General features: G+C 41.0%; 2 long non-coding RNA genes across 2 annotated transcripts; one reads left to right on the top strand and one right to left on the bottom strand.

The window, feature by feature from the left end:
* Positions 1-61,580: 61,580 nt before the first annotated feature.
* LOC145515853 (uncharacterized) lies at positions 61,581-131,323 on the bottom strand. Its single transcript, XR_014061068.1, has 5 exons — positions 131,249-131,323; positions 127,389-127,457; positions 90,776-90,955; positions 87,537-87,627; positions 61,581-65,862 (listed from the first exon to the last, which is right to left on the bottom strand). It is a non-coding gene; the product is annotated as an uncharacterized LOC145515853 (long non-coding RNA).
* LOC145515854 (uncharacterized) lies at positions 89,607-98,272 on the top strand. Its single transcript, XR_014061069.1, has 2 exons — positions 89,607-93,784; positions 98,105-98,272. It is a non-coding gene; the product is annotated as an uncharacterized LOC145515854 (long non-coding RNA).
* Positions 131,324-144,179: the final 12,856 nt, after the last annotated feature.

Genomic DNA, 144,179 nt, shown 5'->3' with positions numbered 1-144,179 from the left:
GTCCAATGGTTAAGAATCACCTTCAATGCAGGGGACACAGGTTCGATCCCTAGTTGAGGCACTAAGATCCCACATGCCACAGAACAACTAAGTCTGTACATCACAACTACTGGGCCCATGTGCCACAACTAAGACCCAAGGCAGCCTAACTGATTAACTTTAAACAATTAAAGAATGAAGGGGAGACACAAACCTACAGATGAGAGCTAAACGGACGTATAAATTTAAGTTTCTTACTTCTATGGCAGTGTTTTAGAATATCCCAAATCTCTATTTGTTACTGGATAAATATGATATGCTATCAATAGCTTAGAACTGACGTAGGGACCAAACTGGGTTTCCTGCATTGCAGGCAGATTCTTTACCATCTGAGCCAGTGGGGAAGCCCCAAATATTATATGCTATCAATATCTTAGGCTACAATTTGGGGAAACATTTACATTTGATGAAACAGTCAAAATAATTATTAATATAAACTGGTTAATTTTTTCCTGTAAACATATATGATAAAGAAAAGTACTTTTTTTAAAAAAGTACTTTGTGTATGGGCAAATATTTAAATGTCTCAATGTGAAACAGACAGGCTTGAGAATATTCTCCCTTTAGCAGAATTTGCCTTGATATTACCTGATGACTAGATATTTACAGTTTTCTCTCTGATTTAAAAATATTATGGCTTATGGAAAAGTCATTTGAATGTGCAAACACTTTCATATTTATTAAACATCAAATGCAGTTTTGAAGAATGTAGTCACTTTTTTAAAAACGTTAAAATACCTTTTAAAACCAAGAAATCAGATGCACATTATAAGATATAGACAGAGCTAAGAAACAGACTAAACTACATGACTATAAATCAAGAAACTTTATCCTACTTACTTCTCTTAATGTTCAAATAATCAATTTAAAGAGTTTTTATGTTTAATGTATATAAACATATTATTTTTTGAGTTACAGAAACTGTTTTAAGGAAATAGTTTTAGAATAAAAGTATACTACACGTTCACAAATAAAATGACCCACATTTATCAGTTTATGCATTAGATAAGTTTAAGTATTTATTTATTAAATTTAGATACAAAATCAACACGCAGAATCTGCTGCACTTCTATACACTAATAATGAACTATCAGCAGGAGAAACTAAGGAAATAATTTAGAATTTAGTACTTCAGTTTTTTATTTTACTCTCAAAAGTGTCATCCAAAAAGTTTAGATGATCGATTATAAGAAGACTAACAACCCTACAAGATTATTTTTGTGACTACACGCTTACTTACACTCACAAAATAAAGGGAAGACCCAAACTTACTGACAGATGAGAGCTAAAATGGCATATAAGATTTAGTTTTTCCTTCTATAATTGTATTTTATTAATAAAGCATCCCAAGACACATGGCTCAAAGTCACACAGCAGGACATGGAAGGTCAGGGCCTTGAGCCAAGTCTATGGAGAAGCATTTACTGAGAATTTATGATCTAAGGAGCAGCAACGTACCATGTGCAAGAAACACTGACACTGTGCTCAATATGCTTCACCATGTAGAATACAAAAAGGAAGGGAAAAGGCCATTAAACAACACAGAAGGCCTTAAAAGTTCCAAAATATCAAAATCTAAAGAACCCAGAACAACAACATACAGAATAGCATAGTGCTGGCTGGAAAAGACTTTGAGAAATGTTACTGTCTGGAAGAATTCTGAATCACATTTAGTAAAGAGGAAGATAGATGTTTATTCCAGGGAGTGGGGCTGGAGCCTGTGCTTTGGTGGGTAACTGGGCACTGACCCCAAAAGCAAAACTAGCACAACATCCGTGGGAACCTGAGGGTCCCTAATGGCCAGAAGATCAGGAGTTGTGATCACTAAGTGGAAGGCAAGATTTTAAAGCCTTATATTAGCAAGGTTGGGTGAAATGGAAGTATTACAGCTGCTTAAAAAGAAAAAATGATATAATAACGCTTGCCTATAATTTAGAGCATCCACTTGGCAGGCATTTAACAAACATTCTCTGAATGTGTACAGTGTACCAGGATCTGCTCTATGCAGCAAGGAGAAAACAGTAAACAAAACAAAATCCTTATCCTCATGGAGAACTAATAGAGAAGACAAACAACACTTTATATGAATCTTAGATCACAATATGATTAAGAAGTGCAATGAAGAGAAACAAAGCCAGGCATAGGGGCTGGAGCAATGTGGTACAGATTGAGATAAGGTGGCCTGGGAAGAAAGCTAATGTTTACATTTGTTATTGTTGCTGTTTAGTCGCTGTCTTTGCGACCCCATGGACAGAGGAGCCTGGAGGGCTAAGTCCACATCAGGTGGCTTAACAGCCTGTTCAAGGGCACAACTAGAAAGCAGCACAGTTATCTCACACTCAGACTGTGCGGCTTGAGTGTATGTTCCTAAGCATCATGATACTGCTCCATGACTTCCAGGAGGTGACTCTGAGCTGAGACCTCAATTAAGCAAGAAAGTGAGCCACATGATCATCCGAACACAGACTATGCCGGAGGGAACAGAAAGTATGAAAGCTCTGACGATGGGGATGCTTGGCACGTTCAAGAAACAGCAAAATCACAAGAAGGAAACTGAGAGAAGAATGGTGTCAGATCATTAAGATACTGTGCTCTGCTGGAAGGAGAATGGATGGTAGAGGTCCAAGCACAGAATCAGAAAGATCAATCAGAGAGATCATCTAGGTGACAGGCAATGCCCATTGGACCAAGGGGCTGATGGGTGTGACGATCTTTTTGATCTGTCAACTCGGCTAGGCTGTAGTCTCCAGGTATTCAATCAAAAATGAGTCCACGTGAAGGTATTTCTTTAGATGTGACTAAAGTCCATGATCTATTAATTTAAAGTAAAGGAGATCAGCTAGGATGATCTGAGGGACCCAAATTTAATCAGTTGAAGGGCCTTGAGAGTAGACCTGAGGCTTCCCTGAACAGAAAAAAATCCCCTCGTGGACAGCAGCTTCAATCCTTGCCAGGGCTCCCCTGCAGATCTCCAAGTTGCCTATTTAGTCTCCATAATCACATAAACCAATTTCTTGCAATAAATCCCCCAATACCTCTCTCCTATTATGTGGTAAAGCAGTAGATAATAGTCACAATCAGAATATATGCCGGTGGTGTCATTGAACACTGGATACCCGCATGAGAGAAAAAGAAAGAGATGAGAGATGAGAGAAAGAGAGAAACAGATGTACTCTCTTCATCAACAATTTTCCACTTTAATTCTTCTCCCATTGGGGTTGCCAGAAAACAACAGAATAATCACTTTTTTTTTTTAATCTTCTTTGGCATTGTCTCCACATACTCTCATGTCTTTGGGCAAAATATTCTGTTGCATATTTGGATGAGCTGTTCCAAATAACTAAATTTATGAACTCAAATGAAGGGGTCCATTTACAGAAACAGCATTCAGAGCCCTGCCATCTGGATAGAGACCCTTTGCTGAGAGACTCAACAGATATCACAGACAACGAACAAAAATATCCCAAATCATAGAATTTCCCAATAAGAAGTGGTCTATCTATGCAGTGGAAACTTATCAAGCCACTAGAAAATAATATTTGATAGAAAAAATTAAATTAGATAAATCAACTGCAATATTTTTAAGGTTGATTCAGAATATTTGAGACAGTAGTTCAGAGCTCAAACTTTTATGTAAATAGACCCTGGTTCAATCACATGTAACCAGTACATCCTTGGTCCATGTATGTAAACCCCCAGAGCCTCCCTTCTCACCAGTCCAGGTCAACATAGTGAATAAAAGGGTGGAAAGTGCTCAACAGTGAACAATCAGTATCAACTAAATCTAGCTATCCTTTGCGAACGTACATCTTTGGGCACTTTGTATTTATACACACATATATATGAAAATACTACACATAATATAGCTATATATAATGTACATACATACACAGAGAGTGAGGTATACATATACTAATTAAACACATAAAAATATTTTCTCGAGATTTCCTTGGACAGCAAGGAGATCAAACCAGTCAATCCTAGAGAATATCAACCCTGAAGACTCATTGGAATGACTGATGCTGAAGCTGAAGTTCCAAAACTTTGGCCACTTGATGTGAAGAGCCGATTCACTGGAAAAGATCCTGATGCTGGGAAAGATTGAGGGCAGCAAGAGAAGGGGGTGACACAGGATAAGATGGTTGGATGGAGTCACCAACTCAATGGACACGAGTTTGAGCAAACTTCGGGAGGTAGTGAAGGACCGGGAAGGCTGGTGAGCTGCAGTTCAAGGGGTCGCAGAGAGTTGGGCATGACTCGGCGACTGAACAACAGCAATAATTTTCATTTCATACCGAATACCATATGTGAATCTCTGGTTGGGTTTGTGAATTCATTTCACTCAGTCAAGTAAATATTTATTGAAATACCTTCAATGATCTAGGCACAAAATACTAAGTAAAGGGGAAAAGATGGTAAACATAATTGTTTTTTACTATTTTGGGTATTTTCCAAGTTTTCGGTCATGAGTTTAAATTACTTTTGAAATATAAAGACATTTTTTTAATTTTATTCAGTTTTTAAATTTACTTTTAAAATAATTTTATTTATTTATGGTCATGCTGGTTCTTTGTTGCTGTGTGCAGCCTCTCTCTAGTTTTTCGAGCAGGCACTACTCTCTAGTTGAGGTGCACGGGCTTCTCACTGAGGTGGCTTCTCTTGTTGAGGAGCTTCACATGGGCTTCAGGCGTTGCGACACGTGGGCTCGGCAGTTGTAGCTCCCGGGCTCTAGAGCACAGGCTCAATAGTTGTGGCCCACAGGCTTAGCTGCCCCTAGGCATGTGGGATCTTCTCAGACCAGGGATCAAGCCTGTGTCTCCTGCATTGACAGGCGGATTCTTTACCTATGAGCCACCAGGAAAACCCTAATTTATTTTTTTATTGGAGGATATTTTTAAGGAAATGCAACTTCCAAAAGAACATAAAAGTTGTTTTTTCTAAAGGCGTATATAGAGAAAAGAAACATCAAAAAAAAAAAAAAACTAAACTAAAAGGCACTGGCCCCATCCAGGATGAAAGCAGGTTGCCCTGAGCCTGTTTCCATTATGCTTGGAATGGCTTTTTCTCCTCTGAGAGCTTAAGCCCCAAACTGCCTTCCACAGGCCCTGGGCGAATCTTCCTATTACTTTAGCATGCTCTCATGATTGCAGCCCCTTTCATAACAGCCTTCAGAGTCTCATGGATAGATTTCCTCTGGTCATAATGCTTCCTGGAAATGTTTTCCAGCAGGATCTTTGCCTTAACAGGAGCTGCTTCATCCTTGTTGAAGACTCTGTGTGTGTGTGTGTGTGTGTGTAACTCATTACCAATTTCACCACCTTCTGCTTCCTGGCTGAAAGAGGAATTATAAGCTACATGGTCTGTCAGGCTCTCCTATCACAGGCACCCTCAGTGTCCTCAATTTCTGTCTTTGTGAAAGCGGCACAATAATGGCCACCCCACTCATATAAAATACATTAGCAGTTATTAAGGGGGGTTAGAAATGCAAACACACCATTCTGATATGAAAGTGTTTAAACTGTATGAAGTGACTGTGAGCACATCTCCTTTCAAGGCATTTTCCTTCGGGGCCATTGCTTCCATATTTTACAAAAAGAAAGATAATACCTGGACCAATTTCAAATAGTTATTACAAAGAGCATCTAGAATGTTATTTTAAGCTACTGGAAAATTATCCCCTTGAAAAAAAATGTCAGCTTAGCGCTTATCGATAGTAATTTGAAATACACAGGATGTCAGGGTGAACTATGTACTTCCGTCCCTACAGATAAAATATACTACATGAGTTCAAAGCATTTACTCAAATGCCTCTCCTGAGAGGCTAACAGGGCGGCTGCTGCTCGAACATTGACTGCGCTAGATGCAGAGAACCCGAGGAGACTGTGGCTCTGCTGGAAGATGAAGGACTCCCAGCTCCCCCGCCATGGCCAGCTCCCCGCGTCCTCATCCATCTCTCCGAGGGCTGTGGGGGCGCTGCTTACTCACTGCAGTTTTATAAACAGCAGGCAGTGAGCCACTGTTGCCACATATCCTCATGCCTACCAAAAGATAAATACTTTAACTCTTAAGCTTCAGAGAATAGAGAACCTGGCTAAACGCCAAGAAAGAAGGAAATTAGGTCACTGGGCACCCACAGAAATGAATTCACAGAAAAACAAGCTCCAGTTTATCCTCTAAGCTCCAGATGCTGACTCTCCACAGTGATATCACACAGACAACCAAGGGACACTGCAGAGACCAGCAGAGAGTATTCATCAATATGCATTATTTATCGCTTAAGGTTAGTTGTCGATTCCATTTATGCCTTATTTCTGTAGCTTTCCCTTGGTGAATACGGTTCATGCCAGAATTAATCACTCCATTTCCTGGTTTCACAGCGGGTCTTTTGCACCTCACTCTGTCTGTGTTGTCACCAGTGTGTATCAGCTATGCGCGATCTGTTGTCCTCCCTGACAGCACCCCCACACCAGTGGGCAACACGAGACCCACCCTGCAGGTAGACCCAGAGTACTGCACTGCGCTCACTTCAAAAGCACACTGTTATTGGGATAACCTTGAAACTACTCTTTTTTTTTTCTTTAAAAAAATGTTCAAAAAAGATCAGCAATGATTTAGAAGAACTGAACACTATCATCAGCCAACTGGATCTAGTTTACATTTTTAGAACACCCGTAATAACAGCAGAAGCAGCCTTCTTTTCAAGCATTCATAGGACATTCACCAAGACAGAACACGTCCTGGGTCATAAAACATACCTTTGCAAACACAAAGGAACTGGAATCATAAAAAGAATGTGCTCTGACCACAAAGTAATTAATCTAGGAATTAACAGAAATATATAAAGAATATACAAATATTGGAAATTAAAACACATATGAATAATCCATGTGTTAAAGGATGAATCTCCAGAGAGATTAGAAAATATTTCAAGCTGAAGGAAAATATAAATATAGTCCAGCTACATCTGTGGGATGCAGCTAAAGCAGTCCTTGTAAGAAAATGTTTAGCATTAAATGTTTATATTAGAAAAAAGGTACCAGATTAATAATCCAAGAAATTAGGGGGGAAAGGAACAAAATAAAGCCAAAGCTTTAAAAAAAGTCACAATTCTATAGCTATTACTATCTTAGTTAGGAGCTACAAAAATTCCCTTTAAAGAATATTTCTAATACCAGGATTCTTGTGAAGCATGAGGAGGTGTTTATAAAGTTTTCAGAGAAAGCTTTCCAGTTGAAGCATTCAATGTGCAGAACATGTACAGAGCCCCCTGTGTGGGAGGCATTTTCCCAGGCACAGGAAGGGTGAACAGACACAAAAAAAGTCATGTTTCCCGCTCTCGCAGGGTTTCACTATAATGTGAGACCAGAAACTAAAACCTGAAGCAGAAGTTTAAAACAGGATGGAAACAGTTAAACCAATGTTCAGGGCGTAGTACTGAAATCAGTAAAGTCTATGATGACTAGTTTTCTTGAAACTCATTGTTGTACTATATTTCAAGAATTTCAAATAAACCTATTTGTATGTAAAACTTAAAAGTCACCAAGCTAACTTCACCTCTAATACTATTTCTACCACAAGAGAACTGACAGACATGAGGTGAGTATCATTAGTCCCATTTAAATGAGTGGAATGGAGACCTAGAAACAGTATCCTATTACTAAGCTTTACCAAGTAAAGCTATCACCAAGCTTTACGAACAGTTTCAAAGACATAGACACTGAGGTTCCAACGAAGCAAGGAGCAGCCAGTCATCAAGGGAGGACAGCCTCCGGCCCTCCCAAGCCCCCGCTTCTCGTTTAAAACATTCCTTCTCTAGCCTAGAGAAGATGAAGTCTCTGAGAGAAGCAGGACATCACCTCCTACAGGGGGACGTTCAGTGATGGAGCAGTTCCACCTGATCCTCCAGCTTATCTGACCACGTGCAGGAAGCCAGGCCTCATTCTTTACTATATGCAACACGTAGCCAGGGACATCCTGTTAAAAACAGCTGAGAGATACAGATAGGGTAATGACTGATTATGTCACAGACAATCTATTTTATTTCACTCTTGCAGTAACCATTCAAGGTGGGCCTTGTTAGACCCATTTTAAAGACAAGAAAACTCTAGAGCCAGTAACTTAAGTGACGTGCCACATGGTTTAGCCCAGGACCAGGTGGGGGATGCCAAGGTTGGCAGACCTGTGTCTGTATCACACAGCAGGTCTGCTGTGACTGTGTGGTTTCTGTCATCTGGCAGTGACTCCACAGGTTCTGCAGCAGGAACCGAGGAGAGCTTCCTACAGGGTTGGCCCTTAACCGACCACTGTGAGGCCTCAGAACAGAAGGGGAACAGAGAAGTGTTGGAGGAATAGCTAATTACTCTTTTGGAACAATATGGTGTTTCCGCAAATGTGTCCTTGTGGGCTTAAAAGAGTTAACGCACACACACGGACACACGCACACAGAAGTCTGAACAGTGGTGAAATCTGCACCAATGTCTTCTGCCCTTGAAATCCATTACGTAACTTTTAAGGGGATTATTCATTGGAAGGACTGATGCTGAAGCTGAAACTCCAGTACTTTGACCACCTGATGTGTAGAGCCGACTCTCTGGAAAAGACCCTGATGCTGGGAAAAACTAAAGGCAAAAGGAGAAGGGGCATCAGAGGATGAGATGGCATCACCAACTCAAAGGACATGAATTTGAGCAAACTCTGGGAGATGGTGAAGGACAGGGAAGCCTGGCACGCTGCAGTCCATAGGGTTGCAAAGAGTCAGGCATGACTTAGCAACTGAATAAGACGATTTGTTAAGATACGTGACTAGGGCACCAAACTTTTAATTCTACTTGGCAGGTCTTGACATGAATTTTGGAATCACAAGATACAAGTAATAAAGAAAAACTCAGATGGTCTTCCAGGAAGAAAAAAAGCCAGGTTAGGGCTAATTGTGCGGGATCAGTCTTTTAACAGTCTTAGAGCTATTAATTCTGTGGAGAACTCTATGGGACTTTTTTTTTTCCCCTTTTGATGTGGACCATTTCATTCTGTGAGCCTTTTTCCAACTCAGTGTATTTTATAATGATATCCATCATGTCTGTTTGTCAGTTTATGGCAGCTTAAAAAATCGCCTCAAGGCCAGTAATGAGAAGAAATCTTTCCCACTTCCTCTAGATTGTTTTATGTGCTTCACAGTTTTCTGCACCAAATAATAAAAAATAACATTGCTTTCCAAACTGTCCTTTATCTCGCCTCTTTTTCTTCTTTTAATCCTTTACGGTCTATTTCCTTTCGCTTTACTATGTTTATTCTACCGTGGTCTTGTTCATAATTAACAAGATGTAACAGATAAGAATATATCCTCAAAACGGAATGTTTTCCAAAGGCCTCGTTTCAGCTAAGCTTTAATCCAACATAAAGCAAAGTATCCAAAGTTTTCAATATATATTCTCTCCCTCCCTCCACACTCCCTCCCTTCTTCTTTCCCTCTCTCTACATATCAATAAATACATATTCTATATATGTATGTCTGTGTGTGTGTATATACAAATAATTTTTGACAAGATAGTCCACAGTTTAAGAACTGTTCTTTGAAATGGAGAAATCAATACAGCATCTAGGGATGAGGGCAGACACTTAGCTGAGTTCTGAAGAAACTGCTAGCTAACTTTAATATGGAAAGAGACTTACAATTTCCTCAGTCCAATTATATTAGCACCTGGAAGTGCCAATGAATCTCAGAAAGGTCAATTGTTTCTGGTTTTGTTAGAAATATGTTGGTGATGGTCACCAGAACTTGAAAATTTTCCAGGATGGCATGTCTTATACTCTTTTTTTTTTCACCTCAAATTCCTGCCTATCTAAAACATCAAGTTGTTGCTTGTGTTGCTAATTCCATGTTTGTGTTATTTGCTCAGTCATGTCCGACTCTTTGTGATCCTATGGACTGTAGCCCATCAGGCTCCTCTGTCCATGGTATTTCCCAAGCATGAATACTGGAGTGGGTTGCCATTCCCTTCTCCAGGGATATTCCTGACCCAGGGATCAAACCCAGGTCTCCTGCCGCTACTGCTTTGCAGGCATATTCTTTACCGTCTGAGTCACCAGAGGGTAATTCTATCCTTGGATTACCGTTTAGCAGTGCCTGGCATTTCCAAAACATTATTTTCACTGCCATTCTATCATGAAAAAGCTTAAACCTACTGGAGTCAGGAAGCAGGTAATAAGTTATTTCAAGACAAACATTTTCTAAAGTATAGTCCTAGATCTTCTCTTTCGTGAGAATTAGCTAAATTAGCATGCTTCGTTAGCTGTTGCTTCCTGATTACTCACAACTTTACAGGGATGTCTGCACAATCAGCCTTTCGTAAGTAAGAATGGTGAATAAACAAAATTTACTTTCATTTGACCTCAATTCATGTTTGCTTGAAGGAGTGAATGAACAGTAGACAGATGAACAGATTTGAAAAACAGGGAGATGAACAGTTGGACAGATAGATAAAACAGGTTTGACTACTCTTCTGGGAAGCTGTATATATATATATATACATATACATACATAAATATGTATAATATTTCTTAGTCCAGTCTGATGGGACAAATGATCATAGACTGGGTGGCTTAAACAAAAACCACTTATTTCTTACAGTTCTGGAAGACAGAGGTCCAAGATCAAGATGGCGGCAGACCTAGTGTCTGCTAAGAGCTTGAGTTCTGGTTTGCAGATGGCCATCTTCTCATTATGCCCTCACATGGTGGGAAGAGAATTGGCCAGCTCTCTGGCCTCTTCTTATGAAGCATTAATGCCACTCATAAGGGCTCCACCTTCATCACCTAATCACCTCCCAAAGGTCCTATCTCCAAATACCATTACACTGGAATTAAAGTTTCAACGCAGGAATTTTAAGGGACACAGGACCATAGTTACATATAATTATAACATAATACAAATCTGAGTTGACCAAAAAGTTCATTTTTTTTCCATGAGATGTTATAGAAAAATCCAAACGAAACTTTTGGCCAATGCAATACAATATAATACAACATAATACAACATAATGCCATGTGATATGATGTGCTTTTACTCTCTGCTCTCAAACATTTTGTGAAAACTGAGGCTGCTTAGTGAGTCCTGTATCTGCTCATCATAAGTCAGTACTTCTTGGCTTTCTCTCTTTTTCCTCCACTTTCTTTCACTGATATTAGCCACACATACACAAAAATTACTTTTCATGTATTTTGTCCTGTTCAGTAAAAAGGAAATGTGCCTATCCAAGGGAAAACTCTGTGTATGTATATGTTTGTGTTTTTTAATGAGAAGCTGTGGCAGATGGGTGTCAGGTTCCCTCGAGAACATCAGTCACTGCTATGTGGAAACAGTGATTACAAGCCAGAAACGGGCCACGCACTGCCCATGGCAGTGGAACATGACAACCCCCTCTGTTACATGCGTCTTCTTAGAGCAAAAAACGGAGCTTCTAGGCAGTTTAGGACTTTAAAAGACCACACATCCAACAGTGATTTACCGTGCTTCAGGCTGCCGTCTCCTCCTGGATTCCGGCCTTTCTGGTAGTGGCGATGCAGTCATTACATGGAGGTAACCGGCCCCTCTGCCCCTCTGCGCCCTGCAATCACATGAAACCTGTCTCACTCTTCACAAAATCACCCTGGCTAAGGGGTTCCTAGTGCCTCCCAAAGGACTCATAGGTGTTAATAGAGAAAAAGTCTGCATAGTGGGCAAAGGTGAAGGAGATTATTGTTCTGAACTTTCAGTGTTATGCCCTGAGGGATGCTTCAAAAGTGGGTTTCATGGGCTCTCCTCACACTTTCTAAAACAAACAATACTTCATTTGTGTATTAATTCATAGGGTCAGAGTAACAGCAATATGTTCTTAAAGGTATTTCTATTTTAGGTTGCCTGTAGATAAAAGCAACGATACTCCTTTGGGATAAAAATAATACACTATTAAAGCCATCACGGAGAATCAATTATACACCAGACACTGTTTGCTATGGACTGAATGTTTGTGTTCCCCCAAATTCACATGTTGGAACTCTAACCCCAAATGTGATGGTACATAACGGTGAAGCCTTTGGAACGTAAACGGGGTTAGATGAGGTCATGAGGGTGGCAGGCTCTCATGATGGGATTCATGCCCTTATAAAAGGGGATCTCTCTCTTTCCCTCTTGGTTTAACCCACCCAATCTATAGTAATCTGTTATCACAGCCTGAAATCACTAAAACGCCATTCTAAAGCAGTTTAATTCTCACAATGAAAGAAGTAAAGAAACTGAGGCACAAGTAACATAATTTGCACATGCAAAGTCAAAGGGCTGTTAGGTACCAGAGCCAAGATTCAGAGAACATACGTAGCTTTAAAGCATGGTAAGTGCTGGGAAGGAGCAGTGAAAGGGACTCTAGGTTGGATGTCACAGGCACTGAGACGGAGCTGTGCGTGCAGGAGTTTTATGAAGAATGCTCTTGGAACAACAGGCTCCCCTGGTGGCTCAGTGGTAAAGAATCTTCCTGCCAATGCAGGAGACACGGGTTTGATCCTGGGTCAGGAAGATCCCTTGGAGAAGGAAATGGAACCCAATCCAGTGTTCTTGCCTGGGAAATCTCATGGACAGAGAAGCATGGTGGGCTACAATCCACGGGTCACAAAAATCCATGGGTCACATACAGCTTAGCAACTACACAACAAATTTGGAACAACAGGTGTAACTGAGTGTGGGAAGCAGAAGTAGGAAGGGAGAGAGACTGAACAGGACAGTCCCAGCAGAGGTCCCAGCCCATGTGATGAGCAGCACTGGCGCTAGGAAGATCTTCTGAAGATGGCCCAATCTGAGGGAAGGCAGCCAGGGTAACAGCCTCCTGCCCTCTGCTGATCACCCCTCACTGGATGTAGGCTGTTTCCAGGAATGGGGTATACTCTCTGGAGTGGGGCAGTGTCTTTTAGGTGAGGGCAGAGCTTGGAGGAGAACACAGCTGGGAGCCATCAGCTGCCCAAAATCCCAGAGTGTGGAAAGAAAGAACCTTCTGTTGGTGAAGGAGTAACACTGATGGAGCAGTACAGCGGCACCTGCAAGTGGGGCCATAAAATGGGAAATTTTACCAAATCAAAGAGACGAAGGGTAAGTGTTCCTTGAGAAATGCTGAAAGATCTTATATCTAAAGTAAGAGATGAGTTTAAAAAGGCAAGAAGAGTGATGAGGCTTGCAAGGGGAGGAAACATCTTGTGCAAATACCCCATGAAGTGGTAAGGAGAATTGGAACTGAGGAACTGAAAAAGCCTGTGCAATTTAAGTAAAAACCAGAGTGGGTACCTGGTGTGGAAGGCGACCAGACAATGCAGAGCTTTCAGGCCCAACAGGAAAGAAAGAGGATAGAAGCATCAAGTAAAGTAAATTTGAGCATTGTGTGTATGAGCTTCCACCTGATTTTCTTTGGAAAGGGAAGCGGAGGTAAGATGGATACCATGAAGACTTATTTAATGTGACTGGATTAGACTCCACTGGGAAACCGACCCAAATAAAATAAAAAGAATAAATGGGAACACTAACAACATGGAGAAACACCAGAAAAGAACTGAAATGAACTGAACCTGGAAAGATTCAGGAAAAGAATGATCAACTGTGAACTGTTTTTCCTATTCATCTTCAGAGCTTCTTGGCATCACATTTAACAAGCCAGAGGCCTGGAATCTAAGCTCACACCAATAGAGAGACAAAATCTTAGATCATCTTCTCTAACCATTGCCAACTCCTACTATAAAAAACTAAATCAGCATTTCTTAGAGTAGCTAGTTTTGAAAGACATAGGATGAATTGTTCTCCAGGGCCTGTTTAAGAATTTGGAAAAAATATAAGGCAATTTAAAAAGCAATAAGCTATTTTACTCAGCAGTCTGGCCATCTAAAAATGCATTCAGCTCCAGCTCTCAATTCTGTCTCCTGCATCTCTGATCTTCATCTCTAAGAAATAACATTGTGATGCTTCTCTCCAAATGAATATGTTACTGGAAGTGTCCATAGTGTGAAAGAACAAATTGGAAAATGCATATAAGCTTCTTTGTAGACTTCCTGGTGGCTGGTTAGTTTAACTTGCACACTTAAAAAACCATTTACCTGTACACAAGACCTTAATGCAAGAAAATATGCTATAAGTTTCTGCTCTTAGTAAGGCATAAAATTACAATATGTACCAATACTTGTAATCCAAGTATAACTGTTAGGATTAAAAATTTAATTTGATATTTAATTTGGTATTAATTTCATTTTATGACTACAAACACTGTTTCTCAGTCATAATACTCTCCACTTCCAATTAAACATTGATTCATAATTTTTAATTGTTTGCTATACAGTTGTAAATCCTACAAACTTAAAAATAATTAATATTTTCAGATTTCTATAGATATTTTGAAAAATTTTAAAGACCCTTGGACATAAATTTTTCATCTAGAGTAAGCCTAAATAAAATATCTAAGAGGCATACATTAAATAGCATGTTGTAAATATTCTGGTTTACAGAAAAAATTACAGATTACAATATTAAACAAAGACAAGCAGGATAATTTTAATGAATTGAATACAGAGAAAGATTTGAATCCTTTCCCACATTCTATTAAAATGAGAGCAAAGATACTGTTAGACACTGAAGCATAAGAACAAAGGAAAAAGGACAATTATTTTGGAAGCTGAGAAACAGAAGGACAAGCGTTTGTTAACCTGGCTCACCTGAGGAAGCTGAACCGTAAGTCATCATCAGGGAAAATGCAGACATACAGAATTTACACCCAGAATCCTCAAATTACCAGGACACAGCATGAAAGGATGAGGATGAAAGTAAGAAAACCCCTAATATGCCGCTGAAGAAACAGATGGGTGCCAGATCTGTACCACACCTTCACAGTAAGACCCACACTTCATATTCTCTGAGAAGGAAAGACTACATACTGGAAGAGTACATCTTAAATTCAAAACTATCATCCTCCTGTGACAGTCAAAAGGAAACAAGATAGCCAGGAAACAAGGACAGTGTGTAAAAGAACACATTCCCATAGGGAAGCCATCCCAAAGAACACTGGAGCAAATTAAAGATATGACAGTAGAACCATAAGACCCAGCAACCCCACTCCTGGGCATATATCCGGAGAAAATCATAATTTGAAAAGCTACATGCAGCCCAATGTTCACTGCAGCACTGTTCACAACAGCCAGGACACAGAAGCAACCTGAGTGTCCATGGACAGAGGAGTGGACAAAGAAAATGTGGTACATATATACAATGGACTATTACTCAGCCATAAAAGAATGAAACGATGCCATTTGCAGCAACATGGATGTATCATACGAAGTGAAGTAATTCAGACAGAGAAAGAAAATATCATATGATATCACTTACACGTGGAATCTAATTTTAAAACAACACAAATGAACTTATTTACAAAACAGAAACAGACTCACAGATCTTGAAACCAAATTTACAGTTAACAAAGGGGAAATGTGGTGGGGAGTGATAAATCAGGAGCTTGGTATGAACACACACACACTACTGTATAACTATGTAAGATAGATAACCAGCAATGACCTACTATTAAGTACAGGGAACTCTGCTCAATATTCTGTGATAACCTATATGGGGAAAGAATTTTAAAAAGAACGAATATATGTACACATATAATTGAATCACTGTCTATACACCTGAAACTAACACAATATTGTAAATCAATTATACTCCAATAAAACTAATTTTAAAATATATGATGTGGACTTTCCTGGTGGTCCAGCAGTGAAGACATCATTTTCTAAAGCACAGTCTGAGTCCTGGTTGGGGAATTAAGATCCCGCATGATTCATGGCCAAAAAACCAAAACATAAAACAGAAGCAGTATTGTAGCAAATTCAATAAAGACTTTAAAAAATGGTCCACATTAAAAATGTATTTTTTTAAAAAGAAAAAATATGTAATAGTAGAAATGAAAAACTCAACAGAAAATTTGGAAATTTGGTTGAAGCAACCTTTCAGCAATTAGAACTACTCAGTAGGGAAACAACAGGAAAAGTAATTAGAAAGAGAAGGTGTTCAGGAGGTCTAACATGCACAGGAGTGCCAGAAAGAGGAAAAAATTGAGGGAAACACCAGAGGTTCAGTACTTGTTTACATGCAAAAACAAGAACACTTCCTACATCTGGAGGACAGGTGTTGCCAGATTAAAAGTGTATACTCTGAGAGTAGAGACTCAGGTCAAGGCATATTACTACAAACCTTGGCAACACTGAGGGGAGAAAAATGGAAGAATCAACAGGCTTTCAAAACAAACAAAACCAAAGATGCACTGCCCACAAAGAAAAATTACTGGTTGGTCATATACAAAGTTTTTTAAGAATTTAAATGTAAACCCATGGCTGATTCATATCAATATATGGCAAAAACCACTACAATATTGTAAAGTAATTAGCCTCCAACTAAAATAAATAAATCTAAAAAATATATATTTTTTGGCAAAAAAAAAGAATTTAAATATGATTCTTACTTTTCAATGACAAGACTGGAGGTTAAAAGCAATAAAACAATGTCTTCAAAATTATCAAGGGAAATAAATTCCAGCATATTTTTATGCCCAGTTTATGGTCAATTTAGTTAATTTTAAAAGTAGAATAAAGATACTTTTAGTCTACATGATCTCAAAAATTTCCCTTTCCACACACCTCTTTTGGAAATCTGTTAAGCTACTCTAGAGTCCGAGGATAATCAACTTGCCCTGGTTTGCCCACAATTTCCTGGTTTTTCCACTGAAAGTCCTGCATCTCTGAAAACCCCTCAGTCCCAGACAATTCAGGACAGTTGGTCAACCTACTCTAAATTCACAATGAAAGACATTAAAGGCAATTCTCAAAAAGATCAAACTTATCCTTTAGTAACCTAACTGCCCAACCTCCAAAGTTTTTAAAAGAAAAAAAAAAGCAATAAAATGTAAAATCTCACAATGTCCTCCTATAGCCAATGAGAAATACTAGACATAAAAATAGCAGGAAAATCTAATCCATGCAGGTGGAAGGTGAAGAGGGGGGAATGAGTCAACAGAAAAAGATCAGAAATGACCAAAATGACAGAATTACCTGATGAGGACATTAGAACGCCTTTTATAAGTACATTCAATAGGACTGAGAATTTAAAGAAAAAGAAACAAAAAATAATTAAAAGAGAAATGTAAGATACAAATAAGAACCAAGCGGGAGTTTTAGAGACGAAAAATATAAGATCTGAAATGACTATTTCACTCAATGGACTTTATAGCAGATTGGATACTTCAGAAAGAAAAGGTCAATGAACTGGTCATAGCAACAGAAGCTACTCAGACCCTTAAAAAACTCTTGCAACTTCCTCTGGTGCTTTTGGGAAACCCAAGCCATCATATATGGGGGTTTCCCAGGTGGTGCTAGCAGTAAAGAACCCTCCTGCCAATGCAGGAGACATAAGAGATGTGGGTTTAATCCCTGGGTGGGGAAATGGCAACCCACTCCAGTATTTTTGCCTGGAGAATCCCATGGACAGGGAGCCTGGTGGGCTACGGTCCATGGGGTCACAAAGAGTCAGATACAACTAAGCAACTGAGCATGCACGCAAGCCATCGTGTAAGAAGTCAAGATGCTCTGCTGGAGAGAGAACATGGAAAGCCCATGCAGAGATGCTACAGAGAGGAAGGGCAGATAAACCATATGAAGTCTGTCAACAGGTCTTGTCCTAGGATATCGATCAATGCTCGAGGAATCCAGCCTCAGCTACCATGTGGCCACAACTATATGGAAAATCCAAACCAGAACTACCAAACAACTGCCCAGTTGAATCCAGTTAAGCCACACAAGTGTAGGAGATAGTAGAACGATTGCTTTTTTAAATCATTTAGAAAGATAAAAGAGATGTGTAAGTCTGGAGGAATTTTCCAACTTTTTGGAGGCATCTGGATGGTAAACCATAGGCAGCCATAGCTTTTATCTATCTGTCACTGAAACACGTGACCATGACATGTAGCTTTATTTTTCAGCTCACCCTCAATGCAAACAGTTACTATTGAAGCTAAGCCCATCCTCTCAACTCCAACCTTCCCTTTGAATTAACACTCTCCAGCTCTTTTCTAACCCACAAAACCTCTTTCACTGTTTCCACTGGCACCATTTTAAACCACTACCTCCAGAAACAGAGCATGTGTTTGATAGGTTGGGGCTGGGGAAGGGAGGGATTCCATTCATATCGCTCAGATATTGGAAAAGAGGAGGAGAAGGAAGACACCCTCTCGTGGTCTAAGAAGAAAACAATATACTGTTTCAGGGTTGTGAAGTGAAAAAGAGAAGTTGCCAAGGCTGGTACATAATGGAGCAGAGACGTCACCTAGAAAATAAGACTGCAGCCAGGTGACTTGGAGTGTGGAATGCTAAGTCCTCGTTTATAGAATGGAAATCCGTAATAACATCTCTTATTTCAGTGCTGAGTTAAATTGACTTCTGGAGGCCCAGCCACCATTTTTAGAATCTATTTCCATAGGAAAATGTGTTTCTCATGAAAGCAATCTATTAATGATCTGGTGCTTTGAAAACTCACATTTGTAATATCACAAAGTCCAGTCATTCATCACACAAATTGCAAAAGTTCTCTCCTACAGATAAGCAGTATTTCATAAATCAGGGTTAAATCAGACCGGTGGAGACGGCTTATGACTCTTCAGCATCTCTCTCCCTGTCTAGTGCCTTTTTCTGGCCGCCACCGTTCTAATGCGTTCCATTGCTTTTCTTGCTCATGGCTGATCTCACTGTATAGGTCATAAACAGAGTGATGGCCAAGGACTATCACTCACACTCCCCCCAGCACTTTTAAGCCAAGTCTGGCACCTCAGAAGCTGTCCCTACACTTACCAGTTTAATTTCTTAAGAGTTTGGATCATTTCACCCGTTCATATTATTGGCTGGTACAAAACCAGAGTTCCTTGTGGTTTTCCCTCTTAAGTATTCAGGCACATATACCGCATGCCTAAGACAGCTCACTTCTGAGTGGGCCAACATGCACTGCAGTCTCAGAAAGATAAAGAAACTTGGGCTGCCCCAAATGCCAGGACTTGACCCTGCCAAAATGCAAGACGCCTGGGGTCACACTGTAACCACACTGCACAGACTAGCTCAGGGACTCTTCATGACCCAGAAAAAAACAGTAAAGCCAAATGTACCATAGCAGACAGTAATAGTAACTTCAAAGACTCTGGCAATTAGCTGGTGCAATCTAGGAGATGTCTGAAGAGAGAGGCAGAGGAGAATTACTACCATCTTCATTTTGAAAATATCTTTTCTTTTATTTTATGTTAGTTAGTGATAGTCACTCAGTTGGGTCCGACTCTTTGCGACCCTATGGACTGTAGCTTGCAGGCTCCTCTGTCCATGGAATTCTCCAAGCAAGAATACTGGAGCAGGCTGCCATTTCCTTCTCCAGGGGTTCATCCTGATCCAGGGATTGAACCCAGGTCTCTTGCACGGCAGGCAGATTCTTTACCATCTGAGCCACCAGGGAATGTTATTTTTAATTTATTTGGCAGTACCGGGTCCTTTTGGCACACAAGCTCTTTTAGTTGCAGCATTTGGGACCTAGTTCCCTGACCAGGAATCAAACCCATGTCCCCCGCATTGAAAGCACTAAGTCTTAACCACTGGACCACAAGGGAAGTCCCACTAGCAGCTTCTAGGGCAGACTATGTGGGTATCCTGGGTTTCAACCTGGACAGGTTTCGGGGAGAGTACCAACTATGCAAAGAGGGTCTGAGAAGTTAGTTGCTGCAAGTGCAGCGGGAAGAGTCTTAGAGAATGTGGACATGTGGGGAAGCCCACTGGAGGCTTCAGGCATCATCAGAGAGACTTGCTTGGGGCAGAACTCGCTGTTGTAGAAGTTCTGCAGGGACTCTGGGGGAACAGGCAGCCCTGTAAATTCTTACTTCATCCTTGTATCTTTAATTGTCAGGGCTCAGCAAGTCGCCCTCATCTGTATTTTGCTCATTGCTTCACCTTCTTCTCAACCCTGTTTATGCTTTATTTTACCCACTAAAATTCAGCACTAGTTTTTATTTCACAATGATCATAGTCGCCAGCTTTAACTGAACATAACGTTGCAGATAAAGGAAAGGAGAATGATCTAGCAGGATGGTAGGGTGAAGATGCCAAGAACAGCAGAAGACAGGGAGCCTGGCAATCACACTTTCTGAGAAATTCATCAGATGGCATCTGCAGGGATCTATAAATTTACAGCCTCCTGGTTATTTTAAAAGAAAATATTTAAAAGATATTTTAAAAGAAATTTTAAATATTTAAATATATTCTCTGATTTTCTCTTACCCTAATAGATAGTTTGTGTTTCCTTCAACCATTCTTTCCTCTCTTTTTAAAAGACATGTTTGGGAGATTCCTTTTTATTTAATTATAAAATTTTATTTATTTATTTATTTATTTATTTTTGGCCATGCTGGGTCTTCATTGCTGTGCAGGCTTTTCTCTAGTTGTGGCGAGTAGGGGGTACTCGCTAGTTGCAGTGTTTAAAAGTCAAAATTTAAAAGTCATATTTGAAAGTCAAAATTCATGCTGTATAGCACAAATCTTTCACTACGTCAAAAGTTAAATGCAAGACTAGGATAGAGTTACATGTGAATAATAAGAGTAAGAGGAGCAAACTCTTTGTCAGTGGTCCCCTGGACTCAGAGTGGCAGTGGAATGACCCCATGGGGCAAAGGCAGGTTATAGCACAGGGTGCTCTATGAACTGAGTTTATAAAATTCATAAAGATATATTATGTAGTTATGATTATGAAGAATCAACACAATTATTTATGTCTGCATTAGGAGCATCTGTGGGGATTTAGGGACATCCCATGCACATCTAGAAGAGCTGCTAAGAATATAACTTAAATCCCAGTCTTAAGTATTGAGAAAAAAAATATTATTTGAATTGTGATAAGACATTATCATGTTTGCAGTATGTACTTTTTGCCCTCAGAGAACTTTGTATCAGGAAAGCTGACTCCAGGGAGCACTGCAAAAAATGATGATGGTCCTTCCCCAAAGTTTTTTCATTAACTACTCTTCACTCTTCCTTCACCACATCCCTTGTTCCTTCATCCTGTCCCTGTATGAATTTCCTGAGCTAGGGAGGTCCAATTGATTAGAAATGTCTCCAGGTCACTGAGCAACAAAGGGCTCGGAGCACTGCTGGAAGCGGAGCTAAGATAATTACAAATCACATGATCAATGCTACCACTGAGGTGCCTAATTTCACTGAAACACAGAAGGGAAGTGATAAACTCCTGCTGATGGAGTAGGGAGGGTTCCAGGCACTTCTTCTGAACCATGAATGTTTGGGGCTTCCCTGGTGGCTCAGTGGTAAAGAATCTGTTTGCCAATGCAGGAGACACAGGTTCAATCCCTTGTCCAGGAAGATCTCACATGCCAAGGAGCAAGCAAGCCCATGCCCCACAACTCCTAAGCCTGTGCTCTAGACCCCGGGAGCTGTCACTACTGAAGTCCATGCGCCGAGAGCTCGTGCTCCCCGATGAGAAGCCCACACACTGCAACTAGCGAGTACCCCCTACTCGCCACAACTAGAGAAAAGCCTGCACAGCAATGAAGACCCAGCATGGCCAAAAATAAATTAATAAATAAATAAATAAATAAAATTTTATAATTAAATAAAAAGGAATCTCCCAAACATGTCTTTTAAAAAGAGAGGAAAGAATGGTTGAAGGAAACACAAACTATCTATTAGGGTAAGAGAAAATCAGAGGAAAACATGAAAATTAACTTCAGTATTTGAAGGCCTGCCTGGTTGAGAAGGATGAATGCTTGCTTTGAAGTCCTCCAGAGAGAAAACTCAGGATGTACCAAGGGACGAATGCAGGAAGGCAAACCTGAGCTCCACAAATCAATTCATTTCTACCAATTTAGGACTGAAGACAATTTTGTAAAAGAAGACTATCTTTTTCTTCAAAAGTCTACATGGAGCAAAGAGACCAATAGCAAATCGTATTCTCCACATAAACAGTCACCTCACCTAGACAATTTCTAGAAAACAGACAGTGTTAAACACATTTTTGTAAACATGTTAATTACAAATGTTAAAAGACAAATATTCCATTAAAACACAGAAGTTCACTCCATAGTGGTTGTTTCCTCAGTAGGTAATGAAGTCTTGCAGATAAGGAAACCAAGCATAAGTTATTTGGATAAGCACTGATGAATTATGAAATTTCACAACAGAATAGCAAGAAGAAAACTGAATTCAGATGAGTTAACAAATATGTCATCAACCACTTTGATGACAAATTCAGTATAAATACTGGAAGAGCCCGAGGAGAGAATCTGACACTTTTCGATGTCCCCATGGCACACACATTCTTCCGAACTCCAGGAAGACCTATTTCTCCATAACCAGGTTAAGTATCATCGACAGGTGTTATTTCATAAGTATGGGAAAGGCAGTGAGATTTACAAAAAACACAGTGGATCTTACTCCTTATGTCACACTGGAGCTGTGATAAATTCCAAGGGCAGACACTCACTCTAATCATTTGAAACAAAGGGACAGACTCATTCATCCAACTAATCAATATGAATTCCCTGATTCAGAAAGGAAGTATAAATCAGTGGCTGCTCTGTGGTCAGTTTTCTCACCCACCTGTCCTCCTGGCCCAAGGAAGGGAGAACGAGGAACATGTGTCACTGGCAAAATGACTTGGGCTTTTATATCGACACACAGCCACGGGGCTGCAAATCCTCTGTGGCAGCTGGGATCGGATCAATGTTGCTGAAGGTGAAGAAGCAGAGGTTTGTGGGGCCTGGGCATGTATTACTTTTCACCTAAATCATGGTGTGCGTATTGCAAAAGATGCTATTGTTTGTTAGGGAACAACAAAAGAAAATCCTGCCAAATGTGCCCCTGCCCATCGAGCAAGAAGTTCAGTCACTTAAAGGGAGTATCTGGCATGTATCCTATTCTATTTAAAGTTGCCCAATCACTGTATTTTTAAAAATATTTATTTATTTGGTTGTGTGAGGTATTCACTGCAGCACTCCGGCTCTCCAATTGTGGCCCATGGGCTCAATAGTTGCCCTGCAGCATTTGGGATCTTAGTTCCTCCACCAAGGATCAAACCCACATCCCCTGCACTGGAAGGTTGACTGCTAACCTCTGGGGGGCACCAGAGAAGTCCCTCAATCACTCCATTTTTGATGAACACCAAAGAGGTATCAGAAAGTACTAAGTTTCTGCTCTCTGCCCCGTTATGACCGCTCCCCACCCCTCGTCAGCAGCTGACTGCTGGCTTCGTAAGGGTGTCGTGCCTGCTGAGGAGCACACGCAGCTGGACACAGCCTCCCCTGCTTCCTGCCTATGCTCACACATCACGCTCCCTTATCAGTCCACCTCCTCCGAGGTCACAGCACTGACCCATGGAGGATATCTGAAGATATAAAAATTTCCGCTCCAGCTACCCAGGCACAGATTTCTTTCTCTTTTGCTGGATCCGGAGATATGCTGCCCAGATCCCTGCAAGGGAGGGCTCGCTGCCCCGGGAAGAGAGTGCTATCACCTTTAGCGACTGACCAGTGGCAGAGCTGCCACATCCAAGGTCATGCTCCTTACTGGGGTGGCCTATATTCAACGGCTGACAGACGCAGAAGTGTAAAGGCCTGGCCCTCTATGCACAACTCCAGACCATTCTGAATGGCCACTCTAGCCCTAAAGCTCCCCAGGGGTTCAGTACTGCTGGGTCTGGAGGGCTGCTCAAATTCTCTACCTCCTTATTTTTCCCCTCCCTTCAGTAAGTATTGGTCCCAAGGTCGCTCCTTATTAAGCAACCTGTTTAATAAACTCAGTGAGCTTCCTAAAGAGTCCAACCTAAGTCAATCCCTCATTTTCTCCTTCCTTGCCTGCCACTGGATATATTTTTCTTAAATTAAAGGGAAAATCTTTATAGAAATACGTAATGGGAAAGTGACAGAACACAGACTCGTCTAGGGACTAACCCCAAACAGCACTTTTTCAGTGCAGACTGGAACACTTCGACAAGGGATCAGTTCACTGGGGAAGAATTAAACGATCCTTACCCTTCAATGTATTCTCTAGGGTCTCACGGGATAGAGAGTGTTATTACATGTGGGGGGAGCTCTAATTACAAGAAATAATTGCAGGTGAATACAAGGTAGCTCCCCCACCTCAGACGATGAACTATACAGAGACAAAGCCACCCTGTGCAAAACGCCAATGTTTTAATCTCCACAATGTTACAGGGAAGTGCCAAGTCCAAGAAAGTCAACCCAAGGAAAAGCACACTTGACAAAGACCTACTAATAGGAGCTAGTTATTCAATTTGCAATGGAGTTTTAATCATTAAAACAGTAAACATATTATAGATTTAAAACCAACAGACACACTTATCTGCTAATAGTCAGCAAAGGTCTCTAAGATCAGAATGAATAAATTGTAGTGGAAGAGCATAGGGAAAGCATCTTTCCTAAATCCTACGTAAATTTAGGGCTGATTTCAGACCTGAGCCTTACTGGTAAGGTCCACCTTCTATAACTCCTTGTGACTGATGGGCACTCATTATCAGCAATTTCTGATTCCACTAGAGTCACCTGTAGAGCTTTAAAAATACTGATGCCAAGTTCCACTATCAAAGGTTGACTTAATTTGTCTGGGTAGCAGCTGAAGAATCAGAATTTTTTAATATTTATTTTTATTTATTTATTTGGCTGCACTGGGCTCTTAGGTGCAGCACTTGGGATCTCATTCCCTGACAAGGATCAAACTTGCTGCCTGCATTGGGAGCATGATGTCTTGACTCCTGGACCACCAGGGAAGTCCTGGAATCAGGATTTTTAAAAGGAGGATCTAGGTCATTTTAATGTAGAACCAAGGTTTGAGGACTATCATTCATGGGCACTTAAGATGTAGCTGCTCATCTTTTCCCTTAAATCTCACCAGCTCAGTTAACCTGTGCTGATATATTTCCTTCTCTAAGTCACTCCTTTCCAAGTATTTCCACAAGGCTACAAGGGGTGCCTCCCAGTTGCTCCCAGCTGCAAAGCAGGCTCTGACATTTTGCCTTCTACAGTTCCAGCAATGTTACCCTTGAGCCAGTGTTCTATACTCCCAAGGAGGGCTCCTGTTGTAAGTCCTCCCTCCCAGGAAAGTCATACTCTGCCAAATGCCACTGTCCTCAAGACCCCCTTCACTGTGCAAAACCTTCTGTGAATTGTCAGCATCGTCTCCAGGCCCTGGTATACAATATCCCACAGAGAATTTGTTTCTGAAAACAGCCTTTGTGACCATGAAACAAGCTGCTATTCAAATATTCAGGACAAATCCCATGACAGTCCCAAATCCCCCTTCATTATTCTCCAAACCTACTTTAAATCACAGCCTATATTTCACTGTAAATTTCCTCTCTATTTTGATTAATCTCCAGTTAATTCTTGTCTTCTCAATTCCTCATTTCTCTTCATTCTTCCCATCTATTTTATGGGCACATATACCCCTTATTTTCCACTCTCAAGAGCAATTCTGCTTCTGTGAGTTTATCCTATAAAAATGCATATTGGATTTTTTGCATAATGTTGTATATTCAAGGATACTCACATGCAATGTTATTAGCACTAGCAAATAATTAGCAAACACCTTAATGCTAAAGAATGTTCAGACTACCACACAACTGTACTCATTTCACATGCTAGCAAAGTAACACTCAAAATTCTCCAAGCCAGGCTTCAACAGTACATGAACTGAGAACTTACAGATGTTCAAGCTGAATTTAGAAAAGGCAGAGGAACCAGAGATCAAATGGCCAACATCCACTGGATCACAGAAAAAGCAAGAGAATTCCAGAAAAACATCTACCTCTGCTTCATTGGCTATGCTTAATAAAGCTTTTGGCTGTGTGGATCACAACAAACTGCAGAAAATTCTTAAAGAGATGGGGAATACCAGACCACCTTACCTACCTCCTGAGAAACCTGTATGCACGTCAAGAAGAAACAGAACCGGACATGAACAACAGATTGGTTCCAAATAGGGAAAGGAGTACGTCAAAGCTGTATATTGTCATGCTGCTTATTTAACTTATATGCAGAGTTCATCATGGGAAAAGCCAGGCTGGATGAAGCACAAGCTGGAATCAAGATTGCCAGGAGAAATATCAATAACCACAGATATGCAGATAATACCATTCTTATAACAGAAAGGGAAGAAGAACTAAAGAGCCTCTTGATGAAAGTGAAAGAGAGTGAAAAAAAAAACTGGCTTAAAACTCAACATTCAAAAAACGAAGATCATAGCATCCAATCCCATCACTTCATGGCAAATAGATGAGGAAACAACTGAAACAGTGACAGACTTTATTTTGGGGGGCTTCAAAATCACTGCAGATGGTGATGGCAGCCATGAAATTAAAACTCACTTGTTTCTTGGAAGAAAAGCTATGACAAACCTAGACAGCTTGTTAAAATGCAGAGACATTACTTTGCCAACAAACATCCACCTAGTCAAAGCTATGGCTTTTCCAGGGGTCATGTATGGATGTGAGAGCTGGATTATAAATAAGGCTGAACACTGAAGAATTGATGCTTCTAAACTGTAGTATTGGAGAAGACTCTTGTGAGTCCCTTGGACTGCAAGAGATCAAACCAGTCAGTCCTAAAGGAAATCAATCCTGAATATTCACTAGAAGGACTGATGTTGAAGCTGTAGCTCCAATATTTTGGCCACCTTGAGAAGAGCTGACTCATTCGAAAAGACCCTGATGTTGAGAAAGATGGAAGGCGGGAGAAGAAGGGGACAACAGAGGATGAGATGGTTGGATGGCATCACTGACTCAATGGACATGAATTTGAGCAAGCTCCAGTAGATGGTGATGGACAAGGAAGCCTGGCATGCTGCAGTCCATGGTGTCATGAAGAGTCAGACATGACTGAGTGACTGAACAACAACAAAATGCCTCTCGGTAAGGCAATGGTTAATAAATCTATGGTATCCTCATCCTCAGTTCAGCTCAGTTCAGTTGCTCAGTCATGTCTGACTCTGCAAACCCATGGACTGCAGCATGCCCACCTCCCTGTCCATCACCAACTCCTGGAACTTGCTCAGACTCATCCATTGAGTCAGTGATGCCTTCCAATCATCTCATCCTTTGTCATCCCCTTCTCCTGCCTTCAGTCTTTCCCAGCATCAGAGTCCTAGATGTATCTAATAATTCTTGTATTATTATTATCATCATTATTATTATTATTATTCTAGCATCCCCATCCTAGAAGTAACTAATACTACTAGAAATATGGAGGTGTATCTATTTGTGCCTACATGGAAAATTTGATTTTTTTTTTAAAGAAAGCAAATATTTTGAAGAGATCAATCACTGTAAGTGAAATAGAATTTGTAATAATAAAAAAAAACTTCCTAGAAACAAAAGTCCAGGACCAGATGTATCACAAGCGAATTCTATCAAATGTACTAAATGGGGCTTCCCAGTTGGAATGATGGTAAAGAATCTGCCTGCCAATGCAGGAGATGCAGGAGACGAGGGTTCAATTCCTAGGTTGGAAAGGTCACTTGGAAGAGGGAAATGGCAACCCACTCCAGTATTCTTGTCTGGGAAATCAAATGGACAAAGGAGCCTGGCAGGCTACATACAGTCAATGGGGTCACAAAAAGTTGGACACGACTGAGCACACACCAAATGTACAAAGAAGAACTCATACCAACCCTTCCGATCCTTCTCAAACTCTCCCAAAAGACTGAATACAAAGGAGGGGATATTCCCAAAAACATTCTATGAAGTCACCATTATCCTGATACTGAAACCAGACAAAGATATCACCAAAAAAATTAGAAAATTCCAGGTAAATATCTTTGATGACTGTAGATGCAAACATTCTCAAGATATTATCAAGCTACAGACTGGGAGAAATTATCTGCAAATGATGCAAATAGCTCATACAACAACAATGGGCACAAGACCTAAAGAGGCATTTCTCCAAAGAAGACATACAGATGTCCAACAAACACATGAAACAAAGCTTAACATCACTGGATGCCAGAGAAATGCAAATCAAAACTACAGTGAAGTGGGGCTTCCCTGGTGGTCCAGGGCTTGACTTCACCTTCCAACACAGCAGGTGCAGGTCTGACCCCTGGTTGAGGAGCTAAGACCCCACAAGCCTCCTGGCCAAAAGACCAAAACATAAAAGAGAAGCAATATTGTAACAAATTCAATACTTTAAAAAAAAAATAATCTCAAGACTATAAAGTTCACAGTGGTGGAGAGCATCAGGAATATAGGTGAAAGAGTGAAGTGCAAAAATGATACAGGACAGTTTTGTCTAGTGTACCCTCCCAGGCTATCGGGGGTGAAAATAACCCACACATACAGGTTGTATTACAAATCTCTTCCAAGTTTAGCAGCTGGGATATTTCAAGATACCACAAGGCAATCATCTCCCCTCTATAAAGATTTCACAGCATCACTCACTGTACAAAAACCTATCATAGGTCTTAACTGTTCTAGAATTTAGTCCTGATTTTCAAAGCCTGACACTCAAAGCTTTCATAATTTGGTCCTGTTCCAAATTTCACATCTCCTATCTACCCCTAAGTTATCCCCACCCCACCCACACCCATCTACACGGGGACTGTCCAGACAAAATGCCTTTCCATATCCCACTGACTTCCAGAATATGTGCCCTTTCCTCTTCTTTCCATCAGTAGAAACCGTACTTATTACCCTACAAGACTCAACTTGAATACTGCCATCTAAGTTAAGCACAGCACATCCCACCTCATTGGAATTCATTGCTTCCTATTCAACCTCTCAAGGCCTTTTGCGCAGGATTCTATTATTGCACATAACATAACACACATCACAGTCAGGCCTGGAGTTGTACTTGTACCCATGTGGACTCTATGGCACCCAGGTGTATCTTATTGATCACTGCTCTGTGTGTATGGAGCAAGTGATCAATAAATCTTCGTAGACTGGAATTAGGCTGGATAATTGCAAAATTATGTCACTGAAAGTCAGTCTTGTTAGAAAGCCTATGATATGCCAAATGTGGCTTTTACTAAAGGTTGTATAAGAGAAATACTAAGCGGCTACTGTACCCTAGTGTTAGAAGATATTTCTTTGGAAAAAAAAAGTTAAAATCATGACCATCATACAAATGTAAAATGAACACTTGCAAAAGAATTTCCTTAATTCATTAATTAATGAGGGAATCAGTAAGAAGCTAAAATTTGTTAGAAGAATTATGTTCCCAGGTGGCACAGTGGTAAAGAATCCTCCTGCCAATGCAGTAACTATAGGAGACACAGGTTCGGTCCCTAGGTCAGGAAGATCCCCTGGAGAAGGAAATGGCAACCCACTCCAGTATTCTTGCCTTGGAAATCCCATGGACAGAGAAGCCTGGCAGGCTACAGTCCCTGGGCTCACAAAGTGTTGAACATGACTAAGTACGCATGCATGCATATAGAGGAAGTCAGGAATACTGAAGTGAGTTTACAAATAGTTATAAAACTAGCGAACAACCCCAAGACAAGTATGGCACCAGAAAAAAATTCGTTATATTTTATGGACAATAATCACTTGCATTACTATCAGTTTTCCACAACTTAGAGAGCTGTAAAATTAGCTCAAAGCCAATGAAAGACACATATAACTTGGAAAGGTATACTAGAAAGGACACCTATTTGTCACTTTTGCTCATTTCAAAGTCTTTCACACTTCCTAACAGCTTCCCTCCCATGATCATAATAATTTCAGAGATTATTCTTGATCACAAAAAAGGCAGGTCTCGTTAGGATTGACCTAACAACTCACTACATTTTCATTTTCTCTCTACTTGTCCATCACCTCCATTAAAATGTCAATGTCCTGAGGGGAAAAAAAAACCAAAGCTGTCTTTGTTTTCAATGTTATTGTTTTAATAAATTAATATTTTCTTTGGTTTTCCGGTAAGATTTTGATCTCAAGTAAAGCCATCATAATATGTTTGTTTCCTTGAATAGAATATTTGTGAGCTGCAGAAGCTAATGAAATTTCTTTTCCAAATACGCCTTTATCGAGGAAAAGGAGCTCTTCGGCATTAGGGAATAATGACCTAGTTTGCTGTACTGTTTAATACCAACGTGCTCAAGCACTAAAGAGCACAGAACAGTTCCGATATGCTTGTTTCAAGTTAGAAACATTATACTTACAACTAAATCCAGTTTTACCATCTGATCAAAAAGCATTTCAGCCACATTACTACCACTGTTTTTGAAATCTGTTAGTTTCATACACCTGTTCATAAAGAAGATAATATAAAGACACAGTTAAAAGAAGCACACTGTGCTTCTATAAAAGGTTAAACATAAACAGATGGACTCTACATTTGAACAAAACCATTGTTACGTGGAAATTATGATAGAAAACACTGGAAAACTTTTAAACATCCAACCAGAGGGATATAATTTTGGAAAAGGCAATTGATTAATAACATATATTGTAGTGCAGTTATTTTAAAATGATCATATCGAAAACTGTGCTTCCAAAAGGAAAAACATATGATCCATTAAAATGAAATATAACATAAAAGATTTATACCTACTTAAAAATATACAATCACTGGAACAAGGCTTGAATGGTAATAATGCATATTGAGAAGAATTGTATTGTAAGACACATTATCTATTTTTGACATTTCCTTTGTGTTGTTACATCAATGTGTTAGTTGCTTTTTTTAAAAGAAAGGAAGGAAAAAAAATGGTATTCTATAAAGTCGCTTCAGTAGCCTGTGATGTGGGTCCCTGTAAAAGCGTAAAGGAAAGGGTTTCATTACGCTTTGTTTTGCTAACAGACATCTGCTGTCCTTCTCCTGGTGTGATTTTCATTAGAGCTATTTTCAAAGTGCTTGAATCAGGATTAGCTGCTGAGTAAGAGGCTTCTTGTTCTTTTAGTCACTAACTGACACAATTTGGCTTGAAATGCAGGATTCATCACTCTGTTGGGTCCTTTAAGGGCTGGGCCACCCTGACCTTGAAAATTCCCAAAGAGGAAGACTTGGACTTTTAATGATACCATCATTCAAACAAAGGGTCTTGGATTTAACATCCACCCTCCAACCCTACACCTCCCACAGAACACAGGACCTGAATAGACTGATGTGACCCGATATGCATGTTTCAGGGGAGTGACCTTATTAGACTGAAGCCTTGCCCACTTGAGTCATTTGTGGAAGTCAGCAGAGCCAGGAAACAAGCTCGGGGGCAGCGCTGTGTTCTCACCAAACATAGCTTCATGGACGATATCCCACTGGTCATACGACATTTTGTGGCAAAAAGAATAACCTCAAACACATTTATTAGGTGCAAAAGTAATTGCAGTTGTTGCACTGTTGAAGTTTGCTGTTTGATATTGGAATACATTCTTAAATGTGGTTACGTTATACATAATTTTAATGTGCATTTCTCACTTTATGTTTTTTTACTAATGACTTATTACTTGCTGTTTATTTTATATTCATTTTAGACTATGGAAATGATGTCAGAAAAAAGCATATTCAAGCGATCTTCTTATCTGAGTTCAAAATGGGCTATAAAGCAGCAGAGACAACTCACAATATCAACAACACATTTGGCCCTGGAACTGCTAATGGATGTCCAGCACAGCGGTGGTTCAAGAAATTTTGCAAAGGAGACGAGAGCCTTGAAGATGAGGAGCACAGTGGCCAGTCATTGGAAGCTGGCAACGATCAACTGAGAGCACCATCGAAGCTGATCCTCTTACAACTACACAGTAAGTTGCCAAGAAACTCAGCATCAGCTATTTTATGGTCATTCGGCATTCGAAGCAAATTGGAAAGGCAAAAAAGCTCAATACGTGGGTGCCTCATGAACTGACTGAAAATTAAAAAAACCGTCATTTTGAAGTGTCGTCTTCTCTTACTCTATGCAGCAACAATGAACCATTTCTTGATCAGATCATGATGTGTGATGGAAAGTGGATTTTACACAACAACCAGCAATGATTAGCTTAGTGACTGGCACCAAAAACTGCAACGCCTGTAGCTAGCATTGGTCAACAGAAAGGGCTCAATTCTTCTCCATGACAATGCCTGATCACATGTTACACAACCAACGCTTTAAAGGTTGAACGAATTGGGCTACAAAGTTTTGCTTTATCTGCCATATTCACCTGAGAGAGTGAGTGCAAGTCATTCAGTCATGTCCAACTCTTTACAACTCCACAGACTATACAGTCCATGGAATTCTCCAGGCCAGAATACTGACATGGATAGCCTATCCCTTCTCCAGGGGATCTTCCCAACCCAGGGATCGAACCCAGGTCTCCCGCATTGCAGGCAGATTCTTTACCAGCTGAGCCACATGACCTCTTGCCAACCGACTACCACTTCTTCAAACATCTTGGACAACTTTTTGCAGAGAAAAAGCTTCCCCAACCGGAAAGAGGAAGAAAATGATTTCCAAGAGTTCATCAAGTCCTAAAACACGGATTTTTATGCTACAAGAATAAACAAAGTTATTTCTCATTGGCAAAAATGCGTTGATTGCAATGGTTCCTTTTTAGACTAATAAAGATGTGTTTGAGCCTAGTTATAATGATTTAAAATTCACTGTCTGAAACCACAGTTTTGTTTGGACCAACCTATTACACTCTGTAAAGTGTATAAACACCTGTTGCAGACATCCACAATACGCTCAGTGAGAAGCAAGCACATGGGATGCAGTAAGAATTCTCCAGGCAAGAATACTGGAGTGGGTAGCCGTTCCCTTCTCCAGGGAATCTTTCCTACCAGAAATCAAACCCAGATCTCCTGCACTGTAGTCAGATTCTTTACTGTCTGAGCCACCAGGGAGGCCCAAAGAATAGCTCATATTTATACATTTCCTTGAGAAACGCTGGGCTGGATGAAGCACAAGCTGGAATCAAGATTGTATGAAGAAATATCAATAACCTCAGATATGCAGATGACACCACCCTTATGGAAGAAAGCAAAGAAGAACTAAAGAGTCTCTTGATGAAAGTGAAAGAGGAGAGTGAAAAAGTTGGCTTAAAACTCAACATTCAGAAAACAAAAGTCATGGCATCTGGTCCTGCCACTTCATGACAAATAGATGGGGAAACAATGGAAACAGTGACAGACTTTATTTTGGGAGCCTCCAAAAATCACTGCAGATGGTGACTGCAGCCATGAAATTAAAAGACTTGATCTTTGGGGGAAAAGTTATGACCAACCTAGAGAGCATATCAAAAAGCAGAGACATTGCTTTGCCAACAAAGGTCCGTCTAGTCAAAGCTATGGTTTTTCCAGGACTCTTGTACGGATGTCGAGAGTTGGACTATAAAGAAAGCTGAGCCCTGAAGAATTGATGCTTTTGAACTGTGGTGTTGGAGAAGACTCTTGAGAGTCCCTTGGACTGCAAGGAGATCCAACCAGTCCATCCTAAAGGAAATCAGTCCTGGATATTCACTGGAAGGACTGATGCTGAAGCTGAAACTCCAATACTTTGGCCACCTGATGCAAAGAGCTGACTCATTTGAAAAGACCCCGATGCTGGGAAAGATTGAAGGTGGGAGGAGAAGGGGACAACAGAGGATGAGATGGTTGGATGGCATCACTGACTCAATAGACATGAGTTTGAGTAAACTCCGGGAGTTGGTGATGGGCAGGGAGGCCTGGTGTGCTGCAGTCCATGGGGTCGCTAAGAGTCGGACACGACTGAGTGACTGAACTGAACTGATACGTTTCCTTGGTGGTTTCTCAGTGCTCACTGTTGTTCCCTCGTCTCCTCTCATTGTCTTTTTTGTCTGAAAGCAGGAGCCTGCATGCTGGAGTGCTTTTTGGGATCTGTCCTTTTACCTCTATCCATGCAATAAATATTATGTAAGTATTGTGCATATAAAATATCAGATTCATTGGGTCTGGAGGCTCATGCTTGGAGCCAGGAAGAAGTACTAAGGCCCCCACCTCACGAGTAAATGGAGGCTCTCAACCAAAATTTGGTTCAGATGCCAAGGGTGATGACACCACAAATTCACCAACAAGGCATGGACAGATTTATTACTCACAGAATGAAGTTCTGTGTGGAGAGCTGCATGGGTTTGAAGCATGGCTAACGACGCCTTGAAAGAGGAGAATAAAGCCTGGCTTGGGTCATTGCTGATTATGAGGTATGGGAATGGCACAGGTGAGCCAGGGCTGGCACTGTTTGAACTTCATGCTTCTGCATGCAAGGGAGACTTGGCACTTTCTGAACACAATTCCCGAATGTGGGACAAAGGAGAGGTAAGAGTGATGGGGATGAAGAGCTATCAATAGTCAAACATCAAAAATGGAGCCAGATTCTTCATTATAGAGGGATAAAGAAATAGTAATTAAAAAGTAATGCCATTTGCAGTAACACAGATGGACCTAGACTGTTATACTGAGTGAAGTAAGTCAGACAGACAAAGATGAATATCATGTAATATCACTTATATGTGGCTTCCCTGGTGACTCAGACAGTAAAGAATCTGCCTGCAATGCAGGGGACCTGGGTTGGATCCCTGGGTTGGGAAGATCCCCTGGAGAAGGGAATGGCTACCCACTCCAGTATTCTGGCCTGGAGAATTCCATGGACTGTATAATCCATGGGGTCACAAAGAGTCGGAAACAACTGAGCGACTTTCACTTTCATTGCTTATATGTGGAATCTTTAAAAAAGAAGGGGGGGGGTTGGTACGAATGAACTTATTTACAAAACAGAAATACAGTCACAGATGTTAAAACAAACAAACAAAGTTAGGGTTACCAGAGGGGTAATGGAGGTAGGGATAGATTGAGAGATCAAGACTACATATACACACTACTATAAAGAGGTAACTAATGAGGACCTACTGTATAGCACTGGGAACTCTACTCAATATGCTATAATGATCTAATCAGGAAAATAATCTAAAATAGAGTGCATATATGTATATGTGTAACTGAATCACTTTACCGTACACCTGAAACTAACACAACATGACAAATCAACTATACTCCAATAAAATGTTTTTAATAAAATTATATTTAAAAAAGAAATAATTCAAAATAAGTACATATTCTCTTACTGTTCCTATTAAAAACTCCTGCCCCCTACCACCAAACTGTTCCCTTTAAAGATGCCTTCCCCCTCCAAGTTGTAAATTAGAATTTACGATCTAGTATAGAAAGCAGTAAGTAAACCAACAATTAGAATTACAGAGAAAGAGCAAGAATAAATCTATGCATAGTTAACTGGTGGGAGCAGATGAGAGCAACTTATGATGGCAGCCAGGAAGGCTCACCTGGCACTGCACTGTGAAGGAGCGGAGGAAAGCAGGAAGGCAGGAGGGCGTTTGGGGCCAAGGAAAGGACGTGGGAGAAAGAGAGCATGACCCACCGAGATTTTTAAGAGCTCAGATGGGGGCTACAGCGTAAAGGAGTGCTGAGAAATGAGGCTCGAAGTTTTCCATCCAGAGCAGGTCAGGAACACCCTTGAGAACAATATCCTAGAAAGAAAGGTGGGGCATTAGAGGATTTTAAATAAAAGAGCAGTAAGAAGATTACATCTGCATTTAAAAAAAAAAGAATCTCCTTGCAGCAGACTGAAGGATGGATGAGATGGAGAGCCAACTAGAACCAAGAATACTTATGAGAGAAGAGGGTACACTGACACAAGAATGAGATGAGAAAGGGCAGTCAGCAGTGGGCTGGGCGCCGAGGTGAGAGGCAGCCGCCTGGAAAGTGCGGTGGGACTGGAGTGCAGGCCACAGAGGGTGGGCGGTGGCGAGTGATTCCAGGGCAGAGGCCATTGCAAGCATCCCCCAGCCTTCCCACCTGGATGAGAAGGCAACAAAACTTCTTTTTTTTCTTTTTTTGACACAATGGCACATGGGATGCTCGTTCCCCGAAAAGGGATCAAACCCAAGTCCCCCTCTTTGGAAGGTGGATTCTTTACCACTGGACCACCAGGGAAGTACCAGAAAACCACGTTTTAAGAAAGCTGAGTGTGAGCTGTCTTTTTGACTTCCGAGCAACATTCAAAAAGCAAGAGGGATAATAAGATTGGAGATGGTGACCCCAAACCACTCTCAGAGAAGGCACAGCAAGGCTCTTCCCCTTTTAAAAGTACAAAAGGTCTATGTCTTGACACTTCACAAAGGAAAAACATCACTCCTCACAACAATGATACACTCAAGAGCCTTCCCATAAGGCAAAAAAAAAAAAAAACCATGATGAGAGCCAAGAATCTCCAATCATATTTGACTAAACGTTTATTGTAGGAACTAGCTCACACGCATCTTTCCCGAAAAAAATTTTTCACAAACTTTTATTGATGTCATCCTTGGTAGAGTACAGAAAATCATGTTAGGAAAAGTCAGAAAATAAAAGTTTGAGCCACTAGTTGTTGTTTAATTGAGATGCAGCACAAGTACCCAGACCTAAGTGACCACAGTATTAACCGGTAAACAACGAAGAGTAGGTCGTCCCCCCAGTCCAGAGCCCCAAGTCTCCTCTTGAGAGGCAATGCATACTGCCAGCCTCTTGTGCATTTCCCCATAAATCTGAATTGCTTTGCTGTGAACACAGCAACTGGCCTTACAACTAATCTTTCAAAAGGATTTACCTATCAAGAAGTCTGTTTTCCAGCTGCAAAACCCACAGAGCCAGAACCACCCCATAAGTAAATTAAGCAGCTAAGGAATACATCAAAGTAACCAATGGCTCTTTGACCGGGTGGAGTCAGTTTTTACAAGTTGAGTGGTTTATTACCTGCTTTTATCGCCTACAAAATTCCAGCTTTCTCCATCAGGCCAAGTAACCACCTGTCTTCCCCCAGAGCTCTTAGAAATGTCTTACCTTGGAACCAACCAGGAACCGCACTACGTAACTGGGAAAATCTAAGACTGTGAGAAAGATGTTTAGATAGAGTCTGTCTTCTCCTTAAGTTGAGAGAAGATTCCCTGCTGGGAAAGAAAATCTCTGTGAGAGACACTCTTGCTTAGTTTCCTCTATTTCCAAAACAAGAGTCAAGGAAATACACCAGAATCACAAAATACTACAATCCCAAAATTTCCTACGAAATTGTTATCCTATGATCCTTTTATATACGAGATGATTGGATAAAGCAAAAAAAAAAAAAAAGCTAACTTTTTCTGATTTAGAAAAGACACTGACATTTGTTGTATTATTGAAAATATGAAAAATCCAGAAAATAGAAATAATACATGTCACAGTCCCAAGATAACACTGTTAATATCTGCCCAGCTATGTCCCATCTATCCACATGGCAGTTGTGCTTAAAATCTTGTGGAGTTTTTTCCCCAATACACCAAATTTCTCTCAGACTCAAATGAACAGAGGTAGTTCGTCACAGCAGGCTGTGTCTCTGCCCTCACGCGGGGCGCCAGCTGTCCTGGCAGGTGTGGGCATGATGTGGATGCTCTGAAGCAGGTGTTCAATACACCGTGTACCTCCCATCTCCTCCGGCACCACTGTGAGCAACAGCAACTATTCTAAAAACCCACTCTGTGGAAGCTAGAGTTAAGCAAAAGTAATTCGCACCTGCAAGAATGACTTTTTTTTTTTTTTTAAGAGTCTCTAAATTGTGGTTAAGACAGATCTGCTTGGGAACACTGCTAGTTCAGCTTAAGCACTGGGGGACTAAGAAGATTATCATGCCTGTGCGTTTAATGCCAGGCTGGCGTGAGCTTCCCCAGCATCCAGTTTGTGTCTGGTTTTCTCCCTATAGGAAAAAAAAATGCAGCACACAGAGGCTGATATGGTTGCAATTCTCCCAGTCACAATTTCGTATTCTATATATTTATATATTCTACACATTCATATTCTATAGCTTAAAATAGTTTCTGCAGACTTGTGGTTGGCAAGAGGGAGGAGAGGTGAGGGAGGGGGTGGATTGAGACTTTGGGATTAGCAGAATGCAAACTATCGTATATAGGATGGGTAAACAACAAGGTCCTACTATCCAGTAAAGGGGTTTATAATTAATATCCTGTAATCAACCATAATGAAAAAGAATGTATATATATATATATATATACCTGAATCACTCTGCTGTACACCAGAAACTAAACATTGTAAGTCAACTATACCTCAATAAAAATAAATTTTTAAAATATGCATATAGTTTCTGATGAGACAAGGGTATCTACCACTGCCTTGAAGGAGGCCAAATACTATTCCAAAATGCTCTGGTGCAACTGATGATTCACGGAGTATGAATCAACACAGGAAATGGAAGCTACATGTCAGCCTACAACACAGCATCAAATATTCTAATCGTATTACATCCCTGGGTTTAAATAAAGTCAGTAGGTTTAAACTGTTTTGCATCAGCAGACACTGCTGCCCTGTTACGTTTTTTCAAAGTTATGCTGCTGTTACTGAATATCAGGCAAAAACAAATGTAGACACCAGTAAGAATGTCATATATAAAAGGGAATTTTGCTAAGAACAGTGTTGTGTACCAAAATGAGCAACAACATGTTTTTCATCAAAAAATAAGCACTGCAAATAGTCTCAAAATGGAAAGCATCTTTGGTCATCATATACTCTCATAATATTTTAAATATCCTAAGATAAATGTCAAGAAAGTTAATTTCACCACCACATGTCACAATTTAGGCTACTGTTGAGAAATCTTTATTGACAATGAACTTTTTCTTGGAATGTAAAACTAGCTCATCATTTTGGGTGTGTTTGGTTTTATTTTTGTCTTGGCCTAAGTCTAAGTATCTGGTATGATCATCTTTTGGTTTTGGAGGAAAACAAGAAGCCTATAGAGTGACTCTGGACAGCCCATCCAGTAAATGGAAAAGCCATCTAAGGACTTATTTAAAAAAAAAAATGACTAACTTAGACTAACACCTGGACATTACACCTACTCACTGAACCAGGAAAACAGAATAGGGTGCTAGGTCTTCCCAGCCAGATGCAGTTTTCCAAACATAAACCCCTTAAGCCATGTCACTTGATCCTCAGTCCTTCACATGTCTCTTAATCTTTGAGAAGGTATACTTTGCATTCCACCAGAGACCACCATGGCCTAATAAGGACGGTAAACAACTGAAACATAAGGGATTCACTTACTGCCAACTAACTGCATCTGAAAGGTGATTCATATTGGAATTTACAATGATCACAATCCCTCAGGTTTTTCCAATTTGGTTCCTTTCAATCCACAACCCCTTTACCCTGTGCATCTTCACTTGTTCCTTCTGATTAAGTACATTTTTAGAAAAAAAAAAATCACATGGACATTAAAGAAAATAAACATGGCTTAAAAGGAAATTCAAAGAATGGAAAAATGTATTTGTTACAAAGTAAACATCACTTGCTGTCCAAGATTTCCATTCCCTGAGGCCCTCTCTATAACAACCAGTTGCCACTGGCATCTCCTTCCAGAAACAGCCCCAGACACACATGCACACAGGTTGTTGTTGTAGTTCAGTTGCTAAGTTGTATCTGACTCTTTGCGACCCCATGGACTGCAACATGCCAGGCTCCCCAGTCCTCTGCTGCCTTCCGGAGTTTGCTCAGATTCATGTCCACTGAGTCGGTGATGCTATCTAACCATCTCATCCTCTGCCACCCGCTTCTCCTTTGCCTTGTCTTTCCCTGCATCGAGGTCTTCTCCAGTGAGTCGGCTTTTGGCATCAGGTGGCCAAAGTACTGGAGCTTCCGCATCAGTCCTTCCAATGATATTCAAGGTTGATTTCTTTTAGGATTGACTGGTTTGATCTCCGTAGTCTAAGGGACTCTCAAGAGTCTTCTGCAGCACCATAATCGAAAGCATCAATTCAGCCTTCGTTATGTCCAACTCTTACATCCATACATGACTACTGGGAAAACCATAGCTTTGACTATATGGACCTCTGTCAGCAAACTGATGTCTCTGTTGTGTTTATGTAAATGTGGAGCCCTTGGCGTTTTTTTTCTTGCAAAATGGGAACCTATATACTTTCAGTGATTTTCTTTGTGTACTCAGTAAGTGAGCACAAAGATCTATGTGAAGGATATTATTATTTGTCTCTATTATCATATTCTTGAATGCACCCTGGGGAATTATTCAAACTTTTCAAGGTCACCTTCACCTAAAAATATCATAAAAGTATCACCTATGTCTTCATCCAGATGTTGAAGAACAAACTGAAGGATAGAACAAGCTCTAGCGCTCCACTGCAGACTCTCCCCCCTCCTCCCGCAGCTATTAATTAGCTCTCAAGGGGCTGTGAACCCACTGAACGATATTGTTACACTGCCCACAATTTTTCACCCCAGCATCTTGGGATATAAGTCAGAAGCACCAGGAAACTCGAACATCTGCAGAGTCATTTCCTCAGTTACCTTGAGTTGTAATTTTTATTGATCTTTCCCCTATTCCTCCAGGCTTAAATAGAGAAAAAGAAAAGAGGTTTATAACTTACGGTTTCTTACATACAAAATACTCCAGCGATAAGTCTTTACTCAATGGGAATACTGAGAATAAAAAATATAGGTAGTGATAGAGGCTTTTAAAAAGTGCAAGGCAGGGTATCATGGACCACAGATTTTCATCTCTCATCAGTGGACTTTCAAACTGAAGTCCAAAGACACCATGGCAACGTGTGCCATGGTATAGGCTCCTCCTGCACACATATTTCATTTCCTATTACTACTGCATATTGTTAGCATATGTGTTTATGCTTTTCAGTAAATGAATAACCCAATTAAAAAAATGCATTGAAAGTGAAAGTCGCTCAGTTGAGTCTGACTCTTTTTGTTATTCCATGGACTGTGTAGTCCTGTGTAGTCCATGGAATTCTCTACGCCACAATACTGGGTAGCCTTTCCCTTCTCCAGGGGAATCTTCCCATCCCAGGGAACGAACCCAGGTCTTCCACATTGCAGGCGGGTTCTTTTCCAGCTGAGCCATAACGAAAGCCCCCCAAATTGCATTAACCATCACTTAACCAATGCTTTATGCTGAATTGTATATAACATGGCTATTGAGTGAGTGTATGTATGCTAAGTCACTTCAGTTGTGTCTGTCTCTTTGCAACCCTATAGACTGCAGCCCACCAGGCTCCTCTATCCATGGCATTTTCCAGGCAAGAATAGTGGAGTGGGATGCCATACCCTCCTCCAGGGGATCTTCCTGACCCAGGGATCTAATCCATGTCTCTTACATCTCCTACACTGGCAGGCAGATTCTTTACTACTAGCACCACCTATTTCAGTTCAGTTCAGCCGCTCAGTCATGTCCGACTCTTTGCGACCCCATGAATTGCAGCAGGCCAGGCCTCTCCGTCCATCACCAACTCCCAGAGTCTACCCAAACTCATATCCATTGAGTCAGTGATGCCATCCAACCATCTCATCCTCTGTCGTCCCCTTCTCCTCCTGCCCCCAATCCTACCCAGCATCAGGGTCTTTTCCAATGAGTCAACTGTTCACATGAGGTGGCCAAAGTATTGAAGTTGCAGCTTCAACATCAGTCCTTCCAATGAACACCCAGGATTGATCTCCTTTAGGATGGATTGATTGGATCTCCTTGCAGTCTAAGGGACTCGCAAGAGTCTTCTCCAACACCACAGTTCAAAAGCATCAATTCTGCGGCGCTCAGCCTTCTTCACCGTCCAACTCTCACATCCATACATGACCACTGGAAAAACCATAGCCTTGACTAGATGGACTTTTGTTGGCAAAGTAATGTCTCTGCTTTTTAATATGCTATCTAGGTTGGTCATAACCTTCCTTCCAAGGAGTAAGCGTCTTTTAATTTCAAGGCTGCAATCACCATCAGCAGTGATTTTAGAGCCCAAAAAAATAAAGTCTGACACTGTTTCCACTGTTTCCCATCTACTTCCCATGAAGTGATGGGACCAGATGCCATGATCTTAGTTTTCTGAATGTTGAGCTTTAAGCCAACTTTTTCACTCTCCTCTTTCACTTTCATCAACAGGCTCTTTAGTTCTTCTTCACTTTCTGCCATAAGGGTGGTGTCATCTGCATATCTGAGGTTATTGATATTTCTCCCGGCAATCTTGATTCCAGCTTGTGTTTCTTCCAGCCCAGCGTTTCTCATGAGGTACTCTGCATATAAGTTAAATAAGCAGGGTGACAATATACAGCCTTGACGTACTCCTTTTCCTGTTTGGAACCAGTCTGTTGCTCCGTGTCCAGTTCTAACTGTCCCATTTAGTCTAGGGACAATTTCACATGATTCTGTTTGATAAAAAGTATACACAGGCCATTTTGTGGAAGATAAGAATACAAAAATGAGCTACATAAGCTCAAAGCTGAAAACAGAGTTTATCACAGATTAGATATGTATTCAACCATTGGGAAAATTATAGGATCTTATTTATAAAATGTAGAAAATAAGAAAAACAAATTCAGTTCAGTTCAGTTGCTCAGTCGTGTCCAACTCTTTGTGACCCCATGGACTGTAGCATGCCAGGCTTCCCTGTCCATCACCATCTCCCAGAGTTTACTCAAACTCACATCCATTGAGTCTGTGATACCATCCAACCATCTCATCCTCTGTCGTCCCCTTCTCCTCCTGATCTCTTTTCCCAGCATCAGGGTCTTTTCAAATGAGTCAGTTCTTCACATCAGGTGGCCAAAGTATTGGAGTTTCAGCTTCAGCATCAGTCCTTCCAATGAATATCCAGGACTGATTTCCTTTAGGATGGACTGGTTGGATCTCCTTGCAGTCCAAGGGACTCTCAAGAGTCTCCTTCAACACCACAGTTCAAAAGCGTCAATTTGAGGGGCGGGGCTAAGATGGCGGAGGAATAGGACGGGGAGACCACTCTCTCCTCCACAAATTTATCGAAAGAACATCTGAACGCTGACCAAACTTCACAAAACTACTTCTGAAGGCTGGCAGAGGACGTCAGGCTTCCACAAAGACAGCGCATTATCTTCAAAAGAGGTAGGAGAAATTATAAAAGATAAAAAGAGAGACAAAAGAGTTAGGGACGGAGACCCGTCCCGGGGAGGGAGTCGTAAAAGAGGAGAAATTTCCAAGCACCAGGAAACCCTCTCACCGGCGGGTGTGGGGGAAGATTTCTTATCTCGGAGGGCAACGTAACTGGGAGGAAAAAATAAATAAAATCCACAGATTACGTGCCTAAAGCAACTCCCAGCAAAGAACCCCAGACGCTCGCATCATCCGCCACCAGCAAGTGGGGGCTGAAAGGAGAGGAGCGGGCGGCACTGCCTAGGGTAAGGACCGGGCCCGAGTGCCCCGAGGGCAATCTGAGGGAGCTAACGTGAGATAGTAACCTAAACTGTGGCACAGCCAGAGAGAGAGAACTATCCCGCAAAAAGCCCAACTCTAAGGCACTGCTGGCCCGCTCACAGAACAAAGGACTGAGAGATACCAGAGGAGAGCTAGCCAGCTGCGGACCGCCCCATACCACGCCGGACACAGCGAGCAGGCGGGGCCCGCCAGAGCCGGAAAGGGGCAAACTCGGCCCCAGAGAGGGCACCCCCTACCAAACTGCAAACAGGCTCCCAGTTTCTAAGCAAAGACTACCTGAGATCCCGGAGGGTCGACAGCCGCCGGGAGGGTCGCAGCCAGAGACCAGCTCCCCAGAACCGACACAAAGCACACCGGAGCCGGGCGCGCCCGTAAACCGAGGCGGGGACCAGGGAGGTGATAAGCCGCACCCCCCCAACAGGGGAGAGTGCGCTCGCCAAACTCCTGGCCGCCTGAGCAGCTCCGACCAGGAAGGGCACAAGCCTTGGGCGAAACTGAGTCTGCACCTTTGTGGAGTAACCGGGAGCCTGAACCTGAGCGGCTTAGACCTGGGAAGTGCACGCAGCTCAGGGCCCACTCCCCGGCCCCCTCCCCGGCGGAGTAACCTGAAGCCTGAGAAGGGTAGACGGGGAAAGCACACACGCCGTGAGCGGGGGCGAACCCAGTGCGGCCGAGACACTGCGAACTCACCACACACACGCCAGGTTTGCAGTGTTCCTTCCTCCCCACAGCACGATTGAACAAGCGAACCTAAAGAGATCACCTCCACCGCTTTGTTGCAGGGCGGAAATTAGATACTGAAGAGATCTCCAAACAGAAGCCAAATAAACAGAGGGAAGCGCTTTGCAAGAGACAGGCCAACAGATTAAAATCCCTGTAGTTAATACCGACTGCATTGAATAGGACTTATAGATCTTGAAAAGTATAAGCAGGAATAAGGATCTATCTGAAACTGAGCAGATCCCACACTGCTCACAACAGCTCCAGAGAAAGTCCGGGTTATATATTTTTTTACTATTATTATTTTTTTTTAATTTTTTTTTAAATTAAAAAAAATTTATTTCCTCTTCTTTCCTTTTTCTTCAAGTCCTCTATTACACCTTTAACTTTTATTTTCATAACCCACTATTAACTTGAAAAAAAAAACCCCTATTTTTGAAGCAAACTACATACATGTATCTTATACCTTTTGTGTTTTCTTTTTTTAATGTTTTTTTCCTGTTTTACTTTTTTTTACTGTTTCTTTTTTTACTGTTTTACTGTTTTTTTTTTCTTTTTACACTGTTTCCTTTTTTCTTTTTTTTTATATTGTAAGTTTTATAAGAGTCTAACCTCTACTCTAGATTTTTAATCTTTGTTTTACATATTTGATATCAATTTTGTACATTTAAGAACCCAATCTTTAGGACCCATTTTTACTCAGGAGTGTGATCACTGGCCTGATTACTCTCTCCCCCTATTGATGCTCTTTCTTCTCCCCGAGGAACCTCTATCTCCCACCCTCCTCCTTCTCTTCTCAACCCAATTCTGTGAATCTCTGAGGGTGATCTGGGTACCGGAGAACACTTCAGGAAAAGGATACTGCCCAGATCTCTCTCTCCCCTCTTGATTCCTCCCTTTCTACTCATGCTCACCTCTATTACCTTCCTCCCCCCTCTCTATGTATCTCTGTGAACCACTGTGAGGGTTCCAAACTGTGGAAAGCACAGAGGGAAGTGCTTACTGGCTCGATTGCTCTCTCCACATTTGAATTCCCCTCTTCCCCTCCTGGTCACCTCAACCCCCCCCCACCTCATCTCTCCATGTAACTCAGTGAACCTTTCTGGGTATCCCTCACTGTGGAGAAGCTTTTCACCATTAACCTAAAAGTTTTATTATTGATGCTGTATGGAAGGAGAAGTCTTGAGGCTACTGCAAGAATAAGACTGAAAGCCAGGGGAAACATTAATTAATAAGAGACCATCCAATAGCCTCCATATATACACTGAAACCAAGCTCCACCCAAGAGCCAATAAGTTCCAGAGCAAGATATACCATGCAAATTCTCCAGCAACGCAGGAACATAGACCTGAGCATCAATATACAGGCTGCCCAGAGGCACACCAAATCCATAGACATCTCAAAAATTAATACTGGTCACTCCATTGCACTCTAGAGAGCAGAAATCCAGCTCCACCCACCAGAACACCGACACAAGCTCCCCCAACCAGGAAGCCTTGACAAGCCACCTGTCCAACCCCAACCACAGTGAGGAACCTCCACAATAAAGAGGAACTTCATACTACCAGAATACAGAAGGGCCAGGCCTAACACAGCAATCTAAACAAGATGAAAAGGCAGAGAAATACTCAGCAAGTAAAGGAAAATGAGAAATGCCCACAAAACCAAACAAAAGAGGAGGAGATAGGGAATCTATCTGAAAAAGAATTTAGAATAATGATAATAAAAATGATCCAAAATCTTGAAAGCAAAATGGAGTTACAGATAAATAGCCTGGAGACAAAGATTGAGAAGATGCAAGAAATGTTTATCAAGGACTTAGAAGAAATAAAAAGGAGTCAATATAGAATGAATAATGAAATAAAGGAGATAAAAGACACTCTGGAGGGAACCAACAGTAGAATAACGGAGGCAGAAGATAGGATAAGTGAGGTAGAAGATAGAATGATGGAAATAAACGAAGCAGAGAGGAAAAAAGAAAAAAGAATCAAAAGAAATGAGGAAAACCTCAGGGACCTCTGGGACAATATGAAACGCCCCAACATTCAAATCATAGGAGTCCCAGAAGAAGAAGATAAAAGGAAAGGCCATGAAAAAATACTCGAGGAGATAATAGTTGAAAATTTCCCTAAAATGAGGAAAGAAATAGTCACAGAAGTCCAAGAAACCCAGAGAGTTCCAAACAGGATAAACCCAAGGTGAAACACCCCAAGACACATATTAATCAAATTAACAAAGATCAAACACAAAGAACAAATATTAAAAGCAGCAAGGGAAAAACAACAAATAACACACAAGGGGATCCCCATAAGGATAACAGCTGATCTTTCAATAGAAACCCTTCAGGCTAGAAGGGAATGGCAGGACATACTTAAAGTAATGAAAGAGAATAATCTACAACCCAGATTACTGTACCCAGCAAGGATCTCATTCAGATATGAAGGAGAATTCAAAAGCTTTACAGACAAGCAAAAGCTGAGGGAATTCAGCACCACCAAACCAGCTCTCCAACAAATGCTAAAGGATCTTCTCTAAACAGGAAACACAGAAAGGATGTTTCAACACGAACTCAAAACAACAAAGTAAATGGCAACGGGATCATACTTATCAATAATTACCTTAAATGTAAATGGGTTGAATGCTCCAACCAAAAGACAAAGGCTTGCTGAATGGATACAAAAACAAGACCCCTATATATGCTGTCTACAAGAGACCCACCTCAAAACTAGGGACACACACAGGCTGAAAGTGAAGGGATGGAAAAACATATTTCATGCAAACGGAGACCAAAAGAAAGCAGGAGTCGCAATACTCATTTCAGATAAAATAGACTTTAAAATAAAGGATGTGAAAAGGGACAAAGAAGGACACTACATAAAGATCAAAGGATCAATCCAAGAAGAAGACGTAACAATCATAAATATATATGCACCCAACATAGGAGCACCACAATATATAAGGCAAATACTAACAAGTATGAAAGGGGAAATTAACAATAACACAATAATAGTGGGAGACTTTAATACTCCACTCACACATATGGATAGATCAACTAAACAGAAAATTAACAAGGAAACACAAACTTTAAATGATACAATAGACAAATTAGATTTAATTGATATTTACAGGACTTTCCACCCCAAAACAATCAATTTTACCTTTTTCTCAAGTGCACATGGAACTTTCTCCAGGATAGATCACATCCTGGGCCATAAATCTAGCCTTGGTAAATTCAAAAAAGTTGAAATCATCCCAGCCATCTTCTCTGACCACAATGCAGTAAGATTAGACCTCAATTACAGGAAAAAAACTATTAAAAATTCCAACATATGGAGGCTAAACAACACGCTTCTGAATAACCAACAAATCACAGAAGAAATCAAAAAAGAAATAAAATTATGCATAGAAACGAATAAAAATGAAAACACAACAACCCAAAACCTATGGGACACTGTAAAAGCAATACTAAGGGGAAGGTTCATAGCAATACAGGCGTACCTCAAGAAACAAGAAAAAAATCAAATAAATCAACTAACTCTACACCTAAAGAAACTAGAGAAGGAAGAAATGAAAAACCCCAGGGTCAGTAGAAGGAAAGAAATCTTAAAAATTAGGGCAGAAATAAATGCAAAAGAAACAAAAGAGACCATAGCAAAAATCAACAAAACTAAAAGCTGGTTTTTCGAGAAGATAAACAAAATTGACAAGCCATTAGCCAGACTCATCAAGAAACAAAGGGAGAAGAATCAGATCAACAAAATTAGAAATGAAAATGGAGAGATCACAACAGACTCCACAGAAATACAAAGGATCATAAGAGACTACTACCAACAGCTATATGCCAATAAAATGGACAACTTGGAAGAAATGGACAAATTCTTAGAAAAGTAACTTTCCAAAAATGAACCAGGAAGAAATAGAAGATCTTAACAGACCCATCACAAGCACGGAAATCGAAACTGTAATCAGAAATCTTCCAGCAAACAAAAGCCCAGGACCAGACGGCTTCACAGCGGAATTCTACCAAAAATTTAGAGAAGAGCTAACACCTATCCTACTCAAACTCTTCCAGAAAATTGCAGAAGATCGTAAACTTCCAAACTCATTCTATGAGGCCACCGTCACCCTAATTCCAAAACTAGACAAAGATGTCACAAAAAAGGAAAACTACAGGCCAATATCACTGATGAACATAGATGCAAAAATCCTTAATAAAATTCTAGCAAACAGAATCCAACATCATATTAAAAAGATCATACATCATGACCAAGTGGGCTTTATCCCAGGAATGCAAGGTTTCTTTAACATCTGCAAATCAATCAATGTAATACACCACATTAACAAATTGAAAGAAAAAAACCATATGGTTATCTCAATAGATGCAGAAAAAGCCTTTGACAAAATTCAGCATCCATTTATGATAAAAACCCTCCAGAAAGCAGGAATAGAAGGAACATATCTCAACATAATAAAAGCTATATATGACAAACCCACAGCAAACATTATCCTCAATGGTGAAAAATTGAAAGCATTTCCCCTAAAGTCAGGAACAAGGCAAGGATGCCCACTTTCACCACTACTATTCAACATAGTTTTGGAAGTTTTGGCCACAGCAATCAGAGCTGAAAAAGAAATAAAAGGAATACAGATAGGAAAAGAAGAAGTAAAACTCTCACTGTTTGCAGATGACATGATCCTCTACATAGAAAACCCTAAAGACTCTACTAGAAAATTACTAGAGTTAATCAATGAATATAGTAAAGTTGCAGGATATAAAATTAACACACAGAAATCCCTTGCATTCCTATACTCCAATAATGAGAAAACAGAAAGAGAAATTAAGGAAACAATACCATTCACCATTGCAACAAAAAGAATAAAATACTTAGGAATATATCTACCTAAAGAAACAAAAGACTTATATATAGAAAACTATAAAACACCGATGAAAGAAATCAAAGAGGACACAAACAGATGGAGAAATATACCGTGTTCATGGATTGGAAGAATTAATATAGTGAAAATGTGTATACTACCCAAAGCAATCTATAGATTCAATGCAATCCCTATCAAGCTACCAATGGTATTTTTCACAGAACTAGAACAAATCATCTCACAATTTGTATGGAAATATAAGAAACCTCGAATAGCCAAAGCAATCTTGAGGAAGAAGAATGGAACTGGAGGAATCAACCTGCCTGACTTCAGGCTCTACTACAAAGCCACAGTCATCAAGACAGTATGGTACTGGCACAAAGATAGAAATATAGATCAATGGAACAAAATAGAAAGCCCAGAGATAAACCCACGCACCTATGGACACCTTATCTTCGACAAAGGAGGCAAGAATATACAATGGAGAAAAGACAGTCTCTTTAACAAGTGGTGCTGGGAAAACTGGTCAACCACTTGTAAAAGAATGAAACTAGAACACTTCCTAACACCGTACACAAAAATAAACTCAAAATGGATTAAAGATCTAAACGTAAGATCAGAAACTATAAAACTCCTAGAGGAAAACATAGGCAAAACACTCTCCGACATAAATCACAGCAGGATCCTGCATGACCCACCTCCCAGAATATTGGAAATAAAAGCAAAAATAAACAAATGGGACCTAATTAAAATTAAAAGCTTTTGCACAACAAAGGAAACTATAAGCAAGGTGAAAAGACAGCCTTCAGAATGGGAGAAAATAATAGCAAACGAAGCAACAGACAAACAATTAATCTCAAAAATATACAAGCAACTCCTGCAGCTGAATTCCAGAAAAATAAACGACCCAATCAAAAAATGGGCCAAAGAACTAAACAGACATTTCTCCAAAGAAGACATACAGATGGCTAACAAACACATGAAAAGATGCTCAACATCACTCATTATTAGAGAAATGCAAATCAAAACCACAATGAGGTATCATTTCACACCAGTCAGAATGGCTGCTATCCAAAAGTCTACAAGCAATAAATGCTGGAGAGGGTGTGGAGAAAAGGGAACCCTCTTACACTGTTGGTGGGAATGCAAACTAGTACAGCCACTATGGAGAACAGTGTGGAGATTCCTTAAAAAACTGGGAATAGAACTGCCATATGACCCAGCAATCCCACTGCTGGGCATATACACCGAGGAAACCAGAATTGACAGAGACGCGTGTACCCCAATGTTCATCGCAGCACTGTTTACAACAGCCAGGACATGGAAGCAACCTAGGTGTCCATCAGGAGACGAATGGATAAGGAAGCTGTGGTACATATACACAATGGAATATTACTCAGCCATTAAAAAAAATACATTTGAATCGGTTCTACTGAGATGGATGAAACTGGAGCCCATTATACAGAGTGAAGTAAGCCAGAAAGAAAAACAACAATACAGTATACTAATGCATATATATGGAATTTGAAAGATGGTAACGATAACCCTATATGCGAGACAGAATAAGAGACACAGATGCATAGAACAATTTTATGGACTCTGAGGGAGAAGGTGAGGGTGGGACGTTCTGGGAGAATAGCATTGAAACATGTATATTATCGTATGTGAAACAGAACACCATTCCATGTTCGATGCATGAGACAAGGGCTCAGGGCCGGGGCAATGGGATGACCCAGAGGGATGGGATGGGGAGGGAGGTGGGTGGGGGGTCCAGGAAGGGGAACACATGTAAACCCATGGCTGATTCATGTCAATGTATGGCAAAAACTATTACAATATTGTAAAGTAATTAGCCCCCAACTAAAATAAATAAATTTATAAAAAAAAAAAACACAAAAGCGTCAATTCTTCAGTGCTCAGCTTTCTTTATACAAGTTAATTATAATTTAATTGTGGATATATCTGAAGTTGTAGGTACATTCCCATTTTTGTGAAATGTCTGTATTTCAAACTTTTGTGATGATGCCATTTCTGAACCCAGCACTGCTCCCTTAATTTGCCACTACACATCATCCATCCCTGAAACAATGCACATCTTCTGGACACATCTGCTGATTTGCTGCCTGAAGGAAGTGAATAACACCAATGTTGTCACATGTGTGCATAAAACCCAATTCATCATATAAGGAAAAACAAACATAATTAAATATTACAGTTAAATCTGAAATGTGTAGTTATTCTAATAACTATGGGTATTTAGGGCATAAAATGAATCCCTAGATGCAATCCAACATGTATTTTGTGTGTGTTCACTTTTGCTAACTAGATAATTAACACTCCTCTGATCAACTTTGCATGCCCTCCAAAAGGTAAGATCTAGAAAACTTCAAATATTTGGAAACTTTTGTTTTATAAAACTTTAAGATTTTCATCCATTTTATGAGTCACTATGAGTCATATGTTATCAGATATTATATGGATAATGCTATGATAATCATATTTTCCATTTAGAAATTACCTACCATGTCCCATTTAGTCCTTAAAAGAACCCTGCAAGGTCAATATCATTTCTAAGGCAGGAAACTGACACCCAGGGAAGCTATACCCAAGTACTTGTATGGCAGATGGGATCCAAACCTACTGCAGACAAACTCTTTTTCTGTAGCAGGGAGTAAAGTCAAGCTCACAGGACTTTACTACTGTTATAGCAACACCAGAAGGAGTGGGGAGGAACACTCTTGTTTTTGGTTGTGTTGTCACAGTCTTGGTGAAGGAATACAATTGGCCTAATGAGAAATGTACTCACTCCAGGTCCCATCAGTCATTTCAGCCACATGTATATGGTATGACTGCTGGTCAGACTGAGGTCATATACCCACCCTGTGGTCAATGACTCAAACTGAAAGAAGTCCCTCCAGCAGTCTACAGAATGAGTGGTGGGGTGAAGAAGCTCCCCATAGAAAGGTGAGCGATCTTACCACTGGAAGGCTGAGAGAGACACATGACTGACACTCTCTCTCTCTCATACACACACACATGCCTTCAAATTCCACTAGCATGCTTCCTGTTAAGAAGTGGATCTAAGTCCCCTGGATAGGGATCTGGTTCTGTGCCTACCTGACCAGTGGAATATGCTAAGAGTGATATCCAGTTTCTGGCTCAAAAAAGTAGCTACTGGCAGCCACCCTATCACTTGGAATACCCACTCCTGGGAAGCAACCACAGTGTTACAAGTAAGTTTGTGGGGAAGCCCACGCTGAGCGGGAGCAAAATCTGAGGCTCTCAACACCAGGTGAGCTCCCAGCCGACAGCCAGGACCAAACTGCCAGTCCTGCAGGCGAGCTGTCCTGTGAGCCTGCCCTCCAGTCCCAGACAGCCTGCACCACTGATGCCGCAAGGAACAGATCATGTTTCCTGCTGTACCCTGTGGAAACTACAAGTTTGTAAGCTCATTATTTTTCTTCTTTCAGACCACTAAGTACTCGGGGCATGGGTTATATAAAAACAGTTATTAGAACAACTAGTCCCCAAACTTTCACCCTTTTCCTGCACAGAACACATGAACTTTGCTCAGCACCTTCTTCACAGCCCTCTAAGTACCAGCATAATGCCATGCATGCTATGTAGCCCACCAGGTTCCTCTGTCCATGAGATTTTCCAGGCAAGAATACTGGAGTGGGTAGGCATTCCCTTCTTCAGAAGGTCTTCCCGACTCAGAGATTGAACCTGAGTCTCCTGCATTACAGGCACTGTCTGGGACAACGAGGGGAGCCCCTATACGTTGAGGAGGTATGGCACCAAGAACATAAGCAAACTGCAGAAATAGGTCTTCAACTGAGCTGGAAATAAAAGAATTTCATATTCAAGCTGAACGTGGTCTCTATTAGGACAATCAGCACAGTCTCTTTGCATTAAATAAAACCCAACTCTTCCTTTTTCTGTGGAACTAGAAGGTGGATGGGGGTGAGTGCTTTCTGAACTTTAAATATAAGCATGTGAAAACATTTGGAAAAATAAGCTAAAAACCATCAACAGTAGTTAATTGTGGAGGGTAAGCCCTGGGGTTTGAGGAAACAACTGATTTCTACATTTTATATCATTTTTGTTTCTTACCAAGAATATAGATTAATTTTATAATATATTAAATTAGATCTAGTAAGGAAATTCACCAAAATGTTAACAGCAAGAGTCTTAATTATAGGACTATGAGAATTTTATATTAGCATTTAATATCTAAATAATATACTGATAGTGAAAATATATTCCTCTACAGTTCTTAAAGAATTTAATTTTGAATTCTCACTAAGATCCAAATGTTATATAAGAGGAAAAAATTAGTGTACATTATCTGGAGGTCATGCAAAAACAACTGTAATATACCAAGCTCAGATTTACACACTCAGAGGAAGTTTACACATCTGCTCACCTGCTCCCACATGCACCAGGAACCACTATGGAGAAGCTCTGCTCAAGGACATAGAACTGGTAAGAAAAACACAAATCACTCCCTGATTAAACCCTGTTACTCCTGAAGCTTTTGTCTTGCCAAAGGAGCATTTCCCGGATAGAAGTCTGAAACATGTCCTTCATTTTCCTGGTAAAGTGGAAGAACCATTCGTGTCTGCTTGAGGCTCAAGCACGGCTAAGCGTTACTAAAGCTTTGATACTTCCAAAGCTTTCATGCCTATGTGAAAGGTAGAAAATTAGTTAATAAGGTATTTTGGATTCTCTTCAGTTATAACTGAAAATTTTCTCTGGGCACAGAATTTCAGGATGCTCACACTCTGCTTCCTGATTTTCTATTTCTAGCAGGAGATCGAGTCATTTTTCAGTGCATTTTACAGTTATCAAAGATCAAGCATTTTCTTCATTCATTTGGGTATTCAACCTACAGCTAAAGGGCAGTTACCACCTGACAGTTATTCTACTGAAGAACTATGAAGTGTGAAGATATACAGAGAATGGATCTTACTCTTAACTAAACGTCCAAAAGGATGCTCTCCTGTCTGTCATGGCTATGTTCATTGCCTACTCAGCTATAACCTCTGCTCTCTATAAGTCAAACATACAGAAAAAGAAAGTGTGAAGGTGTTTGCAGTGGCTAAGGAGTGGGAAAAATAAAGAGATGTTGGTTGATGGATACAAACTTCCAGATATAAGATCATTTCTAGAGATGTGTAGCATGTTGACTATTATTAATAATAATGGTGTACTTGAAATTTGCTAAGACAGTAGACCTTACGTGTTCTACCACACACAAAACAGTAAACTATGTAAGGTGATGGATATGTTCAACTTCAGTGAGTGGTGATTTCACATATACAAATTTTCACACTGTATACCTTAAGTATACACAATTTGTATTTTCAGTCATACCTCAATGAAGCTGGAGGGAAAGAGGCCATAGACATCACAGAAACTTCATCAAAGAACATTTACAGAGGGACTTCCCTGTGGCCCAGTGGCTAAGACTCTGCACAGGGGGCCCAGGTTCGATCCATGGTCGGGAAACTAGATCATACATACTGCAACTAAGAGTTTGCATGCCTAACTAAAGATCCCACATACCACAACGAAGATCGAAGACCCTGCGTGCCACAACTAGACCCAGAGCAGCCAATAAATAAATAAATTTTTAAAAAAGAAGATAGACAGATGGCAAATAAGCATGTGATAAAGAGTCTCCATATCGTAAGTCATCTGGGAAACTGAAATTAAACAGACCTATTACAACAGCCAAAACCCGGAACACTCATAACACCAAATGCTGGTGAGGGTATGGAACAGAAATTCTCAGTCACTGCAGGTGGGGTGCAAAATGGTAGAGCCACTTTGGAAGACAGTTTGACAGTTTCTTATAAAACTAACATACTTCTATTATATGATCCAACAATCACACTCCTTGCTATTTACCACCCCCCCAAAAGAAAGTTGAAAACATTTGTGCACACAGAAATCTGCATGCCAACGTGTATGGCAGCTCTATTCACAACTGTCAGAACTTGGAAAGAACCAAGATGTCCTTCAGTAGGTGAAAGAGTAAATAAACTTTTGCATGTCCAGACAACGGAATATTATTCAGTACTAAAAAGAAATAGGCTACCAAGCCATGAAAAGACATGAAGGAAACTTACGTGCATATAACTGAGTGAAATAAGGCAATCTGAAAAGGTTACTTACTGTGCGATTCCAACCATGTGACTTTGTCTGGGATTTCAGGGGAGGGGGACCATAAAGAAAGCTGAGCACCAAAGAATTGATGCTTTTTGAACCGTAATGTTGGAGAAAACTCTTCAGAGTCCTTTCGGCTGCAAGGAGATCAAACCAGTCAAACCAGGACTATTCAGGAAATCAGTCCTGAATATTCATTAGAAGGACTGATGCTGAAGCTGAAACTCCAATACTTTGGCCACCTGATGCGAAGAATTGACTCATTGGAAAAGACCCTGATGCTGGGAAAGACTGAAGGCGGGAGGAGAAGGGGATGACAGAGGATGAGATGGTTAGATGGCATCACTAATTCAATGGACATGAGTTTGAGTAAACTCCAGGAGTTGGTGATGGACAGGGAAGCCTGGCATGCTGCAGTCCAGGGGATCCCAATGAATCAGACACAACTGAGCGACTGAACTGAACTCAGGGGAGGGGGAATGAGAATGGGAAGCACAAAGGATCATTATGGCAGTGAAACTATTCTGTATGATATGGCAATAGTAGGTACATGTTATTAGGCATTTGTCCAAACTCAGAAAATGTAGATCACCAAGAATGAACCCTAAGGTAAACTGCAGAATCTGGGCAATAATGATGTAGATTGATCAATGTAGATTAATCCACTGCAAAAAACTTACCGCTCCATGGAGGATGCTGATGCTGGAGAGGGTGGTGGTTGTATGTGTGTTAGAGCAGGGGTGATATGCAAACTCAGTACTTTCTGCTCAACTTTTTAGTGAACCTAATACTGCTCTTTAAAAACCTAGTACTTTTTTTTTTAAAAAAGTAGAGGCAAAATGTTGTTGACAATCATCATCTCTGAGCAGTGAAAATGTGGCTGGTTCTTCTTTTATTTTTTTTACTTTTCTGCATTTTCAAAATTAACCACTAATAGAATTTATTAAATGTAGTAATTCTTTATTTCAAAACATTGTGTATGTACTGATATCTGAGGACTTTTACCCCTTCTCTTAATTCCTACTGTGCCACTCTAAATTAATCTTCCATAAATTCATGACTTAACTACTTACTGCAAGAGCACCCAAAAAAGCTTCCCCACAGTCAATCTATGCTCCAGTTCATCCTACATATCTACCACATATACTGTTCTTCCTTACACACCATTTCATGATGCTACTGCATTATCTTCTTCAAAACCTCTGCTGTATCCACTGCCTTCTTCTTAAACCCCTCTCATCTATTCAGGGCTGCCACACTCTCCCTCCTCACATACACATCCCTGCACTCATCTTCAAATGCTCCAATCCACAGTGATTGTTTATACTGTCATTTTAGATTTTTAAAAAAGCGAAGACCAAGACTTTAGGAAATGACTGTAAACTTACATGCACCATATTCTGGTTTCATGGTCTGTGTGTGCTATCTTCTCAACAAGATTTTAAACCCTGTCATCTCAGGGACCATGTGTTACACTTGCCTTCTATTATCAGCTCCACTTTGATGGGTGAAATGAAATGATAAATGGAACTTTCTTTAAAATACTCTAGCAAAACCGCATATGGAGACAGATCAAAACAGGATGGGCACAATATTGATCTTTGCTGAATGTGAAAGTTGATTACATGTGGATTTTTAAAAATACAATTTCCCTAGTTGGTGTGATTTAAAATTTTTTTCATAATACTAAGTTCTGAAAAAGGAACTATGAAGTATTTAAAAGAAATATTATATGCCATTTCTGAAACTTTAAATTATTAGAAAGTTTTGGTTTCAACATCACTCTAAGTCATGTCCTTAAATTCCTTTCCAAACTTCAATCAAACCCATTCCTTTTGTACATATATGCTTTTATTTTTAATATAAACCATTTAGCTTATATAGAAGTTCTTACTGAAGTAATTCATAAAATGTTTTTCATTTATATGAAGTATGCAAAGGTTAAATAATCTAAAAATTAATTTGGAAAATAAACTGCCTGACAGTGGCATTATTTTTTCACTGTTCAAAGAAAAAATGAACTCCTTCTCTTTATTTCACATCATTTACATATACTGACCTTAATCTGGGTCACGTAATGGTAATATTATTACAGTTAGCATGATTAATTCACTTATTTGTTTATTTAGTTTGTAAATCATTTTAATTAAACAGAAATGTCAAGGGACTTGAGCCCTGGCATTTAGAGCTTTAAAAAAAATGAAATGAGGTGGAAAGATCATTTTAATCATGGCAAAAATATGGGAGCTTTGGAAAGCATTTTTTCACATTGAAATCACAAACAATTAAAAAAAACTCTGACCCTTTCCCCCAACAAGCTCTACTCTGACCCTTTCCCCCAACAAGCCCTCGTTAAGTGTGACAAGTGCAAGTTTATAAAAGTGCCAGAGACCCTACTGAGAAACTAGAAAAATTTGGGCTCACAGAGTCTCAGTAGAGGCCCCCTTCAACAGACATTTCTTCATCTACCGACAGCAGAAGCATGTCGGAAAAGAACATGCAGTCACTCACATGTTCCTTCAAACAGGTGAGATGCCTACCACCCAACTGATCCTCATAATGTCAGGCTTTTCAAACACCTGACAATGTGATCTCCAGCCCAAAAACTCTGTACAAGGGCTTATCTCCCCAAACCTCATTTCTTCACTTCCTAGACTGAGATAATGACAGTATGGACCTCATTATGTTGGGCTTATTAAGTAAGATAATGCATGTGGAATGGTCACAGTGCCTGGAATTAAAAAAAAAAACACTCAAAATTGAATATAAAAAAATAGAACTTCAGTAGCTATAAAATTAATTTTTTCTTCTATTTATTGTCATCACTTGAGGTTCTGGGGCTAGCTCAAGAAAGACAATATGATTCTGTAGGTGGAATTCTTGACCCCCAAACCCCTGAACTACCTCCTCCTGCCTGGGCCTCCCCACTTCAACCTGCCAAGAAGAAGGTGTGGTAAGAGACAATCTCAGGAGCCAGCTGTGGTGCCCGATTAAAGAAAAAAAAAAAAATGTGAAGTGACAAATACAGAATTCTATGCAAACGTGTGTGCTTATTTAGAATGACAAGAGAAATTATAAAAATTGTCTACAAAAATCTGGAAAATACCACCAAATGCCACAAAATCCAAACATATGACATTTTTATTAATTAGGTGCCTAACACACATACAGAAAATACCTTTCTGCCTTTTTTGTAACCTGCATACTCTTTGATTGCTTTCTCATATGGCAACAATTTTGTCATTTCATGTTCTCTAGAAATAATAGAAGGTTAATTTAGTCCTTCCTCTAGTATGTTTGATCGAATATTTGTTTTATTTTGATGGCTGGTGTTCATAAAATCTGCAACTTCACATACAGATGCACCTTCTGTTTGCAGCAGCACTACCAGAGGAGAGTTGCCTCACAAATGTAGAAATTCCGATAAATTCGATTTCACACTGTTAACCAAAAGAATGTGGAACACTTTTATAATTTTATATGCTGCATATATTCTCGCGAAAAAATGAGAGATTAGCTAAACATGCCTGAGGTTCTGCAGCTGGCAGACTGCTGAGCTGGGACTCCACTCATGGCAGCTAGCACTGGTTTCCGTTCACGTATCTACGCCACCACCTTCACCAATGCCACACTATGCCTTCCAACCTAATCCCTGAGCCTCTGACACCTCCATCATCTGTGAACAGGAGGAGGGAGAAGGAGGGAGGAAGGCAAACCAGCACCTGCAGAGTTTTTGCTGCATCTGGCACCTTCTTCATCTCCTTTACTCCTGAAAGGAAATTCTGAAAGGTCAGTGTCACTTTCCCCAGTTTACAAAGGAGGAAAACTGACAACTGAGAAGTTCAAAGTTACAGTGCTGAAAGAGAGGCAACTGTGTGGCTCCAAATTTCATGTTCTTTACACTGTACATGGGCTTCCCTTGTGGCTCAGCGGGTAAAGAATCCGCCTGCAGTGCAGCAGACCCGGATTCGACCCCTGGGTTGGGAAGATGCCCTGGAGAAGAGAACGGCTGCCCACTCCAGTATTCTGGCCTGGAGAATTCCAAGGACTGTACAGTCCATGGGGTCGCAAAGAGTCGGACACGACTGAGTGACTTTCACTCACACTGTACATATCCGATTCCTTAAAAATGGTAAGAGTGAAAAGGTAGAGTGTCTGGGGTAAATGTTTAAACTTGAACATCTAACTTTTTGATTTTTTTAAACCAACACTCCTTCAGTTCCTGCCCTTTCCAAGACTGTGAGTGGATCAAGGAAAGAACTTGGCAACTGCCGCACCACACACGCCTGGAAGGTGGTGAACCTCATGCAGACCTGCGGGGGCTCCTGGACAAACCCATGCCGGTGAGGAAGGGAAAGAAGCTGGAATTACACAGCTGCATATTTCGGTATTTACAGCATACACGCATTTTCCCGTAACCCCTGCAATGCTGAGGGCCATACCCAAAAAGCACTTCAAATCCCTCAAAATCATGGCGCCACTTACTAGCCCACGATTCCATGCACTTGTCCACAGTACATGTACCCTCCGCTTTTTGAAAGTTTGTCCTATGCCGCTTCACTTTTAGGAAAGACCTACATTAGCACCTGTTTCCGCCAATGAAAAGAAATCAGAAGAGGATTTCCACTTTTGTGAAAAAAGGCGAAAAGCCTTCAACTTGTTTTGCAAGTGAGTTGAGCTCATATATCAGGGCTTCCCTGATTGCTCAGTTGGTAAAGAATTCGCCTGTAATGCTGGAGGCCCCGGTTCGATTCCTGGGTCAGGAAGATCTGCTGGAGAAGGGATAGGCTACCCACTCCAGCACTCCTGGGGTTCCCTGGTGGCTCAGCTGGTTAAGAATCCAATCACAATGCAGAAGACCTGGGTTTGATCCTTAGGTTGGGGGGATCCTCTGGAGAAGGGAAAGGCTACCCAGGGAAAAGCTACCCACTCCAGGATTCTGGCCTGGACTGTATAATCCATGGGGTCACACTGTCCGACTCCACTGAGCGACTTTCACTTTCACTTTTGAGCCCATATAGCAGCGTGCAGCCCCAGCGGTGAGAGTGGCGCCACCAAGCGTCTTCCCCGGGAACTACACACAACATCCCGGCTTGGAGCTTCCCCGGTTTTGAATGGCGTCAGTATCTGCGATTTATCTCGATTTATTTTGTGCACCCGTTAGCAAGACATATCCTAAGGCGGTTGCTTCTTCACCTTACACCAATTAGGCTTGTGAAAGATTTCCTAGGAACACTCTACTCTCGCACAGCCCGGGAATCTGCACTAATAAAATCAAGCATCTCCTTGTGATTATTTTCTTGTTTTTGTGGGGGATTTTGGTCTTTGGTGCAATTTATTACACTTGGGTGAAAACAGCCTTCTTGTTTTACATTTTTATTTTTTATTGTGATAAAATCTATATAAAACTTTCCATTTTAATAATTTTGAAGTATGCACACTTCAGTGGCATTAAGTACTTTCACGCTGTTGCACAAACTTCATCAGTATCCATCTCCAGAACCTGTCCGTCTTTCCAAACTGAAGCTCTCATCAGTAAACAATAACTCCTCATCCCCCCTCCCTCAGCCCCTGGCAGCCACCACTCTACTCTCTGTGAGCTTGACTACTTTATGTAGAATCATACATTTGCCCTTTTGGGTCTTAGCTCATGGAGCATGCTTTCAAGGTTCCTCTCTATCACAGCAAGCGTCAAAACAGAATACCATTCCCGTCTGTGTGCCACGTTTTGTTTATCCATGCATCTTGCAATGGACATCTGGCTTTTTTTAACGTTGCTGTGAATGGTGGTGTACAGATACCTGTTCTGTAATTTTAAGTATGAAGAAGTCAGCACTGTAATCACTGTTAGTTTGAAAATCAACACAGGTGACCCCAAGGGCTATATCCGTAGTAGCTGGGCCTGAGGGAAGAGCCGGGAGGGGTTACCTCCGAGGTCCTGCCACAGTCACTGCTTGCCAGAGGTAGGATCTCAGGTAAGAGACTTTGACGAGCATTGCTCAGGTTATCTTACCACTCTGGTCCTGATCCAGGCTGAGGGAGGAGAGCTGTAGCGTTCCTTACAAGATCACATCTTACATCACGTGCATTCATCCCTGGGTCCCATTGGGCTACCTTCTAATGCAGAGAGAGGCAGACTCAGCTTACCTGGAGTCCTCAACTCACTGATGAAAGAAGGAAAGGGAGGGAGGGACAGAAGAATGTGTATTTGTTGCACGAGCCCGTGAGTGTAAGTGGGAAGTTATTTCAGGACAACATCATTAAGTCAGATCTGAGGTCACGTAGATTTGGGACCAATAGGATATTTTAAAAACAGCTAGACCCACACGTATAAGTGTTGTTTATAATTAAGGTAAGTACACACTTTTTTGCGTGTTATTGATAAATTGCACCAAGGATTTCAGCACAGTTAATAAACAATCAAAAATGTACAAATATGATAATTATATGCAAGCATGTTTATTAGTTTTAAAGATAGGCTTTATGCATGAGTGAATTGCTGACTCCATATTTATTTCACATTTTAAGGTTCATTATTTCTTAGGCATCTACTGATGATCAATTTGGTATTACTGACCATCTACTTAGGAAACTGTAAGAAATATTTATGTCTTTTTCATTTCTATTGAACATTCTAAAACTATTTGGTTCTCACTGCCATGGGAAACTGAACAAAGCATATTTTTTTCATTGAATCCAAAGGGGCATAAGCCGTAAGTGAAAGTCACTCAGTGGTGTCTGACTCCTGGCGACTGAATGGACTATACAGTCCATGGAATCTCCAGGCCAGAATACTGGAATGATAGCCTTTCCCTTCTCTAGGGTATCTTCCAAAACCAGGCATGGAACCCAGGCCTCTTGCATTGCAGGTGGATTCTTTACCAGCTGAGCCACAAGGGAAGCCTAAGAATACTGGAGTCGGTAGCCTATCCTTTCTCCAGGGGATCATCCTGACCCAGGAATCAAATCAGGGTCTCCTGCATTGCAGGCGGATTCTTTACCAACTGAGCTATCAGGGAAGCCCATAAGCCATAAAGATGAGAAAATACTTTGCAATGAAGCTTATCTTACCCTATCAACTTCTTTTTCTTTCTCAACAACAGTTTTGCTATTTCATATGAACAATAATTCGTTTTTCATTTTAAGTGTTTTTTTCCTGCAAATCTAGCTGATACTGGGATTATCATATACTTAAAACAAGCACCTCAAATAAGGATCACAGCAGATGTCTGCTCTGCTTGTCACACTCTCCAGGGTGAAGCTCTGCTGTGATCAGTTATAAACTAAAAGTACAAAAAAGGCCCTTACACTGGTCGAGTCCTTTTGCTACATAACGAACTCAAAATCACATTTTAAAACATGAGAGAGAGAGAGAGAGGAGACAGAGGGAGAAAAGAAGGCTAGATTAGAACTGTTCCCATCTTCCTCACTAGTGCTCACTTGTGACTAGTCAGCAATGCCAAGAGCTTGCTTCTTAATCCCTGAGAAAATCAGCAGGGTTTACTTGAGCAGACTCCCTGTCCAGGGTGCTAATTTTACAAGATGTAGGATAATAAATGCTGACTCCCCTGTGGAACTCTAAACTTCTCAGAGGAGGAAAGTGAAGAGGGAGCTGGATAGTGGGAGTGTCCGCATCCTGTGGTGTCCTAAGGGACAGCTCCAGTCTGTCCTGGTGTCAGGATGCAAGGTGACCAGGGTCTGGGCAAACTGAGGTCACTCCAACCACTTCATCCACCAGTACTGTCAGCACCACCAGGAAAAGAGGTGAAAACAGGCGCCACAGATACTCCAGGGCAAAATCAATGTGTTGTAGCATCTCCTTTTTCTTTCAGGATTTCTTTAGAAACAGATCCCTGGATCAAGGAATAACTTCAACTTTCAAGCCTTATTCTTTAAGAAAGAGAAAGACAAATATCATATATTAACACATATATACAGAATCTAGAAAGATGGTACCAACAATCTTATGTGCAGGGCTGCAAAGGAGACACAGATATAAAGAACAGACTTTTGGACTCAGTGGGAGAAGGAGAGGGTGGGATAACTCCATGGTTCATGGAAAGAAGTCAAAATATCCAAAATATCAACATTTTTAGCCACGGTGTTATTGCACACTTAATAGATTACAGAGTAAAGAGTCTGCCTGCAGTGTGGAAGACCTGGGTTCGATCCCTGAGTCGGGAAGATCTCCTGGAGAAGGAAATGGCAACCCACTCCAGTATCCTTGCCTGGAAAATTCCATGGACAGAGGACTGAGTGACTTCACTTGATAGTGTAAATGTAACTTTCACATGCAATGGGAAACTAAAAAGTTCATGGGATTCACTTGATCGTGTTATCTGCTTAACTGTGGTGGTCTGGGACCAAACCCACAATACCTCCAAGGTATGCCTATGTAAGATTACTCTGCATTTCACCCTATTTTAATGATCTGAAGATAAAAGTTTTCACACTCGAGTGGCTCTGAAATCAAGATTATCTCATGATTGATTGATGTTGGTCACAGCAGCTATAGCCTGCCTACTCATTACCTGAGCATACGTGAACTTTACCTCTATTCCCTTTTTCATGTATGCACAAGACCAATATATGATTTTAAAAGCTATGTCTGTATAAGTAAATAGAAAAGAGCTCTTTCAGTAAGTATAAGACTTAAAAGAAGGCATTGTGTCAAGAGCCTCTTGATGAAGGTGAAAGAAGAGAGTGAAAAGCCTGGCTTAAAACCCAACATTCAAAACACTAAGATCTTGGCATCTGATTGCATCACTTCATGGCAAATAGATGGGGAAAAATGTGGAAACAGTGGAAACAGATTTTATTTTCTTGGGCTCCAAAATCACTGCAGATGGTGAATGCAGCCATGAAATTAAAAGATGCTTGCTCCTTGGCAGGGAAACTATGACAAACCTAGACAGCACATTAAAAAGCAGAGACATCACTATGCTGACAAAGGTACATCTAGTTAAATAGTTAAAGCTATGGTTTTTCCAGTAGTCTTGTATGGATGTGAGAGCTCGACCATAAAGAAGGCTGAGTGCCAAAGAAGTGATGCTTTCGATTGTGGTGCTGGAGAAGACTCTTGAGAGTCCCCTGGACTGCAAGGAGATCAAACCAGGCAATCCTAAAGAAAATCTATCCTGCATATTCATTGGAAGGACTGATGCTAAAGCTGAAGCTCCAATACTTTTGTCACTTGATGTGAAGGGTCGACTCATTAGAAAAGACCCTGATGCTGGAAAATATTGAGGGCAGGAGGAGAATGGGGCAACAGAGAATGAGATCGTTGGATGGCATCACCGAATCAATGGACATGAGTTTGAGCAAACGCCAGGAGATAGTGGAGGACAGAGAAGCCCAGTGTGCTGTGGTCCATGGGGTCGCAAAGAGTCAGAGACACAAAGGAGCGACTGAACAACCACAGATTGTGTCATGGTTTAACAGTCAGCAATTTTTTTCTTTCTGGAATGCCCAGTAATAGTACATCTTTAAAATATGACAAAATTATAGTAAGAGTAAAGCTTAAATTTACTTTTTCATTACTCCATTTCAAGAAGTCTAGAAGTTCTAAATCTCTTCTTCCCAAACCCAGAAGGTCCTTTTGTGCATTGCCAGGATGCACACAGCTCTGTAACAGCCACTTAGGAAATGACCTGACAGGTGACTTCCCCTTGCTTGACAGTAACAATACAAAGAGTTAAACGTAATAAAGAAGGCAAGGAATTTGATGTTAGAGACAGTTTCTTGCTGAATGCAAGCTTTTATCAGAAATCCCCTCCCTGACACCGCAGCTGAATGACTCAGTGTAAGCCTCTTGGAAACATCACTTGAGACCTTGATTAGCCCATTGGCTGAGTGAAAACAGGCTGCTTCTTTCTAAAGCTTTCAAAAACAATAAACACATTATTCTTCAGCTCCTTGACTTACACAAAAATCTCATTACCTCTGGTTGAAATGAAAGGATATTAGTGGAAAAGAAAATCATTTCTTCCTGAGTTACCCTTCAAATTGTACTTTTATTCTTCTAAAATTGACAAAACCCTTCATTCCTCCATGCTTCGCAATGTGTGACCTCGCAGCACCACCCCAGCCCTGCTGAAGGGGACTCTGCCTCTGCTCTTGACTCCACCTCTCCATGGGAACTCCACATGCCACACTGCTCTGCCTCTCATCTGTTCCAAGACTCAATAGGAGCTCATTTATCTTCCTGAAAGAGATCATCGCGTGTATTTATCCTGGGACTGGCACTATGCAGTCTTCTTCCTAGGGAACTGCGTTTATTCTTGGTAAGACTAGTCCTGACAAAGCCAGTGAAGGCTTTCGGCAGCTACATGCTGACCCCCAAAGTCCCACCTGCTGCTCTCTCCTCTGAGAAGAAATTCTCCAGCCCCAGCCTGAAAAAGTATGGCAAGGCAGAGGGAGGACAGCTATGGTTTCAGAGACGGGTGAAATGCCTTCGTTTCCTTTTAAGTCACAAACGCAATGGTATCTCTATTCTGTTCTGCGGACCAGGACTTTTCTTGATCTGGAAGAAGAATGCATCAAGCTACAGTCTCATAGAAAAAACACTGCAGCATGATGGGCAGTGTTTTCATCTTCTCTGCTTTCTCCCACAGCGTATCACTGTGCCCACAGTTCATCAGCAGAATGAGAAGGATTTATCCGGACAAGAGGTATCCTTGCGTCTTCCAAAAGTCTGGCATATTTGGACAGAACCCTCAATTCCACAACCTAGAAAGTACAGGCAAAAGAATCAGATCTTTTGAGATGGGGTTTCTTCCAATAAAAAAAAAAAACAAACAATTCACAATGTTTAGACATTGATTTAGGAATAGGTGATATCATCTTGTTTAATAACAGCAATACCAATATTGCTAACAATAATACAGTCAAGAAGTATGACCTTGACAGAAGACAGTTCCTCTCTAAATGCAGACCTATCAAAACTACCCACCATGTGGCTATGAATGCCCATGTGTATTCCTCTCTGAAATACCATTTTTGAGACCGTGGCTAGCTTTCTTGATATAAAATTTCCATACAATAAAATTCACCCATTTTCAGTAGTTTGGTGAGTTTCTGTAAATCTGTATAGTTATAGAATACTTTTACCACTCTTAAGAAGTTCCCTTGTGCCCATTTTTGGTCAATGCCTGCATATATAACCAGCCTCAAGCAAAAATGGTTCTGCTTTATGTCTCCATAGTTTTGCCTTTTCTGGAAATTTCAAGTAAATGGAGTTAAGACAATACGCAGTCCTAAATGTCTGACTATTTTCACTTAGGATTATGTTTTTTAAATCCATCCTTGTTTTGCATTCTGTCAATAGCTTGTTTCTTTTGATTGCCTATATAAATATACCATATCTGGCTTGTCCACTTAACAACAAAGGGGATATTTGGATAATTTTTAGCTTTTAAGAATAATGTGTAAGTCTTTGTGTGGATAACGACTTCTTTCTCTTGAGTAGACTGCTAGTAGTGGAATAACTGGATTGGATCATAAGTCTATGTTTAAGATTTTAAAGGCTGTCAAATGCTTCCAAGTAGCTACGAAATTTGGGAAGACATCAGCCATTATTTATTCAAATATGTGTTCTACTCATTTCTCTCCCTTCTCTTTTCTTTTTGGAGTTGCCATTTTGCACACACTGGTTCTTTCTTGGCACCTCACAGGTCTCTGAGGGGTTGTTCATTTTTCTTTATTCCTTTTCTCTTTTCTTTATTCCGATTGGATAAATTCGATTGATCTAGCTTCAAGCTTTCTTATTCTTTCTTCTGCCATCTAACGTCACTGTTAAACAGCTTTACTGAATTTTTTATTTTAGTTACAGTATTTGACAACTTCAGAATTTCCAATTTTTTAAATATAATTTGTCTTTTTATTTAAAACATTTATTAGGTATCCTTATATGCTTGTAAGTATCCTTCTAGACTTTTCTTTCATTACTAAAGCATGCTTTCCATTGGTTCTTGGAATTTATTTTTAACAGCTCCTTTAAACTCTTGTCTTCCAAGTCCAACATCTGGGATGCCTCAGAGACAGTTTCTAGCGACTCATTTTTTCCCCTATGTTATGAGTCACATGTTCCTATTGATTTGTGTGTCTTATATAACGTTGTTGTGTGCAAGGCATCATGTTTGACCACACACACGTGAAATGCTAGGGACCTCACTGTGTCTCCTAAGCTCATGACACTCGATGCATGAGCACAACTGTAAGGGCTTGCTGGTATATGTGGGAACTTACTGTTGTCCAAAATCACTGCTGATGGTGATCGCAGCCATGAAATTAAAACATGCTTACTCCTTGGAAGGAAAGTTATGACCAGCCTAGATAGCATATTTAAAAGCAGAGACATTACTTTGCCAACAAAGGTCCATCTAGTCAAGGCTATGGTTTTTCCAGTAGTCATGTATGGATGTGAGAGCTGGATGGTGAAGAAAGCTGAGCGTCGAAGAATTGATGCTTTTGAACTGCGGTGTTGGAGCAGACTCTTGAGAGTCCCTTGGACTGCAAGGAGATCCAACCAGTCCATCCTAAAGGAGATCAGTTCTGGGTGTTCATTGGAAGGACAGATGTTGAAGCTGTAAATCCAATACTCTGGCCACCTCATCCAAAGAGTTGACTCATTGGAAAAGACCCTAATGCTGGGAAGGATTGAGGGCAGGAGGAGAAGGGGACAACAGAGGATGAGATGGTTGGATGGCATCACCGACTCAATGGACACGGGTTTGGGTAAACTCCAGGAGTTGGTGATGGACAGGGAGGCCTGGCGTGCCGCAATTCATGGGGTTGCAAAGAGTCGGACACGACTGAGCGACTGAACTGAACTGTTGTCCACTGTGACCCTGTCATTCCCAAACTGCCCTGATACATTTCTGCCTCTCCACTGCTTCCTCCACGCATGGTTACTACTTCAGAAGAGCTGTTATACCGGTCTTCCTTCTTCATCTGCTACTGTTTGCAACAATCCCCAGGGACATTCACTATTTCTGTGCCACACTCCAACTTCAGTCAGTCCTCTCTGACAGCAGAGCTTCTGGTTTTCACACCTTATCCTGCCCTGGCAGAACTACTATGCCAATGGAGCTGAGAGTTGGGGAGGTGGGGTGGGATGAGAGCACCCCCAAGGCTAAAATGTCACAAGCTCAGGTTGTTCTTATCCAAAGTTCACTTATTTATCCTTAATAAATGCTTGTCAAATTGTTGTATGCCCTTAGTTAATTTCCATAGTTCCAAAATGGTTCTTTTTGAAAATTCTGTCCACTTTCATTACTGATTTTTGGGCCTAAGAACTGCCAAGCTCCTAACTGTGTCATTTTTTCAGTCTGACCTTCTCTGTTCATTTATCTTCAATCTTTTTTTCTTCTTTTTTGGGTGGATAATTTCTATTGATCTTTCTTAAAGTTCACAATTTCCTCTAACATCTAAAATATGCCAGTAATCTTGTCTAGTAATATTTCAGTATTATCATTTTTAAGTACAAAAATACTATTTAGTTCTTTTTTATAATTTCAAATTTTCTCTTGAGATTCCTCACTGGTGCATGACTGACACTGTATTTTCCTTTAATTTTCTGAATATAATTTCCTTAAATCGCTGCACATACTCATGAACATCGATTTAAGTCTCTGACTGCTAAATCCAATGGCTTGGGTGTATAGAGTCAGTTTTTATTGCTTTTTCCCTCTGTATATGACTCATACATTTATGTTTCGTATTTTGTAGTTGCAAACTGGACATTTTAGATAATATACTGTAGAAACTGTGGATTCCTTTTGAGATAATACACTGTAGGGTCTGTGGATTCTTTTTATTATCTATAAATAGTAACAATAATAAAATAATTCTATTACTACTATTATTGGATAGTAGTAATTTTTATTATTTTTATTATTATTATTATTATTATTATTATAGGTGGCACTAGTGGTAAAGAATCCCCCTGCCAATGCAGGAGATGCAAGAGACATGGGTTCGATCCCTGGGTCAGGAAGATCCCCTGGAGTAGGGAATGGCAACCCACTCTAGTATTCTTGCCTGGAGAATTCCATGGACAGAGAAGCCTGGTGGGCTACAGTCCATGGGGTTGCAAAGAGTCGGACATGACTGAACACTACCATTACTATTTACTTGCCTGGACTTAAACTGCAAAAAACAAATCTCTCTCAAGTAGTGTGTTCTTTTTTTTCTTGCTTTTCTTTTTTATCCCAGTTTCTTGGGGGTTTCTCCTGCATCTGGACAATTTAGTGGTCAGCTAAGGATAGGGATAAGATTTGTGCTCAAGCATCTCAAGCTGCTAATACTTCTACCCTCTACCAATCAACTTGTGTCTGAGATGATTGTGGGAAAAACATCCAAAGTCACAGAGAGTTCTCCAATATCCCTGGTGTTCTCTTTCCCCTGGACTTCTCAGGTCACTCCTGCATGTCCCGGCGTTCTGCTCCCCAGCCAGCCAGAGGTGTGCAGGGGGCATTTTGTTTATTTTTAAATAAAATATGTTTCATAAACATAAATAATAACATTGGAAGTTGGTGGATCTTGAATTCACTATGAACTTGTGGAGGTTTTGTGTTTTGGTTGCAGAGCTATACTAAAAGTTGCTCGTGTATCTTAAGAAGGGCCTTTGGGACATCCCTGAGGGTCCAGTGGTTAAGACTTCACTTTCCAATACAGGGGGTGAAGGTTCCATCCCTGGCAGGCCAGCTAAGATCCCACACGCCTCCTGGCCAAAAAACCAGACATAAACAACAGAAGCAATATTGTAACAAATTCAATAAAGGCTTTAAGAAAAGAGGCCTCCTTTGAAAAAAAAAAAAAGTGGGCCTTTTATTTCAGTATAACCATTATAAGAACAAATAAGTGAAGCATTTCTCAAATTTATCCTGAATTCCTGATGAACTCAAGGTCACATGGTGCTTGTAGCAAACTAGTGTCTTCAAAACACTGGACTTCATACCTCTACCCCGGAATGATAAAAGCATGTTGAAAGGAGGAGGCAGACAAGAGCAGTATTTAGGAAATTAAATTACAGGAAATCACTATGTTTATGAGGGTGCAATCTTTATGTAAAGATGAACAAGAGCTATTTTTATTTTGAAAATATGGTATATACACAATGTTTCACATTTTAAGTAAGGGGTTTTATGTAGAAGTCAAAATTCCAGGTTTCTAGATTCCACAAACACAACAGGACAAAGAAAACGAATCTTTATTACAAATTTAAATCTCCTCAAGATACTGAGAAAATTAAGTAGTCCTCTTTTATTTTTTTAACAGAACTTCGAGTTATTTTGATGAGTTATTTTTCTCTAGCACAGTGTGCCTTAACAGCTGGGTGTGTATACTCATTAATTTAGAAGTGGGACTACTGGAAGCCCGATGAGACAAGAATGCCCACAGCTGAAGTTCTCTGCTTAACACTCACATGCCCCAGATCTGATCTGGTCCATCTAATTAAGAAAATAAAAACTAATCTTCTTTGCCCACAGAATATCATCACTGTCCGCAGAGGATCATCCTTCCTTCAAAGCAGTTATTAGTGCTCCCAGTTCTGGGCTGGATAGAGAAAAGGATTATTCACTCCTCAGCTCTGCTTTCTCTACGTGTGCTGGAGACCTGCGGAGCAGAGCAGGCCTCTGCTGCCACAGTTCGTTAAGTGCTCTCCCTGTGAGAGCTCCAGGATGGACAGAACAAAAGAGAGAAAGAACCAGACAGAAATAGTAGATATTTTGCCCTGGCCTGCATTTCATTCCCTCATTAGATTTTACCTCAGAACCAGGACAAACACTGGAAAAAAGCAAAAAAAACCTTCTGGCCATATTACCGTCTCACCGTTTGCTTCAGTTGGTACGGAAATACAAAGTCACCCTTTTCCTGGCTGGATGCTTTCAAAGGCAACACTTGGAATTTAGCTTCCATTTCAATTATCTGCTCAAACCTCTTATTGGGAGAAGAGTAAGAGGTGGTATTTCTTCCAATAATAACTGCCTAGTATCCCACCAGTCTTTCAGGCCAGCCACCTAATGGCTTCAGTAGACACTCAAAGATTTTTTTTTTCCTACACTGACAGCTACATTTCTTGTAATCTGCTAATAGAAAACCACAGGGAAGCTCAACCAGATCGCTCTTTGAACTGTCTGTACCACCTCAAGTTTTTATCAATCTTGAGGGTGGAAGTTCTCACTTGGAGGTGAGTTTAACTAACCCTCACTTTATAAACAGAAGAAAAGAAGTCCAGAACCAAGAATACCTACTGATAATCATATTTCAGCTCAGTCAATTTCTGGTTTTTCACTGAAGCCTAATTTTCCCTTGAACCCAGAGAAAGTTAAGGATGACTATCTTACATTATTGCTTCATAAAAACCTATGTTGCGATTCTAAGTGAAGGAGGGTGAGAAAGGGCGAAATGGGCCATCAGCGGCCTGAAGCTGCCCAAGTCTTGAGTCCTTTCCAACAACAGTTTTCTTGAAGGAACTGGGTTCAGACAGGTATGAACTGAAATCGCAGCTTAGTCAATTACCAGATGTATTTCTTGGTTAATTTCTTTAACTTTCTTAAACCTTGGTTTCTAATTCTATAAAATGAGGACATTGATGGTGCTGTTTTTCTTTGTCATCCCAGCACTCGTCATGAAATCTGAAAATGTTTGTCTATAACATTTTTAAAGAGAAGGCTGAGGCAGGGAGAAATCAGACACTCTGCTCCTGCTTAATAAACTGGAATGTGTGTTGATAAGCTTTCCTCTAGTCTCTTTCAGACATTTCCAACCACACAGATTCTCTGGAAACTGTGCTAAAGATCCTTCACTAAACTACGTAGGGAGTGTCTGGAGAAGTCAGCTGGGAGGAGTGACATTAGCAAGTTAGAATAGGAAGCCCAGACCCTCCATCCTCTCCAGAGACACAGATTTCATAACAGAAAGCCAACAAAACACCTCTGTGAGACATCCAGAAACAGGAAATTAAAAGGTTCCTGTGCCCCAAGAGAGCATGAAGACAACCACATCAAAATTCAGGTGGGAATTCCTGACACATACCACTCCCTCTCCTCAAGGTCCCTGCATGAGTAAATACAGAGACAAACATAGAAGCTGGCTGGATTGCAAAGGTTAGTAAATCCCCTAAAATGTGTACAGAAATTTTTAAGCATAAAAAGTAATTATAAGTCTATTAAAATATGCAATATGAAAAGAAGTAATTTGTGTCATCTATGACATAATACACAAAATTAACTCAAAATCTAACATTAAAGATCTAAAATGTAAGACCTAAAACTACTAAACTCCTAAAAGAAAAACTTAGGCAAAAGGCTTCTAGACAGTGGATTTGGTATTGACTTCTTGGATATGATACCAAAAGCACAAGCAACGAGATAAAAAATAGACAAATAGGACTATACCAAACTTAAAATTTTCTTCATGTCAAAAGAAACAATGAATGGAGTGGGAAAAAAATGAACAGAGTGAAAAGGAAATCTATGGAATAGGAAAAATAACTGCAAATCATATACCTGAAAAAGGGTTAACATCTCCAATATGTAAGAAGCTCATACAACGACAAAAAAACCTAAAAACCTGATTCAAAAAATGAGCAAAGAACTTGAATAGATATTTCTTGAAAGAACATATACAAATGACCAATTAGCACATAAGAGATGTTCAACATCCCTAATTATTAGCGAAATAGAACTCTAAACCACAATGAGATAGCACCTCACATCCACTTGTAGTGCCAGTATCAAAAGAAAATAAATGTTGAGGATGTGAAGTAAGAATCCTTGTGCACTAGAATCCTTGTGCATTGCTGTTGTGCATTCAAATGGGGTAGACATTATGGTAACAGGGAGGTGCCTCAGAAAATTAAAATACAGATGATCCAGCAATCTCACTTCTGGGTATATACACCATGAGACACAGCAGAAGACAGGCTTCCCAGGTGGCACTAGTGGTAAAGAACCCACCTGCCAATGCAGGAGATGTTAGACGTGGGTTCAGTCCCTGGGTTGGGAAGATCTCCTGGAGGAGGGAATGGCAACCCACTAGAGTATTCATTCCTGGAAAAATTCATGTACAGAGGATCCTAGCAGGCTATAGTCCATAGGGTCACAAAGAGTCAAACATGACTAAAGTGACTTAGCATGCACACATACCTAAAGAGACATTTGCACACCCATGTTCATTCCAGCATTATTAACACCATCCAGGAGGTAGAAGTAACCCAAATTCCCACCAACAAATGAGTGGATAAAAACATGCAACATATACATATGACTGAATTTTCAGTCGCTCAGTCATGTCTAACTCTCTGTGACCCCATGAACAACAGCACGCCAGGCCTCCTTGTCCATCACCAACTCCCAGAGTTTACCGAAACTCATGTCCATCGAGTCGGTGATGCCATCCAGCCATCTCATCCTCTGTCGTCCCCTTCTCCTCCTGCCCTCAATCCTTCCCAGCATCAGGGTCTTTTCCAATGAGTCAGCTCTTCGCATCAAGTGGCCAAAGTATTGGAGTTTCAGCTTCAACATCAGTCCTTCCAATGAACACCCAGGACTGATCTCCCCTAGGATGGACTGGTTGGATCTCCTTGCAGTCCAAGGGACTCTCAAGAGTCTTCTCCAACACCACAGTGCAAAAGCATCAATTCTTCGGCGCTCAGCTTTCTTTATACTCCAACTCTCATATCCATACATGACTACTGGAAAAGCCATAGCCTTGACTAAACGGACCTTTGTTGGCAAAGTAATGTCTCTGCTTTTTAATATGCTGTCTAGGTTGGTCACAACTTTCCTTCCAAGGAGTAAGCATCTTTTAATTTCATGACTGCAATCACCGTCTGAAGTGATTTTGGAGCCCCCAAAAATAAAGTCAGCCACTGTTTCCACTGTTTCCCCATCTATTTCCTATGAAGTGATGGGAAAAGATGCCATGATCTTAGTTTTCTGAATGTTGAGCTTTAAGCCAACTTTTTCACTCTCCTCTTTCACTTTCATCAAGAGGCTCTTTAGTTCCTCTTCACTTTCTGCCATAAGGTTGGTATCATCTGCATATCTGAGGTTATTGATATTTCTCCTGGCAATCTTGAGTTCAGCTTGTGCTTCTTCCAGCCCAGCGTTTCTCATGATGTACTCTGCATATAAGTTAAATAAGCAGGGTGACAATATACAGCCTTGACGTACTCCTACATCATGAGAAACGCTGGGCTGGAAGAAACACAAGCTGGAATCAAGATTGCCGAGAGAAATATCAATAACCTCAGATATGCAGATGACACCACCCTATGGCAGAAAGCAAAGAAGAACTAAAGAGCCTCTTGATGAAAGTGAAAGAGGAGAGTGAAAAATTGGCTTAAAGCTCAACATTCAGAAAACTAAGATCATGGCATCTTTTCCCATCACTTCATGGGAAATAGATGGGGAAACAGTGTCAGACTTTATTTTGGGGGGCTCCAAAATCAATGCAGATGGTGATTGCAGTCATGAAATTAAAAGACGCTTACTCCTTGGAAGGAAGGTTTTGACCAACCTAGATAGCATATTTAAAAGTAGAGATTACTTTGCCAACAAAAGTCCGTCTAGTCAAGGCTATGGCTTTTCCAGTAGTCATGTATGGATATGAGAGTTGGACGGTGAAGAAAGCTGAGCGCCGAAGAGTTGATGCCTGTGAACTGTGGTGTTGGAGAAGACTCTTGAGAGTCCCTTGGACTGCAAGGAGATCCAACCAATCCATCCTAAGGGAGATCAGTCCTGGGTGTTCATTGAAGGACTGATGTTGAGGCTGAAACTCCAATATTTGGGCCACTTCATGGGAAGAGCTGACTCATTGGGAAAGACCCTGATGCTGGGAAGGATTGGGGGCAGGAGGAGAAGGGGACAACAGAGGATGAGATGGCTGGATGGCATCACCGACTCGATGGACACGGGTTTGGGTAGACTCCGGGAGCTGGTGAAGGACAGGGAGGCCTGGCATGCCGCGATTCATGGGGTCGCAAAGATTTGGACACCACTGAGCGACTGAACTGAATTGAACAGATCAACAAAGGTCTAATCATTCAAGATCTTGCTAAAATGTCACCTATTCACAGACACCTTCCTTGATCCCTCTAAACTAAGTCACCTCTTCACAATCTCTTACACAACACCTTCCTCTCTTCTTTTTTTCTTCTTAGCACTTATCATGGAAAGTAGTACAGTTAGCACCTCCCATTTTCCTTCACTACTTTATCAAATTCAGTTTTCAGTTTATAGAGCTCTATAGGCTTTTTAACACTACAAATCATGTCACCAACATGTCTCTTTTCTCCAATATTTATTGAAAACATTTCTTGTTCATATTGCACTAACTGCTGCTCAAAAAAAAAAAAAAAAAAAAAAGATCAAAATACAGTACTAATACACTCTGTTTCCAAGTGGCTTTTTCCAGGAGGGAATTCGGTTCAGTTCAGTTCAGTTGCTCAGTCGTGTCCGACTCTCTGCGACCCCATGAACTGCACCACGCCAGGCCTCTCTGTCCATCACCAACTCCTGGAGTCTACCCAAACCCATGTCCATCGAGTTGGTGATGCCATCCAACCATCTCATCCTCTGTCGTCCCCTTCTCCTCCTGCCCTCAATCCTACCCAGCATTAGGGTCTTTTCCAATGAGTCAACCCTTCGCATGAGGTGCCCAAAGTATTGGAGTTTCAGCTTCAACATCAGTCCTTCCAATGAACACCCAGTATTGATCTCTTTTAGGATGGATTGATTGGATCTCCTTGCAGTCTAAGGGACTCTCAAGAGTCTTCTCCAGCACCACAGTTCAAAAGCATCAATTCTTCGGCGCTCAGCTTTCTTCACCGTCCAACTCTCACATCCATACATGACCACTGGAAAAACCATAGCCTTGACTAGGCGGACTTTGGCTGGCAAAGTAATGTCTCTGCTTTTAAATATGCTATCTAGGTTGGCCATAACCTTCCTTCCAAGGAGTAAGTGTCTTTTAATTTCATGGCTGCAATCACCATCAGCAGTGATTTTGGAGCCCCCAAAAATAAAGTCTAACACTGTTTCCACTGTTTCCCCATCTATTTCCCATGAAGTGATGGGACCAGATGCCATGATCTTAGTTTTCTGAACGTTGAGCTTTAAGCCAACTTTTTCACTCTCCTCTTTCACCTTCATCAAGAGGCTCTTTAGTTCTTCTCTGCTTTCTGCCATAAGGGTGGTGTCATCCGCATATCTGAGGTTATTGATATTTCTCCCGGCAATCTTGATTCCAGCTTGTGTTTCTTCCAGCCCAGCGTTTCTCATGATGTACTCTGCATATAAGTTAAATAAGCAGGGTGACAATATACAGCCTTGACATACTCCTTTTCCTATTTGGAACCAGTCTGTTGTTCCATGTCCAGTTTTAATTGTTGCTTCCTGACCAGCATACAGGTTTCTCAAGAGACAGGTCAGATGGTCTGGTATTCCCATCTCTTTCAGAATTTTCCACAGTTTATTGTGATCCACACAGTCAAAGGCTTTGGCATAGTCAATAAAGCAGAAATAGATGTTTTTCTGGAACTCTCTTGCTTTTTTGATGATCCAGCGGATGTTGGCAATTTGATCTCTGGTTCCTCTGCCTTTTCTAAAACCAGCTTGAACATCTGGAAGTTCACGGTTCACGTATTGCTGAAGCCTGGCTTGGAGAATTTTGAGCATTACTTTACTAGCATGTGAGATGAGTGCAATTGTTTGGTAGTTTGAGCATTCTTTGGCATTGCCTTTCTTTGGGATTGGAATGAAAACTGATCTTTTCCAGTCCTGTGGCCACTGCTGAGTTTTCCAGATTTGCTGGCATATCGAGTGCAGCACTTTCACAGCATCACCTTTGAGGATTTGAAATAGCTCAACTGGAATTCCATCACCTCCACTAGCTTTGTTCATAGTGATGCTTTCTAAGGCCCACTTGACTTCACATTCCAGGATGTCTGGCTCTAGGTGACTGATCACACCATCGTGATTATCTGGGTCGTGAAGATCTTTTTTGGACAGTTCTTCTGTGTATTCTTGCCACCTCTTCTTAATATCTTCTGCTTCTGTTAGGTCCATACCATTTCTGTCCTTTATCGAGCCTATCTTTGCATGAAATGTTCCCTTGGTATCTCTAATTTTCTTGAAGAGATCTAATCTTTCCCAATCTGTTGTTTTCCTCTATTTCTTTGCACTGATCGCTGAGGAAGGCTTTCTTATCTCTCCTTGCTATTCTTTGGAGCTCTGCATTCAGATGGGAACATCTTTCCTTTTCTCCTTTGCTTTTCGCTTCTCTTCTCTTCCAAGCTATCTGTAAGGCCTCCTCAGACAGCCATTTTGCTTTTTTGCATTTCTTTTCCATGGGAATTTTCTTGATCCCTGTCTCCTGTACAATGTCACGAACCTCTGTCCATAGTTCATCAGGCACTCTGTCTATCTGGTCTAGACCCTTAAATCTATTTGTCACGTCCACGGTATACTCATAAGGGATTTGATCTAGGTCATACCTGAATGGTCTAGTGGTTTTCGCTACTTTCTTCAATTTAAGTCTGAGTTTGGCAATAAGCAGTTCATGATCGGAGCCACAGTCTGCTCCCGGTCTTGTTTTTGCTGACTGTATAGAGCTTCTCCATCTTTGGCTGCAAAGAATATAATCAATCTGATTTCGGTGTTGACCATCTGGTGATGTCCACGTGTAGAGTCTTCTCTTGTGTTGTTGGAATAGGGTGTTTGCTATTACCAGTGCATTCTCGTTGCAAAACTCTATTAGCCTTTGCCCTGCTTCATTCTGTACTCCAAGGCCAAACTTGCCTGTTACGCCAGGTGTTTCTTGACTTCCTACTTTTGCATCCCAGTCCCCTATAATGAAAAGGACATCTTTTTTGGGTGTTAGTTCTAAAAGGTCTTGTAGGTCTTCATAGAATCGTTCAACTTCAGCTTTAGGCGGGGGTGGCGACCGGCAGAGCCTAGACCGGGCCGGGGGCCGGGGGCGGCAGCCAACAGGGGCTAGGCCGGGCCGGGGCCTGTTGGCCGGGGGTGGCGGCCGACGGAAAACTAGCTAATCTGATCACACAGACCACAGCCTTGTCTATCTCAGTGAAACTAAGCCATGCCATGTGGGGCCACCCAGGAGGGAGGGAGGAGGTTAAAATATAGTTATAAAATCAAAGCATTTTATTTATCTGCAAGGAACTTTAATGGTCATCAAAACAGTTTCTCCTTATCTTGCAGAGAAAAAAGGAGTGTGGAGGCAATCTGAAAAAGTCTCAATTTACTAGCGACTGAACGTCTAGTAATACTTGATGAAAAAAGGGATGAATGTGACACCATGTTTTCAATACTAGTATTTTGCCTTCTTAAAATCAGTACTTCTAAAAATAAAAAATACACAACATATACTGCATTTGCACATGTATAAGTTAAAGAACCATGAACAGTTCATTTACCTTAACAAATGGGCAATGCTATTGAAACTCTGTAGTGCTCCCTGATCACAGCCTTCTCTTATTTTGTCTTATGGGAAACTGGCCAAGGAATGCTTCTGAATTTTATTTTCGTCATTCCTGTCTTTATTTGTAGTTTTACCACTCATGTACTCTGAAACTGACATGAATGACTTCACACTGCATGTATTCATTAACAACTTGCTTTCTTTTCACTGTTTTTGAGAGTCAGCATTTTCATGCTAATTCATTTTAGTACATTAATTCTCACTGCTGTAAAATATTCAAGCATGTGATAATGCCATACGTTATCCATTCTCTTGCTCTGCGGATGAATTAAACTTAAATATTTGGGCTGGGGAGCTGAGATGACCCCTGTCAAACATAACCTTAACCATTTGCTCCAGGAGAGCCTAGTGCAGAAAGACAAGACAGCAACCGAAGAAATTTTACTTCACTATTACCTTCATAAATTCCTGCGATTCACTTGATCCAGGAAGATAGTTTGCAGATTTGGATAAATCACTTTCTTGTAAGGACAAGAATATGTTCATCTGGATACACATTGAGCTTATCAGAAAAACATTAAAAAAAATACTCTATTAACCCCAAAGAAGGCAGAAAAGAGGGAGAAGAATTGAAGAACAGATGGGACAAATAGAAAACAAGTAGCAAGATGGTAACAGATGTAAATCACATCGTGTCAATAATAATATTAAATATAAATTGTGTAAACATTACAAAACATTCAGTTCAGTTCAGCTGCTCAGTCATATGCGACTCTTTGTGACCCCATGAATCGCAGCATGCCAGGCCACCCTGTCCATCATCAACTCCCGGAATCTACCCAAAACCGTGTCCATCGAGTCGGTGATGCCATCCAGCCATCTCATCCTCTGTTGCCCCCTTCTCCTCCTGCCCCCAATCTTTCCCAGCATCAGGGTCTTTTCCAATGAGTCAGCTCTTCGCATCAAGTGGCCAAAGTATTGGAGTTTCAGCTTCAACATCAGTCCTTCCAATGAACACCCAGGACTGATCTCCCCTAGGATGGACTGGTTGGATCTCCTTGCAGTCCAAGGGACTCTCAAGAGTCTTCTCCAACACCACAGTGCAAAAGCATCAATTCTTCGGCGCTCAGCTTTCTTTATACTCCAACTCTCATATCCATACATGACTACTGGAAAAGCCATAGCCTTGACTAAACGGACCTTTGTTGGCAAAGTAATGTCTCTGCTTTTTAATATGCTGTCTAGGTTGGTCACAACTTTCCTTCCAAGGAGTAAGCATCTTTTAATTTCATGACTGCAATCACCGTCTGAAGTGATTTTGGAGCCCAAAAAAATAAAGTCAGCCACTGTTTCCACTGTTTCTCCATCTATTTCCTATGAAGTGATGGGAAAAGATGCCATGATCTTAGTTTTCTGAATGTTGAGCTTTAAGCCAGCTTTTTCACTCTCCTCTTTCACTTTCATCAAGAGGCTTTTTAGTTCCTCTTCACTTTCTGCCATAAGGTTGGTATCATCTGCATATCTGAGGCTATTGATATTTCTCCTGGCAATCTTGAGTCCAGCTTGTGCTTCTTCCAGCCCAGCGTTTCTCATGATGTACTCTGCATATAAATTAAATAAGCAGGGTGACAATATACAGCCTTGAGTACTCCTTTTCCTATTTGAAACCAGTCTGTTGTTCCATGTCCAGTTCTAACTGTTGCTTCCTGACCTGCATACAGGCTTCTCAAGGGACAGGTCAGGTGGTCTGGTATTCCCATCTCTTTCAGAATTTTCCACAGTTTATTGTGATCCACACAGTCAAAGGCTTTGGCATAGTCAATAAAGCAGAAATAGATGTTTTTCTGGAACTCTCTTGCTTTTTCGATGATCCAGCAGATGTTGGCAATTTGATCTCTGGTTCCTCTGCCTTTTCTAAAACCAGCTTGAACATCTGGAAGTTCACGCTTCATGTATTGCTGAAGCCTGGCTTGGAAAATTTTGAGTATTACTTTACTAGTGTGTGAGATGAGTGCAATTGCTTGGTAGTTTGAGCATTCTTTGGCATTGCCTTTCTTTGGGATTGGAATGAAAACTGACCTTTTCCAGTCCTGTGACCACTGCTGAGTTCTCCAAATTTGCTGGCATATTGAGTGCAACACTTTCACAATATCACCTTTGAGGATTTGAAATAGCTCAACTGGAATTCCATCACCTCCACTAGCTTTGTTCGTAGTGATGCTTTCTAAGGCCCACTTGACTTCACATTCCAGGATGTCTGGCTCTAGGTGAGTGATCACACCATCATGGTTATCTGGGTCGTGAAGATCTTTTTTGGACAGTTCTTCTGTGTATTCTTGCCACCTCTTCTTAATATCTTCTGCTTCTGTTAGGTCCATACCATTTCTGTCCTTTATCGAGCCCATCTTTGCATGAAATGTTCCCTTGGTATCTCTTAATTTTCTTGAAGAGATCTCTAGTCTTTCCCATTCTGTTGTTTTCCTCTATTTCTTTGCACTGATCGCTGAGGAAGGCTTTCTTATCTCTCCTAGCTATTCTTTGGAACTCTGCATTGAAATGGGAATATCTTCCCTTTTCTCCTTTTCTTTTCGCTTCTCTTCTTTTCACAGCTATTTGTAAGGCCTCCTCAGATAGCCATTTTGCTTTTCTGCATTTCTTTTCCATGGGGATGGTCTTGATCCTTGTCTCCTGTACAATGTCACGAACCTCTGTCCATAGTTCATCAGGCACTCTATCAGATCTAGTCCCTTAAATCTATTTCTCACTTCCACTGTATAATCATAAGGGATTTGATTTAGGTCATACCTCAGTGGTCAGTAAAAAAAAAAACAAACAGGCTCAAACATTTGACGGTTTGAGACTGTCAAACTGAATTTTAAAATAAAAGAAATGTCTGTTATCCACAAAAGACCAAGTCTCGATATAAAACAGACACACAGGAAAAGGATGGAACAAGATTACAGCATGAAAACGCCATTCCAAAGCTGGCTAACCTGACCTAATTCCCTGGTTCCTTTCCCGTGTTGGAAAAGCCACGAAGGAATGAGGAGACGACTGGGAGGGCGAAGAGAGAGCAAATTGCACAGCGGGAGCGGCCACAGTTACCACAGGAAGGACGACACAGCGGCCTCAGGCTAGCGGACCCACAACGTTCCACGGAGCCGGGGTGCCGTTGAGGGCCAGACGCTGCCGGCCTGTCCCTGCCACCCACACCCCGTCGTCCCTGCAGAGGGCTTCCTGCGCGAGCCTGAGGGACACTCTACACCTGAAAGAGGCGGCCTTCGAGAGGCTGCAGGGCGCCGTGAGGCGCAGAAGGGGCGCTGCGGCCACGGCCGAGGCCTGGGCATGGGACCCCTCGGAGGAGGAGGCGGTCCTCGTGAGCGGCCTCTGGGCCCCCGCACGCCTAGGGCCGCCTCAGGGAGCCTCCCGGGTGACGGCCGGCCACAGGCAGCCAGGCACGAGGGCGAGGCGCGGCCCGCTTCAGGAGCCTGTCTGGCCTCCAAGGCCAAGGTTTCCGGAGGCCGCACAGCAGTGGCGCACCGCACCAGGACCGCGTGGGGAGAGAAAGGGCACTGCTTGAAGCTTACGGCGCGCCCTCAGCTGCGCCGACGCGAGGGCGCTGAGTGACGCGAAGGCGGCGAGCCTCACGTGTGCGGCCTCGTGTGCCACGTGACCCACGCCGGGCGCCCGTGCTGGGGGCGTGGCCACCTCACCCGTGTGACCGGCTGATTTGGAAGCACGTGGCAGACCCCGTGACCACGACAGCCCTGTGGACCGCGAGGTCTTGGGGTCGCTGCAGGTGGGTGGGGCTCGGCAGTGAAGCTGCTGGCCGAGGTCAGGGGAGATCAAATAAACCGACTTGGATGCAGGGGAAAGACAGAGCTCCTGGAACTAGATTGCCTGAGTATGAAGCCTGGCTGCTGGCTAAGTAGGTGGAGTAAATTACCTTACCGTAGCCGCTTTCGGCTTCACTTTCTCCCATCTTTAAAATGGGGATATTAAGTCTTCTCAAAGGACCGAAGTGAGAATTACGTTAATGCAAAATTATTAATACTGATCCCAGTTTTTAATGGTAAATGGCAACCTTTAAAATAGTGTTGTCTATCTTTAGCAAATAGCATTTGTTTAAATACCTCTCTCTAATCCTACTCTTTGTAGTTATTCACAATAGCTATGTATTTTATTGAATAGCTTCTCAACATCTATTGATATCCTTTAGTTTGTTGGTATAATCAAATATATTGATAAAACTTCTTGTTTCTGAAGTCCTTGCAGTACTGAAATTGATCCCATTCGTTTATATCATAATTTTATAAATGGATAGCTGGGTTCAGACTTCCAACAGTTTACTTGAAATATTTGCTTCTATATTTGTAATTGAAATTCATCTTGTTTTCTCTGGTATGCTATCTTTACAATGCTTTATACAATGCATTAGGAATCTTTCATTTTTTCCCGTGGACTGGAATTATTTAAATAGCATAGAAATTACATGATCTATGAATTTAGATTAAACTCAGCGGTAAAGCCATCTGAGCCTCCATTGAATTCATCTATGCTTATTCGTCTGTTCGAATTTTCTTTATCATTTTGGGTCAAATGGGATATTGTATGTTTTGACAGTAAGTTGTCCATTTCTCTCAGTTTCCAGATTTATTATCATGAGTTTGTACAAGATGCTTTAATATAAATTTTTAAGGTTTTCTGTAATGTATCTTATTAATAACATTGTACATTTATTCTTCTCTTTCTGTCTCTTTTTTAATTAGGTGTACCAGGAATTTATTTTATTATTATTCTTTTTAAAGAAAAAAAATGTGTATTTTGTATCATGTAACATAGGACATGTCATGTATCACCAAAAAAATTAAGAAACAGTGTTTTAAACAAGACAACAGTTCATTTCTCTCTCAGGTAAGAGAGGTGCAGAGGTGTGCAGCCTGGGACTGTGTCTGAGCACCTTGGCATCATCAGAGACCCAGACATAGTCTTCAAGCTGTGATTCCACTGCCTAGCTTCCAACCTTGTGATCTTATCATTCACAACTGTGGTGCTTTAATGATCATATTCGTGTTTCTGGCCAGCAGCAGGCAGAAGGGAAAGATAAAAGAATTGCTTCACCAATAATTCAACCCCCTTTATTAGCCATCCCAGAAGTTCTGACCATACTTTGGTTTATTTATCATCTACCAGAAGTTAATCATAGAGCCACAGTCTGATGCAAGGAAGTTCTAGGAATGTAGCCTAAGTAGATTTCCACCTGAAAAAAAAGAAATCAAAGTTCTATTCTTGGATAAGAGGACAGGAATGGATATGGGGTGGGGCTGGAGGTACCTGCTACAATTTCATGTATCCTGTCCAACATTTCTGCTTTCATTTCTACTTTGAATTTTCACAGCTTCCATTTCAATTAATATTTCTCCCTAATTTCTATTGCTTTACATTGATACTCATTTTTTAAGTCCTGAGGTCAGTTGTTTTTTTAACTTTCAAATAAATTTCAAATAAAACAATTGAGAATATAAATTTGAAATCCTGTATTTTGTTGTTGCTTCATTTGCCACATCTTAACCTTCTGCCAGTGGGGTAAATGTTTATGGAGCTGTCCCAAGACAGCTAGAACTAAGACCATTAGAATTTATGAGCTTTGAACGTATATTCTGAGATGGGTGCTTATTTGACAAATTAAATCTTTCTCAAGACATAGTCTCTCATAATTCACTGAACAAACTGCCTTTTGCCAGGCATTGAGTGGTCTCTAATTCTTTAAGATTACAAGTATTTCTGTATCTGCCATGCTTATGGGAGCTTACCTAGTAGCGCAGCTGGTAAAAGAATCCACCAGAATCGAATGCAGGAGACCCTGGTTCGATTCCTGGGTCGGGAGGATGTATCTTTATTCGCCTGTGTAATTACATCTGTAGGATTAATTTCTAGAAGTGGAATGGCTGTGACAAAGGGTGTAAAAAGGTGAAATCTGATACCTAGCACAATACAACTTATTAGTTTGTCTGTTACCCTCAAAAAAAAGTTTTTCAGAAAATATAAAATGCTTTTTCCCATACACTTTAGGTGAGAGTTTAGATAGCAATCCCGTCGTATCAGTCAAAAGTTAAACAGGCACAGCCTCTGGCACAAGTAGAGAAGCCCTCTTCTGGAAGTCTGTCTTACTGAATTGATTTTATATGTACACAAATACACTCTGTACATGATTTGGAAATAAAATCTAAAGATGATGTTAAAATTGGGGGGGGGGGGATCACCTTGAAGACCTGTACATGCGCTATGATTCCATTTTATAAAATAAAACTATGTGCAAATGTAAACATATTAGTATTTAAGTGCAAAATAAAAGAACAAAAACAATACATCCCCAACAATGGCAAGTGGTTATGTCTCAGGAGGCAAGTCAGGTTGGGCCAGAAAAGGGAGATTGTGGTTAAGAGAAAGGTCCACATTTAAGTCCATGTACTTTTGTATTCTACGTATCTTTTACACTATTGGATATATTTTCATTTGACTGTTAGAGGAAATATACTTATTAATTAAAATTACATTGAAATGTTGGTACATATGTTAAATTTACCTGTACTATCATTTCATTAGTTATACTGCTTATTTGCCACCTGATGCTTATTTGCCACTTTGGCCACCTGATGCGATAGAGCTGACTCATTTGAAAAGACCCTGATGCTGGGAAAGATTGAAGGCAGGAGGAGAAGGGGATGACAGACGATGAGATGGTTGGATGGCATCACCGACTCGATGGACATGACTTTGAGTAAGCTCCAGGAGTTGGTGATGGACAGAGAAGCCTGGCGTGCTGCAGTTCACGGGGTCACAAAGAGCTGGACACAACTGAGCGACTGAACTGAACTGCTTTTTTTATATGATTGCTTTATCTGTCTTTTAGTGTCTTGATGGAGGAGAGGAGGAGCTAGGTTCATCATTGAGGAGCTAGGTTCTTTCTGTCTTGCTGCTCTGCCAGAACATATACCAGCTCCCACCATCCCAGGTGTCAGCTGACAAAATCCAGTGAGAGAAGGGCTTTTGTCACAATGTCCCCTCCAAAAAACAAATCTTAGTAATCCACCTAGCAGTCCTCTTACACACACACACACACACACACACCCTTCTGGGTCATCATTTTTCCTAAGTCTCTTCCTAAACCCATCCCTAGCAGGAGAAATTATTGCAGTTAAACCTCACTGTAACAAGGAAGGTGGGTACCTGAGAAAAACCTGAGATCTTTAAAAAGCAAAATGGGGGTAATGGCTATGACATGAGCAGCCAACAAGCCCTGGTAATGTACTGAAAGGCATCCCTTTTCTCCCAGGGTAAGTACTTTCCTCTTTTGATTTTTTTACTTAATTATTCTAAAGTTTGGACTGCAAAGTAAATCTTACCAGTATGCGCTTTCTCCAGAAAGATCAGTTGCTGTGCTCCAGCCCATATGAGACATAGCTTGGGGCAATTTATAGGGAATAAACATGTGCCTAATTAGGGTCTGAGAAGATTCCTTCCACTCTGCATGTATCCACCGGTTAAGAAATTTTAGAGGGAATTTAATGGATTATCACATTTAATCTTTGAGATTACATAATTTGGTAAATATGTAAACATACAGTTTTAGGAATGTATCTACAGCATGGAACCACAGCCCTCTGCTACCCCAAAATGAACCATCTCCTTATGGTCTGTCGGTTTGCCTGTGTATGTGTGTGTGTACATTCACACACATGCACACTCAGTTGTGTCCGACTCTTTGTGACCCCGTGCACTGTAGCCCGCCGTACTCCTCTATGGGATTCTCCAGGCAAGAATACCAGAGTGGGTTGCCATTCCGTTCTCCAGGGGAACTTCTTGACCCAGGGGTTGAACCTGAGTCTCTTACATCTCCTGCATTGGCAGGCAGGTTCTTCACCACTAGTGCCACCTGGGAAGCCCTTGCCAATGACACATACATAAAACTTGTTAACAATGTCCCAAATTTCCTTTTTGCTCATTTCTGGGTTTTTTTTTTCTTTTGGTTTTTGTTTTTTGGTGGTTTTCTTTGTTCTTCATGCCTCATATACATTGACCTTTGCTTTAGTATTTCTTCAAATTTACTAGTCCTATATTTTGTTGTGTTAATTCTGCAGCTACACCCACCAATGAACTCCTTATTTCAAATACTACATTTTGTTATTTCTAGGGCATTTATTTGATTCTTTTTATAGGTCACAATTATCTATTGAAATATTTAATTTTATATTCATTTTATCTTTTCATCTCTTATTTCTCATATTATCCAGTTTTCTGAAACCCTTGCCTACTAACTCTGTATCATCTCCAGGTCTGTTTGTATTGACTATTATATCTATCACTAGACACTTTTCTTGCTTCTTGTCACATATGGTAACTTCTTCATTGCATGCTGGACATTGTGACTGAGACTTTATACTACATCATCACCCTCTAAAGAGTATTGACTTTTGTCCTAGTGGCAGTTAAAACACCAACAGATCACTTTTAGATTTTGTTAGGTCTGCTAACAGATTTGTCCTAATTCTCATGTCTTTACCCATATGGCACTGAGTTTATGGAATCTCAGCTGAATGTCCAGCTTATTAATGTATTTTAAAAATAATATTTTTTCCAGAGAAATGATAATATTCTTTATTTATGGCTTCTATGAACAGTTAAATTTTCTGCTTATTATATAAGTGAATTTGAAACAAACAAGATTGGTGGGGGAGGAACAACACTCTTTAACTTGATCACTGTGAGTTATAGCAGTTATGTTTTCCCTATAGTTCTGTGTGGACCTATATCCAAATCTGTATTTTCTTTTCCAACTACACAGTCATAAAAAAGAAGATAATCTTTTTAAGAAAATCTTCCTAAGAAAATCCTTAGAAAATCTAAGGATTGAAGGGAAATAAAAGTTTATTACAAACAAAAAATATACTTACGTGTTGTGTTAATTCCCTGCATGTCTGTGTTCACAATGAGATGAGAGGAAATGAGTTGAACATAAACAAGAATGAATGTCCATTTCTGCAGCTGAATTAAAAATAACAATCGTACAAGAATAAAATAAAAAAAAACTTGAGTTTAATAAGCATCTAGCATAAGAAAAAAGCTCAATATTTTTCCTTAATCCTGAAGTAGAGGTTTTCAGAATAAAACTAAGTGTAATAATATATTGGTTGGCAGGGTTTAGGTACTTGAAGATACAGGTGTATCTGAAGGTCCTCTAAGATACAATCATTTATCATCTCCATGGCTGACAACATGCCACTGACCTTCCCTGCAGGGGAGGTCTTGGAATATCTCCATTATTTCCCCCAAGCCTGACTCCAGTGAAGGAACATAAGTATGTAAAACCCAGCCCTTAGTAAGTGGCAACAGGTAAGTAAGACGTGTTGTCAACTGGAAGCATAGGACCTAGACCTCCAGGTTTTGCAGAATTATCTTGAGAAAAATTTAATACCTTGATTTCCTCTTTTTTTTATTTTGACATTTCTAAAAAGTGCACATATATGGGAATTCCCCAGTGGCCGACTTGTTAGGACTTGGTGCTTTTACTGCCAAGGGCATGGGTTCCATTCCTGGTCAGGGAACTAAGATCCCACTAGCTGGCTAGTGCAGCAAAAACAACAACAACAACAACAACAACATCAACAAACACGTGCATATCTAAAGCTTGCCGTCAATTTCCTTTCCCTGAAGAAACAGAGTTCCTCAAGTAAACTCAAGTAAATGATGTTTAAACATGTAGAACAAGAAAGAGGAATGTACTGGTGGTCTGTCTAGAACTAAAGTTCATTTTACCTTGCAGGTCTTAAAAGTTTGGGTGATTATTCTTCTTGAAGTTCAAGTTTGTCAGCAGTTAGTTAACTTGGAAAAGGACCGAAAGGAGAATGATACCAATTTTTAGCAAATTAGCAACTGTCTATTTTGGTTGGTAAGCACATATTTCATATCTTAATCATGTTGGACATCACTTGATAAGTGGGGTATCTGAGACTTGCTCCTAATATATGCTAAACCCATCAGAAGCTTTTACCAAATGCTTTTGTGTGTGTGAAATAAGAGTCTGATTTGGCCCTTGTCATACAAAGTTCTAATCTATGGCAGGCAACCCACTTAGCATTTTAAATGGATGTTGACCATATATATACACAGTTGAGCAAAGAATTTAAGCATTTAATTTAATGAACAGAATAAAGGAAATATTTGCTTTCTGGTAGTGTCACTCTCTCTTAACATTAACTGACTGCCAGCCACATTCCAGAGAGGAGACAGTGAGTATGATGAAAACAAGGACCAGGAAATACTGTGTAGGATATACAGCACATGAAATGTTGCTTAATTAATGTTTGCTGAATCAGTAGAAATTTGCTGGCTTTTTCCTATGCGTTATCTCCGAAATTTCCCTGTGAAGTATTTTTTACGCCATTTCATTGATGAAGAGATTGAGGCTTGGAGCAGTTAATTGACTTCATAGACCCAGGGCAGGTCCCAAAACAGTGGGTGATTGAGCAGTGTTCTCCCTGCCTGTGCTGGACTCATTCTTTCTCCTGGCTCAGCAAGATGCCCTCCTGTGGCCTGGGAGCTGAGTGAGAAAGGAGCTGGAACTGAAATCAGTAAGCATAGTAGAGGGACCTACCAACCAACCACCAGAGAGATTTGTGAAACAGGCCGCATTCCAGGAGTAGTGAGCACAACAGAATGACAGCAGTAACCGTGGCAGCCAGGTACAGAGGACACCACGCGGGGAAGAGGAGGAGGCAAAAGAGGGGCTCACTGAGGAGGGATGGGGAGATGGAGAGTGGGATTGATAATAAGAAATATGTATTTGGCCTGCAGCCTCGGAATTTCCTGTGATAAGAGGGATAAAGTTGTCTTTATTTTCCAAAAAAAAAAAAAGGTGGGGAAGGGATAAAGGTATCTTTCACTGTGTCAATGAGGTGACTTTGTAAAGCCTGTAGGGAACAAATGGATGGGGGCTAGTTGCCAGGTGAACCAATCACGTGATTAGAGGGTTAGAACTTTCAGTATCCCCCCACACACCAATAACCTCAGGGAAGGGACCAGGTTGAGGCTGAACCAGTGACCCAATGGCCAATGATTTAATCAACTGTGCCTACCTAAGGCAGTTCCCATAAAAACTCAAAAGGACAGGTTTTGGAGGGCTTCTAGATTGGTAAACACATGGAAATTCAGGGAGAAGGAAGGGGGCCTGGAAGCCCCACACCCCTTCCTCAGGCCTTTCCCTGTGCATCTCTTCCATGTGGCTGTTCCTGCGTTTTATATATCCTTTTACAGTAAACCTTGCTCGTCCAGCAAGTAAAATATTTCTCCTGAAATCTATGAGCCACTCTAGAAAATTGACTGAACCCAAGGAGGGGCTTGTGGGAATGTCTGATTTCTGGCCAGTAGGTCAGAAGCACAGCTAACCACCTGGGCTTGCAGCCTGCATCCGAAACGGGAGGGAAGGGGGCAAAGGGAGGCAGAGGAGTCAGTCTTTGTCAGGCTGCACCCCAGCTCTGCAAAGTCTGTACTTAGCCAGCTTCAAGATCAAAGAAAGAGTCCGGAGTCAGCGTAATAGACGTCAGTGGTTCAATGGGCAGGGGATCGGACATGTCTGAAGGAAGGTCCTGGAGCAACCCCCTATCACGTGCTGTAGACGGCGGGTGCCACATGGCAGCAGTCTGCACTCCTGGAGGAGAGGGAGGCTCCTGGTTAGAGGGGGTCCTGGGGGGAGGGAGGGGCTCATCAGTTACCAGGGAAACCAGTAGAGGGGCACGAGGCCCCTCCTGGCCCCTGTGATGAGCTAACCGGTAGAGATGTTCTGGTCTAAAGGTTAGAACGGTCAGGAGCTGGGGCGGGGGCAACCGTGTAGGAAGCTCAGCTGCGAGGGTACGGCGTGGGTGAAGCAGGCTCTGGGGACCTGGGGATGCACAGAGAACAAGACAACAGCGTTCTCGGAAGGCCTCATCACACAGCGTTGTAGGACTAAACACTTAAGGAATGCAATCTGATGTTACCTCCAGGAGGCTGAACTGAGTTGAATTGTGCAACACACAGCTGGTGTCCCAAGAATTGCTGGTTGGTGTAGGGTACACCCGCACATATACATTGAAACTGCTAACTAGAACCTGTTCAGAGAGAAAGCGAAACCATCCAAGGCTTCCGGGCAAATTACCTCCTTGATGCAGAAAGAGGGCATCTTGAGAATTTGCCCCCGGCTGTGTGAGAGAGTATTTTAAAGCCGGAGTTCTGAATGGAAAATGCAGCTCTTTAAAAGATGTGCAGTCTTTTAGAGGTCACAGCTGCTCATTGGTGAGCCAAATCCCAAAGCTGGCCCGAATCATCCTTCCTTTGCCTTAAAAATAATGAAATGTGGTGTGTGAGTTAGGGTCTGTATTCCTCAGGGTGCCTGTTATTCCCTATTCACCTCTGTATTGTCCGTCTAGCCCTTTAACCACACACAGATGGGCCTGCTCCACCAGTATGGAGGTCCCAAACCTCAGTTTCAAAAGGAACAAAACTAGACCAGCAGGGAATAACTTTTTGTTGGCTTGTTGGTGGATTTCTCTGGGTTCATCCTTGTTTTTCAGACACTTCTTTCAAACTGGCTTACAATTATGCAACTACAGTACCTGCTAGAATCAAACCCAAACACGTTCATCCTTATCCAAATGTAATTTATCTGAAATGCCATGTTGGTATGAGCATTATCCATTACTGCATGGGCTTCTATTTTCTTCTTAAATAATGGAACACCCTAATGGAAAATATTCCCTCTAAATAAATTTTAATGAGCACTTATTTGCCCAAATTGTCCTTTCTCCAAATGGCAGAAATTCAATGTGAACTTGAATTATCAGGGGCATTTAGCAATAATGGGCTTTGGGAATACATCATGCAAAGATGACTTATTTTCCTATATCATCCTAAACTACAAGTGCTGGGGTAACAACTTCTCAAATGCGAAGTCAGTTCCAACGTCTTCACTTGTGTCTCTGCCGGGAAATGTCACATCAAACACCATGTCAGGGTGTAAGAAATTACTGGAGATTGAAGACAAGAAGCCTGATTGTTATAGACGGCATATATTCCCAGACTTTGCCATGACAAATGACAGGTGTCTGCTACATGTTTTTGGTTCCATGCATTGAATTGTTTTCCTTTTAAGTTTTTTTTTTTTTTTGATGTGGACCATTATTAAAGTCTTTATTGAATCTGTTACAGTATTGCTTCTGTTTTACGTTTTAGTTCTTTGCCCTCGAGGCAAAGAACTAAAACATAAGGATCTTAGCTCTGGGGCCAGACGTCTTAGCTCCCCAATCAGGAATCAAAAGCTCAACCCCTGCATTGGAAGCCTTAACCACTGGACCACCAGGTAAGTCTCCCTGAACTGTTTTTCTGAGGAGTGAAAAGTGAAAGTGTTAGTCATTCAGTTGTGTTTGACTCTTTGCGACCCCATGGAATATAGCCTGCTAGGCTCCTCTGTCTATGGAATTCTCCAGGCAAGAATGCTGGAGTGGGTAGCCATTCCCTTCACCAGGGGATCTCCCCAACCCAGGGATTGAACCTGCATTGCCTGCATTGCAGGCAGATTCTTTACTATCTGAGTGACCAGAAAAGAAATCAATTAGGAAACACGACTCTGTACCATGGGCAGGCTAGGAACTGGGGCCTTGTCGTGCTCAGAAAGAATTAGAGTCAGGCCAGATGCAGAATTTGGAGAATTCCAGAGAAGAGCTCTGGCCTCAGCAAGAATTACAAGTCTATGGAGTAGGGAGCCAGACTCAAGGTTGCCCCCTTAGACTCCAGGATGCACACAGTTAATTACTCTTCTAGACTTTCTCTCCATCTGAAATACTGCCAAAGGGAGCGGTTGCCATTTCTGAATCATTTTTTTATAATCGAAATGACACAGAGGGATCGTTTAGTCCAAGTATAAAAAATTTGTATCACATACCTACTAGAAGCTTCAGAATATTAAAACACACACACACACACACACACTAAAAGAGAGAGAGAGCTCCCATTTTCTTTTTTGTTACTGAAGTATAATTGACATACAACATTATATCAGCTTCAGGTGTACAAAAGAATGATTCAATATTTGTATACAGAGCAGGATGATCGCCTCGATAAATCTAGTTAACAGGGAGAGTCTCTGTTTTCAAGGAGCTCTGTTCTGGGATGCTCAACGGCAAAGCCAAAAACACCTGAGAGTATCAACAGATTCCTTTTTTCAAGCCAGAAGAGTGTTCGCTCAATGAGCACCTCTGGGTGCAAAGGGGCACCCGGATCCAGCTCTTCCTGTTCCCGGGGGTTCTGGGTGTGTTGGGGAGGCTGGGGTAGTGAGGACTCCAGGTGCTGAGGGCCACATCCCCCACCAGCCTCTGCCAGGTCTGTGGATGCCTGAACACTCTGCTTCCTTCTCAGTGAAATGGGGGAGAAGACGCCCATCCTGTAAGGCAGCAGCGAGGCACTCAGATGGTAAACATTCAAGGAATGTTCTCTGAACCTCCTGTCCCATGAGCAACCATCTCCTGTCACCTCTCCCCACTGCATTGAAGTGGCTCGACTGGAGCCACTTCTTCTTCCTTCCTCACGTCCCTCCTTCTTCCTCTTCTCCCTTGACCTTTCCCGTTTCGTCCTTTTTTGTCACCTCATCTATGATGCCATTGGCCTGCCATGGCTAAGCTCTAATGGGACTGAGGTGTCATTCAGATAATGAGCGGCTGTTAGACTTCACTCGTCATTAGCAACTGATTTACTGGGAAAGCTCTACTCCAGGTAAAATCATTACCTGCCAGCGTGATGTGACTTGTAGAGACAGGTTTTGCCTGCCCAGAATACTTCCAGTGTTCTTTAAGTAACAGCGCTCTGATTTTTCTTTGCAAAACTGATCAAAGCCTTTGGTTGTGTCAATCACAGTGCCACTGGACATTCACTCAGGACAACTTGACTCCATTTCCCAGAACTTGAGTCTCAAGAGAAATTGAGACTTCCTTCATGGGAAGGAAGGTGGATCTAAGCCATTGCTATATATTCTCATTTGTCTCCAAAGGAGAAGGACCAATCACACCTGCTACTGGATTCTTAGAGCTGCTTCGATACTGTGCCTGATTGATTTTCAATTCTCCCTTCAATCTGATGAGCTAACCAGTCATCTTGAAACAACTTCTTTTTGCATGTAAGCTATGGGTATTCATTTTCCATTTGTTATGGCCACAGCCCTTTGTTACTATTCTGATTCATCATAGCATAAATAAAAAGTATTTAGGGATCTGGCTGCAAATATTAGTATCAACAGTAATAGGATACAGATTTAAAGTGGTTAAAAGAGAGCCATCAGCTTTGCCTTTGTCAGAAACTACAGTGGGGGATTCCCTGGTGGTCCAGTGGTTAGGATTCCATGCTTTCACTGCCAAGGGTCCAGGTTTGATCCCTGGTCAGGGAACTAAGATCCTGCAAGCCTCGCAGGTGACCTAAAAGAAGACAACTATAAGTGACCTGGTCCTGAACTAGCTCAGTTGAACACAGAGCTGAAACTTACCACTGCCCTGCAGACCTTACCTGCAGGTCAGAGGGCTGAGCTCTGGGAAAAAGGATTTAAGAGGAAACAAGTGGCCTGAATTTCCCTAACCTTTAACTTTTTCAACACTACTACAGAGAGTTCTCACTCCAGCTGTCCTGTAGGAAATTGTTTTGGTTTATTTATTTATTTGGCTGCACCAGGTCTTAGCTGCAGCACGGGGGATCTTCAGTCTTCATTACAGCATTCAGGATCTTTTTCAGTTGTGGCATGTGGAATCTAGTTCCCTGACCAGGAATCGAACATAGGCCCCCTGCAATGGGGAGCACAGAGTCTTATCCACTGGACCACCAGGGAAGTCCCGGGAATCGACTTTTGATGTTGTGTCTAAAGCTACACATTTCTGAATTATTTTCAAAGTACACCTTAAATTTTGTCCTCAAAGATGCATCTATTCTCTTGTGATATATGTATATGCAACTTCAATGATTTTTGTTATTCAGGCAGAATACTGCTGGTTTCATTTGTTAATTGAGGTAAAGGAGGGCTTCATTTCCTCCCCAAGGATGGCCAACTTTCCTCTTATTTGGAGGTTTTAAAGACTTGGTCTTGGTTTCTCAAAATCCTAACTGTTACTTGGTATACATTTCTCTAACATTTTTATTTTATGATGGGAAGAGGAGAGGAGGATACATAAAACTTAATGCAAGTTTTGCAGCTGTAAGCTGTGAATTTGCTATGACTAAAATGCTTTGCATCTGCAAAGTAAGTTAACAAGAAATTTGTTGTTTCTTCATCAACTCTACACTTGTAAGTTCTGTATTTGTTAGAAAGGTTAGTGCCAGCCAGGGACAAAGGAGTCAGGGTAAATACAACTCCCTGGAATATGTGTAGCCAAGAGACTGAAATAATTTTCACTTACACAAAATTGTTTATTGACTGCATACAAATTTTCAGGCACTGAAGAAGTGATCTTTTTTCTCTTTTTTTTTTTTTTAACAACTCTAAAAGTTAGGTGTCAGTTTCCCAATTTTAGAACTGAGAAGGCTGAAAACCAAAATAATTAAGTTACCTGACTAAGGTCACCCAGTTCATAAGTGGCAGATCAAGGTGTCAAACCCAGGAGGGGCAGCCCAGAGGGTGGGGCCAGAAGACCCCAAGCTCACCTCCTCCCACCGGCACACCGAGACCAGCAATTTACTGGACATCTAGTGATGAGAAGACTAGCAGAAAAGATCTTCTGCCACTAAAGATATAAAAAAGGAGCCCCAACAAGATGGGCGGGAGGAGAGTGATGTGATATTATCAAGGCCTACACCCCCAGGGAGACAACCCACAAACAGGAAGAGTACTAATATCCAAACTATACAAAGAAGTCACACAACTCACCATCAAAAAAACACTTCCGACTGAAAAATGGGAAGGCCCCGAAATAGACACTTTCCCAAAGAAGACATACAGATTGGCCAACAGGCACATGAAAAGATGCCAACATCACTAAGCATCAGGGAAATGTCAATCAAAACCATAAAGAGATATCACCCCACACCTGTGAAATGGCTATCATCAAAAAGACAACAAATAGCGAGTGCTGATGAGAATGTAGAAAAGGAGGACTCCTCATGCACCATTGGTGGGAAGGTAAATTGGTGCAGTCACTATGAAAAACAGGCTGGAGAGTCCTCAAAATATCAATAATAGAACAACCATGTGATCCAGCAGTTCCACTCCTGGGCATTTATCTGAAGAAAATCAAAACACTAATTCAAAAAGTATATACACCCCTTTTCTCACTGCGACAATATTTACAACAGCCAAAATATGGAAGCAACCCAAATGCCCATTGATAAATGAATGGATAAAAATGTTTTATATATATATACACACACACAAAGGAAATATTGCCATTTGTGATAACATGGATGAACCTAAAGGTTATTATGCTTAGTGAAATAAGTCAAACAGAGAAGACAAATACTATGTAATTTCACTTACACGTGGAATCTGAAAAATAAAACACATGAACAAACACAACATAACAAAAGCAGAGTCATAATACAGAGAACTAACAGGTGGCTGCCAGAGGAGGGCGTAGTGAGGGGAGGAGGGAAACAGGTGACGGAGACCAAGAGGCATAAACTACCAGTTACAAGATAAATGTCAGTGTGAAATGTACAGTGTGGGGATACAGTTAACAATCACGTGATATCTTTGCATAGAGACAGATGGTAACTAGGCTTATCACAGTGAACATTTTGAAATTTATAGTCACATGGAGTCACCATATTGTTCACCAGGATACTGTTGGAGGTTAATATTCATATAGGAGAGATCAGATTTGCGGTTACTAGAGGCAGGGGTCGGGGAAGGGAGAAGTAAATGAAGGCATTGCAAAGGTGCAAACTTATAACTATAAGATAAATAAATACCAGGGGGACTTCCCTGGTGGTCCAGTCGTTAAGAATCCACCTTTCAATGTAAGGGAAAGGGTTTGATGCCGGGTCCGGAAGCTGAGGTCCCCCATGCCACGGGGGAATCTAGGTCCACGCACCTCAACTAGAGAGAAGCCCGTGCCCCACAGTGAAAGATCCCACAGGCTGCAACTAAGAGTTGACACAGCCAAACAAATAATTACCAGGGATGTAATGTACACCATGATAAACATAATTAACACTACTGTATCTTACATATGAAAATTAAAAGAGTAAATCTGAAGAGTTCTTGTCACAAGGAAAAATTTTTTCTTTGCCCGATTTTATATCTCAACATTTTAAAAAATGAAGATTATGCCATCCAGTCCCATCAGTTCATGGCAAATAGATGGGGAAACAATGGAAACAGGGACAGACTTTATTTTCTTGGGCTCCAAAATCACTGCAGATGGTGATTGCAGCCATAAAATTAAAAGGCAAAGACATTACTTTGCCGACTAAGGTTCCTCTAGTCAAAGCTATGGTTTTTCCAGTAGTCATGTATGGATGTGAGAGTTGGACCGTAAAGAAGGCTGAACACTGAAGAATTGATACTTTTGAACTGTGGTGTTGGAGAAGACTCTTGAGAGTCCCTTGGACTGCAAGGAGATCAAACCCATAATCCTAAAGGAAATCAATCCTGAACATTCATTAGAAGGACTAATGCTGAAGCTGAAACTCCAATACTTTGGCCACCTGATGTGATGAGCTGACTCATTGGAAAAGACCCTGATGCTGGGAAAGATTGAAGGTAGTAGGAGAAGGGAACAACAGAGGATAACATGGTTGGATGGCATCACCGACTCAACAGACATGAGTCTGAGCAAGCTCCAGGACTTGGTGATGGACAGGGAAGTCTGGCATGCCGCAGTTCATGGGGTCACAAAGAGTCAGCAACAAGACTGAGCAACTGAACAACAATTTTACATCTATATGAGGTGATGGATGGTCACTAAACCTACTGTGGTAATCATTTCATGATATAAGTAAATCAAATAATTATGCTATATACCTTAAATGCATACAGTGCTGTATGTCAATTACATTGCAGTAAAACTGGAAGAAAAATAATTCAAGGTTTTAAGCTCCAGTGATACCTAATTTCAAATCTGATTCATTCCCTCAAATCTTCCTGTTTCATGCTATTGTTGTTGATATTCAAGAAAATTCATTTTAGTCAAAAAAAAAAAAAAAAGAATTCATCACTGAACTAATATAACTTGTTTGTGATGTTAGCTCTTAAACAACAGATAAACTAAGAGTTAGAGAAACAGACCCCTCATCAAGACGCTGGACCAGCAAGTGGTATTTTAGGCGCCGCTCTTTAAACTTAGTTCTGGTGCCCACCCGTCAGACTGAAGTTGTCTAATGTTAGGAGTTCATTGTTTGCCATCTACAACAGACTCCACAGACTGTGTATTTTCTCCCAGTTCCTGCTGCTTGAAGTTCCTGAATCCAGCATCTCAATTCCCTTGGGGTATAACGACTTGTCTGTCCTTCCTCACAGGTGAGAGCTGAACATCCTTTACCAGTAGGTTTCTCCATGAGGTAAGTTGAAGTTGAAAGAACCTTACCAATTCTACAGGTTATCACCACCCCTCCAAATCTGCAGTTCCAAGTTCCTAAACATCTTAAATCTAGACCCCATCCTTCTAAATAAATATTTTAGCAACTGGATAACTTTGTTATTCTCTGGCTCTCCATCCAGAATAAACCACTTCTTGAAGGAACTATCCTCACTGGTGACTTTCAGCCAAACACCTAAAATAACTTAAAATACAAGATAAGGTGATACCATTATTTCCTTTTTAAAAAGTCATGGATGAGTTTATCCTGTTGTGTCAATAATATGTGGCTGTTTCCTAATAAAGTCCTTGGTGGGTTTACCAGCTCCAAGGCTGTGGGTTTCTGGTTACACCTGCTGTTTCAGCATCTCTCTTTGAGGTTGGTTTATATTATTTTGTTTGATACCGTCCCACAGAGATGTTAATCACTGCCCACCAAGTGCACTCCCAGACCTTAGGGAAATATCTTTTATATAGTTTTTTGATGATAGGGGGGAGAGGTAGCAGAATTCATTTCCTTCTCATGACTTCCACATAGTCCCCTCCATCCTCAGGCTAGTGTCAAATCTGCTGTCTACTTCTTGTCTTGACTGAGAGACATGAAGTATCCTTACAGTGAGAGATAACAGAGAAGGAAGAAGAGGGAAAGAGACTGAATGAAAAACAGGCCACAGAAAAGTTTGTGTATAACTTTGGAGGGGAATAGGGGAAGACAAAAATACAAGGATTGAATCAAAGAGTAGGATAAATGATCTTCATCAATGATATTCTCTTGCTTCTGAACATTTATTTATTCTTTTTTTCTTTTTGGACAAAAAAGAAGTATTTCCTGAAACTATTATGCTCTGTCCCCAAATATGATACTCTGCCCCACTTACCCTCCCATATGTATTCCAAAGTCTATTGTTGTGCCTAGAGCCTTGTCCGACTCTTTGCGACCCCATGGACTGCAGCACACCAGACTTTCCTGTCCTTTACCAACTCCTGGAGCTTGCTCAAACTCATGTCCATCGAGTCGGTGATGCCATATCTCATCCTCTGTCATCCTCTCCTCTTCCTGCCTTCAGTCTTTCCCAGCATCAGGGTGTTTTCCAGGGAGTCAGTTCTTCGCATCAGGTGGCCACTGTACTGGAGTTTCAGCTTCAGCATCAGTCCTTCCAATGAATGTCCAGGATTGATTTCCTTTAGGATTGACTGGTTTGATCTCCTTGCAGTCCAAGGGACTCTCAAGAGTCTTCTCCAACATCACAGTTCAAAACCATCAATTCTTCGGCACTCAGCTTTCTTCACCGTCCAACTCTCACATCCATACATGACTACTGGAAAAACCATAGCTTTGACTAGACAGACCTTTGTTGGCAAAGTAATGTCTCTGCTTTTTAATATGCTGTCTAGGTTTGTCATAGCTTTTCTTCCAAGGAGCAAGCATCTTTTAATTTCAGGGCTGCAGTCATGATCTGCAGTGATTTTGGAGCCCAAGAAAATAAACTCAGTCACCGTTTCCATTGTTTCCCCATCTATTTATCATGAAGTGATGGGATCAGATGCCATGATCTTCATTTCTTGAATGTTGAGTTTTAAGCCAGGTTTTTCACTCTCTTCTTTCACCTTCATCAAGAGGCTCTTTAATTCCTCTTTGCTTTCTGCCATAAGGGTGATGTCATCTGCATATCTGAAATTATTGATATTTCTCCCTGCAATCTTGACTCCAGTTTGTGCTTCATCCAGCCTAGCATTTCGTATGATATACTCTGCATAGAAGTTAAATAATCAGGAAGACAATATACAGCCTTGACGTACTCCTTTCCAAATTTGGAACCAGTCCATTGTTCCATGTCCAGTTATTAACTCTTGCTTCTTGACCTGCATATGTGTTCTAAGTCTATGCATCTGATAAAAGTGAAAATTTAAATAGGTTTCCATAGGAAGCACTAATCAGGACTCCCCTGGTGGTCCAGTGGTTAAGACACCGCATTTCCAAAGCAGAGGACATGAGTTCAGTCCCTGGTGCAGGAACTAAGATTCCATGTGCTGCATGGCGTCCCTCACAAGAACAAAGGAAGCACTGATCACTACTCTGAAACATCAAGCATAGACCGTCTAGAGCCCTGCAGCTAGACATGCCATTTAAAATCATTCAGCAAAGATCTCCAAAAGCACAATGAACCCAGCCCCAAACACATTTCAGTGTAACTGGAAAACAGATACTTGCCTGACTATTGAAAAGGAGGTCTGTGGAAACCCTATGGTTCCACAGAAGGGAAACAGGTCATCCTACAATCGAGGCCAGCAGTGGGGAGCATATGTTCTGGAACATTTCTAATCCAAACAACTTCTACCCTTTTGCTGCATGAATAGTACGTGAAGATGACTATCTGGATTGAATCCTGGCTCCTCCGGTTGCTAGCTTTGTGACCTCGGGGAGGATGTTTCACTTCTCTATCAATCAGTTATTACACTCATGAGCTGCACCTTCTTTAGGACTAAAAACAGATGCAATTCCAGGCCGCCTAAACCAAACAACTCTTATGTCAACCATCAACTATAAAAATAGGCATAATTATATTGGCTTCGTAGGACCATTGTAAGGAATGAGCAAGGTCGTGTGGGTGAATGAGCTCACGTAGTCCTTGCATGATAGGTGCTTAATAAGCATTAGTTTTGGGGTTTTTTTTCTCATAATTTGAGATTAACACTTCTGTTTGAAAGGAGCTCTGATTTTAACTACAAATATCACTGCATCCAACTTGTGGAGCGGGGTGAGAGTCAGATGAGAACTCCAATCAGACTTCTCATCACATACTCTTCAGCTTTGCAAAGCTGGCAGCAGTCAGATGTGGAATTTTAATTTCCCGAGACTCAGGAGTGGGGAGTTGTTTTTACCTCAAGGGATTGCGTGCGTGGAAAATAAACTTTGTAAAACATCTGGCCTCACACACGGCACATGGCTGTGTGGGTGTGTCCTCTTCGAGAGCTTGTCGCCAGCCAGAGTCATGAGGATATTCACCCAAGTTATACTCTAGAACCATTCTTGGTTTACGTCTCATATTTAGATCTACAGCCCACCTGGAGTGGATTTTTGTTTATGGCATGAGAAAGGGAATGTATAATAACTATTGATTATCAGGTAAAACTGGCAAGGATAATCAAGACCGGCTTATTCTTCAGCAGACTCTTCTTGATCCATCGGGCACTCTCCTGACCTTGAGCCTCCAAAACTACTGGGATTCCACTGAACCCTATCCTCCTTCCTTCTGGCTGCCTGTGTCAACTGTTTTTCCTGTTCTTCAAGCCAGTTTCCTATATAAACAGACGCATCTAGTTAGGGAGAGAGACTGTCTTCTGGGGAAGAGACCATCCTTCAGAAAGGAAAGAGAAAAGAAAGGGAAAGAGAAAGAGAAGGGAAAGAGAGAAGGGAAAGAGAGACCACCCTTCAGAAAGATGGTCATGGCGAGTCTCTGAAACGCTGAAGTGCAGGTGGAGAATCGCAGTGGGATGAGCCGCAGCGCACCCGCACCCCTCTTTTCTAATCTTCTGTTTCTGTAAGCCTGGCGGGGAAGGTGGCTGGGATGTGGACTGGGGCAGCAGAGACTGCTTGGGGACTTCTGTGAGGATCTGGCAATTGGTCGAGTTCCACAGGCCGACCTAGCATCTCATCCGGGAGGGCACGCAGGGGAGAAAAGGCAATACAAAGAGGAAACTACGGTCCAAACGTGCATGGGGCCCGCTTGACGATTTCACCTGAGCCTTCATCTGTTCACGTGCTTAAAGAAACGAGGAGCTCCCGCGCCCCCTGCAGGACGGAGCCCCAGGTAACCAGGAGGGGCGTCGGAGATTCAGAATGCGACCTTCGGGGCGCTCCGTTTACATGGGGCTCTCCAACATCGCCGGAAATAAAAAAAAAAATTCTCACAGCTGAGCAGCTGGCGATAATGTTCATTAAAAACAACTAAAGCAGCCTGTGAGTTGTCAGAGAGCCACATGGCACCTGGAAAAATAGCATCCTCATATTTAAGGAAGGGAAAATAAAAGTTAAAAGGAAATAGAAAAAGAAAAGGAACTCTTCTATCTCAAAAGACACAGATTTTTCCCAATTCTTTGAATGTGAATTACAGCCAACTTACAAAATCCCTTGAAATTAACAGGTTATATTGGAAGAATTGCCACAGCCTTATCTAAAGTGAGCAAGAAAAGCCCCATTATGATGAAAAGAAAAAACAAAACAAAAAAACCTCTAAAGCATGCCACGGCCTGAGACAAAGAAAAAAAGTTAAAGTGTTTGCATATCATGTCCCCAAATAAGCGCACCATACATTACTGTGAGAAATTTAGTTTGGGGACCAACGAGTCAAATTTCCTGGCATGGCAGAACACGAAACATGGGAATTTTAGAGTTGTGGGTGGCCAGGATATTTACAATGAGGCAGGAAGAGCTCAGGGCTAAGAAATAAGAATAATGAATGTGTACAGAGAGAGATGTAAGTAGGGGTGGGAGATGGACAGAGAATTTAAAGCTTTCCGGGTTTCAATTTCATCATCCTTGGAGTCCAGGACCCTCCCATCCTGTGTGCCATGCTAGCTAGTGTGTGCTCAGTCGTGTCTGACTCTTTGCCACTCCATGGACTGTAGCCTGTCTGGCCACATGGGATTCTCCTAGCAAGAGTACTGAAGCGTGTTACCATTTCCTCCCCCAGGGATGTCCCATGAGGTAAACTTGAACTTTTATAGTGGCTTTTTGAATCAGCTGCCTCAAGGGTGATTCTCTCCTTTCAATCCAGAATCTTAACAACTGCAGCAAGTGTGAGGAGACGGGCCAGTGAGTAGGGAGGCTGTCTTCTATACACAGCGCTGTGACACAGCACACCACCTCACTGACAAAACTCACTCTGTTACAGGGGTGCTGACATCCACACAAAGTTCTTGAATCTCAGGTTACACACCAGAGAAATACATTCTATTGGATGTGTTCTGTCTGCAGAGGAGATGGAGGGTACTCTTGAGTGGGCACCTCCAAGCCGCTGGGATATGTGATTTAACTATTCCACCGCACCACAGAAGGCTGTGGAACCTGGAGCTTCCAGGAAAGTCCCGCTTTAAAATATTCTGCTTACATCAGCCTTGACATTGCCCCAATTCTCCTATAAGAATTTATGCTCATCCTTGCTCAGGGTAACCCAGCTAAAATTATCTCCAGATTTAGCTCCCAAAGACCACTGTCTTTCCAGTGGTCCAGTGATGAGCAGAAAGTCATTAAAATCTTCTGTATCAAACATGCATCGTGGGGCCAAAGAGATAATCACTTTTCATCTGAATTCCTGAAGTCCTAATGATGCTGACATCAAGCACCAATGCTGTGAATTCTGTGTAGCGGAAATACATTTTTAAAAGTCACTTACATTTTTCAAGTTATTTGACCTTGAGCAAACTGCTTAAACTCTCTGGGCTTCCATGTACTTTTCAGTAAGAGATCTAACATGTACTTCTTCATATGATTATAGTGTATAAATTTACAATAGAAAGTGCTTAGTATAACACCTGGCCCATGATAAGCACTGAATAAATATAAGCTGTTATTATTATTATTACAAGTACCTGGCTGCCTCTACCGACTTGATTTCAGATGAACTCTGCCCCTTCCAAAAATGTTTCAGATGCCACTATGGCCATCAGATATTCATCACTTTGGATTGTCAAATAATCTCTACTGTAGCACAGGAAATATGAAATACCACCTAATGGTCATTCAAGCCTTTTAAAAAATAGTTTTCCAAGTGGATTATTTCCTTCTAATGTGTTTTAATGAAAAGAAGAATGAGAGTAACCATCAGCCTCTTAAAAGAGGTACAGATTTGGAGGACTGACATGGGGGTAGGCTGACACCACAGTGCTGTCTGTACTCACCAGACAGATGAGCTACTCTCCGTATAGATACTCAGAGCTTCAAAATTTTAGAAACAGGTGCCTCTTTACCAGGTTCATGGATTTTTTCTGCCATCTAATGGTCATTTTTGAGGACAACAGCATTTATGCCCACATAGGTGTTCCACCCTGGATAGCACATAAGAACTTGATTGACAATTTTAGGTATCTCATATAAGTGGAATCATAATTTCACAGGTGTACATATATGTCCAAACATGTCAAATTTTATACATTAAATATGTACATATTTTGCATATTAATTATACTTTAATAAATCCAGTTTTAAAAAAAAAGCCAGTGGGAATTTGCTGTATGACTCAAGGAGCTCAAACCAGGGCTCTGTGACAACCTAAAGGGGTGGGATGGGGTGGGAAGTGGGAGGGAGTTTCAAGAGGAAGGGGACATATGTATACCTATGGCTGATTCATGTTGATTTATGGCAGAAACCAACACAAGACTGTAAAGCAATTATCCTTCAATGAAAAATAAATAAATTTTAAAAAAGAAGAAGAACTCACTGGCTCCCAGGCATCTTCTCCAGCTTCCAGCTTACTAAAACTAAATCAAGGAGAAATTATAACATTTAGACAGTCAACTAATTTACTAGTCTCTAGGATAAGAGCGTGATCAAGTGGGTGAGTGCAATGTTTCTGCATCAGCTTCCACTTGGGGGAGCTCTTCCTTCTTAATTGCCTTCCCTTTAGGCTCAGTTGATAAAGAACCTGCCTGTAATGCAGGAGACTCCGGTTCAATTCCTGGGTCGGGAAGATCCCCTGAAGAAGGGATAGGCTACTCACTCCAGGATTCTTGGACTTCCGTTGTGGCTCAGCTGGTAAATAATCCTCCTGCGATGTGGGAGAACTGGGTTCGATCCCTGGGTTGGAAAGACCCCCTGGAGAAGGGAAAGGCTACCCACTCCAGTGTTCTGGCCTGGAGAATTCCATGCGGTCGCAAAAAGTCAGACACAACTGAACGACTTTCACTTTCACTTAACCTCACTTCTAAGATAGGAGTTAATCTGTATTGCCTTAGGCCACTCTAAGTGACCCTTCTCCTGGCCATAGTGGTTGATTCAGGGTGGATGCATAATCCAACCTGAGTCAATAATCGATGAAATTTCTGCAGATATCTAAGAAATAGACTCTCGCCAATCCCTACTGGACATAAGCAAGATATACGTAGCCAAAAAATTTGCTGGTACCATCTTGGAACCAGAGGGGAGAGACTAACAAATTGGAGAAACCACCAGAGAAGAAGAGGGAGAAATGGAGGCAGAAACTGAATTTTGGTTGGACCACTGAAGCCCTGAATCAATCTCTCCTGAAGCTAGTCCTTTCTCTTCCCTATCGGCCAATGAAGTTCACTGTTTATTGAAAGCAGTTGGAGTTGGATGTTCTGCGTTTTGAAATAATAATAGTAATAGTTATAATTCAAATAGGTCCCACACAAACCTTTCCTAGACTGTTCATTATTTCCTGCAGACTCCTTTCTTTCCATCTCACCAGACTAAAAGGAAAATGTGGGTGAAAGCCCACCAGTGCTCACTGGGTTCTGGGGGTGCTGACTTAGTCATTAATAACTGGACCTGAGTAGGGGGAGAAGGCAAGAGGCAAGGGTGACCCCAAGGGGATGGACTTGAGTTACTTCAGGACTGACTGCTGTTTGCATCAAATTTGGAGGAAGGAGAAGAGGCTCAATGAGGTATAACTCAAATAGGAGAATTTTCCTCATGCTCGGTCACTTCAGTCATATCCAACTGCGACCTCATGGACTGTAGCCCACCAGGCTCCTTTGTCCATGGAATTTTCCAGGCAAAAATAGTGGAGTGCGTTGCCATTTCTTTCTCTAAGGGGATCTTCCCAACCCAAGGATTGAACCTGTGTCTCCTGCATCTCCTACACTGGTAGGTCCTTAAGGGCATAGACTGTGTGTTCTTCATCTTCAGCCCACTCCCTAGAAGACCCCTTAGGACAGTGTTCAACTAGTGAAAAACAAGTAACTGTCAAGATACCTTATGCAAAAACAATTAGAGAATAATTAAGTCTTGGGCTACTCTGTGGGTCTGGTGATTGTGTCAAAACTTCTGAGAAGTTCTGCGATGCCTGCTGGTGGGGAGGAGTCTCTCGGGGAAGAGGTGGCGCTGAAGCTGTACCTTGAACACACAGGTGGAGAAGGGGCAGGAGGGCGCTCTGGGCTGGGAGAAGGACTTGGACGATGATGCTCCTGCCTCCCTATCTGACTGAGGGGTTACACTGTGCAGGACTGTATCACTGCTCCAAATAACTGGACAGAGGGTCAGAGGGGAGCAACCAGGCAGGGACCCCGCCTGACCTGACAAGCGGTGACTCATCACGGTGGCTAAAGAAGTCAAGGGAGCCAGGAAGGAATTGCATTTGGGGAGACAGGTCACAGAAAATTAAACAGACAACAAAAAAGTTTCTTAATTGCAACGTTCTACCTCCCTCAGCCAAGTCTGGAGACCATTTGGTGTGCCGCTATTGAAATCCAAGGAATAGGAAATGAGGCAGCTGGTGCCGATGTTTTGGGCTTCTTTTTTCTGATTACGCACAAGATGGAGAGAACGGAGAGGGGACCCTGAGCCACTGTGATCAGCAAATCCAGAAGTCAACTGCATTGTCAGGCTGCCTTTACCTCTGAAGGAATTTTCCAGAGGAAGAGTTACAGAGAATTTTCTATTTTAAAAGAGTCTCACTCCCATAATTGTTTCTAATTTAAGAAAAAAAAAAAACCTCTTCAAAAGGACAGCATTACTTCTAAGTGAGTTGTTTCCTACGCATTTTAAAAAGAAAATATGGCACAACCTAAAGCAGCTTTCTGTCAGCTATTGGGGATTTGCATGAGAATGATCAAAGGAGCCCTTTTCCCTCTCTCTGAGATATATAAACTTATCAGGCTCCTCTTAAAAGGTTCTCTGAGTGTATGCAGTCACTCTTCTATCATAACTGTTTACACTTACAGGCAATATAACTCTCATGGCTGGTTTTATGAATTCCTTAGCTGTCTGCAAAAGGAAGTACTTTGAAACATTAGAAAATCCATTCAAATCTAATTTTCTGGCAGCAGGTGACTTGAAAATGATTTTGTGCTCCTTCTTGTTTTCTGATTCTTTGAAGAGTGATGATGCTGACCAGCTTTACGACTTCCACAGGGACACAAAGACAGAGTGGAATGGAGAGACTTGTGACCACCATGGCCCTCACCCATCATCCTGATGCAGTTCACACCTGCCAAGTTTTTGGTGACCAGATTAGGTTTATCCCAAAGGAATAATGAGATGATTATGGCATTGCATCCTGGAAATTTGCTCATGTTATTTTTTTCCATTTTAATATGAACACTACAAGGTTGAGCAAAGGTGGCGTGGGACAGTGGAAGAGGCATGGAATTGGGTACCATTAAATCTGAGAAGCAAATCCCAATTTGGCATGACTAATAACTTTTTAAAGCTCCTGTTTACTTTATCCCTAAAATATGATAATTACGTCCACTCGAAAAAGTACTGAGGATTAAGTGAGATAATATACATCAAATATCTCCTATACATGATACACAATATTAGTTCAAGGAATTGGTTTGATGCTTATGGGGCAAGGGTTGGAAACCACTGCTAGTAACAGTATTATTATGAGCTTTAAATAGTCATCCAATGAAGGAAAACATTTAAATAGGAGAGTCCATCTCAAATTATCCATGATGATGGCAAATGATTACTGTAGGAGTAATTAATATCATTAATAAGTAATAGGAAATTGATGTTTTTCCATGTGGGATATGTTTATTGTTTTATTAAGGCCAATATATGCTAATTTTCAAATATTTAAATGATACAATTCTATAAAAGTGGGAAATGGAAGTTCCTTACAGTTTTATACCTTCCTGCTTTAAGATACAGTGATTATCCTTTCAAATTTGTTTTTGGGTATGTATAAAAATAGTGTTAGAACAAAATAATGGATCTTCACTCAAGAGTAGGAGTAGATCTGGATGGGACGATGGACTATTTCATCTCTAGGGCCTTATCTTTGTGATGGAGCCCATTGGGAACTTCAGACTTTTGATTTACCTACAGCAAATTAGGCTTTTGGATTACTTCAACAGAGTGGTTGTGAGTTGTCTAAAAACATCAATATTTCCTATTGAACTTCCTTAGAAAGGTGATGGTTTTATTGAAAGATAATTTCAAAAAGTTAGAAATATGACTCATGTAAACATACAGTAAGGACATGTCAACTATTTAATTCAATATATATTTAATAAGTTAAAAAATCACTCAGATGGTACACCTGATTCAAAGTAGAATTCAAGAAACAGAAATTGAAATAGTCATTCAATGGAAAGCTGAAATGGATTTGTTAATGGTTGCAAATGTGGTTAATGCCCTTCAGGGCCATAAACTGGAACCTCTGGAGGTTAGATTTCTAAACAGACAGAAATATAAAACTTAAGGTATAAATTCATAGTATCAATGCTCCCATCAAATAATAAGGAACAAAGTTAAACACAGATGCATTCGCTTAGATCATTAAACAATCTTTGAATGAGACCTTTCAACAACAACCTAGTTTGACTTTGAAAGGACATTCTGTTATCTTTTGTTTTACTTCAAAATTTTGGATGTTAACTATTCTTGTTATTTAAAATTGTTCTTGTTTTTTCTTTAAAGTCATATGTCCCTATTATCTTTCAACTCAAAATCTTTTCACCTATATCTCTAATTTCCTTTTCATGTCTTTCATTATATATATATGTGTGTGTGTGTGTGTGTATATATTTGTAATATATTTCATTATATAATTTTATAAAGAAACAAGATCTTAAATTACCTTTACTTGCTCTTTTTAATCTTATAATATATAAATGACTACAGTGAGACTGGTTTCTTGTCACCGGACTGGTCAATTCTATCTCCCATTCTAGAAGTGATTACATCAAAACATAGTGATTAACTAATAAGATTCCTGTCCTATTGTTACTATTTGCATATTTCTCTAAATTTCAAGCTTAGAATAAATTCCTCTCAGGCTCTATCTCACCCTCAAGACCACATAAGATGTCTCATGTGTCCTAATGCACTTGTCAGTTCAGTTCAGTCGCTCAATCGTGTCCGACTCTCTGTGACCCCATGAATTGCAGCACGCCAGGCCTCTCTGTCCATCACCAACTCCCGGAGTCTACCCAAACCCATGTTCATCGAGTCGGTGATGCCATCCAACCATCTCATCCTCTGTCGTCCCCTTCTCCTCCCGCCCCCAATCCTACCCAGCATTAGGGTCTTTTCCAATGAGTCAACCCTTCGCATGAGGTGGCCAAAGTATTGGAGCTTCAGCTTCAACATCAGACCTTCCAATGAACATCCAGGATTGATCTCCTTTAGGATGGATTGATTGGATCTCCTTGCAGTCCAAGGGACTCTCAAGAGTCTTCTCCAGCACCACAGTTCAAAAGCATCAATTCTGCGGCGCTCAGCTTTCTTCACCGTCCAACTCTCACATCCATACATGACCATTGGAAAAACCATAGCCTTGACTAGACGGACCTTTGTTGGCAAAGTAATGTCTCTGCTTTTAAACATGCTATCTAGGTTGGCCATAACCTTCCTTCCAAGGAGTAAGCGTCTTTTAATTTCATGGCTGCAGTCACCATCAGCAGTGATTCTGGAGCCCAAAAAAGTAAAGTCTGACACTGTTTCCACTGTTTCCCCATCTATTTCCCATGGAGTGATGGGACCAGATGCCATGATCTTAGTTTTCTGAACGTTGAGCTTTAAGCCAACTTTTTCACTCTCCTCCTTCACCTTCATCAAGAGGCTCTTTAGTTCTTCTTCACTTTCTGCCATAAGGGTGGTGTCATCTGCATATCTGAGGTTATTGATATTTCTCCCGGCAATCTTGATTCCAGCTTGTGTTTCTTCCAGCCCAGCGTTTCTCATGATATACTCTGCATATAAGTCACTACTGGAATACACTTCTAGCTATCTATTACCACCAATCCACCTTCCTATTAACTTGCAATCCTAAATGGCAAAGATTGTCTTTGTCTCATTTCCTCAGGCCCTGGCTGATATTAGGCACTCAATAAATACTACTAGAATCAAAGAGTGAGGTATTGACACTATTTGTATGGTCAATGAAGCAAATGTGAAAATCAAAATGAAAAATTAATTCAAAACTTCCTTCCTCATCTCCCCCAACCATGGTTTTGTTTTAGTCATTCTACCAAACTTTGTCACTGAACTTAAACATCATAAAACTCCATCTTTTAATGTTGTAATTAGTGCTTTTGCCTTTACTCAGATTATTTATTCTTTAGGTGACATAGCAAGATGGTCAAATTCTGAGTTTCTCAACTCAAAATTGAGCTTAGTTGTTCAAAATCAGCTTTTCTGAATGTTAACACAGATTTAATTTTTGCTCCATAGTCAACAGTTACAAAAAGGATTTTTCTCTTGTAAGAGCTAAAACCATTTAGCACAGCATTTTAACTTTTAGTAAAGGACTGAATCAAAATGAGCTTCTTATCATAAATATTAGATGCCACAGTGACAAGTTGGGTGTGTTGTCCTTGTGTAACCCTGCCCATCTTCACTCCAAAACAAAGCATGGTGGACAGAATCGATATAAGAAATGACAGATCACAGTTAGAGGATACTTGCTATACTGATGAGCTTTTCAAGGACCAAGGATCACTGGTGAGTCAGGAGTAACACTTAAACCACTGGCAACCTCATATTGCCGTAATGAGAACTGAAAGATACTAGAGAGCTGATATAGCAGAAAGCCAGCCTAACCGCATTGTTAATATCACTAGCGGGCAACATAGTGAGCACTCAGTAAATACCTATTAATGCTACTGCTCTCTCCTCTCCTGTGAAAGGCCCAGTTAATTCCCATCTGCCAGTTTTTACATACACATTGACCAAGCAAGAGGGAGCATTTTTTCCTAGGTCAGTTCAGATCAGAAGTGAAGTCTCTTATGGAGGAACTGCCCAGTGTTGCAGTGGTAAATAGTTAATAACCAGCACTTGTGGGAGCACTTGATTTCTAACATTTGCGTTTCCATGTTATAAATACTTTCATCATCCCATCACGCATTTCAAGCTACCAACACGATTTCACTTAATCATAATCTGTGATATTACATGAATTATATATATTAGATATTTCAGCTCCCCCCTTTAGCTTCCTATAAGTAAAAATAAAAATAATGAGTATTTAGAACACATAAGCAATACTATCAACTAACATGACCTACTGGACAGATTATTCTGCCAAACAACAGCAGAATACTATTTTTTTTTCCATTGCAAATCAAACATTTTTCAATACTGACAATATGCTGTGACATAAAATAAATCTTAATTATTTAAAAAGGTTCAAATAAGACAGACTATGCTTTCTGGCCACAGAGGGCTGCATTTACAACAGAAGTTATTCAAAAATCTCCAGATATAAACAAGATACTTTCAAACAACCCATGGGTCAAAAGAGAAATCACAGAGGGAATTGAGATATCTTTTGAATTGAATAAAGATTGAACCAAAACATTTCAAATTTTGTGGGACAGAGCTAGAAGGGTGTTTGAAGTATAACTTACATCTTTAAATGCTTATATTTGAAAAAAAAAAAAAGTCTTATATCAACAACACAGCTTTCACCTTAAGATGATGGAAAAAGAAGGACATATTTTACTAAAACTCAAGAGAAGAAAGGAAGTACATATGAAAAAAGTAAATAGACAAATAGAGACTATTAATTAAACCAAAGGGTTGTTTTTGTAAAAAGGCAGTCAAATTGACAACCTAGTAAGCATATTAATCAAGGAAAATGAGAAAATGTGTTGATTACCATTATTTGGAATAATAAAGGAATACCACTACAGACCTTACCTTAATAAAAGTAGAACAAGGAAATATTATAAAGAACCTGATGCTAATAAATTTGAAGGCTTAGATGAACTACACAAATTCCTTGAAAGATAAAAATATCCAGCATACACACAAAAAAATAGTAAACTTCAATAGCACTGTATCAATTTTAACTTTGTATACTGAATTTTTCTTACAATCCAAATAAGCTTTGTTTCACTGGTTAATTCTAACAAACACTAAAGAAAACAATAACACATTTCATTCACAAAGTGCATTTAACACTACACAGTTCCAGCAGGTGTCACGGTTTGACCTCTGGTTGGGGAACGAAGATCCTGCATGCCATGTGACATGACGAAAAAACAAAATAAAAATGAAGAGGTTATCCTGGCTCATCTGAGTAGAGACTAAGTAGTCACAAAGACCTTTTATTTTATTTTTTTTAATTAGTTTATTTTCTATTTTTTAACTTTACAATATTGTATTTGTTTTGCTATACACTGACATGAATCCACCATGGGTGTACATGTTTTCCCCTTCCAGATGACCCAGAAGGATGGTATGGGGAGGGAGGTGGAAAAAAAAACAAACAAAGACCTTTTTTTTTTTTTTTTTTTTTCTTTTATTTTTTTTATTTTATAAATTTATTTATTTTAGTTGGGGGCTAATTACTTTACAATATTGTAATAGTTTTTGCCATACATTGACATGAATCAGCCATGGGTTTACATGTGTTCCCCTTCCTGGACCCCCCACCCACCTCCCTCCCCATCCCATCCTTCTGGATCATCCCATTGCCCCGGCCCTGAGCCCTTGTCACATGCATCGAACATGGAATGGTGCTCTGTTTCACATATGACAATACACATGTCTCAATGCCATTCTCCCAGAACGTCCCACCCTCACCTTCTCCCTCAGAGTCCATAAAATTGTTCCATGCATCTGTGTCTCTTATTCTGTCTCGCATATAGGGTTATTGTTACCATCTTTCAAATTCCATATATATGCATTAGTATACTGTATTGTTGTTTTTCTTTCTGGCTTACTTCACTCTGTATAATGGGCTCCAGTTGCATCCATCTCAGTAGAACCGATTCAAATGTATTTTTTTTTAATGGCTGAGTAATATTCCATTGTGTATAAATGTGGAAGAAGAAGGCAGAAGAGTCAGTAACATGTATTGTGAGAAAGACTTGACTAGCCATTGATGGCTTTGAAGATGGGAAGGCATCATGAGCCAAAGAATGGGGGTGACCTCTAGCAGATGGAAAAAAAAAAAAAGAGGGAAAAGAAAAAATCTTCATTAGAAGAATACTAATGCATTTTGAATGTATACAATTATGTTTTAAGGTCTCCATAACCTGGTACTGATGAAGGAATGGACACATAGATAAACTGAATAGAATAGAAAATTATGTCTCACATGCCTATGGAAATTTAGTATGTGATAAAGGTGACATCTCAATTAAGTACAGAGGATCTTATCTTTGTAATAAATGTACTAGGTTAATTGGATATATATCCAATAAGGACCAAGATAAAATTGTGTTCATGTATCATACTGTGAGAAATTCCAAATGGGTTAGAGATCTAAATGTAAAAAGTGAAATTATGTAAAAGAAGAAATCGTGGATAAAAATCCTCTAATCTCTCTTACCAGGGGAAACTATTGCTAACAGTGACTCATATTCCAAAAGCAGTGAATCAAAACATTGTTAAACTGATTATATTAAATAAATTTTTTAAATTTATTGTTTTTAAATTGATTGTTCCTCACTATGTGAGGAAAATTTGCAATCATACTGTGAAGAATTAACATGTTTAATACACAGTTTCCAAAAACAAAGGAAAAGTCAGTCAACTCTATAGAAAAAAAAAATTAGACAAGATATGGAAAAGTCACAGGAAAAAATTCAAATGGCTCTTAATCTCAATTCTATTTTTAGAAATCACTTCTCAAGACACATGGTCAAACATAAAATATATTAACATGCCTGTTCACTGAAGTACTATCTGTAAGAGAAAACAATAGGAAACTGTTGAAATGATCAATCATTAGGAACTGGTTGGATAGTTCAGAGCACATCAACATGGAGTATTATACAACTGTATAAAGAATGAGGAATATCTATCACTATGGTGTCATCTTAGGATATGCCATAAAATAAAAATGACAAGATGACAAAACATACATACATATATGTTATATATATATATACACACACACACATATATACACAATGCTACAATTTTACCTAAGAGAGGGTATAAATGTGCTTATGTCTATGTTTATAAATGTTTCAGCTAGAAGAGCAATGGGAGGATAAAGCATAATACAATGATTTGTAAACCTATGGCTGATTCATGTCAATGTATGGCAAAAACCACTACAATATTGTAAAGTAATTAGCTCCCAACTAAAATAAATAAATTTATCAATAAATAAATAAATAAATAAAGCCTAAGTGAGAAATAGAAAATACAGGTGTATGTAAAAACAAAACTTGGGTGACTGAATAAATCTTGTTTGGTGATCTGGTATTGGGGCTGATTTTGTCTTTCCAAAATCATAATGCAGATTTAAATTGTAAAAAGACCCTAAAAATAAAACATAGGGGCCTTTTCATCTTCTAAGGCTGCCATAACAAAACAACGCATACTGGGTGGCCTGAACAGCAGCAGTTTATCTCCTCACGGTTCTGAGCCTACGGGTCCAAGATCAAAGCGTCAGCACGACTGTTTTCTTCTCAGAGTACCTCCTTGGTTTGTGGGTGACCACCTTCTCCTTGTATCTTCACATGTCTCTCTATGCGAGTTTGTGTCCTCGTCTCCTCTTCTTACAAGGATACCATATAGGATTAGGACCCAACCAAATGACCTCATTTTACCTTAATTCTCACTTTAAGGACCCTATCTCTAAACACAGTCATGTTCTAAGGACTGGGGGTTAGGACTTCAGCATGTGAATCTTAGGGGACACCGCTCAGCCCATAATACTGCCTAGGAATATATGTGGAGTTGGTGGCTCTTTGAACAGCCATACAGAGAAGGATTCCAAATGACAAGGGCACTCAATAATCAGAACTAACAGTTTGGTTGATATGGCTGAAGGATGAAAAGGAAATGCAGATGAGAGAGAAAAGGTTCCCAAGGACTAGTACACCCAGTAATCACATTGTACCTCCCCGAAGGGTACACCCCAGGGTGAAAGGTGCAGGCGACTATTTATGCTTGTGGTGCTGGCCATTCTACAGAAGCTGCGACACACCTCGGCTCAGCCCGACCGAGGTAAGGTGTTCTAGATGCGGGGCACAGATCTTGTGCCTTCGATCCCCAAGATCATGGGAGCTGGACCAATCTGCTTATGACCCTGGAGGTGAAGGGAGGTAGACAGTCTTCCAAAGCCAGCCTGGTTTCTGTCTAATAGTGGATGGGGGAGCTGGGCCAAAGAAAAAGCTCATGGTTTCATTCATGCCCTCTGTTCCCCAGGGATCACCATGGATCCTGCCTTCCTGCTGGCCTTTCCTTTGCTGCTGGCTCTGTCAACACCCTGCGATGCCTGTGATTGTAAAATTCAGCATCCTCAGACATTTTACTGCATGTCAGACATTGGTGAGTCAAGGGAGACATCAGAGAAGCATCCGTGGTTGGTCTTACAATGGGGTGTAGAAATGCAGAGATGGGGGAGCGCTGGCGATGGGAAAAATGTCTCCAGGAGATTTAGGATGGGGGACTCTTAAGTTAATGACCCATTTCTTTCTCCTCCCAGTTGTAGTAGGTAATATACTGGAACATGGAAATGACACCGCATTAAAACGAAGCTACAGAATCAACATCACTCAGGTGAGACCCAATACCTCCTTCCTTCCTATCCCCTTCCCTCAAAAGCAACAAGCTCTCCAATCTGTGCTTGCTGAGGGAGGTGGTTGTTTTCTAGATACCAGAAACTTCTATGAGAAACTGAGGTCCTGCTCTTCCTATCCTTCCCATCACAGATACTCAAGATTCCCAAGAAGAGCCCCCCCATCACTTCTGTATACACACCCAAGGATTGGGATAGGTGTGGTTATGAGGTGAGGACTTCTCAACAATCACAATTACTTATTGCAGGTGAGTACCCTGTCCACACTCAGCACCCCGGCCTTGCGACCCACTCTACTTCTGCAACTCTAGCACCCCCACAGACCAAAGGACCAAAGGGCCCCTTCTCTACGATCTGACAGATTTTTCCAGGGAAGAACGCTGGACCATCATTCATGGCTGACTCCGTACCCTGACAGCCTCGGGGTTTCCAGACCCTCTGGGGCCGACTACCTGGGGGCCAGAGCGTGACCTTCCCTGGGGACACCCACACATGCTGTGCTGACTCTCAGGGTATGCTCTGATCACTGCAGGCTATCTGAGGAAGGGGGCGCTGCACTTCACAAGATGCCACCTGGTATATTTCTGGTACCGCCTCACCCAGGAGCAGAGATTAGGTTTCCAGGAGCTGTACAAAAGGGGATGCAAATGTCAGGTGAGGCCTCTCCAGCCTTTTTTCTCTACTGCTCAGGCACTGGTGCATGACTTGTCCCATGTCCTTCTGTGGATGACCCCTACTCTCTCACCTTCCTCCTCTTCCCTGGCCTCCTCTCCCAGGTTCCATCCTGTCCCCCACCCCCTCAACACCTTTAGACTCTACCTGTATTAAGATCCCTGTTGCCCTCATGTTTTTAAGAGTGGGGTTGTGAACAGGAGAAGGCAGGGCATTGCAACAAGCCCTGGATCTCCCTCTCTCTCTAGATTCAGCCGTGCCTTCTCTGCTGGCGCCGCTGCCCCCAGCCTGATAACCAAGAGTGTGTGTGGGAGCAGAAAGACTGCAATTACAGTACATGGAAGGGAGACCAGTCCCTGTTCTCCATGTGTGCCCCCAGGCACAATGGTCACTGTGGATGGACCAGAATCAACACCAAAGATTATCGCCCCGAGACCACTCCTCCTCCAGAAACAACCCCTGATATGATGTCTGTTATATGATAGGGTTTTAATATTCTGGTTTTTGATCTGGCTATTCCTAATAGAACTGAGTGAGTTTTGTATATAATACATTAATTGATATGTACACTTAAGTTTCATTTACTTTCTGCAAGTAGTGTATGCATCAATAAAAGTATAAAAATAAGTCCTAAGTTGACAAAACCAACCCTGGTAACAAATTCCTTTTATCTTCTCAAGATTCTTCAATCATCTTTTATTTCTTATTCATCCAGCAACAGCACGCCTGACCCTATTCCTTCTCATTCCAGAGTTTCTGACATTTTCTCATCTTACCAAAAGCAATAGCCCAATGCCCATACAAAGGGATAAATCCAGAAATACTCGAGTCAGACTCCACCTGACATGCCCTAACCGTTTCCCATATGACAAGCACAAGCAAGAATTCCTGGGGGAGGGAGGAAGAATATTCCTTAATCCCACTGAATCAAGACTCCTCTGCAAATAAACACATCATTCTTTGTCATATTAAAGTCCTGAAAGTAAAATATAAAACTCAAACTTCTATAAGGCCACAAAGAGGGATATTTTTCAGGACTTCAAAACCCAAAAGGTACACAATATGAAGGAAAATATTAATAAATTTGACAACTTTAAAAATAAAACATCCTTCCAAAAGTAAAATAAAGCACCATGAACACTGTAAAAATATAAAAATAGGGAATAAAATAATAAAAATATAAGATACAGACATAGATTGGAATTATAGAGGATTTAACAGCATTATGGTAAAAATGAGGTCTGAATAATGAATGTTTTAAGAAATTAATTGAAGTTTGAACTCAAATTTTTCAACTTGAAAATTTTCCATGGTCCTTCTGAAAACAGTGTCTTCTCTCTTTATTCATTTTATTCAATTAATTGTTTTAATTTTGGGTTTAAAAAAAAAAACGGTGCCAAAATGATGACAGAAAATTCATACATATCCTTTACCTAGTTTGCCCTAAAGATAACATCTTCTGTAATAATGGTACATTGGTCAAAACTAAGTAATTAATCTGAGCACAATACTATGGACTAAAACCTCAACACAGATATCCCATCCCAAGTGTCCTTGGCCCAGGGCAGTGATTCTATCGTCCTCATGCTGACCTGCTTTCAGGATATTCAAAGGTTCATTCATGTGCTTGAGGTTACTGCTGTTGACACCACTGTACTCATCCTTGGTCCCATATCCCCATTTACTTTCACCTCTTTTCCTATATGAACAGCAATCAGAGGGTGAGATTAGTCCCTGGGAAAACTCAGGAACTGGATGTGTATGTATTTGGGGGCATATATTTTAAAATTAATTTTTTAAATGTATATGATGTAATGTACTTTATGCCATTTTTTCCTATGATTTCAAGTGTGGAAATATTCTCAGTAGGTCATGTTTGATGTATATACAAGAGGTGCTTTAATGGTGTAAAAAAAATAAATAATGTCCTGTCCTGGTCAGAGTGTACATTAATTACCTGAGTATAAATTAATTGCATCAATTTACCAATGGCTTCAATTTGCTCCAGAATATTTATTACTGTGGGCCTAACATCACTGAACTGAAGATTTCTTGAGGTGATAACAAGGTTGCGATGTACTCTCACCTCACGTGACGATGCTATGAACAATGGCTTTCAGGAGCACCTGGAGAACCTTTAATCATTTCCAATTACTCTAGACCTTCACTTTATTCACAAAAGTGGTGGCTATATTCTTCTCTTTTCCCTTTAGTGCTTTTTGTTTGCTAACTTTAGTTTGACCGCTCAGTTCAGTTCAGTCGCTCAGTCGTGTCCGACTCTTTGCGACCCCATGAATCACAGCACGCCAGGCCTCCCTGTCCATCACCAACTCCCGGAATCCACCCAAACTCATGTCCATCGAGTCGGTGATGCCATCCAACCATCTCATCTTCTGTCGTCCCCTTCTCCTCCTGCCCCCAATCCTTCCCAGCATTAGGGTCTTTTCCAATGAGACAACTCTTCGCATCAGGTGGCCAAAGTATTGGAGTTTCAGCTTCAACGTCTGTCCTTCCAATGAACACCCAGGACTGATCTCCTTTAGGATGGACTGGTTGGATCTTCTTGCAGTCCAAGGGACTCTCAAGAGTCTGCTCCAGCACCACAGTTCAAAAGCATCAATTCTTCGGCACTCAGCTTTCTTCACCGTCCAACTCTCACATCCATACAAGAATACCGGAAAAACCATAGCCTTGACTAGCTGGACCTTTGTTGGCAGAGTAATGTCTCTGCTTTTAAATATGTTATCTAGGTTGGTCATAATCTTCCTTCCAAGGAGAAAGCGTTTTTTAATTTCATGGCTGCAATCACCATCAGCAGTGATTTTGGAGCTCAAAAAAATAAAGTCTGACACTGTTTCCACTGTTTCCCCATCTATTTCCCATGAAGTGATGGGATCAGATGCCATGATCTTAGTTTTCTGAACGTTGAGCTTTAAGCCAACTTTTTCACTCTTCTCTTTCACTTTCATCAAGAGGCTCTTTAGTTCTTCTTCACTTTCTGCCATAAGGGTGGTGTCATCTGAATCTTGGAAGTTATTGATATTTCTCCCGGGAATCTTGATTCCAGCTTGTGTTTCTTCCAGCCCAGCATTTCTCATGATGTACTCTGCATATAAGTTAAATCAGTAGGGTGACAATATACAGCCTTGACGTACTCCTTTTCCTATTTGGAACCAGTCTGTTGTTCCATGTCCAGTTCTAACTGTTGCTTCCTGACCTGCATACAGGTTTCTCAAGAGACAGGTCAGATGGTCTGGTATTCCCTTCTCTTTCAGAATTTTCCATAGTTTATTGTGATCCACACAGGCAAAGTCTTTGACATATCATCAATAAAGCAGAAATAGATGTTTTTCTGGAACTCTCTTGCTTTTTTGATGATCCAGCAGATGTTGGCAATTTGATCTCTGGTTCCTCTGCCTTTTCTAAAACCAGCTTGAACATCTGGAAGTTCACGGTTCATGTATTACTGAAGCCTGGCTTGGAGAATTTTGAGCATTATTTTATTAGCGTATGAGATGAGTGCAATTGTTTGGTAGTTTGAGCATTCTTTGGCATTGCCTTTCTTTGGGATTGGAATGAAAACTGACCTTTTCCAGTCCTGTGGCCACTGCTGAGTTTTCCAGATTTGCTGGCATATCAAGTGCAACACTTTCACAGCATCATCTTTGAGGATTTGAAATAGCTCAACTGGAATCCCATCACCTCCACTAGCTTTGTTCGTAATGATGCTTTCTAAGGCCCATTTGACTTCACATTCCAGGATGTCTGGCTCTAGGTGAGTGATCACACCATCGTGATTATCTGCGTTGTGAAGATCTTTTTTGGACAGTTCTTCTGTGTATTCTTGCCACCTGTTCTTAATATCTTCTGCGTCTGTTAGGTCCATACCATTTCTGTCCTTTATCGAGCCCATCTTTGCATGAAATGTTCCCTTGGTATCTCTAATTTTCTTGAAGAGATCTCTAGTCTTTCCCATTCTGTTGTTTTCCTCTATTTCTTTGCACTGATTGCTGAGGAAGTCTTTCTTATCTCTCCTAGCTATTCTTTGGAACTCTGCATTCAAATGGGAATATCTTTCCTTTTCTCCTTTGCTTTTCACTTCTCTTCTTTCCCCAGCTATTTGTAAGGCCTCCTGAGACAGCCATTTTGCTTTTTTGCATTTCTTTTCCACGGGGATGGTCTTGATCCCTGTCTCCTGTACAATGTCCACTAGTGGCTCTTAAATACGTCTTTCACCTTATTCCAAGTCCACGTTTTCTCCCTCAACAGATTTTGCTCTTTTTCTCCTTTGCTGTAAACCTCAAACCTGGGTCCAGTGCAGACTTATACAGTAATTCTATATTATGAGTTACCGTTTCCAAGTCCCTGTCAGGGACAGTGAAGACTCTGAGATTAGGCAAGAGAAAAATTCATTTTAACAAAAATACCAAATGCAGAGGAAATGAGTCTGGACAAGAGATGAGTCTGTGAGGTTCAAGTTTACAGTTGTGATGAGGTTCTTAGGAATTGCTGCTTATTACCTGAGGGCTTCTTCCTATAGATACCTTGCCAGTTTAAAAGGATTTTCTCATACATTTCATGGTCAGTACTAAAGGCTGTATTTTATGGGTGAGAGGGGATGGCAGGGACAAAGATGTTCAGCTCTCATTAGCTAAACACCTTGGTTGTTTCCTTTTGCACTTTAAAGTGAAGATAAAGATGTTTCTATGGTCCTTGAAGTCTTTTACATTTATCAATTTAAAAAATCCATGCAAGAAGAAAAATCTGAAATCAACAACCTAATCTACCACCTAAAATAATTAGAAAAACAAAATCCAAGTCAGCAAAAAGAGGCAATAATGAAGATCATACAGGAAATAAAATAGAGATCAGAAAAATAACATGGAAGATAAATAAAACCAAGAGCTGTTTTCTTCTTTTGAAAGGATAAAGAAAATCAACAAACCTCTAGCCAGGCTCACTGAGAATAAAAGAGAGAGGACCCAAATAAACAAAAGAAATGAAAAAGAAGCAATAACAAGTGATACCCCAGAAATACAAACTTCCAAAACAAATTTGTGGTTACCAAAAGGAAAAGGTAGCAGGGAGAGATAAATCAGGAGTTTGGAATTAATATATACACACTACTATATATAAAATATATAATCAACAAGGACCTACTGTATAGCACAGGGAACTCTACTCAATATTCTGTAATTACCTATATGGGAAAAGAATCTGGACATGAATAGATACATGCGTATGTATAATGAATCACTTTGCTGTACACCTGAAACCGATACTACATTGTAAATCAACTAAACTCTACTATAAAATTTAAAAATGTAATCATAATAAAATGCTATGAATGGTTATATGCCAACAAACTGGAAAACCTAGAAGAAATGGACAAACGTGTAGAAACACAGTCTGCCAAAACTGAGTCAAGAAGAAACTGATCATTTGAACAGATCCCCCTACCTTTTCCTTTTGGTAACCATAAGTTTGTTTTTGAAGTTTATATTTCTGGGGTATCACTTATTATTGCTTCTCTTTCATTTCTTTTGTTTATTTGGGTCTTCTCTATTTTCTCTGATTGCTAGAAAGGAAATAGAACCTGTAATAGATAAACGAAAAACTCACTGCATACAAGTCTAGGACCAGATGGCTTCACTGTGGAATTCTACCAAACACACAAAGAAGAATATACCTGTCCTTCTCAAATTATTCCAAAAGATGGAATAGGAGGCAACACTCCCAAAGTCATTCTATGAAGCCACCAGCACCCTGATATTAAAACCAGACAAAGACACTACCAAAAAAAAAAAAAAGATTACAGGTCAATATCTTTGATGAAATTAGATGCAAAAATCTTCAACAAAGTATTAGCAAACTGAATCCAGCAATACACAGGAAGGATCACATGCCATGATAAAGTTGGATTCATCCCAGGGTCACAAGCCTGGTTCAACATATGCAAATCAATCAACGTGATACACCACATTAACAACAACAACAAAAACAAAAACCACACGATCATCTCAATAGATGCAGAAAAAAAATGATCATTTCAATAGATACATAAAAAAGTATTAGGTAAAACTCAACATCCATTCATGATAAAAACTCTCACTGAAGTGAGTATACAGAGAACATATATCAGCATAATAAAAACCACTTGTGACAAACCCACAGCCAACATAATACACAATAGTGAAAAGCTGAGAGCCTTTAGGCTAAATTCTGGAAAAAGAGACTGATGCTCCATCTCATCACTTCTATTGAACATAGTATTGGAAATCCTAGCCACAGCAACCAGACAAGAAAAAGAAATAAGAGGTATCCAAATTGAAAGGGAAGAGGGAAAACTCCCACTATATGCAGATGACATGATACTATATATGGAAAACCCTAAAGACTCCACACAAAAACTATTAGAATAAATGAATTCAGCAAGATAGCAGGATACAAGATTAATATACAGAAATCTGTTGAATTTCTTTACACTACCAGGGAAGTATCAGAAAGAAACAGTTTTAAAAAAAGAGTCCCATTTAAAGTCACATCAAAAAATAAAATACCTAGGAATAAACCTAACCAAGGAAGTAAATGACATATATGCTAAAAATCATAAAACAGTGATAAAGGAAACTGAATATAATTCAAAGAAATGGAAAGGAATCTTAATGCTCTTGGACTGAAAGAATTAATATTGTTAAAATGGCCATACTACTCAAAGTAATCTACAGATTTAATGCAATGCCTATCAAAAGGACATTTTTCATGGAACTAGAATAAATAATCCCCAAATTTTTATGGGACCACAAAAGACTCAGAATTGCCAAAGCAACTCTGAGGAAAATGAACAAAGCTGGAGGCATAACTTCTACAGACTTTAGACAATATTACAAAGCTATAATAATCAAAACAATGTGATACTGTCACAAAAACAGAAGTATGGATCAATGGAACAGAATAGAGAGCCTGGAAATAAACCCATATCTCTAAGGTCAACTAATCTACAGCAGAGGCAGGAATATACAACAAAAAAAAGACAGTATCTTTAGCAAGTGGCACTCAGAAAGCTGGACAGCCTCGTGTACATCAATTATGTCAGAACAATTCTTCATGCCATATACAAAAATAAACTCAAAATGACTTAAATATCTAAATATATGTTATAACATCAAAAACCTCCTAGAAGAGGACATAGGCAAAACACGCATGCATGCTAAGTCACTTCACTCGTGTCTGACTATTTTTGACCCCATGGACTGTAGCCAGGTTTCTCTGTCCACGGGTTTTCCAGGCAAGAATACTGGAGTGGGTTGCCATGCCCTCCTCCAGGGGATCTTCCCAACTAGGGACTGAATCCACAACCTCCGCATCTCCTGCACTGACAGGCAGGTTCTTTACCAATAGCACCAACTGGGAAGCCCTCAGACATAAATTGTGGCAATATTTTCTTAGATTCAACTCCTAAGACAAAAGAAATAAAAGGAACCTATTCCAACTTACAATCTTTTGCACAGCAAGGGAAACAATCAACAAAATGAAAAGACAACCCTTTAAAGGTGAAAATATTTACAAATGATGCAACAAACAAGGGCTTAATTTCCAAAATTTACAAACAACTCATATAACTCAATATCAGAAAAACAAACAGCCACTCAAAAAAAAAATAAATAAAACGGGCAGAAGACCTAAATAGATATTTCTCCAAAGAAGAAGTACAGATGGGCAACAGGTGCAGAAAAAGATGTTCAACATTGCTAATTATTAGAGAAATTCAAATCAAAACCAAAATGAGATATCACCTCATACCAGACAGAAGGTTTATCATCAAAAAGTCTAAAAATAATAAATGCTGGAGAGGGTGTGAAGAAAAAGGAACCCTCCTACACTGTTGGTGGGAATATAAATTGATGCAGCCTCTATGGAGAACAGCATGGAGGTCCCTTAAAAATCTAAAAATAGAGCTACCTTATGATCCAGAAATTCCACTCTTGAACATATATCTGGAAAAGGTTAAAGCTCTAATTCAAAAAGATACATGCACCCCAATGTTTATAGCAGCACTATTTATAACAGCCATGGAAACTATTAGAACTATTTATAAAAGACACGGAAATAATCCAAATGCACGTCAACAGACAACTGGCTTAAGAAGATGTGGCATGTACATATATAGACAATGGAATATTACTCAGCCGTAAAAAGAGTGAAATATTGTCATTTGCAGCAACGTGGATGCACCTACAGATTATCACACTAAGTGAAGTAGTTCAGGTCAGTTCAGTCGCTCAGTTGTGTCTGACTCTTTGCAACCCCATGGACTGCAGCATGCCAGGCCTCCTGTCCATCACCAACTTCCAGAATTTATCCAAACTCATGTCCATTGAGTCGGTGATGCCATTCAACTATCTCATCCACTGCCGTCCCCTTCTCCTCCTGCCTTCAATCTTTCCCAGCATCAGGGTCTTTTCTTTCTTTTTTTTTTTTAAATTAGTTTATTTATCTATTTTTTAACTTTACAATATTGTATTTGTTTTGCCATACATTGTCCTGAATCCACCATGGGTGTACATGTTTTCCCCTTCCAGAACCCCCCTCCCACCTCCCTCCCCATCCCATCCCTCCAGGTCATCCCGGTGCCCAAGTACCCTGTATCATGCATTGAACCTGGACTGGCGATTCGTTTCACATATGATAATTTATATACTTCAATGGCATTCTCCCGTATAATCCTCCACTACGGAGAAGGCAATGGCACCCCACTCCAGTACTCTTGCCTGGAAAATCCCAGGACGGAGGAGCCTGGTAGGCTACAGTCCATGGGGTCGCTAAGAGTCGCACATGACTGAGCGACTTCACTTTCATTTTTCCCTTTCATGCACTGGAGAAGGAAATGGCAACCCACTCCAGTATTCTTGCCTGGAGAATCCTAGGGACGGCGGAGCCTGGTGGGCTGCCGTCTATGGGGTTGCACAGAGTCGGACACGACTGAAGTGACTTAGTAGCAGCAGTAGCTGCTTTGTTCGTAGTGATGCTTTCGAAGGCCCACTTGACTTCACATTCCAGGATGTCTGGCTCTAGGTGAGTGATCACACCATCATGGTTATCTGGATCGTGAAGATCTTTTTTGTACAGTTCTTCTGTGTATTCTTGCCACCTCTTCTTAATATCTTCTGCTTCTGTTAGGTCCATACCATTTCTGTCCTTTATAGAGCCCATCTTTGCATGAAATATTCCCTTGGTATCTCTAATTTTCTTGAAGAGATCTCTAGTCTTTCCCATTCTGTTGTTTTCCTCTATTTCTTTGCACTGATCACTGAGGAAGGCTTTCTTATCTCTCCTTGCTATTCTTTGGAACTCTGCATTCAGATGGGAATATCTTTCCTTTTCTCCTTTGCTTTTTCTCTTCTTTTCCCAGCTATTTGTAAGGCCTCCTCAGACAGCCATTTTGCCTTTTTGCATTTCTTTTTCTTGGGGATGGCCTTGATCCCTGTCGCCTGCACAATGTCACAAACCTCCAGCTATTGTTCTTCAGGCACTCTGTCTATCAGATCTAGTCCCTTAAACCTATTTGTCACTTCCACTGTATAATCGTTAGAGACTTGATTTAGGTCATACCTGAATGACCTAGTGGTTTTCCCTAGTTTCTTTAATTTCAGTCTGAATTTGGCAATAAGGAGTTCATGATCTGAGCCACAGTCAGCTCCCAGCCTTGTTTTTGCTGACTGTATAGAGCTTCTCCATCTTTGGCTGCAAAGAATATAATCAATCTGATTTTGGTGTTGGCCATCTGGTAATGTCCATGTACAGAGTCTTCTCTTGTGTTGTTGGAAGAGGGTGTTTGCTATGACCAGTGTGTTCTCTTGGCAAAACTCTATTAGCCTTTGCCCTGCTTCATTCTATACTCCAAGGCCAAATTTGCCTGCTACTCCAGGTGTTTCTTGACTTCTTACTTTTGCATTCCAGGCCCCAATGATGAAAAGGACATCTTTTTTGGGTGTTAGTTCTAAAAGGTCTTGTAGGTTTTAATAGAACTGTTCAACTTCAGCTTCTTCAGTGTTACTGGTCAGGGCATAGACTTGGATTACCGTGATATTGAATGGTTTGCCTTGGAAATGAACAGAGGTCATTCTGTCGTTTTTGAGACTACATCCAAGTACTGCATTTTGGACTCTTTTGTTGACTATGATAGCTACTTCATTTCTTCTAAGGGATTCTTGCCCACAGTAGTAGATATAATGGTCATCTGATTTAAATTCACCCATTCCAGTCCATTTTAATCGCTGACTCCTAGAATGTTTACGTTCACTCTTGCCATCTCCTGTTTGACCACTTCCAATTTTCCTTGATTCATGGACCTAACATTCCCGGTTCCTATGAAATATTGCTCTTTATAGCATCAGACTTTACTTCCATCACCAGTCACATCCACAACTGGGTGTTGTTTTCGCTTTGGCTCTGTCTCTTCATTCTTTCTGGAGTTATTTCTCCACTGATCTCCAGTAGCATATTGGGCATCTACCGACCTAGGGAGTTCATCTTTCAGTGTCCTATCTTTTTTCCTTTTCATACTGTTCATGGGGTTCTCAAGGCAAGAATGCTGAAGTGGTTTTCCATGCCCTTCTCCAGTGGACCATATTTTGTCAGAACTCTCCACCATGACCCGTCCGTCTTGGGTGGCCCCACACAGCATAGCTTAGTTTCATTGAGTTAGACAAGGCTATGGTCCATGTGATCAGACTGGTTAGTTTTCTGTGATTGCGGTTTCAGTCTGTCTGCCCGCTGATGCCCTCTCTTAGCACCTACTGTCTTACTAGGGTTTCTCTTAGCTTGGACATGGGGTATCTCTTCACTGTTGCTCCGGCAAAGCACAGAGACTGCTCCTTACCTTGAACGTGGGGTATCTCTTCTCGGCCACTCGCCGCTCCAGCACCACACAGCCGCCACTCGCTGCTCCCTGCTCCCATGTAAGTCAAAGACAAATATCATGATATCAGTTATATATGGAATCTAAAAAATAATATAAATAAGTCTATATACAAACAGAAACAGACTCATAGACATAGAAAACAAATGTATAGTACCAAAGGGGAAAAGGAATAGAGGGAGAGATAAATTAGGAGTATGGGACTAACAGATACACACTATTATGCATAAAATAAATAAGCATCAAGAATTTGCTTTATAATTCCAGGGTCTATATTCAATATCTTATACTAACCTATACTGGAAAATAATCTGAAAACACATATATATGTAACTGAATCACTTTACTGTACACCTGAAACTAACACAATATTGTAAACCAACTCTACTTCAATTAAAAACAAACTCCATGGAGAAACATGTGTGTGTGTGTGTGTGTGTGTACGTTTCCTAAGGACACAGTTCTATCAAATTCGACAACTCTAAGTGTTCCTATTACAAAAATCCGGATCAAGAAAGAATATACACACTTCAGTGTTATTAGATTTGAGGAGGTTGGCATGGCATCTATGAGGGTCTCATTCAAGTTATTTCAGAACTGACTGTTCACAGAGTTCAGATGGGTGCTGGGTTTCATACATTGTACTCCCTGAACACAGGGCAGGAGAAACCTTGCCTGTCCGACTGTATGAGTAAGCAGCGACCACCATCCTTATGGAAAGCTCTCTGGAGGGTCCAGAAAGCAGAGCAAAGTTTACCACATCTTTTAAAAAATATTTAGTTTTATTTATTTGGCTGCACCAGGTCTTAGTTGCAGCACACAAACTCTTAGTTGTGGCATGTAGGATCTAGTTCCCTGACTAGGGACTGAACCCGGGCCCCCTGCATTGGGAGTGCAGAGTCTTAGCCACTGGACCACCAGGGAAGTCTCTACCACATCTTAATTCTGTGTTCTGTTCCAGGAAGACAATAGAAACAAGACGGAGCAGAAGATGAAGGACTGGCAGAGTCCTGGGAGCAGAGGGAAAGAATAAACAAGACAGCAGGTGGAGCAACAGTAGCAAGTAAAGCAGGTGACAGAGAAAGGGGAAGATCAGGAGCTGATGGAATAAAAAGAAAGGACAAAAACAGATGAAAACAAAGAATTGAGGAAAGGCCAAGAGTACAGAGAGGAGAGGAGAAAAGGAAGAAGGAGGGGGAGGCAGCAAGGCACATAGAGAGTGAGTGCCAGGTCCTGGGTTGAAGGAACAGCAGGTGGGTAATTCATGGTAGAAAGACCTGTCCTGCAGACATCAAGAAGGCATTTGAGCTACACTCTTTCCTGCATTTCATGCTACATCTATTTGATTCTGATCTATTGTTACTCAAAACTGCTCATGAAGACAGAAGTCAAACTTGGAAGGTGAGCATGGTGTGTCCACCCTGGGGTTTAAGTGAATCTAGCCCTGAGGGCCTCCAGAAGCCCTGAGCAGGAAAACAAACTACCATGGATAAGCAGTCCCAGGAGGGAGCACAGTGTTCCAAGTTACTACAGAGACACCACGGCTGTTTTTCTGGTCTGTTGGCCAAAGTCGAGGGTTCCATGCCGGGGCAGTCAGAGAAGGCAAAGGACTCAGAGTGTATGAGCTCCTCCTAAAGGAGGTATTATTGCTGGAAAGTCCTCTCAGGAATGTAACCATGGTATTTTTCCTCATCACTTGCGTAGACAAATTCGGATTTCCCCTCAGGAGATCTGATCATCTTCAGAGGAAAGAGAAAGGATGGTATGGAACTCGGGAATATGTGTGCAGTAAGGGAATGGGTTTTCGTGTTGAACGAGGACCTGCCAGACTCCAGACACCCTGCATGTTCTCTCAGTCAGAGGAGGGCAGAGAACCTTCCATTTTCTAAGGGAGACATGCATGGTGCCAAGTTGGTAGGGCTTCCCTGGCCATGTGCTCTCACAGGGTTGAATTCTAGAATAAAGCAGTAATAGTTGAGTGGAAAGAGATGCATGCAGCCCTCATGTCTAGGAACTCAAGATCCCACTCGTGTACCTCCACCCATGTCTCAAAATAACAAAATGTGCAGTCCCAATGCGCCCACACCCAGGATCTGTCACCTCAACCACCTGACCTGGGTGAATTCTCACCCCTGAGAACCCAATGTTGAAACACCAGAGCAAAGCACCCTGCATTCTTAACAGACCCCTCCCCCCAACTTCTAAGTAACAATCCAGTGGCACGAGAGCAGGCCTGCCCCAGCATCATGATAAGATGCAGGAAGGTGCAGAGACCACCAGGAAAGGTGGGAGAAGGGAACATGGGGAACAAGGAAGGGTTTAGGAAAAGACCTTCCTGCAGTTCCCCTGTCTTTAATGATGCAATAGTGACAGAATGCAGATAAATAATTCTAGTGACTTATATGGCAATTATCCCTCTAATCACAGTGAGAAACATAGAGGCTAACTAAATGGAGCATGGACTCAAGGCGCTTGGGTTAAAATCTCAGTTGTATGAACTCCTGGCTGAAGTCCCTCAGTGCAAGTCATTTCAATAGCTTTTTGTTTTAGACTCCTCAACTATGAGATGCAGATAATCACAGAACTTCTTTTACAGGATTACTGACAAGGTTACATACTTAATGCAAGGAATTCAGTTGAGGTTACAACCTGAAACCGAGTGAACGCTCAATAAATGTGGATTTGTACTGTATACTCCATGGTTAATAGTTTTTGCTACTAACATTGCTCTAAAAAATAAGGATCTATCTCTTTTACACCTCACAATACTCATAGAAATACATATTTATCCCCCAAATTTACAAGTATCTTTTCATTCCTAATTATAGTATTAATTTCAATTATACTGTTAGTGCATAAAAGTAAAAAAAATAATATCAATGCATCATGGTGGTGGTGGTTCAGTCGCTAAGTCATGTCCAACTCTTGCTGCCCCATGCTGGTAGCCCACCAGGCTCCTCTGTCCATGGGATTTTCCAGCCAAGAATATTGGAGTGGGTTGCCTGGAGAATCCTAGGGATGGCAGAGCCTGGTGTGCTGCCGTCTATGGGGTCGCACAGAGTCGGACACGACTGAAGCAACTTAGCAGCAGCAGCAGCCCATAACTATCCCAATTTTGTACATATTAAAAGTCAACAACAGGATTCACCAGGATATACAGTATTAATCACGGTTATACTGTTACTTAGTGCAAATTAACAATGTACTAAAATCATCCCATGGGCTTCCCAGGTGGCGCTAGCAGTAAAGAACCCACCTGCCAATGGAGGAAAGGTAAGAAACTTGGGTTTGATCCCTGGGTCGGAAAGATCCCCTGGAAGAGGAAATGGCAACGCACTCCAGTACTCTTGCTTGGAGAATCCCACGGACAGAGGAGCCTGGTGGACTATGGTCCATAGGGTCGCAGAACGTTGGACATGACTGAAGCAACTCAGCACACATGCATGCATGCATAAATCATCCCCATTTCCTAAAGGGAAACCAATATTCCCAAAGAGGATGCCAATATTCTTATGACTATTTTCTTGGCCCTGGTTATGAGGGTCCTGGGATAGGAAAGAACTCTGCAGGATGTCAAAAATGGCAGAGATTAGTCCCCACAGTCATTATCCCCCATTTTCCTTTAAAGTTGGCCATAAATTTTCTTGGACATAGGACTTGTCCCTACACCCTTATCCCATGCCGGCCACTCTGCAGACTGAGGTCACACCCTGGTCTTTCCCCTTCCTCTGAGAATACCCAAGTCCAGGCAGCAACAGAGCCAAAACATACTCCCAACAAACAACATGCAATCTTCTATAGGCTATAACCACACACCCTACCTTTGGCCTCAGGAGAAGGTCTCAGTTAGGTTAAGGATCAGCTGCTTGTCCCCAAGCCCTCTTCCGGGGCCTCTCAGTGCTACCAATGAACTTATCTGACCTTGCCTGTATAAGCAAGGGGTTAGAAATGCTACACTGTATTCTGTGGCGACGTAATAGTCAGAGATATCAGTGCAGTGACAATTCATGTCTATTTCACTATATACTCAGATACACAAATGCAGAAATAATTATGGATGTGAAAGTGAAAGTGAAGTCGCTCAGTCATGTCCAACTCTTTGCAAGACCATGAGCTGTAGCCCACCAGGCTCCTCAGGCCATGGGATTTTCTAGGCATGAATACTGGAGTGGGTTGCCATTTCCTTCTCTGGGGATCTTCCTGACCCAGGGATCAAACCCAGGTCTCCTGCATTGTAGGCAGACGCTTTACCATCTGAGCTACCAGGGAAAGTAGACATGCTATAGATATGCTTATACACAAAGTTAGCTATATATATAATCTACTTATTAAACAGAAATTTATTGAATATTTATTTATTCATTTGTTTCTTTCTTGGCTGTGTTTTCTGAGCAGACCTAGAAGCACTGACACCCTGAAAGCAATGAGCACATTTAGTGCCCAGATTGTGGTTTCCAAACACCATAATCCATTCAAAAGAAACCAGAGCCCTTTAGAAAAAGGGTTGAATACAGGGCTGGGGCAGGTAAAACAGAAGATGAACTCACCTACGTTAAAAGGACACATAAATCAATATGAAAGGACTCCCAATATCCAAGACTGGAAAAATTTTCCTAGAAAACTACAGAACTGGAACAATTAATATATGGGACAAGTTTTTTAGAAAAATTAATATATAATATTGAATTATACCTCAAAGAGCAAAATAAACATCCATCAGCCCATACCAATGTTAATAAAATATTGAATAAATTAAATAAATGGGAAGAGGGAAAAAATATTCCTTCCGGAAGAATTCCAGTTAATGTGTTGAGACACCTGCCTTCTAAGAAGTGGAAATTCATTTACTTCCCCCTAAGTATGAGGTGGACTTGCCATATCCCAATGAATAGAATATAGAAAGAAGAAAATAGCGATTTTGTAGTAAAGAAATAGAGAAAAAATCATCTTAACCAAGCAATCAAGGATAATTTCAGCAGTGATAATTTTTACTGATATCACACATCCCCTGACATAATACAATGAGAAAATAATTCTACCTCTGAGTACACTTTAGAAATATGCTGTTTCTCTTTTCAAAGTGAAATTTACTTAAATATGTAATGAATGCATTATATTTAAATTATAATTCTTGGTAAGCCTGTTATAACACTGTAGTTGTTGTTCTTGTTTAATCTCTAAGTTGTGTCCGACTCTTTTGCGACCCCATGGACCATAGCCCACCAAGTTCCTCAGCCCATGGGTTTTCCAGGTGAGAATACTGAAGTGGGTGGCCATTTCCTTCTCCAGGAGATCTTCCTGACCTAGGGCTCAAATTCACATCTGCTGCATTGGCAGGCAGATTCTTTACCACTGAGCCACCAGGGCAGCCCCTGTTATAACATACTAGATTTATATGACTATATCTATAATCTCTAACTTTAAACTAATGCAATAAATAAATAAACACTGACAGTTACAGATATGCCTTCATTTTCTTGTTGAATTTTCTCATCTAGTATCCACTGCTGCTGCTGCTGCTGCTAAGTCGCGTCAGTCGTGTCCGACTCTGCGACCCCATAGATGGCAGCCAACCAGGCTCCCCCGTCCCTGGGATTCTCCAGGCAAGAATACTGGAGTGGGTTGCCATTTCCTTCTCCAATGCATGCACTAAGTTAATGTAAAAAAAAATTAATCTCAAAATTTGACTACTGGAGTGTAAGAGTCTTGCCTTCTGGTGTTTCAGGGTGTTTGATGAGAACGTGACCAAATGAGGTTCTTCCCTGTGAGACTGCAATTCACACTGTTAATGACAGAAGGTGAAGAGGTCTGAACCTTCATGATGCATATACATGTTGAAAAATGTTCTTAGTAATTTCCAGATTTTCTTATAAGCATGTTCCAAATTTCCTTCACACACTTGAGCTCAGTTTTTATTTTTGCAAGCTAAGGCAGGAGTCCCTAACCTTTGGGCCACAACTGGTACCTCCTGTCGGATAAGCAGCAGCATGAGATTAGAAATAAGGTGCACAGTGGGCTTCCCTGGTGGCTCAGCAATAAAGAAGCTGCCTGCCAATGCAGGAGATATGAGTTTTTGCTCCCTGGGCTGGGAAGATCCCCTGGAGAAAGAAATGACAACCCATTCCAGTATTCTTGCCTGGGAAATCCCATGGACAGAAGAGCCTGGCGGGCTACAGTCCGTAAGGTCGCAAAGAATCGGACATGACTTAGCAACTAAACAGCAATAACAAAGTGCGCAATAAATGTAATGCACTTGAATCATCCTGAACTACCCCTCCCTTCCTGGTCTGTGGAAAAACAGTCTTCCGTGAAACTGGTCCCTGGTGCCAAAAAGGTTGGGGACCTCTGGGCTAAGGAGATTTTAGGAATCTGTGTAACAGTTGGTTCATATCACCACTCCTTGTCAGGAAGGTGAGTAAGGCAAACAAAGGATAGGGATCAGATCTACTAACTTAAGTGATCTGGGGGTATGGCTAATTCATGCTCCTGTCAGCACAACATTTCTGTGTGGATGTAACTATCCCTTGTTCCACCTATGGTTCTGTATTTACATTTTAGGAATACTTGACATTAGAATGAAAAAAAAAACCACAACAACAAAAAGAGTGAAAAAAATTTAGTGCACTTTCCCCTCAAGTTAGGCAATTGTCTTTCTAAAAATTATTTCATGATCTTGGCCCTAAATGATTCACCTAAGAGAAAACAAATAGCAAGATAGCATCACTAAACCTGTGAATTCATTCATGATGCCGCACCAAATGTTACTAATCCCAGCACCAGATGTGCGGCTACTTTGAAGGGTGATGAAGGGTGACGTTCTGGGGCTCTGTGGCTGATCTTTACAGATAAAATAAACAACTACTAATGAAATTATTAAATAGGGCCTGTGAAGATCCTCAGAGCCTGGAGTCTGGGTTTAGGCAAACAAACCAGTCCATTAGATTGTAAGTGATAGAAAACTAACTCGATGTAACTTAAGCAAAAGAGGCAGAATTTATGGGATCTCCCGATTGGGAAATCCGACACTGTCTCTGGCTTGAGACCTGGCTTGATGCAGAGACTAAGCAGCTTCAGGACTCCGGTCCGCCTCTCCACCACACTCTTCTTGAGTCTTCTGGTATCTTTCCTTAGATGGGCTCCCCTCTGTCAGCTCAGCCACCCCACTGACAAAAGGCAGTCTTTGCTCTCTGCTGGCATAGAAAGTTCCAAGGAGACTGCCCCCCAGGGTTGCGTGCCCTTCACTGATCAATCACTAAGGCCTGGCTGAGATGCTCTGATTGGACTGGCTTGGCCCAAACCTTGGCTCCTCTGTCCAGGGGAGGGTGGGGCTGGGTGATTCAGGGGCCAGAGGGGCTGCACGGGTGAGGGAGGAGAAGTTCCTGAAAAGAGAAGGGGAGCACCACCTTCAGAAGACAGGGGATGGAAATCACAGCCTGGACAGCTCTCTGAAGCGACAGTGTTGTCTGACCAGAGAAACCTGTGACCACAGGACGGCTATCCGCCAGAGCCTAACAGAACATCCCAGAGGGGGCCTCCTGTGCCATGCATGGATGGCCCTGTTAACATTCTGAGTAAGGTCTCCCCAAGCACAACTGTGCAGAGACGCCTCTCTGTCTGTTGGAGCCTTGTGGATCTGACCCCTCAACCTGGAGCTCCTCTCTCTCATTCGGTGGGGACAGGCTTCCAGAAGCGATGCGTGTACATGACCCTGCCCTACCTACAGCTGATCGGTAAGAGACAAGTCTCAGAACTGAACTTGTCAGACATCAGATGAGGAACCTCGAACTGGGACCACCAAGGCAGCTGTTCCTATGTGGCTGAACACAAAACAGGAATTTGAGAGCTTGCTGTGGCTCGGGTATTCATTCAGAAACAAGAAAAGCTGGGAGCTCAGAAGTAAGTAATAGAGATATAGAGAGAGGTGTGGAGAGAGGTATAAAGATGTTTGGAGAGACATGTAGGCAGAGGGAATCCCGAGAAAGAGATCTCAGGATCTTTCTAGTTTCTGATTCCATCCCTCTTGAAGTTCAGCTGCTCTCCATCTGATGTACCATGAGGTATGCTCTGATTTCTCCCCTCTCTTTTTAATGAGCTCACCAGAGTTCTCTTACTTTCAACCAGCATCCTAACCACCACAGCAGGTGTGAGGAAATGGGCCAGTGAGTAGGGAGGCTATTTTCTAGACATAGGACTATGACATAACACATCTCTGACAATATTCATTCAGTCCCAGGGGTGCTAAGGCTGAGCAGTTTCACAAAACCCTTGAGCACCAAGCCAGACCATCACAGAAACATGTCAGATTGGAAGAACTGAGTGATGTTCTCCCTGCACAGGCCAGAGAAGATGAACTCAAGACGGTCCTTGCCCGCTGGGATGTTGGACTTATCCACTCCATCAGACTAAAAGAGGGTTGGGTCACCTTCAGGCAGCAGGACAGTCCAGGTGGTTTTGCAAACCACCATGTATTTCTTCAGATCTGTCTGGGGGCTGTCTGTAAAACTAACGCAAGTTCCTCATTTCTGTTTCATCTAGCTTGGAAGCCAGCACAGCAAAGCAGAGAAGAAAAGTGACGAGCATTCCTCAAAACCACTGCAAGACCGATTAACAACCCTCAGATGCCTAAGGGAAAAATATCACCTTCAAAACATTCAGTAGATTGCTTAACGCCAGACAGCATTTCTAAGAGCCATCCTAAAGACAGGCTGACACCACCTGAAACAGCTCCTGCCCTGGTCTTAAATCCTGGATACTCGATGCTCCCATCCAAGTGGAATCTTCAGTACCACCTGGCCAGCAACCTCAGATTCTAGTTCTGGGTCCACCCCCTGGCTCTTGATAGCACATGACATCTAGGCATCTGCCACTGTATTGAGATATTGTCTCTATTTTCCTAGCAGGCTCAACCTGTCCCTAACTGGGATACATTATGACCTTTTCACTGGTATTGACTTAGTAGGAAGGCCTTGGAAGACTCTGGGTTAGGAAAAATATTTGGTAGAATGTGACAAAAAGCATAGCACCAGGGAGAAATGGCTGATTCCGAGACTGAAGAAGGGAACGTGCAAAATGATCCCAGGGCATCATCTTGTGCCACAAATCAAGGATGTAGTTTCTTCCAGCTTTGTTGAAGTATAATTGATAAAAATTATATATATTTAAGGTGTCTGACATGATGGTTTGATATATGTATACATTGTGAAATGATAACCAAGTCAAACTAAATTAATACATCTATCATCTCACATAGCTGCATTTTCTTTAAACAATTATTCTGGTGCTGTGAGAATACTTAATATGTACTCTTAGCAAGTTTCGTGTATACAATACAGTCACCGTGCTGCACAATCTATCCTTAGAACTTATAACTAAAATTTGTTCTCTTTAATCCAACTCTCCCCCATTTTCTCCACCCCTAGTGACTAGGCTGAAAAGAATGTACAATTTTTAAATGAGCACATAAAAGTTACAGATATACTGAGAGGATATAGGAGTTGATCTCAAAGAGCTCTCAGTGGCTCAATTCAGTCACTCAGTCGTGTCTGACGCTTTGTGACCCCATGGACTGAAGCATGCCAAGCCTCCTTGTCCATCACCAATTCCTGGAGTTTACTCAAACTCATGTCCATTAAATCAGTGATGCCATCCAACTATCTCATCCTCTGTCGTCCCCTTCTCCTCCCATCTTCAATCTTTCCCAGGATCAGGGTCTTTTCCAATGAGTCAGCTCTTTGCATCAGGTGGCCAAAGTATTGAAGTTTCAGCTTCAACGTCAGTCCTTCCAGCGAACACCCAGGACTGATCTCCTTTAGGATGGACTGGTTGGATCTCCTTGCAGTCCAAGGGACTCTCAAGAGTCTTCTCCAACATCACAGTTCAAAAGCATCAATTCTTCGGTGCTCAGCTTTCTTTATAGTCCAACTCTCACATCCATACATGACTACTGGAAAAACCATAGCCTTGACTAGACAGACCTTTGTTGGCAAAGTAATGTCTTTGCTTTTTAATAGTTATCTAGGTTGGTCATAACTTTTCTTCCAATGAGTAAGCGTCTTTTAATTTCATGGCTGCAATCACCATCTGCAGTGTTTTTGGAGCCCAAATATTTATTTTAAGTCTGTCACTGTTTCTACTGTTTCCCCACCTATTTGCCATGAAGTGATGGGACCAGCTGCCATGATCTTAGTTCTCTGAATGTTGAGCTTTAAGCCAACTTTTTCACTCTCCTCTTTCACTTTCATCAAGAGGCTCTTTAGTTCTTCTTCACTTTCTTCCATAAGGATGGTACCATCTGCATATCTGAGGTTATAGAATAATTTGTCCAAAATATATAGTGATAGTATAGGATTATGCCCCAAAAGGACCAAACAAGTATCAATAACTATATGGATATAAATTAAAGATTGAATATAAAGAAATAGATGAGGAGAAGAGGCAAATCTTCCCTACAAAAAAATTCCACGTAACACATGTAGATACCCCTAGAGGATTTTGCTTCCTTCTTAGCGTGCAGGCTGGACTTAGTGACTCATTCATTTCAAAGAATAAAGTATGGAAAGGTAAAAGTAGCGACCTTACAATGCAGAAACCTGGTAACACCTTTGTAACCATGTGATCAAGGTGAATATCACCAGGGATGATTCATGTTGATGTCATGTATCACCTGACATGATACTATGAGAAGGGGGAGACACCTCTGTGGTATTCTCTCAAAAACCCATTACCAAAATCTAAACAAGAGAAAACACCAGACAGACAACAATGAGGGACATGCTACAAAATGCCTGACTAGTGCTCTTCAAAACTCTCAAGACTGAAAAACTAGGAAAGACTACAAACTGCAACATACTGTGGAAGACTACCGGCACATAAGGAGACAGTGTCATCTGTTATCCAGGACTTGAGCAGGGAAGTGAAAAAGGATGTGGGTGGCAAGACTGAGTAACAATGAATAAAGTTCATAGTTTAGCTCATAAGTACCAGTATTAATTTCACAGTTTTGACAAACGTACCACAGTTAAGTGCCATGTACTTCCCTTGTATTTATGTACTTTCCTTGGGGAAACTGGATGAAAAGTATAGAGGAACTCTATACTAAATTTCAAAAATTAAAGTTCATTTAAAAAGTTAGAGTGTAAAACCAAAATTGTAAAAAAGCCCTTTTTATGGATAAACAAAATAAAGCAAAGGAGTCCAGGGCAGGTAGAATTGGTGACGTGTATCAAGTAACTGAAGAAGAATGGCTGCAGTTAATTTGTGAACCCATGATCAGCCTTTATTTCTCTCACAGATACGCCCAAAAGATGAAAATAAAATACAGTTGACTATTTATCTCCTAAGGATCTTGAGAGCTCTGCAGAAACTCTGTGGAATGTCTCAGACATGAACAGCAAAGGGGAAGCATTTTAGAATGGTGGCCTAGGCTAGGTATATCTCGTCCACAGCATGCAGGAGTAACACTGCTGTGCTTAACCTATTCTGAATTTGTTGAACTTCTTAAATGCACATATTTTCCTCAAATCTGAGGAGCTTTCAGCCATTAAATTTCTCTTCCTTCCTTCCTCCCTCCCTCCTCCCCTTCCTCTTCTCTCTAGGATTAGCATTATGTGTTTAATGTAATATGGTTAATGGTTTCCCCAGTGTCCTTTAGAATTCATTGATTTTTCTGCATTCTTTTATGTCTATCAATTGGACAATCTGTATTGATCTATCAGTTGATCTATAGACTCTTCCTTTTACAAGCTCACATTTGCGGTGGAAATTCTCTAGTGAATTATCCATACCAGTTATTGCATTGTACTTATTTACTCCAGATAGTCCTACTAGTTTATGTGTATTTATTCATATTTATCAATTTTCTGAGTCATATAATTGTATTTTAATTCTTCAGTTTTTAAGCATATTTATAATATCTGCTTTGAAGTCCTTTTCTACTAAGTTCAACATGTTAGCCCCCTCACAGGACATGTTTATTGACCGACTTTTTTCCTATGTGTGAGAGTCTGATGTGACTGAGAGAATGCATGTGTGCACACATACCATGCACACACACGTGCACACACACACACAAACACACAAGGCATACTTTCCTATTTCTTTGCATGCATTCTTAAAAACATGGCATTTTAGATAGCCTATTGTACTGACTTTAGATTCTTTTGCTGCCTTGTGGGTGGTTGTAGTTGATGGATTTTTGTTTGTCTGTTTAGTGACTTCACTGGACTAATTCTGTAAGGTCTGTTTCTCCTTCAATGTATGTATGATTGTTGTTATCTTGTTGCCCAGAGCTCGAAATTCCATTCCTACATCCTCATCGCTTCCCTACAATAACAAAATGGCATTTCTCCCATCTCAACTAGAGTATGGGGAGATTTATAGAAATGATGGTACAAGAGAAAGGGATTCACTAAAATCTGCATTTGATGTCCTTAGGAAATGTATGTATGAAAATGGCCAGAATCAACACAGAAGAAGGTTTGAGAAGTGAATTACAATACAGAAACCAAACAGGTTTCAAATTGTTCTCTGGGAGCACACAAGTGAGGCAGACAAGAACCACACTGCAAAGGCTTTGAAAGCTAAATTCATAGCTGAGCCACAGTGCCTAAAAGTAGGCCAGAATGTGTGCTCCAAACAGGTTGGTCACTTACTACGTGGAAGATTTTCAAAGGAACCGTGTCCAAACAAAAAAAAACAAACTCATAGAAAGAGAAACCAGATTTATGGTTACCAGAGATAGGTGTTGGAGGAAGGGGGAATTGGAAGAAGGCTGTCAAAAGCACAGACTTCCAGTTATAAGACAAACACCTGAGATATGATGTACAATATGAGCAAGTATGATTACCACTATTAAATACAGTGTTTATATATGTTTTATATTAAGGTGGTTGCAAGAGTAAACCTTAAGAATTCTCATCACAAGGAAAATTTTTTTTCTATTTCTTTAATTTTGTCTATATGAAATCATGGATGTTCACTAACGCTATTGTGGTAATCCCTTCATGATGCATGTAAGTCAAATCATCATGCTATAACTCTTAAACTTATACTGTGCATGTGTGCTAAGTCACTTCAGTCATGTCTGACTCTTTGCGACCCTATGGACTGTATCCCACTGGGCTCCTCTGTCCATGGGATTCTCCAGGCAAGAATACTGGAGTGGGTTGCCATGCCCTCCTCCAGGGGATCTTCCTGACCTAGGGATTGAACCCTCATCTCAGGCATCTCCTCCACTGGCAGGCAGATCCTTTACCACTAGCACCACCTGGGAAGCCTTATACTGTGCTATGCATCAATCATATCTCAATACAATTGGAAGGAAAAAATAAAGCAAATTCAGCGCAGTAAAATAAATAAAACCATGTCATGTAATATTCAACACGTCCACGACACAGTCTAAAATAGCATAGCGCAGCAGTGGACATATGTATACCTATGGCTTATTCATGTTGATGTATGGCAGAAACCAACACAATATTGGAAAGCAATTATCCTTCAATTTAAAGTAAATATATTAAAAATAAGTAAATAAATAAACTAACACAGTCATAATTTCTCTTGATGACCCATAGTGTGCCTTGTTGCTGCTCCCAGCTAGAAATCTTCCCCAGAAATTCCTGCTGCATATATTCAGTCTTAATTCCTTATGATTCAGAAAGGTTCGTGGGAACAGAGGTCATAGCCTGGAGCCACCTTTGTGTGTGCAGATACCCACAGAAAAGAACACACTGTGGTTTCCAGGTAGTCTGTTCCAGAGGCCCAGGGCACCTTGGGGCAGGTTTAGAAGGGACATGGCTGGTCAGTCCTGGGAGGCTCATTAAGAATAATGTGCAGGGAGGGGGACCTTTGGTCCTGGGAAGATGGGTGGGGTACACTTTTGAGGAACTCCAAGGGTTAGCGGTAGGAGTCTGGACAACAGTCGACTTACCCTAGATGAGGAACTAGAGTAAGTGCCTCCTGAGAAGTTCACTTCTCCTGCAATGTCCACTTTTGGATGTAAACAGTTAGTCTGCTTAAAAGTCACACAAATGAACTCAAATAGTCTTTTAGTTGTCTTGATCACCTGTAATTAAAAAAAACAACAGGAGTGCGGCATGGACTTGAAGAGTATGGAATGTTTTAGATGGCTCGAGGTGCTATAATGAAACAGCACAGACTGGGTGATTTAAACAGCAAGCATTTATTTCTCACAGTGCTGCAGCCTGGGAAGTCCAAAATCAAGGTAATGACTGATTTGGTTTCTGGTGAGGACCCACTGCCTTTCTTTCTGTATTTTCACATGGTGGAGAGAAAGCACACTCTCTGGTGTTCTCTTATGAGGCCACTAATTCCATCAGGAAGACCCATCCTTACGGCTGTCTAAACCTAATTACCTCCCAAAGGCCCCCATCTCCAAATACCATCACGTTGGCAGTTAAGGCTTCAACAGACGGATTTGGCTCTATGTTGTAATTCAATCGATAGCAGATGGGCAGAATAATGCCCCCCGCAAAGATGCCCATGTCCTAATCCCCAGAATCTGTGAATATGTTACCTTACTTAGCAGAAGGGGGTGGCTTTGTTGGTGTGATTAAATTTAATGACACAGAGTTGGGGAGGTTCTTCTGGATTATCTTGGTGGGCCCACTTTAATTGTGTGGATCTTGAAGAGTAGAGAACCTTTTCTGGTTCTCAGTCAGAAAAGTCAATGTGGCTACAAAGTAGTAGTCAGGGAGATGAAACACTGCCGGCTGTGGAGCTGAAGGCAGGAGATCATGACACAACGATTATAGGAAGATCATAGAAGCTAGAAAAAAACAAGAAATCAGTTTCTCCTCCAGAGCCTCCAGAAAAGAACACATTGCCAATGAGATCTTGATTTGTAGCCTGATGAATGAGCTCCATGTTGGATTTCTAACCTACAGAACTGTAATAAGACAACTCTGTATTGTTTTAAGCCACAAAAGTTGTGGTAAGTTGTTAAAGCAGGAACAGGTAATTGATACAAGGGAATTTGTGGGAGCCCAGAGTCTTACTATCTCAAGAGAATTTGTTCTGCTCCAGGAATTCAAATTCACCCAAACCCATTCACTCAGAGCTGTTTTTAAAGTCCTTATATTTGGTGGGGACATGAAGGTGGGAAAAGTTCATTTGTTTAAATGTTGATTTCACGAACCATCCAATTTCATGGACGGGAACACAGATCTCAACTACTGATGGAGCCACACATTAGGTCTTGGCAAGGCCCTGGCTAGATCTTGTGGAGGTCACACAAAGATCTAAGGTCAGTTATGAAATTCTAAGGTCTTCCACTGGGCCAATTATCTGCAACATTAATGGCTTCATCTTCATCCTAGAATGCCCAAGAGCTGTCAGGCCCTCATCAGAAGGTCAGGCACAAGTCAAGGCTTCATGACTCCTACCCCAAACTACAGGGTTGGCCACATCCAAGCCATTAGCAAGGCCAGTCCATGCCTCGTCATGGGATGGGGAGAGAAGCAGGTTTCCTCTTATCTAAGTCTCTGAGGCCCTGACTAATTCATCTGATCTGCACTATGGCTTGCTGACTTCCTAAAAGGCTCAGGTCTCCCTGACCCTGAAGACCCTATGTGCAGGAGTCACAGGAGAACACAAGTCAAGCAAAGAAACATGTAGGTTGAATCAAGGACTTAGTGAGAGGGCAATTAGGGATCAGAAAGCAGTTACCATGTCTTCATTAATTCTGGATACACACTGGTCGTAACCAGACCATTAGCTTCTTTCCAGGCCTAGGAAGGATAAGGAACAAGCAAGCATTTGGCTGGAGAACACAAGCAGGTCAGGCACTGGTGGTCCTGTTCTCCTCCAGGGCTCTCCTCTTGGACTGTGACCCCAGGTCATTACCATTCCCCAAGTCCTTCTCTGTACACAGCAGGGTGATCACTCTCTTCAGAATTAAATCCATTTGATCAGGCACACCCCTGGGCCTCTCAAAGTCCCCAGGGTGTTTTGGAGGAGACAGGAATTGCCAGTCTGGACCCCGACTAGCTCCTCTAGTCTGCCAGTATTACTCCTCAACTCCCAATGTGAGCGCTCCCTGTTTTGAGCACTGTGGGCCCCCCAGAGGCACTCTGAGAACAGGAAACAAGGAAGAGGGAAACTGGGCCACTCAGAGGAAAGCCAGAATCGAGACAGGAGGACGAAACGGGCGGCACAGGGCATTCTCCCCACGCGTCATGCCCTTCTCTACAGACCTGTCCGTTACTCCATGAGCCATAGCCCTGCCCCTGACCTGGATGGGGAGCCAGGCTTACAGGCCCATCGGAGAAAAAAGGTCAAGCTGCCAAATGCATCCATGAGGCACAACCCTCCTCTTCACACACTCACATTCCAAGGCCATCTCTGGTACGTGGCTAAGACCCTGTGGGATTTACCGGTCAAACATAACACTCAACACTCTGAACAGGCTAGACGTTCCCCCTGTCTCCCTCTTCTAGATGACTCCTGGGTTGCACAGTCTTTGAGAGAGGTTCACAAGATGTAAGAAGTCTTCCTACCCCAGAGTATTCTGCATCTGGCAACTTCTCTAGCTTGAGGTTTTATAAAGGTAGAGATAGAAACTGTATTTGAGACTGAGGGAAAAACAGGGCCAGGAGTGTGACTTGTGGGTGAGGAAGAATTCAAACAGCAAAGTAAGCGGTTTGAAGAGGGGGAGGGGAGATGACAATTGGGGTATTTATTTACTCTATCATACTGATTTGTGAACATTGTAAGCATACAACTCCATGAACTAAC

Source organism: Giraffa tippelskirchi, chromosome 7 (genome assembly GCF_054371585.1).
Source record: "Giraffa tippelskirchi isolate mGirTip1 chromosome 7, T2T-mGirTip1v1.2.pri, whole genome shotgun sequence".
Classification (NCBI taxonomy): Eukaryota; Metazoa; Chordata; class Mammalia; order Artiodactyla; family Giraffidae; genus Giraffa; species Giraffa tippelskirchi.
Note: the sequence above shows the minus strand (reverse complement) of the source record. Positions and strands in the feature narration are given on the sequence as shown.